The 141,873-nt window shown below is 36.6% G+C and overlaps 15 protein-coding genes, 1 long non-coding RNA gene and 6 pseudogenes across 22 annotated transcripts in view; 13 read left to right on the forward strand and 9 right to left on the reverse strand.

Annotated features, from left to right (window-relative positions):
- Positions 8,319 to 10,934, forward strand: LOC18779875 (annotated as a pseudogene).
- On the reverse strand, positions 17,006 to 20,292 carry LOC18779140. The gene is made up of 5 exons (XM_007211669.2): positions 19,100 to 20,292; positions 18,930 to 18,987; positions 18,679 to 18,762; positions 18,452 to 18,587; positions 17,006 to 17,988 (listed from the first exon to the last, which is right to left on the reverse strand). The coding sequence occupies exons 1-5, from the start codon at positions 19,812 to 19,814 to the stop codon at positions 17,701 to 17,703; spliced, it is 1,281 nt and encodes a 426-aa protein (XP_007211731.1). The 5' UTR covers positions 19,815 to 20,292; the 3' UTR covers positions 17,006 to 17,700.
- LOC18778516 (18.1 kDa class I heat shock protein) lies at positions 24,120 to 24,967 on the forward strand. 2 transcript variants are annotated; one of them, XM_020561294.1, is made up of 2 exons: positions 24,120 to 24,722; positions 24,798 to 24,967. In XM_020561294.1, exon 1 carries the CDS (start codon positions 24,229 to 24,231, stop codon positions 24,709 to 24,711), a length of 483 nt encoding a protein of 160 aa, XP_020416883.1. In that variant the 5' UTR covers positions 24,120 to 24,228; the 3' UTR covers positions 24,712 to 24,722; positions 24,798 to 24,967. The 2 variants fall into 2 exon arrangements, with proteins under 2 accessions (XP_020416883.1, XP_007213097.1); XM_007213035.2 differs by having other exon boundaries at positions 24,120 to 24,717; positions 24,793 to 24,967.
- On the forward strand, positions 25,935 to 27,410 carry LOC18779847 (peroxidase 7). The gene is made up of 2 exons (XM_020562832.1): positions 25,935 to 26,195; positions 26,432 to 27,410. The coding sequence occupies exons 1-2, from the start codon at positions 25,935 to 25,937 to the stop codon at positions 27,179 to 27,181; spliced, it is 1,011 nt and encodes a 336-aa protein (XP_020418421.1). The 3' UTR covers positions 27,182 to 27,410.
- On the forward strand, positions 28,206 to 30,403 carry LOC18780792 (metacaspase-4). Its single transcript, XM_007211889.2, has 2 exons — positions 28,206 to 28,655; positions 29,271 to 30,403. The coding sequence occupies exons 1-2, from the start codon at positions 28,310 to 28,312 to the stop codon at positions 30,164 to 30,166; spliced, it is 1,242 nt and encodes a 413-aa protein (XP_007211951.1). The 5' UTR covers positions 28,206 to 28,309; the 3' UTR covers positions 30,167 to 30,403.
- LOC18778728 (protein FORGETTER 1) lies at positions 30,371 to 48,518 on the reverse strand. 2 transcript variants are annotated; one of them, XM_007213233.2, is made up of 32 exons: positions 47,881 to 48,518; positions 46,172 to 46,237; positions 45,809 to 45,982; positions 45,601 to 45,731; positions 44,933 to 45,009; positions 43,289 to 43,470; positions 43,082 to 43,159; positions 41,844 to 41,976; positions 40,867 to 40,927; positions 40,508 to 40,589; positions 39,279 to 39,407; positions 38,984 to 39,127; positions 38,802 to 38,901; positions 38,591 to 38,722; positions 38,149 to 38,219; positions 37,902 to 38,074; positions 37,691 to 37,784; positions 35,995 to 36,092; positions 35,782 to 35,917; positions 35,570 to 35,676; positions 34,956 to 35,051; positions 34,743 to 34,830; positions 34,527 to 34,638; positions 34,203 to 34,314; positions 33,996 to 34,119; positions 33,829 to 33,906; positions 33,627 to 33,745; positions 32,794 to 32,847; positions 32,602 to 32,704; positions 32,027 to 32,155; positions 31,079 to 31,190; positions 30,371 to 30,754 (listed from the first exon to the last, which is right to left on the reverse strand). In XM_007213233.2, the coding sequence occupies exons 1-32, from the start codon at positions 48,325 to 48,327 to the stop codon at positions 30,723 to 30,725; spliced, it is 3,774 nt and encodes a 1,257-aa protein (XP_007213295.1). In that variant the 5' UTR covers positions 48,328 to 48,518; the 3' UTR covers positions 30,371 to 30,722. The 2 variants fall into 2 exon arrangements, with proteins under 2 accessions (XP_007213295.1, XP_020418699.1); XM_020563110.1 differs by having other exon boundaries at positions 34,203 to 34,317.
- LOC18780043 (E3 ubiquitin-protein ligase RGLG4) lies at positions 51,696 to 57,016 on the forward strand. Its single transcript, XM_007211394.2, has 11 exons — positions 51,696 to 52,282; positions 54,324 to 54,408; positions 54,527 to 54,667; positions 54,772 to 54,885; positions 54,978 to 55,075; positions 55,185 to 55,264; positions 55,410 to 55,515; positions 55,600 to 55,727; positions 56,084 to 56,210; positions 56,614 to 56,670; positions 56,745 to 57,016. The coding sequence occupies exons 1-11, from the start codon at positions 52,049 to 52,051 to the stop codon at positions 56,829 to 56,831; spliced, it is 1,257 nt and encodes a 418-aa protein (XP_007211456.2). The 5' UTR covers positions 51,696 to 52,048; the 3' UTR covers positions 56,832 to 57,016.
- LOC18778258 (pentatricopeptide repeat-containing protein At3g46790, chloroplastic) lies at positions 57,257 to 59,305 on the reverse strand. The gene has a single exon (XM_007212753.2). It carries the CDS (start codon positions 59,114 to 59,116, stop codon positions 57,500 to 57,502), a length of 1,617 nt encoding a protein of 538 aa, XP_007212815.2. The 5' UTR covers positions 59,117 to 59,305; the 3' UTR covers positions 57,257 to 57,499.
- LOC18779565 lies at positions 65,700 to 68,704 on the forward strand (annotated as a pseudogene).
- LOC18781472 lies at positions 69,713 to 72,269 on the forward strand (annotated as a pseudogene).
- Positions 74,843 to 77,371, forward strand: LOC18781109 ((E,E)-alpha-farnesene synthase). Of its 2 annotated transcripts, XM_007213390.2 has the most exons (7): positions 74,843 to 75,007; positions 75,101 to 75,371; positions 75,464 to 75,842; positions 75,973 to 76,191; positions 76,305 to 76,446; positions 76,607 to 76,861; positions 76,930 to 77,371. In XM_007213390.2, exons 1-7 carry the CDS (start codon positions 74,897 to 74,899, stop codon positions 77,224 to 77,226), a joined length of 1,674 nt encoding a protein of 557 aa, XP_007213452.1. In that variant the 5' UTR covers positions 74,843 to 74,896; the 3' UTR covers positions 77,227 to 77,371. The 2 variants fall into 2 exon arrangements, with proteins under 2 accessions (XP_007213452.1, XP_020416975.1); XM_020561386.1 differs by lacking the exon at positions 75,973 to 76,191.
- LOC18780200 lies at positions 81,793 to 83,611 on the reverse strand. Its single transcript, XM_007212165.2, has 2 exons — positions 83,343 to 83,611; positions 81,793 to 82,264 (listed from the first exon to the last, which is right to left on the reverse strand). The coding sequence occupies exons 1-2, from the start codon at positions 83,541 to 83,543 to the stop codon at positions 82,082 to 82,084; spliced, it is 384 nt and encodes a 127-aa protein (XP_007212227.1). The 5' UTR covers positions 83,544 to 83,611; the 3' UTR covers positions 81,793 to 82,081.
- Positions 88,138 to 91,643, forward strand: LOC18778986 (NAC domain-containing protein 86). Its single transcript, XM_007214013.2, has 4 exons — positions 88,138 to 88,355; positions 88,502 to 88,782; positions 89,578 to 89,955; positions 91,096 to 91,643. The coding sequence occupies exons 1-4, from the start codon at positions 88,199 to 88,201 to the stop codon at positions 91,339 to 91,341; spliced, it is 1,062 nt and encodes a 353-aa protein (XP_007214075.1). The 5' UTR covers positions 88,138 to 88,198; the 3' UTR covers positions 91,342 to 91,643.
- Positions 92,706 to 94,172, reverse strand: LOC18780806 (myb-related protein 330). Its single transcript, XM_020562197.1, has 3 exons — positions 94,028 to 94,172; positions 93,708 to 93,837; positions 92,706 to 93,617 (listed from the first exon to the last, which is right to left on the reverse strand). The coding sequence occupies exons 1-3, from the start codon at positions 94,155 to 94,157 to the stop codon at positions 92,870 to 92,872; spliced, it is 1,008 nt and encodes a 335-aa protein (XP_020417786.1). The 5' UTR covers positions 94,158 to 94,172; the 3' UTR covers positions 92,706 to 92,869.
- On the forward strand, positions 101,019 to 104,998 carry LOC18779758 (la-related protein 1). The gene is made up of 4 exons (XM_020561628.1): positions 101,019 to 102,148; positions 102,382 to 102,531; positions 103,842 to 104,027; positions 104,546 to 104,998. The coding sequence occupies exons 1-4, from the start codon at positions 101,189 to 101,191 to the stop codon at positions 104,624 to 104,626; spliced, it is 1,377 nt and encodes a 458-aa protein (XP_020417217.1). The 5' UTR covers positions 101,019 to 101,188; the 3' UTR covers positions 104,627 to 104,998.
- LOC18780040 (organic cation/carnitine transporter 3) lies at positions 106,114 to 107,893 on the reverse strand. The gene has a single exon (XM_007211489.2). It carries the CDS (start codon positions 107,860 to 107,862, stop codon positions 106,273 to 106,275), a length of 1,590 nt encoding a protein of 529 aa, XP_007211551.1. The 5' UTR covers positions 107,863 to 107,893; the 3' UTR covers positions 106,114 to 106,272.
- LOC18778350 lies at positions 112,537 to 115,625 on the forward strand (annotated as a pseudogene).
- On the forward strand, positions 122,647 to 124,285 carry LOC18781466 (annotated as a pseudogene).
- On the reverse strand, positions 130,186 to 131,115 carry LOC18781246 (annotated as a pseudogene).
- Positions 131,718 to 134,645, reverse strand: LOC18779761 (malate dehydrogenase, cytoplasmic). 2 transcript variants are annotated; one of them, XM_007211510.2, is made up of 7 exons: positions 134,375 to 134,645; positions 133,364 to 133,522; positions 133,092 to 133,267; positions 132,646 to 132,923; positions 132,424 to 132,559; positions 132,193 to 132,304; positions 131,718 to 132,002 (listed from the first exon to the last, which is right to left on the reverse strand). In XM_007211510.2, exons 1-7 carry the CDS (start codon positions 134,415 to 134,417, stop codon positions 131,908 to 131,910), a joined length of 999 nt encoding a protein of 332 aa, XP_007211572.1. In that variant the 5' UTR covers positions 134,418 to 134,645; the 3' UTR covers positions 131,718 to 131,907. The 2 variants fall into 2 exon arrangements, with proteins under 2 accessions (XP_007211572.1, XP_020418756.1); XM_020563167.1 differs by lacking the exon at positions 134,375 to 134,645 and adding an exon at positions 133,937 to 134,092.
- Positions 136,459 to 138,234, reverse strand: LOC18778369 (organic cation/carnitine transporter 2). Its single transcript, XM_007211417.2, has one exon. It carries the CDS (start codon positions 138,213 to 138,215, stop codon positions 136,680 to 136,682), a length of 1,536 nt encoding a protein of 511 aa, XP_007211479.2. The 5' UTR covers positions 138,216 to 138,234; the 3' UTR covers positions 136,459 to 136,679.
- LOC109949017 overlaps positions 141,332 to 141,873 on the forward strand; it is a 3,733-nt gene continuing 3,191 nt past the window's right edge. For all 3 annotated transcript variants that reach the window (XR_002271509.1, XR_002271510.1, XR_002271511.1), the window contains exon 1: positions 141,332 to 141,873. This exon is cut by the window's right edge and continues 229 nt beyond it. This is a non-coding gene — a long non-coding RNA (uncharacterized LOC109949017).

Genomic DNA, 141,873 nt, shown 5'->3' on the forward strand with positions numbered 1-141,873 from the left:
CTCCATTGGTTGATGTGGGATGTTACATTGAGGAGTTTGACGGTACTCTACTGGGCATTAGAATGCTCATACCCTAATAGATTATGCAGGATTCAAGGCGAAGTTTGAGGGAGTAGGTTTCAACCAAGCTACTAGACTTTTGTTTTTGATTTGTGTAATTAATAATTGTAAGTAGTCAACCGTTTGATAAAAATATTAGTGTGTATTGAACTACGAGCTACTGCGACTCTGATTTTGTGTTGTTAAGTAAATTTGTATTAATTGTGGCTCTATTTCTCATCATATCATGGTTGTAAGATTTTATTTATGACTATGGTATGACTTATACCATGATTCGGGAATATTCCTTATTTTCGAATCGGGTTGTGACACAAGTTATTTGGCTCATAAGAATATTTGAAGACATGGGTAAGTGCCTACATGAAGCTAAAAAAATACTTTGCGACAATAAGTTTGCTATAGCCATGACAAAAAATCTAGTGTTCCACAGCAGGACAAAGAATATCGCCATCAATCATCACTTCTTACGAGAAGTCTTAGCAAATAAAGAAGTTAAGCTCAAGTACTGCAAGACATAAGAGCAAATCGCAGACATCTTCACTAAGGCACTTCTAAGACCAAAATTTGAATTGCTACAAAGCATGCTCGGAGTAACACAAATGTGCATTAAGAAATATCATTGATGAGGGATTAGGAGTCCCAACCTCTCTAGGGTTTGTAGTCGTTCTCTCAGTAGCAGAATATATCAAATGTATGCAATCCCAAATCCAGCTAGTGACCCATGCTTGCCAATTTGGGGTGGGCACGGTTCGGTTTGGATCGGTTTTTACCTCAAATTAGAACCAATCCGGTACTATTCATCCGGTTTGGTTTGGTTCGGTTTTAATAAAAAAAATTCAAAAACTGTCCGGTTCGGTTTTGAACCGGATTATAAAAATTATTTTTTAATACAATTCTCAACTGAAATATTATTTTTTTACTTGAAAATTAACAAATTATTCAATTTCATATAAAAAATAAATATTAAAGTGAGAAAAGAGAGATATTTTGACATTGAACTTGGATAAATATTATGTTTTTTTTAGTGAAATTAAAAATATAGCATTAAATATAAATATATATTGAAATTATATATTTTTTTAGTTTCACCGGTTTGGTTCGGCCCGGTTCGATTTTTGAAGACATGGAACCGGATCCAGAACCGGTCCAAACCGGTTTGGTTCGGTTTTTGACCAGTTTTTGACTTTTTGGTCAACTCGGTTTTTTTCCAATTTGGTTCGGTGTGGTTCGGCTCGGATTTCCGGTTCGCCGGTTTGAGTGCCCACCCCTATTGCCAAATGATCTCCAGCAAAATTCATCTCTTTAAACACATTCCATTCAAAATTCAGGAGTCATAGTGATAGCAGAAAAATTTCCTATTTGAATTGAAGTCTCGATTGATTATATATAAATGCATCAAATCAAACCCAAATCCAGAAAGAAAAATAAAAGAGAAATTAACAAACAGTATGCATCATCATCATCACGAATTGAATCCAGAAAAGAAAAACAAATAATATATTGGGCATAGCAAACAGAATAATTAAGAAGATACCTAGTATTAGTAATAATTAAGGTAGCTAGCTAGTTATATGAGTACTAGTGAGTGAGTCATATCCAATCCTGTGCTACCATCTTGTCTGGAAAATAAACATTGGACAAGGAGCTCCTCCCTAAGGGGGACAATGCGTCAGCTTCTACTTTGCTGCGGGTCTCCACCATTTTGTTGGTCTCAATACAACTGACTCCATTTGAACACAGCACCTCCTGCAATCAGTTTGACAATAGTGAAACCCCAAAACTGAAACATTCCTTAAAAAGTAGTTGCCCTTAATTCTGTGTCCTTTGCATTTTTATAATAAGAAATTGTAAACAATACATCTCTTAAAAAGCCTTCAAACATTTACTCTTCATCTTTCTAATCCCAGAAATTTTAAGTCACTGTAGCTACAAATGGTATCAGTTCCGCTATAGCTAGGCTGCATTTGTTCATAAGCTGATAATACAAATTAATAAGTTGAACAATGACAAGGAATGAGTGAGATCATTAACGTAAGAAAACCAATTTCAACAAAGGCTTAAGAGCAACTCCACCCATTTGCCCTTAGCCATGGCAAGGGTGGAGCTAGGGCAAGCACTATTCACGTGAATAGTGCTTGCCCTTGCAAATAGTAAATTGTGTCTCCACCCGTTGCCCTTAGCCATGGCAATTACTATTCATTTTTTTATTTTTTCCTCCTATTTTTTAATGAAAATAATTAATTTGGGTAATATTTTCAGATAAGATTTTCGGATTCCTACGTGTCAAGACTATTCATAATCAGATAAAATTTTCGGATAAGATATTTGGATTCAAATTTCGGATTAATTTCAAAGTTCAAATTTCAGATAAATTTTTGGGTTCAAATTTCGAATGAATTTCAAAATTCAAAATTCAGATAAATTTGGGTTCAAATTTCGGATGAATTTCAAAATTTGAATTTCATACAAATTAGGGTTCAAATTTCGGATGAATTTCAAATTTCAGATAAGATTTTCATCCAATAAAATCAAGCCACGTGGCATGTCTATCTTGCCAAATTTTTCTATAAAATCAGAGTCTCAGCTCATACCTCTCACACCACATCTTTCTATATTTTCATTTCTGAGAGTTTATAATTCATACTTCATTCATTCTGAATGGAAGAATTTAGGAGATGCTTGGAGAGACAAGAGAGAGAAAGAAGAGAGAGAAACCGTAGAGCAGATGAAGTCAATGAGTTGCAGAGACAAGTCGATGAGCAAGTTCTCATAGCAGTGACTTTGGAAGAAGAAGAGAACCAAGGTCGCCGCCATAGTTCACAAGCCGGCCGCCGCCGGAATGTGGAAAGACATAGGCATTCTAGGGGTAAGAATCTTTTGGAAGATTATTTTATCCCAACTTCTTTGTACTCTGATGTTGATTTTCGAAGGCGATTTAGAATGCAACCTCATTTGTTCAATAAAGTCATGCATGATATTTGCAATTATGATGCATACTTTGTTCAAAAGTGTGATGCTGCTGGGGTTTTGGGGCTTCTTCCGGAGCAAAAGCTTACAGCTGTTATACGAATGTTGGCGTATGGAGCATCTGCTGATCAGGTGGATGAGATTGCCCGGATGGGGAAGTCCACTACGTTGGAGGCTTTGGTAAGATTTTGTCAAGCTGTTGAAACTCTGTACACTAGGGACTACCTGCGTAGACCTACTCCCAGGGACCTCCAACGGCTTCTACAAAAAGCCGAAGCTCGAGGATTCCCTGGAATGATTGGTAGCATCGACTGCATGCACTGGCAATGGAAGAATTGCCCAACTGCCTGGCAAGGTGATTATGGAAATCGAAAAGGCCAAAAAAGTATCATCCCTGAAGCGGTTGCTGGTTTCGACACATGGGTTTGGCATGCCTTCTTCGGAGTTGCAGGATCACAAAATGACCTCAACGTGCTGGGTCAATCCCCGGTCTTCAACGATGTATTGAGAGGTCAGGGCCCCAATATCACCTATGAAGTCAATAATATAGTGTACCAGACGGGGTATTATCTAGCTGACGGCATCTACCCGAGGTGGACCACTTTTGTCAAATCTATTCCGAATCCCCGATCCCAGAAGCAAAAATTATTTGCTACCTATCAAGAGGGATACAGGAAAGATGTCGAAAGGTGTTTTGGTATCCTTCAAGCTCGGTGGTTGATTATTCGAGGTGCGGCCCGTATGTTTGATGAGGAGATCCTCAGAAGCATTATGATGACTTGCATCATCCTCCATAATATGATTGTGGATGATGAGTATGATTATGATGCTTTAGAGGTGTACGAACCGGATCCAATGAACACGGCTTTGTCACGGATTTATGAAAGGCCCATAGGACCAAGTGGAGAACCATTTGAGCCGGAACCGTTGGTGAGGGATGGTCATTTGATGACCCGAATGATAGATCGATATACAGAGATGCAATCTTCGTATATTCATGAAATGCGTCAAGTTCACTTGATGGAGCATATCTATGGGCGGTGAAAGGCAATGAAGAAGAATGATGGAGCATAGATGCTTTGGTTATGTTTTATTTAGTTATGGTTTGGTTGTGTTGTATTTTTATTTATTATGTTTTGGTTTATGGTTTGGTTGTTGTATTTTTATTCATTATGCTTTGGTTGTGGTTTGTTATTATGTTTGTGCCTTGTTTGTAGTTTTTTTTATTTTTATTTTGTTTTGTTTGAAGTATGGAATATGTTGAATAAAAAGGTAATTTATTGAATACTTTGTTTATTAAATAACGAACTCTAATACAAGTCATTACGAATTACTACTACTAAAATAAAATACATGAATTACAACAACTTTAAAATAAAACATGAAAAATACAAATACATAAAAGGTAGGCTAACAAATTTAATGGTTTCCATCATTTAACCAATCCGTGTTGCTAGGCCCATCATCCCGGAAAAGTTTTCTTCTCATAACATCCCTTCGTTCTAGTTTCCAAAATTGTTTTGTTTCAGGGGACATATGACTTGTATCCATGGCCATGGTTTTCCGATCCGTGTTGTCTATATCTTTTTTGCGCAAATACTCCCTTTCTCGTGCATACTCAGCTTGAAGGGTCAACTCGTTATCTTGGCGTTTTTGCTCCATTTCAATTCTTAGGCCATTTTGCCTTGCAATTTCCTCCAAAAACTTTGAATTATAATTGCTTGAATTACCCACTTTCTTTGCCTTCGCGGCCTTTCGGCCAATGGGCCTCGGCTCCTTTTCCATGGGTGAGTCTTGACTCATAGGAGAATCAAGAGGTGAATCCGGTGCCATTGAATCACGGAGTGGCGTCTCGTTTAATACAACTTCGGGACCCGTTGGAATAATTATGAACCGTTTGCAATATTTGACCACCTCCCAACATTCATGATGGGTGAAACTTTTTTTGCCACCCCCGGTTGCACCGAACCACATTTGTGCTTGTATAATCTATTTAACAAAAAAATAGAAATGCAATAAATATTTAAAATATATTGGATATGCAAGTAACAAAAAATATAATAATGAAAATGCAATTAACCTTACAAATAAATTAGAAGTGCAAGAAAATTAAGAAACAAGTGGAAATGCAAGAAATATTAACAACATATTGAAAATGCAAGACATATGAACAAAATATTTAAATTGCAATAAATATTAACAAAATATTGATAATGCAAGAAATATGAACAAAATATTTAAAATGCAAGAAATATTAACAAAATATTGAAAATGCAAGCAATATTAACAAATTATATATATTAGGAGATTAAACTTAATAAAACAAAAATTATAAAATACTTACCTCGTTAGTACGATTTTGCCCGCTTCTATAGTTGTCCATCGCTTTTGCTAGGGCATTTCTCCATTTTCCCAACTCTTTATTCAGGATTTTCCACCTACTGGATAACGCCATCTCCGTACGAGTAGACCCCGGAATTTTTTCACAAAATTCGGCATGAATTTTTTTCCACATATGAAAAAATTTCATCTCATTGCCGGACACGGGACAATGACAAATTTGGAGCCAAGCCTCACACAATGAAACATCTTCCATGGTGCTCCAAGCCCCTCCGGTTTCGATAGAAGAAGCCATAAAAATGTGAAATCAAAATGCTAGATGAAAAAGAGGAAAATGTTGTGTAAAAAGAGTGAATAATAGTAGAAGTATAATGAAATGTAAGAGTATTGGTGTTGAAAGTGAAGGGTATTGATAGGTATTTATAGAAAAAAAAAATCAGAGTTTTTAAGAATTTTTTACGATTTTTTTTCATATTTTTTCCCCCAAAAAAGCCTTAGCCGTTGGATTAATCCTCAGAAGCAGATCGGATGGCATTGGAGGCGACACGTGGCAGCGTACCGTTGGCGCTGGCGTCGCACTGACGTCAGCGCGCGCTGGTTCAAATTTTTTTACCGTTGGCGCGTGCATTGCACGCGCCAACGGTAAAAAAATTTGAAACACGCTAGCTGACGTCAGCAACCGCGTTTTGGACCTGGGGCTGGTTTCGCCTTCGGGCTGGCCCGAGATGGTGGGTCCCACACCACCCCCGGGCCTGGGCGCAACGCTGGAGCGAAATTTTTTTTTTTTTCTGCCCTCGCCTCGGGCTGGGCTGCATGGATGGAAGGGCTCTAAGGTACTTAAAATCATCATGTTCAATTACTCTTGCCTCGACAATACAATTGGCTTTGATCCTCATATGCTAATTTTTGTTGTTGTGCATGGTTCTGGTTTGAGTAAGCAAAGCAGGTCATGGCTAAAAAGATTAATGTGTTTTGCCGCTACTATATTCCATCTATTCTTCTGCTTCCTTATTAAACCCTCCAATACCTCTACCCCTAAGCTTTCATTTCAAGTCTCAAGGGCCTTTAACCACCTTTTCCACAACCTCAAAAAGCTGATGGAATCCAAACCCATGTTCCCATTGAGCCAAAACTCTCTTCTTCCTTCATCACAGAATTCAAATTTGCTCACCATGCTCCTGGTGTTGCTAGGATGAACAATGGCATCTTTAGTTGCTGCTCTGCTTCTGTCATCTCTGCCTTGCATAAATGGCAGCTCAAATTGCTCCGCCAGCCGGACTATTTCTACTTGAATTGAATGAGCTCCAGAACAGGATACTCGGACCAAGAACCATAGTTAAAGACCTTATCAATGCAGAAGATGTGGATCAAGTCTCCATTGTAGACAATGTCTCCACTGCTGTTGCCATAGTCCTGCAGCAGACAGCATGGCCTTTCCGGAAGGGAAATTCAACAAAGGGGATGCTGTCATTATGTTCCGCTGTGGTTATGGCGCGTGGTGAAGAAATCATAGGTGAAATTAGGAAAGCATTGGGGAGAGAAAAAGGGTAATCGTAGGAGAGTGAGATTGGCTGTGATTGATCATGTCACCTGCATAGTTGTGTGAGGATTGGTAGTGGGATGATACCAAAAGTGAATTGCTGTGTCACTGTGTGAGGTCTTTGGCTCAGGAGGTGAGGACTTCTAGCATTGTTGATCATGGGAGAGTGCCCTATTCTTTGTTGCTTGAGATTTTGACTAATGAAGGAGCTGGGATAATTAAATGCTAATTACTTTGATTAAGAGTGTAATTGTTTATGAATTTGAGAGAGAATATTGAGAGCTCTTTTGTCATGCAATAATCAACCACTATGTCCAACATATCTTCCAAAAACTATTGACATTTTCAAAAGGAAGCTGATTTTCCCACTCCTCTTTCTACTATTTACACTCCCTTAGTTGAAAATTATATGTTCTCACTCTTTTTTTGTGCACTTACACTCCCTTAGTGGAAATTGTATGTTATAGTAAACAGTATTAAAAAACAGAAAGTAATGTAAGTGAATAAAATGGGAGTGAGAAAATCAATACCCTCTAAATATTTTGCGTTTAAATTTTTTTGGGCTCTTAATGTTGTACCCCTTAGAGCCCAATGGTTTTCGGGCCAGATGAGAGTGATATCCTTGACGTAGGAGCCCCAAAACAGAATATATCCAAAAATAAGATTGTTGCCAACAACCTAGCTACAGTTGTTGACCAGCCACTGAATGCATGAAACACGAGTATTTTTCAGACAATGAAAACACGAGTTAATTCTCATGTACTACTCTTTCTTTTGTCATGCAATAATTAATCAGTTGCTCTAAAATTTTACCCAAAAACCAGTTGCTCGACAAACTGGACTCATAATTTGGGGTTAACATATTTAAGTGAGATTAATTTAACACAACAGTCCACGTGATTAAGATCCCATGAAGCATCAACTCTTCAACATGAACCTTCTCGGTTACATACGTGCAGTTTAAGATGCAGACTTTGATACTTTAAAAATAAACAAGATAACATAATGATGTTAGTTGAATCAATGATTGATTATTGATTATTGATTATTAAAGCTTGGCATAATCTAAAATAGAGAATTACTTTTAACATGACAAGTGGCGCGTTGTTACGGGTGTCAAGTACAAAGATTGTTGCCTATCACCAACCAAGCCACAATTCATTATTGACCCGGCCGGCACTGTATGCATGAAATATGTGTTCATTTCTTTGTCGTACGATGAAACATCAAACGTGTTTATTTCTTAGTTCAGTTTTGAATTTTCTCAGTTTTCAAGTGAAAGTGACGCTATATGAAAAGTATGTGAAAATTAAACATACCTTTGCCTATATAAACCCCTCCAAAGAAAACCAGGAAAACCATACAATTTGCAAACAAAACCCCTACAATTTTCAAACACCTTGTTTCCATTATGGATTCTAAAACAAACTTTCAAGCCGATGAGCACCAACGACGATCTGCCAATTACAAGCCAAATATTTGGAAGGATGGTTTCCTTGAATCTCTGAACAACAAATACATTGTGAGTTCTCTTTGTCCCAATTAACTTTTCCCGATATATTAATAATTTTATTAAATTTTTACTACAAGAATGACACATTAATTAATTGAGTGTGCAGGGAGATGATTATTCAAGACAGTTTGAGAATCTAGTAAAAGATGTGAAGAATATGATGTTCGTCAAAACTGAAGATTTGACAGCTCAATTGGAGTTGATTGACAACATTGGAAAACTAGGCCTCACGAACCACTTTGAAAAGGAAATCAAGGAAGCCCTAGACACTGTTGAAAATAGCAACCCATGCATAACAGAGAACCTTTATGCTACTGCGTTGCACTTTAAGATCCTCAGGCAGCATGGCTATAAAGTATCGCAAGGTAAATATAATGTACAATAATGTTATTTGTATCCTATTTATTTATTTAGTTTTTAGGACATTTTCTATTGAGAGGGAACACAACATACTAAACTCACACACGTATGCTAGGATTCAAACTTAGAACCTTTCATGGGAGAGCAATTGCTCCAAAACAAGGGTCCTTTGCTCTACTTTATTTATTGATTACTTCCCTGACCACCTTTATCAATGTATGTGGGACTCACTTATATTAGAGAAGTTGTTAGCAATCATACGTTTGCATGTACGTATTTGTTATTTCATGTTATTTAACTTTTCAAATAGCCTTAATATTAATGTATGGGGTGAAAACACTTATCTCTACGTACGTGTAGATGTTTTTGGTGGCTTCATGGATGAGAAGGGTGCATTAAAGGAAAGCAATTTTTGGGATGTCAAAGGCATGCTTGAACTTTTGGAGGCCACAAACCTGGCTTTTGAAGGTGAAAGGATCTTAGATGAGGCGAAAGCTTCCTCTACGGTAGCTCTCAGAGGTTCCAAAGTCTGGAATCTGGACAATAACCTTGCCAGGCAAGTGGTCCATGCTTTGGAGCTTCCATCACACCGAAGAGTAGGGTGGTTTAATGTCAAATGGCACATACACGCCTATGAGAAAGACAATCACGCCAACACCATTTTATTACTTGAATTGGCTAAACTCAACTTTAACATGGTTCAAGCAGCACTGCAAAACGATCTAAGGGAAGTATCCATGTAAGTAAAAGCAAACAAATCGTTTATCTTCTTTTTGGAAAATGAAACAATATTATGTTGAAAATTTGGTAACTTGTTGCTTTTGGGTTCTGATCGATGTGTCATTAAAGGTGGTGGAACAATCTGGGCCTCAAAGAACACTTGAAGTTTGCGAGAGATAGACCGGTCGAGTGCTTCATGTTTGCTGTAGGATTAAACTTCCATCCTGGCTACACATCTTTTAGACTTTTGCTTAGTAAAGTTATCAACTTGATTCTGATAATAGACGACGTTTATGACATTTAAGGCTCATTGGAAGAGCTAAAGATCTTCACCAACGCTGTTGATAGGTACATTTGCATTGCAGCAGTATTAGTTATAATTTTGCAACATATATATATTAAATTGGGGTTAGTTTCATAATTAATGTCTAAAATTCTCAAAAATTAAAATTGCCTTAAATTTAGGTGGGATGTTGGGGTAACTGAGCAGCTTCCAGAGTGTATGAAGACCTGTTTCCAAGTGCTCTACAACACTACTTGTGAATTTGCTCATGAAATTGAGGAGGAGATTGGTTGGAATCTGGCATTACCTCATTTGAGCAAAGCGGTACTAGCCTAGCTAGGCCTTTTCCTTTTTCCTTTTTTTTTTTTTTCGCTTTCTTGTTTTGTTTTATTTTATATTCCTTTACATATATATTTTATGGTTGAACTTGATATTATTTGTTTGACTTTTAGTGGGCAGATTTCTGTAAAGCATTATTAGTAGAGGCAGAGTGGTACAGCAGGAGCTACACACCATCCCTTGAAGAATACCTCAGTAATGGATGCATTTCATCATCAGTTTCAGTCCTTATGGTTCATACATTTTTCTCCACAACCCATCGTGACGGAATCAAAGAGATTGCTGATTTTCTACACAAGAATGAAGATCTTGTGCATAACATATCTCTGATAGTTCGGCTCACCAATGATTTGGGAACTTCCACTGTAACTTTTCTTTCTTTATTAATTTTTCTTCTTAATGAAACACGGCGAAATCTAACCAAATTGCTGTAGTGTTTTATTAGTTTTTACAGCCTACTTCCATAGTTTAATTAATTAATTAATTGGTTAACAGGCTGAACAAGAGAGAGGCGATGCTCCTTCAGCAATCATATGTTACATGCGAGAGATGAATGCTTCTGAAGCTACAGCTGAGGCGAAGATTAAGGGCATGATAGACAATGCGTGGAAGAAAATAAATGGGACATGCTTGAGAACTCCACAACAAGTGCCTTTTCTCTCACCATTCATCAACAACATTGCCACAAATATTGCGCGAATGGCGCACAGCCTTTACCAAGCTGGAGATGGATTTGGTGATCAAGAACAAGGCTCTCGGCTGATCCAGTCTGTGCTAGTTGAGCCTTTACCACTTTGAAGAGTTGGAATCTAGAGAGTCATCAGTAGTGATTAATAAGTATTCTGTAAAAGTACATCCATTGTAAGGTGAGCTTCTGTTGAAAGTAATGCATCATCTACAGTTTAAATCTAGAAAATAAAATTATTAGTTGTATCTTTTCTTATAGGTTTCTTATGATAAGTTGTATCTCTTGACTATATGAGAAGTTGTATTTTTTAGATATCAAAAGTTGTATCGGTATCTCTTGGAATTAATTCAAGAGTTGTGTCCAAGAGTTGTGTCTTATCATGTAATGGTGTAAACGTAATTATAAATAGCCAATGTTATAGGCTGCTGTTGTATCGGAGAAGTTAATAAAATCAGTACTTGTCTAATTCTCTGTTTGTAAATCTCAGTACTTGTCTAATTCTTCAGTTTTGTGATCATTCAAGAACAAGGCTCTCGGCTGATCCAGTCTGTGTTAGTAGAGTTGGAATCTGGAGAGTTATCAATAGTGTTTAATAAGTATTTCTGTAAGAGTACATCCAAGTTGTATCTGTATCTCTTGGAATTAATTCAAGAGTTGTGTCTTATTATAAATAGCCAAGGTTATAGGGTACTGTCGTATTGAAGAAGTTAATAAAATCAGTTTGTCTAATTCTCTGTTTTCCTATTCTTCAGTTTTGTGATCATTCGCCCAACAGCTTCCACTATATTTCTGAATGAATATTTCTGTATTACACACTCATATTCGCTCTCATCTTTAGAAGAAGGGAAGAGCGAAAATAACAGAAGAAGAGGAATCCAACTGGGTTTGGGATCGGAAGAAATATCGTTGATGAGGGATTTGGAGTCCCACCCTCTCTAGGGTTTGTAGTCGTTCTCTCAGTAGCAGAATATATCTTCAACAAAATTCCAGCTGGTGACCCATGCTTGCCATATGATCTCCAACAAAATTCATCTCTCCAAACGCATTCCATTCAAAATTCACTCATATAATTTAAAGAGTGAAAAACGAAATTCAGGAATCATAGTGATAGCAGAAACATTTCCTATATCTGAATTGAAGTGTCGATTGATTATATATAAATGCATCAAATCAAACCCAAATCTAGAAAGAAAAATAAAAGAGAAATTAACAAACAATATGCATCATCATCATCATCATCACCATCATCCAGAAAAAGAAAAACAAACAGTAGATTGAGCATGCCAAACAGAATAATTTAGAAGATAGTAATAATTAAGGTAGCTTATATGAGTAATAATTTAGAAGATTGTCATATCCAATCTTGTTTGGAAAATAAACGTTGGACAAGAAGCTCCTCCCTAAGGGGGACAATGCGTCAACTTCTACTTTGCGGCGGGTCTCGACCATTAGCGTCAGCTCCTCAACCCATTGTGGACGTTCCTTCACGATTGCATCTTTTTCCAAGAGACGTTGCGCTAGCTTAAGATCCTTGCTATTGCTATTCATGGGCCGCATACACCGTGGATGCATTTTTAACGCCACCACATCACTAGGCCGGAGCCCCAACCACTTTATGTCGCATCTTCCCGCCATGAAAAGATAGAGAAATTCTTCACCGACCGTGGACTACTCTCGGCAATGGCTAACACTGGGAGATCCAACTCCTCCTTCATCTTCCTTACAAAGGAGATCGTATCCTCTTCGGGCACGGGGTCTGGTGTGTAGACAATGATACAAGGAAACCTACGGTCAACCTCATCCTTGGTCAATCGAAAGTAAGCACCGTAACTCCCAACCACCAGTATTATGTACTCTGCGTTGCTCGTCATGTCACCACCGCTGCTATCGACATCGTGCAGAGTAACCTCTTGCCCACGGGCATTCGCACAATCAACCATACCAACGCCATATTGACAGAAACGAAGATCGCCCGCAATAAAGACCGCCATCGATCAAAGTCAAAGGAAGGAAGGAAGGCAGGAAGGAGTGCTCTGCTGGGGTTTTATTTTATGAGAGAGAGAGAGAGAGAGAGAGAGAGAGAGAGAGAGAGAGAGAGATAGAGACAGAGACCGAGCGCTCTGATCTGAACTGATCTAGGGCTTTGGAATGTATCTCAACGAGGAGAAGAAGCTTTTATACGGACAATGAGTTTTCATGGGCTACGCTATTATTTGGATTTTTATAGTGTTCCTAATTCTACAATCTCAAATAGGGTTGGCAATGGATCGTGTCGTGTCGGGATAATAAACGTGTCAAGAATGCTCAACCCAAACCCAACCCATTTAATAAACGTGTCGTGTCAGGTTCGGGTCGTCTTTTATCGTGCGGGTTTCGAGTCTTGTAACGGGTTCATAAATAATAACATGCATGTTACAAAACTCACAACCGAAAAAATTTAAATTTAAAAAACAGAGAGAGTAGAGAAAATATAAGAAAAAAAAAAGAAAAAAAAAGATAGAGAGAGGAGAGAAGAGAGAAGGAAAAGAAAGAAAAAAAATAGAGAGAGAGAGAGAGAGGAGAGAAGATTGAAAGAAAGAAAGAAAGAAAAAAGAGAGGAGAGAAAACTAAAGAGAAGGAAAAGAAAGAAGAAAAAAAAGGAGAGAAGAGGAAAGGAAAAGAGAGAAAAAAAAAAAAAAAAAAAAGAGGAGAAAGAAGAAAGAAGGAAAAGAAAGAAAAAAAAAAGGGGGGGAGAAGAGAGACAAAAAAAAAAAAGGGGAGAAGAGAGACGAAAAAAAAAGGAAAACACAAAAGAAAAAGAAATATTATAAATATCAAAAGGCATACCATAAAATCACAAAGTTGTTTGTAACATGGTGGATAAGATGTTTGAGAGAAATGAAGATGGTAGGGGTTCGAAACCCCTTGTATGTTTGTTGAAGTCTCCATTTGTTTTTATTTTTTAGCGGGTTAGCAGGTTGTACACGGGTTGACACGACCCGTTTAATAAACGGATTAGATAGGTATTATAGCGGGTTAGCAGGTTGACTCGAAATCCACCCGTTTATTAAACGGGTGAGAACGGGTTGACCCGAAATTGACCTGTTTTTTTATCGTGCGGGTTGAACCCGCTAATTTCTCGTACGGGTTTCGAGTCATGTATCGGGTCGTGTCTGAAATTACCACCCCTAATCTCAAACAATCTTACTTACCCGTTTTATTTACAAACGAATTATAAAGAGAAGCAAAAAATAAAATAAAATTACTATACTTGCTTTTTCCTTTAGTCATGTCATCAAATTCTTTCTATTCTATGTGGGACTTGTAAAGGCAAGTCCCCTAGCGTACATCCCCCTTTTATTTTGGGGGTTTGATTCTTTCACGCACACTCAAAATCTTCTCCTACATTCCTCTTTTATTATCCCTCTAGGGACCCTTATTGAATTTGATTCAAGCCTATGCATTTAGAGGTGGTGCATTTATTTGCATTTCATGAAATCTAAATCATTCAACTAATCAAACACTTATGAGTATGCCATATCGCCTACAATAAATTTGTTTCACTTTTTATAAAACTACCTCTATCTTCCTCTCTCCTCTCCCTTCTCAACTCCTCTCTCTCTCGGTTCTCCCTCTGTGTCTTTTTAATCTGGTTATTTTTTGGCTTCTTCTTCTAGTTTAATGTATAGTAATTGAAGATCAATTAATCAGAATAGCAATCAGTTTGGTAATTTCCTAATCAATTTTGGCTGATGACTACATATTGCATTTCCAATCAAATGCGGTAGTGTATTTGGATTGCAATAGCAATCAATTGCTGTAGTGTAACAATCACATCCCAAATATGAAATAAAGGACATAATTCTTCTCTCCGGCTTTTGCAGGAGCAGCAAATTCAAGCTTCACCTTTGCCTTCTTTAAAAATTGATGATGTATATTGCAGCTATTAAAGGCTTTGAGAGCACGCATCATCCCTCTGAATTTGTTTGTAGACTAAGGAAGTCTTTGTATGATTTAAAGCAGGCTCCTCGTGCCTAGAATGAGAGATTTACTAGTTTTTTTTACCAAGTTTGGGTTTTCAAGCATCAACTGCCGATCCCTCCTTATTTGTTCAACATTCTTCTCTTGGCATTGTGGTCTTACTCCTATATGTTGATGATATCATCCTCATAAGCAGTGATTCCTCTCTTATTACATATGTTATTGCAGCTTTGACCCAAGAATTTGATATGAAGGACTTAGGCTAGTTGAATTATTTTCTAGGGCTGCATATTTCATATCAGTCCACTAGTTTATTTGTGTCTCAAACTAAATATATCAAGGAATTACTTGATAAAGTTGATTTGCAAGATTCGAAACCATGTACCACTCCTTGTCTTCCCTATCACAAATTACTTAAAGATGATGGGAAGCCTTATTCTCATCCAACACAATACAGGAGCATTGTTGGAGCACTGCAGTACCTCACCTTCACAAGGCCAGACATTGCCTTCTCAGTGAATCAAGCTTGTCAATTCATGCATAATCCCATGGAATCTCATGTTGTGGCGGTTAAGCGGATCTTGAGGTATTTGAAAGGCACCATTGATTTTAGAATTCATTTTCAACCTGGTCGTCTTAATCTGCAGGCTTACAGTGATGCTAACTGGGCTAGGGATCCAAATGATCGACGGTTTGTCTCGGGGTTTATAGTTTACTTAGGCTCTAGTCCTTTTTCTTAGGCTTTTAAGAAACAACTTACCGTCTCCCGTTCATCCACTGAGGCAGAATATAAGGTCCTTGCTATTGCCGCTGCTAAGCTTGCCTGGATTAGACAATTGTTCTGTGATCTTCATGTGCCTTTACGTATTCCTCTGTTAATTCATTGTGACAATATATCTATTATTTCTCTGTCTTCTAATCCAGCTTTCCATTCAAGAATGAAGAATCTGGAAATAGATTACCATTTTCTCAGAGAGCGAGTTATCCGCGATGATTTGCTTGTTCAACATGTATCTTCTGCAGACCAGTTTGCTGACATTCTCACTAAGGGTTTTTCTACTCCTCTGTTCCAGCAAAATTGTTCCAATCTTATGCTTGGCTCCTCCAAGCATGCGACTGAGGGGGGATGTAAAGATATCAATGGTCCTAGTGCTACCATATGTCAGAAGATTAAATAATAAAGCTGTTGAGATATTGTTAGACATGTTAGGCAGTTTAGGAAAACTGTTAGTACTAATAAGAGAAGGTTAGAGAGGTTGGAAACACGTGAACAAAGCTTTAACTCAGCTGATATAAGGTTTGTAATTGTGCTAAGTTGAGCTTAAATGAGAAATACAACAAGTCTTTTCTCTATCTCTGAAATCTCTCTGCTTTCTCTGCTTTATTTCTTTTCTCTTTGCTCTATATTCCTTTGGGACATTTGGAAAAAGCCATAAAAGAAGCCAAAATGGACAAAAATGCCCTTATTATTTTTGGATTTCCTAAGGAATTCTTTACATTTACATGTCTTTGGTTTGAAAGTTAAGGGGTTTTTCTGTCTTTTTCAGAAAATTTTTGGCTTTTTCCAAAAGTGAAAGTTTTTTTGTGGCCAAAACCTAAATTTACTTATTCGCTTTCAATCTTCCTATCTTAACACTCTGGTCTTAATTAATTATTTGTTGCCTATTTTCCTTTGGTTGGGTTGGGTTAGGTAAGTTGCACAATCCGTGCTTATGAAGCAAGCAACTAATGTTGTTCAAAGTTCAAAGTGACAAATTTTGCATTGACTCCTCCACATGCTAGGAGGCATGACCATTGCTTACAAGTTCCATGGTTCTCTACTTCACTGATTTGCTTGTCCTCTTTCCTCCACTTCCCATCCCTCTATCTTTCATAAGTTTCATTAGGGAAAGATCTCGGTTGATTTACTTGATCATTTTTAGCACATTTTAAACAACTTCCTCACCCAAGCACAAAATCTATGGCTCTAGAGAAGTTTCATTGTGGGACACAGATTTAGTGCCCCATCATTGTAGAATTCTTTTGTCAATAGTAATCATGCGAGGCCCTCCCTCATCCTCTTCATTATTGCACTTGAAAAGCCCCCCTTCTTCATGAAAGCCAACCAATGCGCAAAATGCCCTTGATGAAAATGCCAAGCATTCCTTTTTGGAAATTGATAGGTGCGAGTATGTGAGAGGGAAAGGCATAGAGGGAAAAAAGAAAGTTGGACACATGGAGAAGATACCTATCTTATTTGATTAACATTTGAAAAGGTATTTTATATATAAAAGTCAGCAATCAGAACAGAAGCAAGCACATGGAAATTGAATCAAACAACACTCAAAACCTCTCACATCAAATTCAAGATACACAACAATGGGGTATAATATTCCCCCAAAGCCAAAAAGGGTTAGAAAAATACAGGTACAGAAGATTAACTAACAACTCAATTAACAAAGCAATTGAGAAAGAGAAATTAATATGTGGTCTGGTCCTACACTCCATCTTCCAATATCCCACACAGCCTGTTAAAGGAATTCAAAATAATGCAAAGTTTGATGGGTCACATGGAATAAAAAGCAACACTGACACATCCACACATGCCCTGCCTCCTTATTGCATATGCACATGATGCCTGTCTCCTTGAGAGCTCCCTCTGCAACACCACTCGTCGGTCTATTTCAAACTTTTTAACTAAGAATACTATCATATCAGTCGTTCACACGAATTTTAATCGTTGAAGCATTCTCGGTCCCTAAATTAAATCTCACAACTAATCACAATCATTTTCTCTATTTATATTATACACACAAGTCACAACCATCAAAAGTAACTTCTTCTTTTTTTGCTTTTTTATATAGTTAGCAAACTATGCACTCACTTCTCTAGCATATTGAGCCCTAAACACTTTTGGGTCATTAATTTTTTCCTCTTTGATGTCAATGATCCTATAGAACTTCTTCCAATGTGGGACGGCGAGCTGCCAACAAGGTACACTGGAGGTGCCTGTGGCAAGTGATCAAATGGTCGTTTGTGAGGCCTGAGGCTTGCATGAAAGAATGAACAACTGTTGGACCCACAAACCTAAATCCCCTCCTAACCATGTCCTTGCTGATGGACTCTGATTTTGATGTCTTAACTGGGATTTTGTAGCCTAATTTGTACTGAGGTGAGATGGGTTTCTGATTGACAAACCCCCAGATGTACTTGTCAAATGATCCAAATTCCTTCTTAATCTGCAATTAATAGCACAAAAGATGGGGCGCATTAGTTTAAATATAACACATAATTCTGATGAACAGCCAAGTGTATTAAAATCAGAAGGAATATTATTAGGTATATAATTCTTGCAGGAATATAATTCATATATTGCAGACATCATGCAGGACAGTTGGAAGCCACTAATGGACAAGCTTTTCACCAAATAAGAAGAAAAGAATAATAGATTAAAGATTGAAACCCTAAAAAGAATTATAGATTAAGCTGCTAATGATGGTCAAAGTCAATAACTGCTTTAATATTCCTTTATTTTTTTATGGGTTTTGTTTACTTAAACTAAAATGTTTCTTTTGAGTAAGAAGTCCATTAAAAAAGAAGACATGATCATTTGATCAGCATATGGTCCTTAAAAGAAGGGGACAGAATAGATGGAAAAGATTGATAGAGGACAAAATTTTTGAGGATTGCCTTAGTTTTTACCTCAAGAATTCGGTTAGAGTTGTCCACAACTCCTCGGACCCTGCTTATATCAATGCCATATTCTGAACCAATTGACACCATCTGCTTGTCAGTGAAATTGGCCACAATTTCTGCATCAAAATCTGAAAATGCATTCCTGCAGAGAGAAAATAAACATGCACTTTTCAGAAATATTTTCCCTTTTTTTTTTTTTTTAATGAGAAGCAATATAGAAAACAAGGACTCGCCTGAAATCTTGGCGTTTCTTTAAAATGGAAGTCCAATCTGAGCCAACTTGAGCTCCACTCAGAACAAGCAGTTCAAACAACATCCTGCAGTATGAACAAATTGATACAAAATGAGTAAAAATATATGACCAATGCATACAACATTCTTCTGACATTCATCTTTATATGGTAATTAGTTACTGTGAGAGTAATGTTATATACACCCGTTATATATATATAACTTTTTTTCGTGGAATAGAGAGAGTTCTTACTTGTCATCATGAACTGGAACTCCCCATTCTTCATCATGGTAAGCAACATAGATGGGATCTGAGAATAGCATACAAAGAAAATGAAACAATCAGTGAATGAGTCGAATATTTTTAAGGAGCATAAGTTTATATTTTCAACATGAAGTTACTCTTAAGAAAATAGACCATACCTGAATTAGCTGTGATAAAGCTGCACCTTTTCTCTTCTTCAGCTCCCTTGGCTTCTATATTACCAGAAGCATCAACAGGAACAACCCTTTCAAAGTTGGCTGACTTTGATCTTCCATAATGGGCAATCCTCATCTTCCTTTGTGCATGTTGAAGGGCCATCTGCTCCCTCCTCACAGCAGCAATGCTTCCCGGCGCCTCAGTGATCAAAGAAGACGAATAACTCAATGATGCCTCGATATTCAAAGAAGAAGAAAATCCACCAGCACTAAAATCTCCATGATGATGAAGATCAGCAGAAGCACCATCAACACCTACACTAGCACGCTTAAAGCTCTTGGACTTCTTCCTTTCCAAAATCTTAGCTCTTGTAGTACCTCCTGGGGTCACAACTTTCTCAGAACTTGAGTTCAACCCATTAGGATCATTTCCTCTCTTTATTGCTGGTGGCCTTGGAGACTTTGACTTCGGAGAAATTGGAGGTGTTAACAATGATGAAGCCTTGTTGGAAATTCTAGGACTAGTACTACTAGCAGAAGAAGTTGGCAATGGTGGAGGGGGAGGTGCACGTGGTGTTGATATTTTCTTAATCGAATTCCGCCTGTCGAGGCTAGGAACCCGATTGCAGGTAGGCTGAAGGACAGGTCTGCCATTGATTCTAGCAACCATGGGTGTGACTTCAACCCCTATGGTCACCTTGGCCTTAGAGCTGCACATAATTTCTTAGGCTCTGTGTATGTTCTTGTGTGTTGAATATGTAAGTCTAAATGTGATGGGTTTTCTAGCAATGAACAGAAGGAGCAAAAAGACTAGATGGCTCAAATATGTGTACAGGAGAAGAGATCAATGAAGGAGGTGGTATGGGAGTGAAGGAGAGAGGAAGGCAGGGCTTGGGGATTTTATAAAAGGAGAGAGAGTGGGGACAGGTAAAGGGGGATTTGTAACATGGGGAGGTTGGGCCTGCCATACTTACTTGGCCATTTGGGATTGTTTCCTATACTAATTATTGTTAGTATTATAATTGTTCATGTAGTTATATTGAATAGTGAGAGAATCAAAAGGAGATTAAAATGGGGATTTGTTGGGTGGGATTATGGGATAGTGTGCTGAAAGCCACCATGTTTTTCACTTGGGACTTCCCCCCTCTTCGCACTTTACAGAAGATATTTGGATATATCCTTCTGATATGCCAGAACTTAAAGCTGGAGTGGTGGATAAGGAAGGCAACAAGGCAAGTAAAAGACCAATTATTGATACCCTCTTTTTAGCTGGAGGGAATCTCTCTCTCTCTCTCTCTCTCTCTCTCTCTCTCAAATTCTTTTTTTGGTAATGTTTTATAATCAAAACCTAATGGCCCTTTTGAGTAAGCACAAACTATAAAGCTTTTGAGGTTGAAGTTTGGTTAGGATTTAGTTGTTGAGCTAATCAATTGAAAGATATTACAAGTCCATACAAGACCTTTCTGAACTTACATATGTAACCCTTCTATAATTAATTGATATATCTTTATGTCATCAATAGGCTTCTCTCATTTACTTTCCAGACAAACTGGGCTGCATTTCTTTCCAACTGTGCAGTAAAGCTCTTGATCCATTTTGTATGACCAAAAAAACAAAAAAAAAAAGCTCTTGATCCATTTTCTTTTCCTCTTTCCATTTCGTTTCTGTTTCTTTTATATATAAAATGCCGAAAGGAGAATTACTGCCTAGAATATGGGCTTTTGAACATCTGCAAGAGAAAACTGAACTAGCAAAATATTGTACAGGAAGGAAGGAATAATCATGGTTTTACACACAAGTGTGAATGCAAGCTTATATCTGCACACAAAATGTACCATTTAATTTAACCGACCAATTAATTTTACCACTGAAATCTTTTCCCACCATGAATATTTCCTGGATGTGATGACAGCTCAAGCAGTTATTGAAGCCAGTATACATATCATGGTCTGTAAGATATGGTGCTTCTGTCATTGGTAGCAGTTGGAGTTGTCAATTTTCAAACAGAGTGCTGATAAACTTGTCCTCTTGGACTCTTTGGCACCTCGCATGCACTGAGGGGATGACATGTGTGTCATAGTACATGTAGTGTTTTGTGAAATCATCAGAAAATGAGATTCATACTCGAACTACCTTAAGACTTACAGAGCCCCATTGATTGTAAGTGGACCCTTTTGCTAGCCTCTCATGACTTTTCACAAAGTCACAGACTCACAGACTCACAGGGTCTCAGAGCATAAGAAACCTTGCTTCCAAGTGAGAACTTCAACCTGCAGAAGCACTTTTTATCTTAGAGCTTCCTGTTCTTGGCCTATATCACCATCTAAAGCAGCCGCAAGTGCATGCATTTGGGTTTTTTTTACAGTAATCTATCAAATCAATCAGATTAAACTTCTTAATCACATTTAGCTAGTGGTTAAGTTTAATTGGGTACCCCAAAAAAAAAGCATGTCACATGGGAAAAAGAACACCTACCAACATGGGGATGCTATAAGCCCCTATCCTTAATATAACAGATATCAAAGCATCTAACTTTTCTTGTTCCTCTGAGTATAAATTCTAAGTTTGTATTTGGAATTTGGTTTGATGTGGACCATTCTCTTGTCTAATGTCTATCCACCACATGAATTTTCCTGGTAATTGATGATGATTGATTTGATGAAACTCTTAAACTAAATTTTCCTAATTAATCTCTTCAAAAAGGAATATTGTTATGTTCTAACTGCATATATATATATATTGCCTACCAAAACCAGCTAAAATATTACATCAATGAGACATCCCATGTGACATAGAACCGACATCTGAGCAATAATGAGTTTTCAATTTTCAGACAAAAACAGAGCAAAATCATGCAACTGACAATTTCCATTATACAAAGCCGCGCTTGTGTTCTTCCACTTCTACTTCATCTTTGTATCTTTCTTTATTTTTAAGTCATTTCGTAGAGCCTTCACTTTTGAATCATTCAGTTTGGATTGTACGTTTCTATTATTCATATCTTTGTAAATTCAAATTTTCATCAACCAATAATTTCTTCAGGTATGTTAACAGGGAGACGGGGGTTCTCTCTCCAATCCGAAACTCGCCTAACCCCTTAGAACATAGCCCGATTTTCTTGTCATTGGTTCTTTTCCTCATCAATACATTACTATTGTTTCTCCTTAAAAAAAAAAAAAAAAAAAAAACAAAAATGATCTAGCTGTGAAAACATATTGGTAACAAACTGAAGTAAAAGTCTATTTGGCCAGATGGGTTTAATCTTGATTAATTAATAATTTCTTTATGTCAAACTTGGCAACTCCTGAAGCCAGCCTCTCTAATAAAACAGACAAATGATTTGAAGCAAAAATAGAATTGGGAATTTAGTTGAAAAATAAGAGGGAATTCTAATAGTGCAATTATGAAGCTCATGTGTGCATAATATATTAAGCTTAAGGATGCCATAGTCTTTGCTTTTTATTGTATCCACCGTCACCAGTATGAAGCTTCAAGGACATCACATTAGGCATATAAGCATTTGCAGAGATGGAGAATATGAAGCACTTTCTGACAAAGTCACTTCTACAGAAATCATTCACGGCATTGGCATTGTCACTGGCAGAGATTACTTTTGTTGAAATTCCAGGAAAAAAAAACTCATTCACAGACAAACCCTGCAGAAGATAATATATATATATATATATAATTATATATGTATTATTGTACGGACCAAATGGGAAGGAATATTTGGTTTTGCATTGAAGGCTACGGCAGGGAACTTGTGGACATAAGCCCATGGGAACAAAAAGCATAGATATTACCTTGTTTTTTTTTTTTTGTGCATCATGATCATCAACGATTCATGATCCAAGGAAAAAAAAAAATTTGAAGTACAATTCTATCATTCTGTACTTTGTACGTAAAACATTATATTGGATGCATTTTTGTTTTTATTTTCAATCAACATTATTGCATATAGATTATGAAGTAATAATACAAAGGACACATATGTCTCACTCCAAAAGTTTATTCGACTTTTTTTAAATAAAAAAAACATATTATTAAGATTAACCATCAACTCAATTGCCATATAAAAACACCATATGTTGTGTTTCTGACCATGATTTAGGTTTGGTTTTTTTTTTTTTTTTTTTTCCTTGGCCTGAAGCCAAGACGTAGGATGGGAAGTAAATAGAACACAGCAAATTGGGCTCATTGGAAAGTGGTAGGTTGGAAATTCTGCAGGCAAAGCCCAGCCTTCACACAGTGTGATTTATTTATTTTTAGGACATTTTCTATTGAGAGATGTAATTATATACTAAATTCACACACACAATATAAATGTTAAGACTCGAATCTATGATCTTATCTAAATAAGCATATACTCTAAACCACTACACTAGTGATCCTTTACCACAGTGTGTGATTTGAATCTCAAGTCTTTTTCAAGATGTAAATGGGCTGACTGACCTTAATTGGGTCAGGCGTGGAAGCTGAGAGGATTGCTTTCTTCCAAGTCACGTCACTATTATGTTAGAAAAGCCTTATCAAGATGGTCTGGAAGATACAAGAATGATCTTTTAAGGTTACAAAAAAAAAAAGGAGAAGAAGTTAATGACCAGAGTATTTGTAAAGAATGAAAAATCCCCAACTGAGGGGTCAAACTTTAAAGATTAAGTCCATTATCGAACCTAAACTTATCATAATCGTAATGCATTATCCTACCCTCACTCGCCACTAACCCAAGGGTTTGTGCATCTCTTATGATATCCTTTTTGTGTACGTAGGTCATTGTGGTGGATGGATTATTGCAACTTGTAAGATATAAGTTTCTTCGAATACAATTTCCAGGTTCTCCTGGAGTGTTCTCCAACATTGACTTTCAACCCTTTATCTCAAAACGCGTATGGGGAAATGGACCCAACAAAGCCCATCGATATCAACAATCATTATCTAGGAGAAGCAAAAACACTATACAATTCCAAATCCAGAAACTTCAAGAAAATCACTTTCCCCTCTTCCTTCCAACTATAAATACTCATACGATCATGTCAAAACACTCACTAAACCATCACTTGCAATAACAACACAACTAAAACAAAACCCAGAATTAAAATCCCTCTTCCAACACACACATACCAGAATTAAGAATGTCTCTCTTGCAGTCTCTCTTGGACCAACCCAACTTCTTGTCTCCTCTCAGAGTTTTTAACTCAGACATAGGCTACAACAACACCTACATGGACTGGAAGGAGACTTCACATGCCCACATCTTTAAAATTGATCTTCCAGGCCTTACAAAAGAGGATGTGAAGCTTGAGGTGCATGAAAATAGAGTGCTTCATGTCAGTGCAGAGAGAAAGGCAGAGCCTGAAGCAGAGGACCCCAAGAATGAAACGTGGCACTGCAGGGAAAGGACGAGTGGCAGCTTCTCTAGAAACTTTCGGCTGCCTGAAAATGCCAAGGTTGATGAGATTAAGGCTTCCATGCGTGATGGGGTTTTAGTAATTACAGTGCCTAGGGAGGATGACTTGAAGAAAAAACACAAGCATCACAAGAAGGTTGAGATCTCTGGAGATGAAGAAAAACATGGCTCCAAAGGGCTCGGACGCTTTGTGTGCTGCAAAGCTTAGAGAATATAATTACACTATGAGACCCTTTTCAATCAATGTTTATGAATTCAAATCTTTCTTGTGATTTTTGTTTGGGGTATGTAATTTTGCTTTGTGATTGATTTTTGGTGTGAATTTGTGCTGTTTGTATTGTATGTATGAATGATACTTTTAAAAGTCTATTAGTTTTTTAAGTTCAAGTTCAAAGTAATGTAAATGGAGTGTAATTTGCAACATTGTGATTTTAAGTCCAATTCTCATTTCAGTCTCTTGACTAGTTTAAGTTTAATCATCCTTTTTTATGTCCACCTTACTTAAGTAAGTCTAGCCAAGACATAGAAATAATATATGGCTAGCTTATGCCTTTTTATATTACAACTCTTAGTGCTTTTATAAAAAAAATTATCAGCATTTCAACAAATAAATGAATTTAAGACTGGCTCTCTATGCTTCTTACAAGAAATAGGTGAAGACTCGGTGTTTCTGTTGTTGAAGCTTCTCATACACTAGTGTAGTGATTTGGGAGCAATTGCTATTCCATGAATGGTCCTGGTTCGGGTCCTAGCATTCGTACAGTGTGTATGAGTTTAGTATATCATCATAGTTCGGGTTCTAGCATTTGTACAGTGTGTATGAGTTTAGTATATCATCGCCTCTCTCAATATTATTTTCACGTGTGAAAATAAGGAATGATCTGCTATAATGTTTCACAGGATATCCCATTGAGCCTGTCCAAACAAATCAAAGGGAACGTGTTTTGGACTGATTTAAACTGCTTGATTACTTCAACACGTTTGAGCAATTAAAGGATAGTATACTTACTTAATCTACTGATTATTTAGTGGATGAGAAACTTTAAATATTAGATGATCTGTACTCTGTCAAGTTCAAGTAAATGTAAACAATGTTCAAGTCTTGAACAGCTAATATATGTTAATTTAATTCATTAATTTGGTCCACGTGTAAATTTTCCACTAGCTAGGACCTTCCCCAATTGGGGTTGACTCAAATTCCACCATGAATTAAATACAGTATAAATCTAGAATGAGACTTAATTTTCAAAGCTACGTGTTTGCATGTTACCCTTTGTTCTATAAGGCTCAATAGTGCTTCTCACGTATTTTTCAGAACCCAACAACACATTAACTCAGTTTCTAGAGCTATATATAAAAACAAGTCTAGCTGAAGATGAAAATTAAGCATACAACATAACACCAACTACCAAGACCAAGCTGAAATTAAACATGAAGTTGTGCATTTCTGCATTGTCTGTTGTTCTTGTTCTGTTGTTTGTATCTGCAGCACCGCAATTAGCAGCTAAAAATGTAAACAAGCCCCGGGCCACAGTTGTGCGTGCGGCGGATCTTCTGTCTTTCGACCACTATCTTAAAACATGCCCCCAAGCTGAGGGCATCATTCAGCAAAAAACGGGAGACTGGATCCAGAAGGATTTCACTTTGGCTGCTAGCATCATTCGCTTGCACTTCCACGACTGCGCTGTGAGAGTAAGCTCGCATTTGCATTAAACTTTTTCATTTTTTTCTTCTTTCACATTGGAAAAGAACCAGCCTTTAACATATCCTAATCCGAACACATTACTAATTAGTATTTTTTAATGTCACTTACCATGTTCTAAACCCCGTGACGAAAATTTAGCAGTTAATAGAACAAAGGCTTAGAGCGTATAAAGAAAGAAATCTTTACATGTATTATATGTGATTAAAAAAACTCTACATTGCAGGGCTGTGATGCATCAATTTTGCTTAACCATCAAGGGAGCGAGAGGAGAGCTTTTGCCAGCAGGACACTCAGAGGTTTTCAAGTAATAGATGACATCAAGGCAGAGCTTGAGAGGCAATGCCCTAAAATTGTCTCCTGTGCCGACATTCTCACTTCTGCAGCTAGAGATGCCACCATTATAGCTGGAGGTCCATTTTGGCAAGTCCCGTTCGGGCGTAAAGATGGACGGATTTCAATTTCCAGGGAAGCTGACTCTGTTCCTCAGGGCCATGAAAATGTAACTGCACTGATTGAGTTTTTCCAAGTACGTGGCTTGAACATGCTTGATTTGGTCACCCTTTCAGGAGCGCACACCATTGGTAGAAGTTCTTGCTCTTCCTTCAAGAACAGGCTCTCAAACTTCAATGGAACCAGAAAGCCTGATCCTTCACTTAATTCCATGTATTTGAACAACTTCTTGAAGAAGAAATGCCAAAAAGACTTGGACTTGATTTATCTTGATGCCATAACTCCGAAGACATTCGACACGCAGTTCTACTCGAATCTTCACAAGAAGTTGGGGTTGCTATCAACAGATCAGTTGCTCAAGTCAGATGTAAGAACTGGTCCATTTGTTGCTGCATTGGCATCTCAGCCCTCCCTTTTTGAGAGCCAGTTTGCAGTGTCCATGGTGAAGCTTGGAAATGTCCAAGTTCTTACAAGACCAAATGAAGGTGAAATCCGAGTGAACTGCAATTTTGTCAATGCTTGATCAAGCCCATAATATGTTTTTCTTTTTTCCCTTTTACCAGTTTGAAAAGCTAATTGCATTTTAATAAGTTGAAGCTTGGATTTATGTGTCTGATCACAAAACACTCCTCAAACAGTATGTAGGTTCGATCCTGCTTAGGGAAATTTCTTGTATTATGATAAGGTCTCTACCCATATATTGTATTGCCATATTGAAAAAGATATAAAAGTAATGATCATGAATGTTATATCTGCTAGTGCACATAATTTACAGTTGTACATTGGTGTGACTATCATACCGCCACGTAAAATAATAACACCACGAGATGAAACAACGGTCGCACCCAGGTATTTTCGCATGTGTTCCAGGTGATGGACTTTGAGCTGATAAGCATACAGAAAAATGACAAAGTTGAAACAAAAAAGGAAATCAGAAAAATTGAACATCAACAACACCGAGCCCGTTCGATCAAATATCCAACTGGCCATAGTTATAATAGTCTTGTAAAAGTTGGAAACTTTACCCTTTTTGTGACCGCTAGTGGAGTCAATTCCTGCCTGATACTTTTTCCATTTTGTTTCCCTCCATCTTGGACTCACCTTCTCATGAAAAAATTCATCTTTGACAGAAAAGTAAATTTCTTTTTTGCAAAGAGATTTTTATAAAATACGAAGGTAATGTTGGATGATGATAATACAATAATTTTGATAGTATAACGTGGGAAAATTGAGAAAAGGGTTTAAATTTTTTCAACTTATTTCATTTTTCATTTGTGCCATTATGAAAAGATAGTGTGCTAATCTGGCAATAGATACTATCCAGCAAAGAAAGTAAAGCCAAGACGTGTCTCCAAATCAGTACCAACATCCGGCCAAAAAACCAAAAACCAATTAGAACAAATTCGAGTATATCCATACTATAATTGGATCTTGGAAATAACCCTAATTCTTAGGCAACTATTATCATGACCCCACACCCAGTCAGGCAATTATTAATTATTATGACCCCACAACATAGATTTTAGCCACAAAAACAATATATTTTTATTTTTCTCAAAACCCAGAAGGAAAAAAAAAACAGAGATCAAGAAAGAAAAACAGAGACCAGAGACACACAAAAACAGAGTGAGAGTGATCAGAATTTAGAGAAATGGCGAAGAAGGCAGTGCTGATAGGATGCAACTACCAGGGAACCAAGGCAGAGCTGAAGGGCTGCATTAACGACGTGAAGAGGATGCACAGCTGCCTTGTGGACATATATGGCTTCCGTGAAGATGACATCCAAGTTTTGATCGACTCAGATTCCTCCTACACTCAGCCCACCGGGAGAAACATCCGCCGGGCCATCACCAACCTCATCCGATCTGCCGATTCCGGAGATGTCCTCTTTGTCCACTACAGCGGCCATGGCACCCGCCTTCCTGCTGAGACTGGCGATGACGATGACACTGGCTATGATGAGTGCATCGTCCCCACTGACATGAACCTCATCACTGGTCTGTTTCTGATTGCTCTCTCTCTTGTTCTTTCGCTTTTTGTGGCCTGTTTGGGTTTTCAAGTTTTGGGTTTTGTTGGAAAATTCAGTCTGATAATTGTTTTGATGATTGATGATTATGTGGGTTGTCTCTGATGATTGTTTTGATGTGTTTGTTTCTTGTATCTGATGAACAAAATGGATGGATCATGGATAGAGTTAGAGCATTTCAGGAAAATTGACATCTTGTTTTGTTGATCCAAAGATTTTGGATCAACTGAATTTCTGTTTGGAAATCTGGATATTAATTTTAACTACTTGGGTTGTTGGTCTGCATTTGAATGATTCAAAGTGCTGATTCTGAGCTTGAATGATCTGCTTATGTTTTCAGGTTTGATATTGTGTTAAGGTCCAAAATTAGGTCATCTCTATCTAATTATCTTTCTAATACAAACTCAAAATAAACCTTAAGCTCAAAACACTGTAATCTAAATCTCAAAAGCAATATCAACATCGAAATAAGAGAAGAGTTAATTTATAAAGGTTCTAATGCTACTTTGAACATAATGTGATTGTTCTGTTTGTTCTTCGGTTGATATGACAAGTTCACAACCGTTGTGGAATGTATTTGCAACAGATGATGACTTCAGGGAGTTTGTAGACCAGCTGCCAGCAGGTTGCCGGCTGACAATGGTATCAGATTCTTGCCACAGCGGCGGCCTTATTGATGAAGCTAAAGAGCAGATAGGGGAGAGCACCAAAGGGGAAGAGCGCAAGTCTAGCTCTGGTTTTGGTGGATTCAAGAACTTCCTCAAGGACAGGGCAGAAGATGCACTTGAGTCTCGTGGAATCCACATCCCGTCTGCATTGCGCCCCGATCGGCACCATGAAGAGGAGTCTGATGACAGAGAAATTGAAACTGGATATGGGCACAGGGGCTATGTCAAAAGCAGGTCTCTGCCACTCTCAACTCTTATAGAGATACTCAAGCAGAAAACAGGGAAGGATGACATTGATGTTGGGAAGCTGAGGCCAACACTCTTCGATGTTTTCGGAGAAGATGCCAGTCCTAAGGTGAAAAAGTTCATGAAGGTCATCATGAACAAACTCCAAAACAATGAGGGCAGCAGCGGTGGGTTATTGGGGAAGATTGGAAGCTTGGCTCAAGGGTTTCTTGAACAAAAGCTTCAAGATAACGATGAGTATGCAAAGCCTGCTTTAGAGACACAAGTGGGTAGCAAGCAAGAGGTTTACGCCGGAGCAAACCACCGCGCCATTCCTGATGGCGGGATTCTCATCAGTGGTTGCCAGACGGACCAAACTTCTGCAGATGCCAGTCCTTCCGGAAATCCGACGGAAGCTTATGGGGCTCTTAGCAATGCCATTCAGATCATACTCTCTGAAAGAGATGGTGAAGTTACAAACCACCAGCTTGTTCTCAAGGCAAGGGAGACTCTGAAGAGGCAGGGTTACACTCAGCGACCTGGCCTCTATTGCCATGACCACCATGTCGATGCTCCTTTTGTGTGCTGATCTGAAGATTATATATATATATATATATATATATATATATGGTGATAAATAATTATGAGTGAGGTACTTTCTGCTGATTTTATTTTCATGTTCTTCGCATAAAGGATTTTTTTTTTTTTTCCCCAGAGGATTTTCTATTTCATCGATTATCTGAATGTCTTTGAACATAAAGGATCTTGTATTTCATCTAGTAAATGAATAATATTGAACAAAAATGAAGATTTTCTATTTCATCTACCATTTGAATAACAACTGTATGACATTGATACAAATTAGTTCCAGCAGAACTATAACCAAGACAGCCTAGTAGACTAACCTCCATTGCCTTCAACAACAATGTCGATGATATACAAATAGGGGAAAAAATGGAGCCAATGGAGGGTGAGAAAAACAAAAAATCAAAATCAATGACTGCTTCCATTAGTGTGCAGAAAAATCTGTTTTCTATTTCTTAGGTATTTGGCTTCTGCCTTCTGGAACTATTCCCGTGCCTCCGAGATTAACACGTCATATAGAGCAACTCACCAAAAATTTACAACCAGACTACTGCGTCATCTCAATCATCAATTTCTTGAACCCATGCAAAATCTGTAACATAATAAAAGCAGCCTCTGTCAAGGTAAACTTCTAAAACCAAACAAATGAGTTAATATCAGGCTGCATTAAACATGTGAATGGATTCCATTCATTAAGCCTCTTTAGCCATTTAGGAGTTTCACTTGAGTAAAAACAAGGTCAAGTTTAGCTAGACACACCAAGAAATTAGTCAAGTAAATGCACGTTGTTGAAAGAGTTTGGGTTGGAGTGTTTTTGAAAATTTTCTTACTGGTCAAACATCAGAGCATAAGAAATAAAAAATAAAAAATAATTAAAAGAAATTAAAAGAAATTAACAATGGAGATGGGGAGAGACCTTGAAGTACGGATTCAACTGCTGCATTTGGGACAAAGAGACCAACAATTCTGCGGTTATCTGTCGTGGTTTCTATACGCACAACACGTAGCCGCTTGTGGCTTTGCCGGGCCTGTTAAAATTGTCACAAGAGTTTAAAAAATATATTGAAAATTGAGAGGTATGGATGAGATTGCTCACTAATGAACTATAAAGAAAATAGCCTACAACAATCAAAAGATGTATCCAAATGAACTTGTGTAATAATGGGATAACCAACAGGCAAACCAACAAAACCTTAGTGGGAATAGCTTGGGAACCAATAAATCAAAGCAACACTTGCATTCTTCTTTTTGTATATTTAACCATATATATGATGCTTCAACATAATGGATATGCGTTTATTTTCTGGCAAAAGGAAGCATGTTTATTATTGGATTATTGAATTATATGTTTCGATTTGATTTATGTATTTCATCATATGTTTTTTACCAAATGAAACCTGTTCTGTGGGCATGTATTCGTGCACGAAAGCACACATGTTTTCCTGAAGAGTTGAAACTGTTCTACTCTGAAATGGTTGATGCTGTTTTTATCCTTCACTATCATGGAAATGTCTATTGACCATTTTCTTTTTCCTAATATTTTGTCATCCAAGACCCATGGACTTCTGTGAAGGTATGATGACTTGAACTGAAGCACTGAGGGAGAGAGCAAACATGCTTACCATCTCTTTGTTAATTAGTATCAGATAGTACCCAGAAAATGAAAGAAGTAAACATACCATGGAAACATTATACAAAACAGCTGAAGATAACCATTATAATAAATAAATAAATAAAAGGTTATCTGTACTTTTCCAACATATGAATTATCCAGGAACAATTAGGTGGAACACTGACACTTAATAACACAGCATTGTCATGATTGTCCACAATGGAGAAACAGGCAGCAAATGAAAAAAGTTACCTGCTTAGAAAGAGCCTTTTCAATAGTGCCCCAAACAGGAAGAATGAGGCCACCTAATACATTTACTTCCTGCAGTCTTCTGCCAACAGTACAGAAGTTGCCAAGCTTACAATTGCGCCCATGCATGCACTGCAAGTAAAGGTGAAGTCACAAGATAACTACAATCAGCAAAAGAGATATGTATGCACAACTAAGGAATTTTCAACTAATCCGCTTAGAATATGAACTGTTATGCACGGGTAGCAGTTTGAGTTCTTTTCTGGTAAAAGAAACAAAATCCAAAACTTCAAGAAAGATAGAGCCAGACTCGCACATAATGCAACCAGCAAAAAATTGCAATGACCATGAAAGTAAACATATTGCACCCGAAGGTTTGAATAAAACTGGTCCAACAATAGTTGCTTTTTCTTTCATTCTTGATCATCATAGAAGAATAGTAGATTTTAATATACAAAAGATATAGATTTTCACCATTATAATATATATAACAACCAAGTCATACAAGAGCAATATAGCAACTATTTGTACCAAATATTCAACAGCCATATCAAATTAAATTCATCAAGCATCTACACCTGTTTGGACGAAACTTCATATTCATCTTCCCAACCACTGCGAGCCTTCTCTAATGTTGATGTTTTTCTGTATTTGTTTTTTAGCTCTGACAGAGGCATTTCTCTGGATAAGGGAAAAAAGTAGGTAAAAGTGAAACATAGATACTTTAAATACAAAAAATGAATGGAGCGTGGAAATTATAAATTTGGTACCTTACTGACTCTCCAACAGCAGGACGGACTATCTTATACGATCCAGAAGTAGAACTGAAACACATTTAGGGTAAACCAATGAAAACAGAGAGTCATGCCGCAGGATTCCCTAATTAAAGGAAAAGAACCACGAACATCTAAATGTCTCTTTTTATAATTAGTTGGCCACCATGGATATAGCTAAATTTCTCGGAACAGAGGTAAACCAATAAATTTTATCATGGCCCACAACATTCAGATTTCAACATCTTGAAGTTTTTAAGTTTATTGATCTCAAGTGAACAAATGATATTCCTCCGATTCACTTCTCCAAACTGACATTTTAATAACATCAACAAATTTGGGACCAATAATATCCAATCCAAAAAATCTGAGGATGGTTAGTTCTGTCAATTGCAGTTTGGCATAGTTTGCTCTTATCCAGTTCTATCAATTTATGAAATCGAAATTTCTTTGACACGATTCACGAAACAAGAAAATATACTTAATATAGACAATTAGGGAATAAAAGTATCAACTATAAGTTCCTCTCAAAGTTTACCACTGCCTAAAGTCTAGGAGTTTGAGTCTTAGCAAAGATGTGCAATTTATGTTTCACCACTTACGGTTGCAATTTGACTTGCAACCAGTATATACTAAGTCATGTCTCTTTCCCAGAATTCCAAAACAAATAGATGTAACGTGAACTAGCAAGCATGAAGACAAACTCAATAAGAAAAAAAAGAAAAAAAACTGGAATATAAATGCACTTGAGTAATATTTACCTAGAGCAATCATTGGTAGAACAATCCATGTTTCAAAATAAAAAATACATACAACTAGAAATGAAGTACCTCTCAAAGGCTAATATGATATGACGTCTCCCCAGCCACTCCCTCCTAGATTCATAGAACCCATCATTGGCAGAACCAAGCCCATCCTTTTGTTTCTCTTCAAGCATGGCACTCGCAGACTACCAAAGATGAACATAATTTAGTATGGTGAATTGACAAAGTCATAATCACCAATCAACTACGCTGGTGGAAAACAATGTACCTCCCACATGATCCCACGATCCAGGGTAAAAGTAAAAAGAACTGTTGAAGCTCCAGACATTTGATCAACATAAACAGTCTGCAACAAATTGGAAGTCAATATCGAGATATATATATATATATATATATATATATAAAGCAAACAAGTGAAATTAAGCAAAGCTTGACCTTCGGAGTTCCTTGTAGCTCTATAACATTAGCTTTCATATCAACAATCCCAGAGTCAAGATTCCCTTCAATGCGTGCATTATGGATAATAAGATCCAAAATGCTAACAAAACACTCGAACAATCTGTGTTTTTTGATGATGTCAGCATATTAAGCCCAACTCTAACTACAATAAGGAAATTGTTTTTTAATTGACAGATCACGGACCTATTCTGTATATCAGGTGGCAATCCTAAAATTCGATTGAGGAAACGTCCAACATCATGCATATCTGATTCAACTATACGGCCAGAGAGCTTCCCATAATCTTTCCCAGTAGCTACTTTACATATGGCAAGTACAAGTTACCATCAAGAGAAATATAAAATATAGTTAAAAGCAGATTCACTGTGACACTATTACACAAAATAATATTCTTAAATCAATCAACTGTACTAGCATAGTATACAATTTGCAGTATCTATGAGGAAATAAAAGTTAGCGTTTAATATTTTATCCAACATAGTACTGTATAGCTGAAAAAAAGCTCACCATCCCTAACTATTCCTACAAAAACGAGAGAAGCTTTTGCCTTCACAATAAAATCTTGAATTGTCTCTGGTTTTTCAGATGAACATCCTGGCGGTACAACAGGCAGAGAATCCTGAAAACTGATTTCTAGTTATTTTACAATACAATTTAATTTTTACTTATATTAATATAATATGTAGGCAACTATATTATTTTCCAGAAGTTGTTCATAAAAACCTGCTCCATAATTCCTCTATACATCAGCATCAAAGCTTTCTTTCCATAAGCACTATCATAATTATAGGCACTCAACGATGGGCCTGCCCTGCAATTCATCAAACCAAATGATGAGATAGGCAAATGACTCACAGGATGAGGAATAAAATTACAGCACGTATTCTTATACCACAATGGTAACCAATGAATATACATCAACCAAATTCAACTAACCTGCGGTCACCCTGTGTTAGTGCTCCAAGAGATTCTAATCTCTTTGCAACAATGGATGCAAACCGACGTTCTCCACCAAGGTTAGTAAAGAGAAGCCTGCAAGGGAAAGGAGGGATTAAACTACTTTACCAACTCGGAAAAACACTAACCATACATGATTCTCATATCTGTCACAGCTTACACTAATCGCATTGCACAGAAAATGACAAATGAATCATTACAAAAGTTTTCTTCTGTGAACAAATGAATTTTATTGCTTCTCAAGAGACAGAAACTCACATAGTTGCAAAGCCACCGGTTGGCATGGTTTAACCATAATTCAACCAAACTACTCATACATCAGCATGATACCATTGCATATGTTGAGCATTCAGTAATTAAGGATATCTGGTTGCACTAAAACACCAATGATTCTGGACCTTATCCTGTCAACTAGGCACTCTGATACGCTACAGTGTACTGACTCAGTGGACAAGCCCTTACTTCTAACAGTAGAGAAAGCTGGGTGCTTCTAACAGTACCGACTCAAGAGAAAACAAGCCCCGACTGATTTAGCTAACTTAAGATGGGTGAGCCAAATAAAAGAAACCAATTATACATAAGTGTCTATCCACCTGTATTCAGGAGCAGACGCTTGATTTGACCGATGAGTTCTTCCAAACTGTTGAATTGCTCGATCAGCACTCCAAGGAAGTTCCAGAGTTAGATGTACCCTTCTTCTCTGTTGTTAAATGTATAATACATGAGAGAGAGATAAATATCCAGTTTCACCGCACTGTAAGCCAGCAACTGATCAGAAGATACAGTTCTAGACAAATAGGCATACCTGATTAGCAGCTCTTCTATCTGCCTGCAAAGACACACCAGCAGATCCAGCTTCAGAAATGATAGCAACCAACTTCTTGCCATCCATGAAAAGCTGCTTCTCATGCATGTTGACCATCTCCATGGAAATCTCCTTCCTAAACCAAAACATAGTTTAGCCAATTTTAAAAAATTTAAAAATAAGTATGAGAGACAAAAAAATACCATAACTCACGTGTTCCGTGCCTGGTAGGTAACACCTTTCCCACCAGATGCCCTCACAAGCATACCTCGCCTTCCTGTCATTTCTGCTACTTTATCAGGGCCTCCAAGCTGCAGCCCACCCAAAAAAAGAAACTCTGTTGAGGCACTAAACAGAAAATGTTGAGGCCAACTGTTTGAGGGTTGTAGAATATGAATATCAGGTTGGAATCCGCAGTGTAGCAATGTAGTCAAAGTGACTGTAGATTAAATGGCTTGTACACAGCAGGATCACTGTTAGTGCTTCCTTTGTATATGGAGCAAGACTTATTGTCAATACAAGTAGAGACTTAAATGGAAATCAAAGAAAGTGCTACCTTTCTATCAATCTCACTGATCTCCATTGGCTTTCAATCTCAGGCACAATGGCCTCTCTTACCTAGCATCTTTCTTTCTTCGTAGGACTCTTACCTACCCATCTTAAGTCTTTAAATTTATATTTACTTGAACATACATTGTCATAACCATGCAGGATCGATACTTTTAAGTAGAGGCTGGTATAAATCGGTTTGAACAAAACCAAAGGGTAAAACAATTCGGGGGTTTTTTAAGGAGCAATGTTTAAAAAGTGATTTACAAGAATCAATTAGAGTAGGAATCATACAGGCACTTAAGATTAAAAGGGATAATTTTACGCATTTGATGATGATGCTTATGAAGAGTGAGCTTATTCAAGGAGTTTGGGTGGATATTGTTTCACTAGCAGTGAAGGTGTAGACCAGTAGCCTAACTATTTCCTACCTTGGACCTTTGTGGGCTTCTCAAAAGGCAGAGTCGGTGCCAGATTCAATGTTCAAGCCTTAATTAAAAATGACTCGGAGCTCAGAAGAGGATATACCTATCAAAAGTTGCGAAACAGACTTTAATTCGGAGTTAGAATGTGCGGCTGAAGAACTATGTTTTCAGTCTTCTTTTTTAGTAGTTTAATTCTAGGAATCTGTGGTAAGAGTTAGATTTATAGTGTTGATAGATTTACTACACCAGTAAATGTACCACAGGCATACGGGGTTTTCTTAACTCTGTTATTTATTGACACTCTGCTTAAGACTAAAGAGAGATGCATGGACCACTAAGTAAATGTATACCAGAGACTTACTTCACAGATTTATTATCAGAGATGCCTGCTCTAGCATACAGAGATTTATGACCAAAAAATTTTGTTTCAATTTCAGTTTAGTACCCTGACTTTCATCCACAAGGCATGTTGGTACCCGAATTAGTACCTAACAGCAGAACCTCATTATAGTGTGGATACTAAGTCTTAAAATTGAAAAGACGGATACTATCATACCATCAGGTGAAAGTTCAGGGTACTAAACTGAAATTGACCCTTTTTTTTAACAAGTATGCCCAAACACATGCATGAAAAATGATTAATTTAATATAATTGTACAAATAAGAATAGATTTATTCCATTTAGATCTAACTCTTAACGATTTGAGCATCTAACAATTCATGAAAAGAAATAGAAACAGACTACAGCATGGAACACACCTAGAGCCTCCAATAACTAACAGATCATAGGCATGGCTCTTTCTAGTTAGAATTTGGAAGGAAAAAGAGGACAAACACGGAGGTATCTACAAAGTTGGGTAAAATTAAATTATGAACACGTGATTCAATGTCTTCAAAATGACATGAGAAATAGAGAGAGAGAACATCGCCACTACCTGATCAATGATATCATCCAAAGGATTGTTCGGAAGATTCAAAGAACGAACTAACTCCAATATTTTTAACTTACGATCCAAAGCTGCTTCATACCTACAAGGTTATGAAACTTATATTGATGCTGAAAATTACAATAAAACAATGAATACCAACATGAAAATAAGTTATTAAACATGAAACTCTTGTGGGCAAAAACAAAATGAAACTAACCTCTTTGTAAGTTCAGCAATATACTCTTGTTTCTTTTTCAAAAAGTCTTCCGTTCTTTCCTTGCATGAATGACATGACCAATCTCCAGATACAACATCTGTCACAGGTGGGATAAGACATGCAGCATGCACCAGTTGGCCACAACAGGAACACTGAAGCAATTTCTTTCTTTCCTGCAGCAAGTATCTAATGGTTAAGAAACATACTGCAAGCGCTAAAACAATCTTAACATGTCAAATGGAATTACCTCCTCAGAACTGCAAATTTCACAAATTTGAAACTCGTCATCAGATTCAGTAGATTCATGAGCAGAATCAGCTGCATTGATCAAACAAAAATTTGAAATAAGAAGCAAAGGTAGTATAGCAGTTGTACTGCTTTTCACCCAAACATAGAATAAAACATGTCGTGATTGCTGTAAAATGCCCCCAAATGGAGAAGATTGAAAATTTAAAAAATATATATGAACAGTTGCATTGAATATATCAGTAGGTGCATTCTGCAAACAGACTAAAACGTGATGCACCAATAAAAAAAATAGAGATTTGTGTCGATATTACAATGAGGATCCAAACAAGACATGTTTGCAAGGTAAATTTCTTGTGAAGAACAAGAAGATACCAGAGACATAATATAAGGGTCCAAAAAGACGTGTTACATCTATTATCAGCCAGTTTCTAAAAACTCACTTTCAGATTCTTCATCACTTTCATCATCACTTGCAGGTTTCCATTTTGCGACTTTCCTCACTCTCCCTTTCATTGAAACACCAGGAGTTGCTGAGTGCCTCTTGCGCTGCAGCTCCTTTACACTTTCTTCTCCTATTATAACTCAAGAAAGTAAATTCGTAGTGACATTAAAATAAACTATGCAAACAATAGTACAAAATCACATATATACCTTCAAGAGGTTCAGGCTTTTCAGGCAAAGGATAATTTTCCTCAACAAATTTAAGTAACAGTTCTCGAGGTCCAGAAATAAAATCATCAAGTTCAAGACCCTGCTTAAGCAAGGACACACAAAATAAATGAAGATTGTACACATCAAAAACCAAATACATCAGGAAAAACCAATGTGCTCACGTATTTGGTCACGGCTTCCTCTGTTCGTGCCTCTCCAGTACTCTGAAGGCCAATAACCACACACTTGCCATCCATCAATGCTTGCTTAGCTAGTCTTACTGCAGCCGGCACCTTAGCTGACATACACATATGCCTAAAGAAACGCTGCAATATATGCACAAAACCAAGAACAACAAAAAGCCAATAAATTTGTAATTTAAAAAATCTAAAGACATAAATGTGAAAATTTTAGAAAACAATTGAAAAAAAAAAAAATGTAAACCGACAACATCCAAGAACAGTGAATATTAGATACCTGATGGCTAGCCCAATATAATCGCCAGACTTGACTAGAATTGGGCCTTTCATTGGTGATAAATGCAGCTGCTGATAGTATATCCAATCGCAGCTCTGTCCAAAACCCTGCTGCTTTTTCGTACATGTCCTAAGAAGACAACAAAGTAACATAAATAAATAAAATTTTAAAAGAATCTTTACAAATTTCAAAATATCAAATAACCAGGGAGAAAACTATGCCCCATTCGAAGTTAGTAAGTATGCAGACCCTCACCAAAGGAGAAAGAAATAAAACAAAAGTAAATTTATGGGGAAAGGCACTTTACTTAACAACTAGAAAGTCTCAGGTCTCTCAAATATGCCTTAAGGTGTTTCTGATGAAATTGTTGAATTATCCGGGTCTAATGAAAGATATATATTTTCTTCCATATCTAGTCTTCTTCACTCTTTCTATCTCAAAATATCTCTTTATAGATTTATCTTTCTCTCTCTCTCCTATTCTTCAAACTTCAAGGAACCTAGCACATCCAGTTGCCCTCTATTGCAGATCAATATTCAAAATTAATTAAAACAAACAGGCAAGCATTTGGTGCATGCTATCATTACAAATTTTGTCTTTATGAATTATTCTGAACCTGGTAAAACAATCATTTATCTTTTCTTTTTTTCCCTTTTTGCAGATCAATATTCAAAATTATGAAACACAAGCAGTCAAGTCAACAACCCTTTTCACTTTCTCATATATTATATTTAAAAAAACTTTCACTTTAATTATCGGACTATTTTCATGACAAAGGCAGTTAGTATATGAGAATATACCTCACAATGAAGAAACTTGATAAGAATCATAAGCAAATTTCCCTAACCAAAGAAATACTGAATTGTTCTTTTACGCCTTAAAGCAATCTTCCATGCGTATAGATTCAATGCTAGAGTAACACTGTACATAGCCAGACAATGTACCCCACATGAACTTTGTAATTATCTTTGAACAATTACCCATGAGTTGGGACAAAAGCGGGCCAACCATGCATGTCATAGGAATTTCTAAACTCAGAATAAGCAATAATAAGCATCTCACAGGTGTTAATCAAGGGCCCGTTTAGTAACCTTTTTTCTTTCTTTCTTTTTTCCTATTTTGGATTTAAGATGCAGAAAGTTAGTAGGCAAGTCTGTGTGACATGTTAGCAAGTGAACTGAAACAGGATAGATTTCATATAAACATGTTAGCACATGAGTACGCCATACCATCATTTCAGGTTCTAGCGGTGCTTCAACAACTTCAAACTCTGCCCCTTTGTAGCTAAGAGTCCGACATACATACATCCCCCTGAAATATTAAATAATACAATTTAAAACATATTTTTATTTCATAATACTGATGGCACTCTAATAAGGGCCTAAGTTGAGGACTTGCACATCAGTTATCAGATCATACATGGACAGATGAGATGCACAGTAGGTGAAGTGAGTACATTTTATCCGCCTATATTTGATTTAAGAGCTTACATGAAAGCCCTCAAATTGAGTCCCCAAACTTAGATCCTTATTACATTGCCTTTGCTCTTAATGTATCTTTTACACGTAACTATCCTTCTCCGTGTTACCTTGCTTTCATGTCCATGGCAACAAGTTCGAGTGCTCCAACACCTCCTTTCTCAAGAGCACCTACAGACACTATGCTGTTAGAAAATACACTTTCTAGTATCTGGAAACCAGGTACTCAAATATAGAAAGTGACACAATATGTATAGGTTGGTGGGGTAGAGAAAGAGAGAGGGGAGGAGGAGAAGGGAGAGGGCATACACCTAAGCAGTCACATGTATGTGCGTGTGGATACATACATAAAGAAGCGCACACATACAGAAGAACATATGATACATAAGACACACCAAAATTTCTTGTTTCATATTCCCAAAATAGTAACCATAGAAAATAATGATGATGTGCCGACCAAGCAATCTAATCCTCCAGCAAATTATAGACGTAGAATAATATAAGAACATAAATGTTGGACTACATGAATTTGTTTCAGTTGCTCCCACTGGCTGAATGGAAACACATCCTACCAAAAGGGTACCATTCTAAGCCAAATTCACCCATGATTAGATGGTATCTAAAGATACTCCATGTTAATTGATACCTCACAAATGAAATTGCATACGGTCTAACCTCTAAATAACAAAACCATTTTAGGATAGTAGCAAAGTGAGGAAGAAAAAAAGGAAAGGAAATTTGGAACAATAATCATGTTGCCAAAAGAAGAAGAAAAAATTGAGTATACCAGAGACAGAAAAGCCAGGTGTTTCTCAGCAAGACATAGAGGTAGAGAGGGAGGTTTCAGCTAAACATGACAGCACCACAACTGTTTTACTGATTTAAGCATCAAAATTAATTTAGGATAAAGGAAACTAAACTAGATCCAGCAGATATCGTAGTGCAACTGATTTTTTCCTATTTTTATGTGATTTCATATTATAAAACAATATATATAAAATAAAAATTGGATGGAGAAGTGAGTAATAGAGTTTATAAACAAGAAAAAGAAAAATAAATATATAGGTACTTCAAACAAAAACCCCACCTAGAAATTCACGGAAATCAGAAAAGGATGTTCCAGGACCCCAAAGACCAAGCCGTACCATGTAACCCATATTCCGTGGTTCGGACGCCCCAGTTGCTGAGCAATAAATAACACGAGCTTCAGGAAGCCGAGCCTGTGATGATACAATATTAATATTACAAGTTAATAGACTCACTATATCCTATTCTGCGCCCTTTTACCACTACATATCATTTTTTAATTATTCAGAGGAGCCATCAGTATCGCAGTCATGCATATATGCATGATGTGTTTGTAAATGTGATGACCGTGTGTCAAGTATACAGTTTGAGTACTTGGTAATTTCCTTTGGGGTTGTTTTGATACACTTGAATATTTATTAAAAGGGAAAATAATCAACAAGGAAGACTTTCACTGTTGCCACAGAAAGGTGTGTAACATGACGGATTTCCTTCCATTGACTAAAGCGATTGAGGGAGAAAACTCCCAACCAATAAAAAACTGGCCATGAGAGATTTAAATAGGTTAAAACAGAGGACGAGTTTCAGGGTAACAAAGAACTTTCCCTCAAATGCTTGATTTTCAACGATAAATGATTTGTCTATAAGAATCTTTTTCTGCAAATTTTATTTAGTTATCCAGTTATGAGTTAATTAATTGCAGTGCAAATGTCAAACATAGAGAACGTAGATTAGAGAAGAATGACATGGCAACATAGAGAATGTAGATTAGAGAAGAATGACATGGCGACTATTATCAGCACTCCTCAGATCAAATTTCAAATACAACATATCAATACACTTTGCCCAAATTTGAGGGCACATAAATAATTTTTCAAAAAATAAGGGAATAGTAGAAAAAAAAAAATGAAAGCATGATTCGATTGAGTCTCAACTTGACCTCAAGTTTCATTTAGCTTAATAATTTAATCATAAACCTCCATGTTTCTTAATTTCTATTACCCATATCCTTTCTTAATTCAAGTTTAACTGACTTAAAGTATCTCATGGAAAACCTTACTGATGTTATTGTCATTAGTATTTATTTTTAGCTGGATAACATGAATGCAACATACCCTACTAGGTTTATCTGAAATAAGAGTTTTATCAGACTTAATAAAGTAAAATGAAAAATCAGGACTCTGCAAACTCAAATATCTTAAATGTTTCTATAAAATACCCAATAATAAAACTATTAATCTAATTCTTGTACAATGACTAAAAATTAGAAATATATATGCAGTATACGCATCTTCAAACCTGAATGTCAAGAACTGCTTCCCCAGTACGTGTTGGCTGACTTCCAGATTCGGGCACCAGATTTTTGGCTTTGTGGCACTACAAGGAAGCCATTGACCCTTAGCAATAAAAAGCAAAGCATATTGACACCATGGAATTTTTTATTCCATCAATTAAAGCACGAAGCTAAAAGTCATAATAAAAATATTTACAACGAAAATATACTACCTCATCAAATATGATAAGGCCATCATATCCTGATCCGCACCACTGCTGTAGCTGCTGCATACGTGAACGACCTTTCTCGGAGGATGCAATGAGGCTGCTGTATGTAAGGAAAATAACTCCTTCCTTAACGCCAACAGACTTTGAATCAAGTTTAGAATATGGCAGCTTGTTCAAGGCATGAACTGCAAGCGAGATTATATATATTGTAATACTGTTCTGAAACAGAGAGCCTCTTGTGCATGAAAGAATAGCTTAATTCCAATTGAAGAATATTTTATATTCAGAAACTTAGCAACCAGTAGCTAAACCTAAGCAGAGTGCCTGTGCCATACTCTATCTGCAAATTTTATGTTTTCTGTCTTCTCGTCCTTCTCTATTTTTGGCATGTGGCATTGTCTCATGATAGTATGATACCACAACCCCTTAACAGACAATGTGATATACCAATAAGTTCAACCAAGCCCAAGCCAAACCAGAGTTTGAACAAAAAGTTGTAAACCTTAATCCTTCACATTTTGAATAGCAATTGCATATTCTTTGCTAGAATAATGAGAACTTCATGACTTAAAGCATAGTTTCAGTAGCGCAGTCTATAGACATGCTATCGCCACTTACTTTCCAGTTTCCACCCACAATTATAGGCCTAATTCATCTGTATCAATTTTTCCTGGCACTTCTATACTTGACTTCTTTCCATTATTAAATCATCCTCACACATTTTCAAATGTCATTAAGCTTTCAAGCATCAAGTTATGACACCCCAGAAAAGAACCATCAACCACAAAAACATACTGTGCAATAACTTCATGTGAGCATTTGCCTGGATTGGAATGCAGCCATCCGCTAGCTTTCCAGTCAAAGTTTGTTTTAAGTTTTGTTCTTTGCTAGAAGTTCTTCGTTTTGCTTGGTCTAACTGCTATTTCGCTGTTTAGACTTCTTTTGTGGCCATATTGGCCACCTTGTGTTTTTTTATTGTCATGGTGCAGTAAAATTCTATTTCCTTTTCAAAAAAATAAATTTATATATGCAATTATGCATGAGTGAGTTTTCACAATTTGTTTAGATATACAAATTGTACTTCAACATACACAGGAAGAATTAGACAAAGCATGTTTACAAAAAAGCACAAACACACATACAAGAAAAAAATGATACGGCATGCATAAATTAAGCAACACAAAAAATTAACCGAGGAAGCAACTAGTCTAATGCGACAAGTTCTGTTCAATAGGAGTGTCAAATGTCTTCGCATAATGGGAGATCTATGTACTTGTTTTACTGTTTCTTCCTGTTATTGGTGGATTACTTGTCCACCTTCTTGTATGGTTTTTATGAATTAAAACTTCTCTTTAAAAAAATAATAATAAATAATAGGAGCGTCAAATGTCCTCAAACTCTAACATGATTTTTTTAAAGCAATAAAAGAAAGGCTAAAGTACAATTCATAACTATTTAAATCATTTGCATCACATATATCTTCTCTAACCTTCTAATTGCTTCCTCCAATGTCCAGAAATTGTGATGCTTTAATGAGTAATTTGTATCGTTAAAAAAGTAATTGAAAATGAAATTTATTCGCATACATCATATAAAGTCTCTTATTGCAACTTTATCTATATTCAAAAAAATTGATGCCTTATTTACCTTCAATAGAAGTTGCACCTACATCATCTAAGTCTCTTCTTGCGTCAAACTTCAAATCTGAACCAACAGAAACCCACCTGTATAAGATCAATGCAGAGAGGAGAAAAGCATTAAATAAAGATTATTTGAAAAGCATAATTCCAGCCAGCCTAGCATAATATTTAGTAATGTAATTCCAACCAACATAATAAAACTCACTTACCAATTTTTTCTTACTATATTAAAAGTAGATAAAAATACTGAAACTCCCACGATTGACTTTCTTTGACATGTTTTAAGTGTGACAACTTATTTTTGTGTGGCAGAAAAAAGTTACTGTCACCTAGTAACTTCACCCCTAACACAGAAAATTGGTTTATTTTGGAGTGCATATGATTTTTTTCTCAGACTTTGTGTCTGTTTACTTCTTCTGTTAGTGTCTTAACTTTCCACACGAAACATGTATTAAAAAGACGTTTGTATAAGTGATTTTCAAACGTTACTAACAATCTGTATTTGAGTAGCAGTAACAGTTACAATTATAAGTAAGTAACAATTTCAATAGGTACTAGCTTAGAATAGAATCGGAGAGACTATTTTGCTCCATGTCATCTTTATTTGTCTGCATGGGCTCCATATAGTCCTTTTACGCAAATGAAGTCAAACACAGACTGCAAGCCAAAACTTACACTGCTTTCCTCATCCCATGGTGCCAATTCTCCCATATTAACCCTGCTATGGTTCGACCTTTCCCCACACCAGCTCCGTCCCCAACAAAGAATCCTGCCCTCTCTCCACTTGGAAGATGCTGGAGGTGTCTCTGTCAACAAAATGAAAACTATTTTACAATGGAGCAGACAATTGAAAATTGAAAAGAAGAGTGGCAATAAGAGCAACCTGACAAGCATAGACCAATGTCTCAATCTGTAAACATGATAAAGCCTTAGAATTTTCCAGATCATCCTTGATTTTTAGATCATAAGTGGGCTCGGGTGGCTGCACAGCAGACAAGGACGATGTTTCCACAACGGGATCTGGATGAGGAGGTCCAATGGATAATTTTGGAGGGCGCTGCACAAAAGCAACATAAAGTGTATCTGAGATGCCAGTTCCAGAGGCTTAAATAACAACTGAAGACACTAAAATTGTAAAAGCAAATGAAAACTGCAATATAGAACTTGTAATCATGAAATCCTAACAGTTATGAAAAAAAAAAAAAAAATCACATAGTACTTGTTAATGGAAAACGGAAAGACTCACATAGTCTGTAAATGTTTCTCCTGCCGTGCCACCTTCATCTTCTTCTCGCTCCACTTCAATGGCTACCTGACATATTCAAAGGCAGCAGGGAGAATATAAGCCCACATGTAAGAACCTGGCCAACAGGACTTCAAAATATAAACAAATCTATATGAATGCCAATTTTTTAACTGTATCAAATGTTGGATTTTGTATTTTTCAACACTTCCACTCACATGTGGCCAAACTAGGCCTGACACGTCGATGAGTTGCATGCTTTAATATGGTAGTACCATAGCTTAGAATATCTAACCTGGTATTTTTGTATTCTAAACACAAACAATTGTTGACTGGATAGATTTCAAAACTAGAAATAACCAACATGGGATTAACATAAAATATATATATAAGAAGCAAGAACCTATATTAAAAACAAGCATAAAGTATGATGGACTAGAAGTCCGTCAGGAACATATTCGTTTTAAATTATTGACAGAAATTGACACAAGTTGACGTGAAATAACTAGGTAAACAACAAATACCCCACTGACAATTAAGTAGGTCTGCCATGTCATGTCACCTATAATCAGTGTGTCATGTTCATGTTGAGCTAAAATAACACAACAGTGTATCACACTCATATCTTCTTTTTCTTGTCGTGTCAATTAAACTCTAAAACCATCACCATAAACAGGAATTACCACCCCTAGCAACAACAAGTGTATGTATTTTCTTTACAGACTTAATATACATGTTCCTTATTGATGGGAAGAATTCATTAAACTGACGCAAAGGAGTGCAGCACCATAATATTACACCTGGCTTTATAGTAGATCATATTAGAAGCTCACTAAATAACTTATAATGCGTCCAAAAAGATGCATATTCAGCATTTTGTGATTACAGTTAAGCTTTGGTGAATTCTGAAAAAAATCGCTGGAGATTTTTAAATAGAATTAAAAGAATTTTAGTTGAGTGCCAAGGCTTTGCAAGTTCAAATGCTGCACTAGGGTTCGGACCTGAAATCATTATTCTTTTAATTTAAGTAATCTGGTAGAAGTTTCTCAACCATTCCCCACCATAAGTTTCCCTTTTGATTTCCCTTTTTATTTTTATTAGACTGCAGTTAAATTAATTTAAACTCCAAGGACAAACAAATATGTTGGAAAAACAGAGACTTTGGGCACATAAGTGGAAAATTATCCCTTGTTAATGGTTGCCCAGTCAAGAAAACCGTTCCCCAATAACAAACATATAGGAAAAACAAAGACTTTGAGCACATAAGTGGACACTTATCCCTTGTTAGTGGTCGCCCAGTCAAGAAAACCGTTCCCCAATAACAAACATATAGGGAAACCAGTGACTTTGAGCACATAAGTGGACACTTATCCCTTGTTAGTGGTCGCCCAGTCAAGAACACCGTTCCCAAATAACAATCATATAGGAAAAACAGAGACTTTGAGCACATTAATACAAAAAAGAACACCGTTTCCAAATAATAATCCCTAGTTGACACCTCCAACATGTACTGGCTAGAATTCTATATTATCATGGTGGGAAGTAATGGAACTGCACAGAAAGGAATTTTTTTTTTGGCATTTTACTAGTTTTAGCTACCCAGGAAGCAAAGTATTACTAGTACTCATAGCATTAGCATTAACACATTTCAAACTTTCATTTCCACATTCCCACAATTTATCAGCAACCAAACAATTGTGTTCAACAATTACCTCATTGACCTCCTCGGGAGGAGGCGGCAGGGGCAGGCGGGGAGAGAAGAACTGTTGGAGCTTCGACACGTCGACGGCGAGGTCAACTTGACACTGAGGGCACCGGAATCTCGCGAGGCCATGAGGCACGTTGAGGATGGCCTTGCAGTTGGCGCAGGGGAGCTGGATCTTTGTGGGATCGACGCCATGGGCCGCCCCGTGGGGCGGCAGCGGAGGAGGAACTGTGCCCTTGTTGGGCCCATGTGGGGGCAGCGGGCCATGGGCCGGGGCCCGGGTCATCAGCTCCGGCGGCAGCATCTGCGGCAATTGGCACGTGTCGCACGAGAATTCGGTGGCCTCCACCGTCAGGATCTTACCGCAGCCGGCGCAGCGCACCTGCACTCCGCCTCCGGTCCCACCACCGCTCTTGGATGGCGGTGGGACTGACGGAGGTTGATGCTGCTGCATCGCACTGGATCAGTATCGCCCTCCTCGTTTTGCTCTCTCTAATCTCTTTCTCCCTGGCTCGCGCAAACGGCTTCAATTTGGTTGAATTGAGCTTTGGATTAAGAGAGAGAGGTTAAGGCGCGAAGAGAGAGGGTTTGGGAGTTTGGGGTTTTTTTTCCCACTTTCTCTCTCTGTGTGTTTTTGGTTTTTGCCTCGGTGGAGAGTAATTATGAGATCAAAGTGACGTTTGACATTTCGTTCTTTATCCGAGCCAACTGTAGGCTCGGGCTGGCACGTGTATTAGGCACGTGATATTCCCCATTTTCAAATTTTTCTTATTTTCCTTTGCCAACACTCTGAAAATCTTGTTGCCAAAGAAGTTGATAGTTGCTACTTGCTAGTTACTTTCCACATTCAAGCAAAAAAAAACCTTCACTCTCCTCAAACCTCCTATTGTCATCTCCTTGTTTTTGTCTCACCAAATCCACAAACATCCAATGGCCAAAGAGAAAAATCCACAAAGCATTCCAACAAACAATCCACTCCTTTCCTTACGGTCACTACATCACCCCACCCTCATAGATAGAACAATGACATTGTTATATTTTAGTCTCTTTTTATGATTTTGATGAGAGACCCATCTAGTTTTGGAAAATGTATCACAATTACAAGTTATTGGGAGCATACTAATCGATGGAATGTACGAAATCTAAATAGTTAATATAACATGGCCATAGATTTTAGGTTGTAACTTGATATTGAGTGAGTTTGTTGATGTTGCACCCATGAAGTATGGAAGGTGTCAACTAATGGGAACTACTTAGGGAGGAGTTAGGACACGAACTAAAAGCATCTTCAACCGAGATGTTATTTGTTAGGTGGATGATCTAACGGAAAGTTTTGACAGTAAGTGATATTCCAACCAATATGTTAAAGCTGACTTGGTATGAAGGCTAGAGTTCTTGACCGCAAATTTGACAGCAATGTCAAATTCATTTTTTTGAGTTTTTTAATAGTAGAGTCCCATCTAAATGCAACTTTCTTTATTATTATATATAATTTTTAATAGCGTGGGTCCCATTTTGTGATTAATATTAAGTTTTTTAATAAAATGATGTTTCGGTTGGAAGAGGAGATTGAACATATTAAATTTCACTGCCACATTAGCCATCAAATTGAAATATGACATCTCTCTTAGAGATGCTCTAAGAGAAGTATGGATTACTTAAAGTAGAGGAATCAATTGTATTTCTACATAGAAATTGATGATAAAAAAAGGCACTAATTTGATGACTTATTGTGAGAAATAAGAAATAAGAGCATGTTATTGAACACGTTTGCATCATAATGCTTAATTGGTTTTGAAGTTTAGAGATTGGATTGGACGTAATTGTCATGATTTTCCTTGTTTTGTGGTTGGGAGGACTAGTTAGTTACCTTATATGTTCTATTATGCTAATCAATATAAACTGCTTCTTCTATTTTTTAAACGTTAGAAATAGAAAAGGGGAAAACTCACACACACAACACAAGTATCATAGAGGCTTGAACCTATGACAACTTAGGAGCACCTAAAGACATGGGTCAATCCCACCAATGACGAACCCAAAAATTTTTAAGAGAAGGGGCAATATTCGAATGAGGATTACTAATACCATTTCATAACTTTATAATTAAAAAATATAGAGAGAGCCACATCAGAAAATAATAATTATAAAAAATAATATCATTTAAAAAATTAGAAATAAAAAACCAAAAGGAGAAAAAAAAAAAAAAAGAAAAAAAAAAAGACCGTGCGATTGCAATTTAGGTGTGTTGGCTTCTTTAATTCAATTCAAATGGAGTGAATGTGGACTCTCTTTATATTAAATTATTAATAATACTAATTGCACTTTGGCAGCAGGTTCTGTAGAATATAAGGCTTTTAACTCTTTCCTTTTGTTTTTGTCCTCGATCAAAACGATGTCGTTTTGGCCAAGAACTTTAAAAAAAGTACGCATGCTGTGCTGCGCGCAATAGCCCACCAACACAACAACACAACAAACAAAAAGGAGTTTTGCTAAGGCATTTCCTCCAGCAGATTATGGGTACTTCCATGACAGAGTTGGTCAAATTCCACCACCTCCAAAGCTTTTTTCAGAGAGGGGAGGTGCATTTGCCTTGATATTCTAAACTTTCTTAGCCTTGATTAGGGGTGGGCATCGGGACCGGAAAACCGGAACACCGAACCGAACCGGTGAAAAAAAACCGGAAAAAAAACCGGTTGACCAAAAAAGTCAACAAACCGGACCGGAACCGGACCGAACCGGTTCCAACCGGTTCCGGTTCTGGTTTTACATCTCTCCGCACCGGACCGGACCGAACCGGACCGGTCATATATTGTATATTTATATTTTTACAAAATTTTAAAATCTAATGCCATTTTTTAACTTTTATAATCACTAATTTTCCAAGTTCAACTTCAAAAAATGTCTAAATGTATGAATTGGATTATTTGTTCATTTTTAAGCTAAAAAAATAAGTTATTTATTATAATTTTTTTATTAAAAAAAGTTAAAAAAATTTTTTTTTTTTTTTAAAATTAAAAAAATAATAAATTAATAATCCGGTTCAAAACCGGAACCGGTCAGAACCGGACCGGAACCGGTTAGAACCGAACCGGCCGGTTTTTGAAATTTTTTTTGCCTAAATCGGACCGAACCGGACCGGTTAAATAATACCGATTTCGGTTTCGGTTTGAGGTGAGAACCGGACCGAACCGGACCGCGCCCACCCCTAGCCTTGATGGTGTACAAGAGGTGAAAATCGTAAATGACCGAGCAACTTTAAAAAACAATGGAAGAAATCACTAGACCATTTCCAAGAGGCCTATGTCATAGGCCTTTCTCTAAAGAAAGAAAAGGACTTCATGGAAAAGCCCATTACACTAGGAGCACATAAATTTTCGTTAGTGGACCGAATAAGTTGGATTTGGGAAGAAAAAAAGTTTGCCCCATGAAAACTTCCCCCCGGCTTAGGTATTGAGAAAGGAAAAAAAAATTGATTTGGGATTCTCTCTCCATTTTTCGTTATAATTCTTCTCCAAAAATAGGTAGATTTCACCAAGGAATTGATGCAATCTTGTACGAGACATTTATTTATTTTTCTTCTTTTTGAGGGGGAATATTGTGGGAGAGACTAGGAAATTTCCCAAAAGTCTTTATAATAAGAATAAAATAATAATTTTTTTAAAATGTAAAGTGTTAGAGCATCTAAGTAAACCATATGCTTCTCACTAACGGCTCTATTTTCACTCATTTAATATAAAAAAGTATTTCATATCAAGTAATTAATTATAATGTAATATTCTAATATCAGAAGAATAATTTGTTCACATGTCACGTTGTTGTCGTATTTCAATATCATATAATAATTTTTTCCATGAAATCAATTAAAATTAAGGCCGACCCATTGAACACTCTTGGAAGAAGCACTTATTATGCTCCTTCACTGATAAGTAACGTTAACAAGCCAAGCTCCCTTTTATTTCTTTCTTCAAAAAGTCGTCTGCTGAGTCTGCTGCTTTAAATTGTTCACAAACGCATAAAAAAAAAAGCTACACATATTCCTTCCTTCAGCTCCTTGCAGCTCCCATAATTTTATTTTATTTACCTATAATTAGCACTTAATTTGTTCTTTGCTGTATCTTAACATCTATATATTTACTTGGGTTGGGTTGGGTTGGAGAAGAACATAAGATGTTATGGGCAGCGTCATGTCAATTTTCAGGAAGAAGCAGAACAGCCGTGGAATTCCAAGAACCAGCTCTGGTGGGACCAGCAGCAACCCTAGCATAACTGCCAGAACGGCGTCGTATGGGTCTAGCATGTTCAGGAAACCCAGCATGAGTGAAACCAGTAGCAGCAAACCAGACCAGGGTACAGAGAAGAAGCAGAAGTACGCTTATATCCCTGATAACTTTTCAACCCTGGAACAGGTCTCTCTCTCTCTCTGTCTCGCAAAAACAAAAATTAACTTCTTGCTTCTTTGGGTTCATTTCTTTCTCTGAAATTGAAATTAAGCAGATAACAGAGGAAGATATATTCAATAAATTCACATAGAAAATGGGGAATCTTTTAATTTTGTTGAGAAATTATTCTTTCTTTTAGAAGAATCAAATAAATTGTCTGTTTTCAGAAGTGTTCCACATAGTTTTCCAACATGTTCGTAGTTTTTTTTTACTTAAAATATTTGTTCTTTGTTCTTGCAAATAGCTTTCTCTGGATTTCTGTTTTGTTTTTCTCTTGGAAGCATCCCTTTGGTTTTTGTTTTGAGGGGTTTTGTTTTAGCTGTAAGGTTGCTATGATGGACTTTTCTCAGAAAATCGAATTACAAATAAATGAATAAATAATAACAATGTCAGCCTCTAGTCAAAATTAATCTATATTCTCTCTCTCTCTCTCTCTCTCTCTCTCTCTCTCTCTCTCTCTCTCTCTCTCTCTTCAAATTCTTCCTCAAGTTCAAACTTTGAATTGTCATGGTTTTCGTCACACTGTGAATGAAGTAAAGACATGTCATCCTATCAAAAAATTGACTAATGCCTCTTTTATACAAGCGATATCGGAGAATCGATTACGAATCCTTAGGGCTAATTTTCTAACTTAGTTAAATAGTGTTAATGGTTAGTTGACTTCTACTTCGATTTTCACTATTTAAAAAAGAAAAGAAAAAAGATTTCGTAATTAGTGGCAAATGGTTTTGGTGGTATGATCTATTTTATGGTGGTTGGGCGTGGACCCGTCTCAAGCGATTCAAAATTGATAACTAAATTCCAAAACAGTCGATGATCTCAAAGGCATTATAGCGTTTTTATTTTCTTTTTATATAAGTGGTCTGCTTATCTGCTTACTCCAATAATCATACTTACAAAACATACTGGGGTCTACTTAAAAATAATTTAGCTTTTCTAGTAAGTGGGTGGGTGGACGTCTCTCAGTGATGGCATGTATGTTGCTATCCAATTGGATATTCTCTCACCTTCTAGTCAAGCTGTGGTAGTGTTGACTTGGAGAGTCCTGTAAACTTGTGTCCAAACAAATTGGAAAAGTGCTTTTTAATTTTAATTGTATGGGATTGTCTTAGAACTATGACTGTTTGATATGATACCTTTAAGTCAATTGTTTAGAATTTCTAATAAAACAAAAAAAAAAATATAAGGTCCTCTGTTCGAACCCCTCATTTCTCGTTGATACGAAAAGATTTTGAAATTTAAAATTTCAGTTTAATTATGTTAGAACAATGACATGGTTTTTATTTTTGGTTGAGAAAGAATGGCATGGTAGATTGTTTATAATTTTTTTTACATAAAAAAAAGACTACACCCATGTGGCTAAGACTATGTTCAATTTATTTAACATGTTAGGTTTGCTATTAGTTGTTATCAAATAGTTATAGTAACCATGTATGTTGCACGCGTTTTTCTTTACAGAAAGATTTGCGTTACTGACGTCAACGCGTCTGCATTCATTTGATTGAAGAATCAAGAATCTGAATTTTTTTTCTTTCTAAGGCATCTTTTGGTTTTGGTTTATTTAGCTTAGCCAATGGCTTTAGCACAGAGACTAGGGCTTGCTTTTGTAGGTGGTCCTACAAGCCCACCCCACTGGTGGTCTTGTGAATGTGAATGTCCTGATTCAAAGTAAGATTGTGAAACACGAGGGGTTTCTTCCTTCTCTCATTATCACTTCACATGTTTCATGTTTTAAGCTTCTAAAATAAAACGTAATTGTTGAAATTTTTTAGTCATACAAGTTCCTTGACTAGTTTATGTACTGCCGATTTGACCGCCTTGATACAAAACTGGTTATCTGTAAATGCGGTTAACCGTATTATAGAAAATATGTTGGTTCAAGATACTTGATATAAATTTGAATAAAAGAATAATTGTTAGGGTAAGTTTGTGCATTCGAACTATATAATGAAGATTGCTTAAATGGACTGTCATAGTACAAGTTGTATTTGGCTCATTCCTTTTGCAGGTGACAGATGCCTTGAGAAAAGAAGGTCTAGAGTCATCTAATCTGATTGTTGGAATTGATTTTACAAAAAGCAATGAATGGACAGGTTTATGGATGTACAGAAAACTCCAATTTTCATATATATATGTATATATCATAAAATATAAACAGAAAATTGTAACTTGTATATCTTTGAAGCTGATTTGCCGTTGTTTTAACTGAAGGCAAAGTTTCATTCAACAACCGGAGCCTGCATGCCATTGGAAATGAACCTAATCCATATGAAAAGGCTATCTCCGTAGTAGGAACAACTTTGGCTCCATTTGATGAAGACAACTTAATTCCTTGTTTTGGCTTTGGTGATGGTAAGGCCCTGCTCCCTCAAACAGTTGAAGCTCTGGACAATTTTCTTTAATTTCCCATTTTGATCACTGGATTGACTTCAACTTTTCCCACCTTCTTTTTATAGCTACCACTCATGATCAAGAGGTGTTTAGCTTTCACACTGATCATTCACCCTGTCATGGTTTTGAAGAAGTTTTGGCCTGCTACAAAAGAATAGTTCCAAGTTTGCGACTATCAGGTTGGTTGAATCTTATCATTTTATGTTCTTTATGAATTATAATTTGGCTTTTGATAAGATTTACATCTTAATACATATATGTTGTATTTAAGGGCCAACTTCTTATGGACCTGTAATTGAGGCTGCAATGGATATTGTGGAGAAAAGTGGTGGCCAATACCATGTATTAGTTATCATTGCAGATGGCCAGGTTTAAATCTAGTGCTTTCTCTTCTCCCTCTCCCATGTATGTGAACAATCTTTTTCCTTTTGCTCTGAGTGAACAATCTTTACTAAGTACGGCTTCCTTAACTGTAAAGGTCACAAGAAGTGTCGATACTAGCGACAATGAATTGAGTCCGCAGGAGGAGAAGACAATCAGATCAATTGCAGATGCAAGGTAGAACCTGGAAATTAAGCATATTTATGCAGTTGTCATAACAAAAGGCACCAGATGTGTCAATTTATCAGGCATTACTTGCACTAATGTAGCAGGCATATTGAGTTGAACCTACAAAATTTACTTTAAAAACTTATGTAAGCAGTTTCTATCCACTCTCTATTGTTCTTGTTGGAGTTGGTGATGGTCCCTGGGAAGACATGAGGAAATTTGATGACAAACTCCCTGCGCGCGAATTTGATAATTTTCAGGTATAATTGTTGCACTGAGTTAATTTGAAATGGAGAGTTTTTAAGCATACATTGGTTCTCTAATTAGATTCTTTTTGTTTGTAGTTTGTAAACTTTACTGAAATTATGTCTAAACGTTCAACTCCTTCTGAGAAAGAAGCTGCTTTTGCTCTTGCTGCCCTCATGGAAATCCCAATCCAGTATAAGGCAGCTGTTGAACTTGGTATACTTGGGTATGGTTAGCCAAATTTTCTATGAACTTTTAATTTTCATTTTCTTCATTGTCTGAGTAGGGAACTTTCTATAATCTTGGTACCTTCTGATTCACTAGCATTGCCTGAATACTTATTTCTGCAAGCCACTCGAACACATTTAGACAACCAAGATGAGGATATAACCTCAAAACTGATGTGAATATAATGAATTTTTATTAAAGATTTCAAAGTTGTTATTGGAATGCAATAAAATGAGTTATATTTCATTGCTATTGTAGTCCCAACCCAAACGTGCCTTCTACAGAAATATCATTTTGATTGAACTAGCCTCTTGCATGGTTTTTTAACATAAATCATATTGTACCTGGAAAAAGACGTACGACAGGGAAAGGAAAGAAAATTGTTCCACGCCCTCCACCAGTTCCTTACACTCATCGTGCACCGCCAACTCGTGAACCAAGTGGTCTTTCAGCAGCCGTGGGGGATGACCGAAGCGAGATGGTACAGTTAACTTACTTGTGTTCTTACAGTTTCTGTGTGGTATGATATTGATGAAAAAACAGAAAGGGGTACATATTGATGAAAAAAAAGGTGGAACATGCATAAATATGAGTCTGAAGTAGTTAGGAATAGGGCTGAAATAGAGGTTTACCTGCTCAGTTGAAGCTATCCAATGGTTGAAATTTGGGTAACAAATCCTTTATAATGTTTGTGAACAAATTGGTAGGATGGTCTAACCATACTGAAAGATGTTTAATTTCCAACACGCCCAATTTGAAGTTATTGTAGTTTGTTGGCTTTGCCATTCTGAATCATCTTTGTTTAAAGATCCGATTGGCAAAGCTCTCAATTTAGGGGTTTCATATGAGATTAATGATTTATCTTCTTTTCAATTTGAATGCAGGCCTGCCCAGTCTGTCTGACTAACAATAAGGACCTAGCCTTTGGCTGTGGACACATGGTGAGCTGCATTAGAAGAACCATTGCCTTTGTTCCTTGCTCTTTTAGATGTCATTAACTATTGTTTCGTTGCAGTCTTGCAGAGATTGTGGACCAAGATTGTCCAACTGTCCAATATGCCGCCAGCCAATCCGCAGCCGTCTTAGGGTTTTTACCGGATAACTGCACAAAGTGATTCATGTGTATATCTAGAATGTCTGCTTTCTATCATTGGCACCCAAATATGGGTTTGCACCAGATTGTACAGTTTTCTAACCCAAATATGTAATGCTGCTTCTGTTTTTTAATAAACTATTAAATATTTGGTTGCTTTTCAATCATTAGAACTTGTGACTTGTGCTTTTCTGCTACTCTTTTCCAAAATCCAGCTCTTGAAACAGCCTCCTCTGTTCATTCTAGCTCCAAATTACTCTGTCATTGCCCAATAGTCCTGAGAAATAACACAATAGCTTCAAATTAGAGATGGAGTTCAGCAAGGTTATTATTATGAGAATTCCTTTTGTCAACATTCCCGAAGTGGGGAAAGAATCTGATCCAGTTCTAATTCATTTTTCAATTAATTTGCACACAATGAAGTCAGTTTTGTCTTCCAGAATTTCGGAGTAAATTAAATCCAGTTCTGATTCCTTCTTCAATTTGCAAAGGGAATCAAGTTAATACAAAAATGAGAAGTGAAAACTTGTACAGCAAGGCACTAGAGTCGAGGTATATCCAGCACAATTGCTCTAACAGTGACAGTGACCATTATAAGCAAATTTTCTTTACAAGGTACTGGACTAACAGTCCAAAGTATTTGCACCTTCCACCTCTTCTGAGGCACAACAATCCCATTAAACCATTACTGTTTGGTCTTCAATTATCCGATCCAATCTCTCCAATGTGTTGAAAATCTGGTCTGTATATGGGTGAGACTCATCATCTGCTCCAAATGTGTGGTATGTGCAATCCATCTCAATTGAACTACTTCCGGTTGGCTTCTTGACGTTCTTATCTCTTAGTAGCTTCCTCACTCTAGCTGCATCCTCCCATCTACATGCATCTTCATACATGCTGGCCAGAAGAATATACCTCCCAGCATTTTCTGGGTCCAAAACAAACAACTTCTCTGCAGCTTCTTCGGCGAGCTCTATGTTATTATGTATTCTACAAGCTCCGAGTAAGGCACCATATACATCTTTCCCTGCCTGCATGGGCATGCTCTCAATAAGCTTGACCGCCTGGTCAAGTAACCCAGCTCTTCCCAGAAGGTCTACTACACAAGCATAATGTTTCTCGTTTTTCTCTACTCCATAATCTCCCATTTCCTCGAAAAGTTCCAGGCCTTTCGTAACCATCCCTGAGTGACTACAAGTGGACAACAAACACAAAAATACAACACCATCTGGGTGTAAGCCGGACTCCACAAACTGGGAAAACATTTGGAGTGCCTCATCTGCATGTCCATGCATTCCATAACACCTCATCATTGCGCTCCACAACACTACGTTTTTTTCGCTGATTTGATCAAAAATAAATCTGGCAATGGTTACACGGCCACAACTTGCGTACATAGAAATGAGAGCGCTGCCCAAAGCAGCATCAACTTCCACACTTGACTTTATAGTGTAAGAGTGAATCCAAAAGCCCACTTCGATGGCTGATGCTTGAACACAAGCTGGAAGAATGGAAACAAGAGTGGCATGATCAGGCAAGCTTGTGGCATGATCTTGCAACATAGCACGGAAAAGCATGAGAGCCTCATGCGGATATCCATTTGCCGTATACCCCGAAATCATGGAATTCCAACTAACAGAATCTTTCCAAGGGATTTCATCAAATACTCTTCTTGATATCTCAATTTCCTCACACTTAGAATACAAGGCTATAAGAGCATTCCCAACAAACAAATCTGAATGAAGCCCACATTTCACAACATGTCCATGAACAATCTGACCATGCTTTCCATCTTTCATTGCACCACAAGCCTTGAGCACAAAAGGGTATGTGTACTGGTTTGCAGGCACACCACTCAACCTCATTCTATTATACATTTTAAGTGCTTCAACAAAAGGCTCCACATTTGCATAACCCTGAATAACCATGTTCCACACAAAAACGTCTCTCTCCAACAACCTATCAAACACCTTCCGTGCAGTTTCCATGCTTGGTTCACTGCACTCAACATACTTGCCAACTATCTTCGCAACAACAAATGGGTTTTGCTCAAAACCTCCGATGATTATCTGGGCATGCAGTTTTTTGATTGATTTGGTGCTTCTACAGTGTTTTAGCAAGTAGGTATAGTGATAAGAGTCTCTGTAGTAATGAGGGGTCATGTATGTTCTCACACCACCAATGAAAAATCCTAATAACCTAAAGGGTTCCCTCCATGAAACTAATAAAAGCTCTGCTTGCCTAGCTAAACCACTCATTTGGGTCTTCAATAGCAGCACCATCACAGAAGACATAGGCAATCACCCAGATGCCACCATGGAAGCAGTCTTTCTGTCCTTGGTAGATAGTTGTTATAGTTGTGTGTCATTGACCAGAGTGTGCCTTGGAATGGCCTGGCTGAAGCAGATAATTTGATGCCGATGTTACCTTAATTACTAATTATCGTAGGTAATCCCATATGTAGCAGCAGAATTGTTAACAGCATAGATCATTGACATAAACCTAGAAGAATAATCAATAATGGGTTCAAATATAGCACACCAACCAAATATAGGTTCTTTACATATTAATTTTGGGCGCGAAAACAATAAAAATAATTAAAAATTTAGTGAGGAATGAAACCCGAATACTTCTATTTAAAATATATATATTTCATATTACTGTTATATAAATCACTAGTATACCCAAAGAAAAATGAAAATGTTCATTTTGAACTCTCGGGTAAATGGTAAAACGGGTAAAACCCATTACCCCAATAGATTTTGGGCCAAATGACAGTCCTATCCAGCCCATAAATAGCGTACACTCAAGAATCCTCTCTAGACACTCAAGCTCAAAGACGATTCAAACCTTTTTTTTTTTTGGTTGCATACAATTGTAAGTTATGCTTAGCTCTAAGTTTGAGAACGTAAAGCAAATATTATAGATCTTCAATACTTACATTAGTCTTAATTTAAGTTAGATTCTTTACTTAACTATAATTAATTAGAGTCCTGCTAAATCAACCTTAAAATTCACTAAGTACACTCTATAATCTAAGTGCATTTTAATATTTTTAAATCAAAATGTAAAATTAACTAAGTACACCCTTCTCCACGAAAGTTGAGCGGGGAGAAATGGATCCAACACTCTCTCTCTCTCAATTGGCTTAAGTTCTATTAGTATCTGGTGCGCTTTTCTAAGGATCAATTCTGGATCCTTTGCATGGTTCTATATATTTTGAGACCTGGAGTTGTTTTTTTATGGTAGAATAGATGAGAAATCAATCTTCCAGTTTTGGTTGAGAAATCAAACTTAAATTTTAAATTATTTTTTTTCAACCTAAACCAAAAAAACCAAAATTAATACCTTTGTTGATGATTCTCTCGACATGTCTGAAGCATCCATGAGACTTGTTTGTATTAATGAATTACTAAATAACAATGAAACAAATTGTTGGAGTTATAATATTAAGGTTTTTGGAAGTAGGATTTTTCGCTTACGTTTGATTATGGTTCAATATATCATTTTTTGTCATTTTATATTAGAATAAATTAGTAATTGAATAAATAATTTAATAATAAGATGTACTCAATTAATTTTAAAGTTCATTTAGTAACACTCATTAATTAAACTATGCACCACAACTAGTGTGCCATTGATAAGCTTAATTATGTGTTCTCTTTTTCACTTTTTCTTTCCTTGAGGTACTCATTATGCATGGTCTACTATCAATGAAAAATCGTAATATAATCTAATAAAAGGGTGCCTCGGAATGGCCTTGTTGAAGCAAATAAATTATTGAGAGTATTTTTGCTCATCACTTTAACTTAAGATGTAAATGTTCACCATCCTTCTCAATATTTGACACGCGTCCATATAAGCATAACCATAGTTACATAAATCAAAGTAAAATGATTATATCTATAGACATGTGTCAAGTATTAAAAAGACTCTTAATTATAGCTAAGGAAACCTTTTGATACAGAAACAAAAAAAAACAAACAAAAAAAAAGGTTCTTCATTATAGGACCTTGCAACGGAAAGGGTTTATGTCCGTGAAAGCAGTCTTTCTGTCCTTGGTTGAGAGTTGTTACAATTAAAAGTGTGTCTTGGAATGGCCTTGTTGAAGCCAATGTTGCCTTGATTACTAATTAGTGTAAGTAAGGCCTTCTAATCCCATATGCAGCAGCAGAATTTGTTAACAACATAGATCATTGTTGACAAAAACCTAGAAGTATATAATCAATAATGAGTTCAAATAAAGCACACCAACCGAACATAGGTTCTTTACATATTAATTTTGGGCGCAAAAACCGAACACTTCAACCGAAAATCTCTCTAAAAGGGAGTGAACTAATTTGATCTTATTTGATTAGCTACTATTTGGAAAATTCATTATCGACATGATTGGTTTGATTATCAATTTCTAAACTGTACCAAAGCGAGTTGTGCCTACCTAGACCTGTAAACAAATCGGAGATGGATCATATCACCATATATACAATTAGTCTGATTTCATAAATAAAAAAAATAATTCGATCTGATCCAATATTCTAAAGAATCATTCACAACTAGATCTATATATGATTTGTTGAATTATCGAATACTCACTCCGGATTCTTTTATGTCATATGTACAAAATGTTGAAATATATTCTTATTTATTTAAAAAATGGTCACAAATATTTTTACATGTGCATATATATATTTAGTAAGTAAAAAATAAAATAAATATTATATCAATTCATATCATATCATTATCAAATCAAATTATCCCAAACTCAAATTTGTTCCACTAAGTTAACAGATTTATAAATATAATCATATTATCGAATTATACACCAAATTCATCTTTGATTAGTTATATCAAAATCGGATTGTATATGAATTTAACAGCTATATGGGCACCTCCACTCCCAAACCCCACCATAATAGCTTCTACATGAACTTCATTTTGCTTGCATTCCCCACTTTGCATGTTTTCTAATATGTTTCTTTTTTGGTGCATGTAGCTATTATATATTTAAGTGTAGTGGCTTAAAAACTTGAAAAGGAAAACACAAGCTCAATACATGAATGATTATATGATAATATGCTATTCGTATTCACCTATACATACTTTTGAGCGGTAAGGTAAAAGATAAACAATTCTAACTGTTTGATCATCTTTTAGCAAAAATTGTTTCACCAATCCAGAACTATGCGGTGGGGATTTCCAATCCAGAAGCAAAGTAGTTTCGGCTTGTTCTTTCTTTCTTCGTTTTTTTTCATTATTTATAAAACAAAATTATATATTATTAATATTGTGAATTAATAACCAAAAAACGAAAAAAAAGAATTGGGGAAACAAAACAAAAACCCTAGCTCTCCTACCTGCATAACCAGATTCATACACCATGCTTACAATGTGTCGCTGGACCAGACGAGCTTATATGGGAGAGAGGGAAGAACCTAGAGCCCAATATAGCATGCAAGCGTACAGTCAAAGTTAGACACATGTACACACACATATATGGCATGCAAGTGTACATCTAAGTTGGAAAAAATTCGGAATTTCTGTTAATCCCACAAGCAACAAAAATCACCACATGACTTAAGTTAAATGATATAAATGAAGAATGACAATATGTTATGTTGTATTGAACTCACTACGCAATAAAATAAAATAAAATAAGTCCACAAAAAAAGATTTGTATTGACATTATTATCCACAAAAAATGTTTGTGCCTATAATATATTGGGCACTAAATTGGGAAAAACCTTTCTTGTAATGAGGATAACACTATTGTGCTATTCCCTATCAATAATACAATGACATGTTATTTATCAGTGTATTATTGGCCGGAGATAGCAAAAAGTGAAATTCCCGTTGCATGAGAATCTAAAACTGACGAGACATAGTTTCGTCTATCAATAATACTTCAAATCTCCATACATCCATTACTCAGTTTAAGTGAGATTCTTTACTTAACTAGAATGAGTTAAAGTTAAACTAATGTGACGTTGCTGTTGTTTTTAAGCTTAATTATTTGTTATCTTTTTTTTTTTTTTTTTTGCTTCCATGAGGTGTCATGCATGTTCTGCTATATCAATGAAAAATCTTAATATACCCTAATGTGACATATGCCTATGTTATGAACAATCTGGCCTTGGTTTCCAATTTCATTGCACCAGCATCTTCAAGCACATAAGGGTAGACCAGTTTGCGAGTTCGGAGCACCTCACGTTTGCATAGAAAAAATTTACACTACTAGTTTGTCATTATATTCACTCTTTCTAGAAGTGCTTTGAAATAACAAAATATTAATTTTAGAGTGAAGAATGACATGCGCATAACCCTAATAACCATGCTCCACAAGCAAAACATCTCTGCCTACCAAACTATATTTTGGATCAGCTTGCTTTCATGATTGATTTTCTTCACTCAATGTACTTGCCAACTAGTTTATTTCGTAGCCTTGTATCTACGGCTATCTTTTTATCTCTTTTCGGTCACATCTATGAGGGCATTTCTCGCAGCCAATTTTGTTTTTATTTGTTTAATTCATATATGAAACGGGAGAAGAAGCTGTTGATTGGTGGTATTGGTTTTACCGTCCCGCGCCTTGTTCATCAATCATCATTGATTGTATCTCGGTTTTGTGGTTGTAATATCCTTTTTTTTTTTCTTTTTTTTTGCTTCATATTTTTGTTTATCTCAAATTGATTCATAACATGTTTTTATTTTAATTTTTTTAAATAAAGTTTTTAGCCTCTCAAAATTGCACTTTCATTAAAAAAAAAAAAATGATTCCGCCAGTGCATACAATTGTAATTTGTAAGTTAATGTTAGCTCTATTTGATACTTGGCTTTAAGTTTGAGAATGTAAAGAATTATTTTTTGAGAATTTTGTATAAATATCACCTGAACTTTTGGGACCGTGCATTAATACAACATGAACTTTGAATTTTTATTATTAACCACATGAACTTTGTAAAGTATTGTAATCCACCATCTATGTGTAACTCTGTATTTTAAATATATATATTCAAAAAAAATTCTATTAAAAATAGTAATTTTTATATGTTTTGTTTTAGTCAACTTTATCTCTTTGTTACTTTCCGGCCAAGTTCAATAGCCTAGTTGTTATCTAAAACAAACTTTAGACTCCAAGTGCCAATATACCTAGATCACTAAGCTCTATTTGAGCATGAGGTGTTGGCACTCTAGTAAGAGCATTTCCAGCAGTTAAGGCTGGACTAGGGCTGGAAGGTGGGGGGGGGGGGGGGGGGGTGAGGGTGTGGGGGTGTGTGTTTGGGCTAAAAAGTGGTTTCTAGCAACAAAAGCATGCCCGGGCAGGAGGTGGGGGCCACCAGACTGGGCTAGCCCAAGGTGGAGTTCAGCCTAAGCGTGAGCCCGAGGGTTGGGTGATGTCTTGCTGACGCCATCCTGGTGTTAGCCCTTGCGCTTTGAATTTTTTTTATCCTTGGTTCGTGCATTGCATGCGCCAACGTTAAAAAAAAATTGCACGCTCGCGCTACAATAGCTGCCAACGGCTAGCTTCCACGTGTCGGCGTCTGGGCTCTCCAATCTGATTTTTTCCTTCAATCCAACGACAACCAATTTTTGTGCAATAAAAAAAATGAAAAAAAATTGAATTTTTTAAAAAAAGATACCAAAAATTTACTGAATTTTTTTTTTCTATAAATACCAACCAATACTCTTCACTTTTAACATCAAATCCTCATACATTTTCTTCTCCTTATACTATTATTTACTTTCTACTCAATATTTTTTTTCACTTTCATACCTCCCACACCAGATCTTCCCTACATTTTCCTTTCTCATATTTTAGATTTCATTCTCCATTATGAAATAGCAGACATGGAAGAGGTTTTAGAGAGGCAAGAACGATAAACTAGAGAAAGAAGGCGTAGACGAGTTGCAGGCAAAAAGGCGCAGAGAGAACTAGATCAGCAAATTGTCATAGCAGTGGCTTTGCTTGATGAAGAAAACCAGAGCTGCCGTGGTTCACGAGAAGGTCGTGCCCCGAATGTGGACAGACATAGACATTCTCGGGGTAAGAATCTTATAGAAGATTATTTTATCCCAACTTCTCTATATTATGATGTTCATTTTCGAGCTCCATATATAATGCAACCTATTTGTTCAATAAAGTCATGCATGATATTTGCAATTATGATGAATACTTTGTTCAAACGAAAAATGTTGCTGGACATTTCTGGACTTCTTCCCGAGCAAAAATTCACAGTTGTTATACGAATGTTGGCGTATGGGTCATCTGCTGATTAGGTGGATGAGATTACCCGAATGGGGAAGTTCACTGTTTTGGAGAGCTTGGTGAGATTTTGTGATGTAGTGAAAACTCTATACACCAGGGATTACCTGAGAAGAGCTGTGCCCAGGGACCTGCAATGACTTCTACAAAAAACTGAAGCTTGAGGATTTTGTGGAATGATTGGTAGCATCAACTGCATGCACTGGCAATGGAAGAATTGCCCAACTGCTTGGCAAGGGGATTATGGAAATAGAAAAGGGCAGAAAAGTATCATCCTTGAAGCTGTTGTTGGATTCGATACATGGGTTTGGCACGCCTTCTTCGGAGTTGCTGGATCTCAAAACGACTTGAATGTCCTAGGTCAATCCCCAGTGTTCAATGATGTTTTGAGAGGTGAAGCCCCAAATATCACCTATGAAATCAACAATACCATCTACCAGAATAGGTATTATCTAGCTAACGGCATCTACCCGAAGTGGACCACAATTGTGAAATCAATTCCACATCCCCAATCCCATAAGCAAAAATTATTTGTTGCATATCAAGAGGGTTACAGAAAAGATGTGGAGAGGTACTTTGGTATTCTCCAAGCCAGGTGGGCTATTATTAGGGGCGCAATGCGTCTATTTGACGAGGAGGTGCTTAGGAGCATAATGATGACATGCATCATCCTCCATAACATAATTGTGGAGGATGAGTATGATTACGATGCTGCTGACGTGTATGAACCAGATCCCATGAACACGGCCTTGACACGAATTTATTTTAAACCCTGTTTTGGCTTTCTTTTTATTTTTTATATTTTTTATTTTCTCACGCACCAGGTCCAGGGCATGACAACCTATGTCTAACTCCATTAAAATTTCTGTGAAGTATAATGATATTTCCATCAACTCACTATAACTAAAAATAATTTAAAAAAGAAAAATTAATTGCACCACACCATCCCTACCCCTACCCCCTCACCCTCATGAGGAGCTAAAGATTTAAAACTCATTTTTATCTTTTTATCCAAAACTTTAGGAAAAAAAAAAATTAAGAAACACATTCATCATTTGGACCACCTATGATATGTACCATTTATATTAGATTTAATTTAGGCGTATAGACATAGCCCATAGCATGCTTATTCATGACTGGGTTGGTGAGTGTAATTAGGGTAATTTTTTTATTTTGGAAGTTGCAGTGAATTCAGGTTAATTTTTTAATTTTTATAATTTTTATAATTTTTTTTAGTTACAATAAAATGACAAAAATGCTCTTAAATTTAATTGAAATTTTAACGGAATTAGACATAAATGTTGAATTGCAACACTTTACAAAGTTCAGATGGTTAAAAATAAAAAATAAAAAATCAAGTGGTATTAGCGCAGAAACCTAAAAATTTAGATGACATTTATGCAAATTTCCCTTGTTTTTAAGCTTACTTGTTATCTTTTTTTTTCTTCTTCTTCAATGAGGTATCGTCATAGTCTGAAATATCGATAATATCGAGGAAATATCGAGGATATTTCGGTTTTTTTGAATCACGGATATTTCGGAACATATCCATGTACATATCGTATAAATATCGACAATATCGACGATAATATCGGAAAATATCGATGTCGATAATTTCGCTCACATTTCAGCAATATTTTGTCAAAATATCGGTGTAATATCGCTAAAATATCGAAAATATCGATGTGAAGGAAAAAATAGTTATTAAAAAAAAAAAGGGAAAAAGGGGAGAAAAAAGCACAAAGGGGATATGAACCCCTCCCATTTTACTCCTCCAACACCTTAAACACCATATCACTTATGTTTTTGTGATAATATGCTAAAATATTTATATTTATATGGGTGGTATGTTAATAATTACATGCAAAACTATTTTGGGGATTTATCATTTGATGACTACTCTTCACAATACACTTACTCTACACATAGAGATGATGAAGATAGTGAAAAATTTGAACCTCGTAGGAACTCTATGTGGTACTAAGTCATTCATGTATCTTACCATGCAATGTATAAAGTGTAAAATATTATAGTAAATCATTATATATGAATGATTACGGTGTATTTAATCTTTTTTCATTAATTATTACATATTTTTTACACTCATAGAGTTTGCCCGCTTGCTGTATAATCAACTTAAATTAGTTAAATCCATCTTTCAATATGCATTTCCTTCTAATTTTTTGTGATAAACTCATAGATAATTGACTAAATTGACATTCTCCAAAGTTTCAATAAAAATTTCCAAGTTTTTCTTACAATTTCCGTGGTTTTTATTCAATTTTTATCGATATCGATAATATCCCGATATTTCCATCGAAATTTCCATATTTTTGAATGACCGATATTTCCGATATCATCGATATTTTAGACCTTGGTGCTGTGGGATTAAATTTCCAGCCTGACTACACATCTTTCAGTATACGGCTTACTAAAGTCATCTACTTGATTCTGATAATAGATGACGTTTATGACCTCTATGCCTCACTGGAAGTGCTAAAGCTCTTCACCAACGCTGTCGATCGGTTAGTTAGTTTTGGCATACAGCAGTATTCGTTAAAATTTTGCAACATATATACAAGCCAATTAAATTAGGGTTAGTTTCATAATTAATGTCTAAAATTCTCATAAATTAAAAGTGCCTTAAATTTAGGTGGGATGTTGGGGAAACGGGGCAGCTTCCAGATTGTATGAAGATCTGTTTCCAAGTGCTCTACAACACTACTTGTGAAATTGCTCATGAAATTGAGGAGGAGAATGGCTGGAACCTAGTGTTACCTCATTTGAGCAAAGTGGTACTATAGCCTAGCCAGGCCTGTTCCTTTTCTTTCATTATTTTTTTTAAAAAAGTTTAATTTTATTTATTCTTTTTATATATATATATATGTGTGTGTGTGTGTGGGGTTGAAGTTGAGAAATTATTTGTTTGACTCTTAGTGGGCAGATTTCTGTAAAGCATTACTATTGGAGGCAGAGTGGTACAGTAGCGGCTATATACCATCCCTTGAAGAATACCTAAGTAATGGATGCATTTCATCATCAGCTTCAGTCCTTTTGGTTCATACATTTTTCTCCACAACTCATCGTGATCAGCCAACCGAAGAGATTGCCGATTTTTGGCACAAGAATGAAGATTTTGTGAATAACATATCTCTGATAGTTCGGCTCACCAATGATTTGGCAACTTACCAGGTAATTTTCTTTCTTCCTATAATCAAACGAGGAAAACTCTGATCAAAATTAGTATCAACGATTTGGCACAGTGTCTGATTAACTTTTACAGCTTACTTCCCTTATCTTTAAGAAACTAATGAATTAATTAACAGGCTGAACAAGAGAGAGGCGATGCTCCTTCAGCAATCCTATGTTACATGCGAGAGATGAATGTTTCTGAAGATATAGCCGAGACGAAGATTATAGGCATGATAGACAAAGCGTGGAAGAAAATAAACGGGAAATGCTTGAGAACCCCACAAGTTCCTTTCCTCTCACCATTCATCAACTTGCCACAAATATTGCGCTAATGGTGCACAACCTTTACCAAGGTGGAGATGGATTTGCTGATCAAGAAAAAGGCTCTCGGCTGATCCAGTCTCTACTAGCCGAGTCTTTACTGCTTTGATCATTTGAACTCATTAAACAAGGAATTGATGATCTTAATGTCATAAAAATGATAAAGTAAATTGTCATATAAACTGGTTGTAGTCTAAAAGCAAGGCTTGTTCTTTCTTAATTTTTTATAGGCTTTTTATCACAAATAGTCCTATAGGTTTGCAAAATTATCACATTTCGTCCCTAATTGGATCGCTTCATCTTCACTATTGGGTCTCATCCCATACCCTTTTTTGGTCAAACCAAAAAGGACCCAAGTGTTTATTTCATTGGATTATCATGTGAGGGACACATATACTAAGATTCGAACCCAAGATTTTGCATGAGGAAGTAAATACCCCAAAACCACTACACTAGTGGGTCCTTTGCAGGAATTGGGTACTTATTTATTATATAATATATCCCCTTCCTTTCCTTCTCCCTCTTGATTTCCTTGGCAAAACAAAAACCCGAGGGCATTAAAAAAACAAAAAAAAAAACCTAACTTTCCTACCTACATCATCAGATTCACCCAGATATATCAACTCATCTTCTAATTATTGCCATTGCACTGATTATTATTTTGGTAAAATCAAATTAGTAATTTAATGGAATGTTGATGAAATTTGGTTGGTTTGTTTTTCTTTTCCCCGTTCTTTTGTCGACAATTCAAGTATTATAAGGATGAGTGCAACTTGGTGGATCGAATCAGCGAGTTTCCAGATGAAATTCTTAAAATATATTGTCTCTACTGACTCTAAAGGAAGCAGCGTGTACTAGTATCCTCTCTAGGCGATGGCAATATCTCTGGGCCTCTACTATGACTCTCAACTTTGATGCTGTTGACTTTGAAGTTGGTAATACTTTTAGACTCTTCGGGGAACTCAAATGAGAGTTCTCCAAAGAATTTAAAGGCATCTTCAAATAGGGTTATATGTTTGAGAAGACAAGGCATTGATGATCTTAATGTCATAAACATGATAAAGTAAATTGTCTTTACATAAACTGATTGTAGTCTTTTGAATTACATCTACAAATAGAGTTGTGCGGTGGGGACTTCCAATCTAAAAGCGAGGCTTGTCCTTAATTTTTCATATTATTAATATTTATATTGTGACCAAAACGAAAAAAAGAAGTTGGATACTTATTTATTATATAATATATCCCTTTCCTTTCCCTCTCCCTCCTGATTTCCTTGACAAAACAAAAACCCTAGGGCATCAAAAAACCAAAACCAAATACCTAATTTTCCTACCTGCATCATCATCAGATTCATCACCACCATAGCTTACAATGTCTCGCGGGACCAGACGAGCTCATATGAGTGAGATGGAAGAACCTTTCTCCCAGAACAATTTGAGAAAGAAAAGAGTTCGCCCAACCTTTCAATTTGTCCAAATTAAGGTAATGCTTGTAACTGGGCTTTTTTTCTTCTTCTTTCTTATTTCCCATATACGGAAAGGTTTGATAATTGCTTCTTTTTCATTACCCAGACATATCAACTCATCTTCTAATTGTTGCCATTGCACTGATAATTATTTTGGTAAAGTCAAATTAGTAATTTAATGGAATGTTGATGAAATTCTTATAAATATATTCTCTACTGACTCTAAAGGAAGCAGCGTGCACTAGCATCCTCTCTAGGCGATGGCAGTATCTATGGGCCTCTACTATGACTCTCAACTTTGATGCTGTTAACTTTGAAGTTGGTAATACTTCTAGTCGCTTCGGGGAGCTCAAACGAGAGTCGAGAGACCAGCAGAGCTTTAGATACATTGGCCAAAACATCGAAAGATTCAGGGCCCACTTTTTTCTAGATTGCCGCTTTAAAAGTTCAGTTGATAAATGGATTCAATTTGGAATGGAAAGGAGAGTTCAGATACTTGAGTTGGAATTTCTTGCCGAAAAATCTTTTAGGGACGAAGATTACACATTTCCCCAAAAACTGTTGGGCATCATCAGTACAAAAAAAGGCTCTGCTTTGGAGCAGTTCTTGTATTCTGCCTGGGACAACTTGTTGCAGTCAGACATTCCAAGTCTATACTCTTGTGGATACAGTATTGGGTTCAAGTCCCTCAAAGTTCTTCGTTTGCGGCATGTTCGCGCGACAGAAGAATTTATCGAGTACCTCTTGCCCAATTCTCCAGTTCTTGAAAGATTATCATTGAATGCTGCCAGAGGTCTGGTTAATTTAAGAGATATCGGTCAGTCGATTGCATTGAATTGAAGCATTTGGTGATAAAACATTGTCCTGATCTCAACAGCATTGAGATTTGTGATACTAACATTGTTTCATTCATTTATTGTGCATATGATATGACAAACCTGCTTCTCAGAAATGTACCTTCACTTGTCGAGGTATCAATTTTTAAGGAGCGCTGTCGTATTGATTCCATAAGGCGTCACTTCACCCAACTTTCATGCTGTCTTTCTCAGCTAGAGTTTCTTGAATTGGATATCACGGGAGCGGTTAGTCTGTGTAGTTATGATGTATCTGTTTTCTTTTCTTATGTTGATTTGGATTATGTAGTTCCTCACTCCGTTCTTGGTTTTCAGGACTACAATCATAATGGCGTATTTCCTAGATTAGAAAATCTCAAGCATTTGGAATTAGTGGTTGCTTCAGATTATGATCAGGCCCTGCACCATTTAACTTATTTCCTGAAGGTGTCTCCTTACTTGCAGAGGCTTGTGTTGAAGGTATAGTAGATTACATACTAAGACTTTGGTATTTGTATGTGCACTTTCAGTGATTTTCTTTGTCTTCTATTCAGTCCACTATCAATTTTGAAGAAATAAACTAGGAATAAGCAGAAAAAGAAAAAGTTCAATGGTGCTACATGACTGAAATATAAAACATGCTAACAGCCTTAATATTCCTCGTGGTTCTTGAATTGCTTCCTTGGTGCAGTTGGACATGCGATTGGCTGCGCAAGCAGGGATAGTGTCACGCCATGAAACAGGAGAAATTGAGAAAGCTACGAAATATCATTACCTTAAAGTAGTTGAAATGGCAGGGTATCGTCCTTGTGCATGTGTTGTTGAACTTATCATGCACTTAATAGATAATGTTGATGCTCTGGAGAAAATTATGATAGATCCTGTCCGGACTTGGTGTTGGCCTAATGGAATAGATAAGCCAATTGAAGAAGTCGAAGAGGAAGTGCAGGCAAGAACTCATGCTATGGAACATCTTAAAGAAAAAGTTCCTTCTACTATAGAATTTCTCTGTCTGTAGTAAGTTCACTGGTTAAGTTATCTAGAGAGTATATTGATGTTTACACCCAAGAATCATCTCTAGACACTTAGTTATATATTCTTAGCTCAATTTGATATTTTGGCTATGAGTTTGATCCCAAATTTGCATGTAGGAATATACGAGTTAGCCTACATACTATAGGTAAAGCACGAAAAAGGAATAAGCGGTGACATCAAATGGTTAGTTAATAGGTAGGTGAATAAGAGGCTAGATCGGATTACTAGTGGTGAATTCATTGTCCAAGTGCTTTTATCAATTTGAATTTCTCATCCTTGTGTTTTGTGACTTTCTACTTGGTTTTTATTTTAATTTCATTGGTAATTAAATCCTTCTTTCACAAACCTCTTTTGTGTTTACGTGAGTATGCTACGTGCTTAATTTTTTGTTTATATAATTAGAGTAGTTAAAGTATTTTGTGAAGTAAATTAGGTTAGACTAATTGGAAGTTGAACTCTATCCTCGTGGGAATGACCTTGTATTTGCCATACTATATTACGGTTGACCTTGTGCACTTGCGAGTATAATTTGTGTTTAGACTAATCTTTATAATCTCCATTTTTCAAGTTGTCTAAAATTCACAACATTTACACCCAAGAATCGTCTCTAGACACTTAGTTATATAATCTTAGCTCAATTTGATACTTTGGCTATGAGTATAATCCCAAATTTATTGAGTTTTTTATATATAAAAAAATTCAGAATTTACCCTATTTACGTTTTTATAAACTTTTAATTTCCAAAATAACGAAAAACTCATTTAAATAAACTTATATAGACTCAATATTAAAACTCATATAAATAAATAAATAAAGTCAGTTACACAAAGAATTGGGTATGGATCTGGCCAAGTGCAAGCTTGTAATGATCTTTGTCGTAGAGAACAAGAAGAAGGTCGCCATAAAAAGGATGGACATCATCCAGCCTAGGAAATTCATCAATGATTGTGGAGAACTTCTACTCGTATGAAAATTCATCAATAATTTTTCTTTGATATGTGAGAGCCTTTATGTCAACAACATATGACTTTTGGACCATATCTCATGAATTATTTACCTACATGCGTCTGTACCTTTCTCTTTCAACAACATATGACTTTTGGACCACATCTCATGAATTATAAACCAGTCGTTGGTTTCAGGCGAGACAAAACACATCACGCCATTAAACATCGTACATGATGGTTACTGGACCTATGCGATTTTGCCTCATTTTCGGATTAGAAAGATAAAAAATATAAAGATGTGAAGAACAGAGAAATAGAATGTATAGAAAGATATGTACAATAAATAAAATAAGAGAGAAAAAAGTAAAGAGATAAATAGGAAGATAAATAGAAGAAATATGCGGTAAAAAAGAGAAAGATGAAAGCACAACAAGAACATATATGGTTCACCGAAAAGAAAAAGACATTGGACTAGAGTAGTTATTTAGTTGGGTATAAATTGGAACTAAAACATTTTTGTATTAATAGAGCTAAAATATCTAGATATTATATTGGAATTACTAATATTATTTGAATATTAATTAGGCTAACAACACCAGCAGGGGCGGAGCTAGAATTGTAAGATGGGGGGGGGGGGGGGGGGGCAAGATGGAAAATACAAATATATCAAATTTATATAAGTGTTCAAAACACATGTTAGCACTAAAGTTTTCAAAATTAGCCATGTCTAATTTTTTTAAAAGGGACTATTAATTTAAAGGGGTTCTTAGATCCAGGTCCAAAATAATTAGCTGTTATTGGGTTTAGTTCACGCATTTTTGGTTTTAAATGTAGGTCATTTGACTTTTAATACTCTTTTTATTGTGTCGATTTTACCCTTTGAGGTACATAAGGAAAACATTGAAAATCTAAATTTAATGAATTATTTACTTGTAATTAAATTTCAAATTTCAAATTTGGAATTCTTTCATTGATAATATTTACCTAATATATGGCTAAAATATAAATTAATCAATTGAAGTAAAGGCCCACATATTATACTAATCAATTAGGCAAGCACCCACATTAAATTATATACCTAACATATAGGTAAATAGTGTTCTTATTAGCAACGAAAAAAAACTTAGTGATAAATCGTGTTACCTATAAGTCATGAACATAAATTAGAATACTACCTATAAGTTAGGAACATAAATTAGAAGATTACCTATAAGTCAAATACAAAAATAGACAAATAAAATTGTATGTTACCTATAAAAATTGTACATAAAATACTATTATTCATTGTCTAAAATATGAAAAAACAAATATATACCTATGCAATAGGCAATATGACAATATACCTACATCATAGGATAATTTATATCTACAAGAGTATATACTATACCTCTACCATAGGGTGAACAAAAATAAAAATAATAGCATATAAATTCTCATCTTACTCATTTTAGATAATAGGGATATAATAGGAACAAAGAAATTTAAATACAAATCAGTTAAATACAAAAGTTTGAATCAATATGTCAAAGATGGAATGTAATTTACGTGGCAAACTAGTCAAGGAACTTATATCAATAAACAATAATTCGAGGATTAGAGCCAATTATTAATTGAATTTTTAAGCCCCTATCAACTTTTCTATAATTTAAATTACAAATTTTCTATTAATATGTAATACTATAGGAAAGAGGTGAAAAAATGGGGACCAGGGCCACTCCTGGCCCAGAAGATTCGCCACTCATGAACACCAGATGAGGTTTATCACGAAGCCAGTGGTCGAAATGTTCTCGTGTCAGGTGAGATGCTTAATTTGAACAACGTGTCACACAATTAAAACATCTATATGTCGTACGTGATGTCTGTTGATGGGACCCAAAAAGCACACGAAAAATGTTATGTAGGAGGAGTACTAAGTATATGACCGACACCTCTGCGTCTATATATAAACCCCTCCAAAAGAAGCTTGCTGTACACCAAGTTTCCATTATGGAGTTGCAAGCTAATGAACAGCAAATTCTAGAATGCCAGATGAAATCCAAGCCTCTTCCTTGATACATGAAAGACGATCTGCCAATTACAAGCCAAATATTTGGAAGTATGGTTTCCTTGAATCTCTTAACAGTAAATACCACGTGAGTTATCTTTGTCCTAATTAACTTCTTCCTTGCTACTCGTCGATATTAATAACTTAAACTTTATTTACTGCGCATATTAACTGAGTGCAGGGAGATGATTATACGAGGCAATCTGAGAAGCTAATAGAAGATGTAAAGAATCATATGTTCTTTGTTGGAACAAAAGATTTGATAACTCAATTGAAGTTGATTGACAGCATCGGAAAACTAGGCCTCACGAATCACTTTGAAAAGGAAATTAAGGAAGCTCTAGACACAATAGCATCTACTGAAAATAACGATCCCCACATGACAGAGAACCTTTACGCTATTGCGTTGCACTTTAAGATCCTTAGGCAGCATGGCTATAAAGTATCACAAGGTATATTATATAGATTAATTGCAATACTATCAACCATAAATTTATCTTATTTCCTGTTATTTTACTTTCATATTAATATATAATGTATACAGATGTATTTGATGGCTTCTTGGATGAGAAGGGTATGTTAGAGAAAAGCCATTTTTCAGATGTCAAAGGAATGCTTGAACTTTTGGAGGCCTCAAACCTGGCTTTAGACGGGGAAAATGTCTTAGATGAGGCGAAAGCTTTCTCTACGTTAGCTCTCAGAGATTCCAATATCTGTAATATTCTGGACAATAACCTTGCGAGGCATGTGGTCCATGCTTTGGAGCTTTCATCACATCGAAGAGTAGGGTGGTTTAATGTCAAATGGCACATACATGCCTATGAGAAAGACAATCACGTCAAAACCATTTTACTTGAATTGGCTAAACTTAACTTTAACATGGTTCAAGCAACGCTGCAAAAAGATATAAAGGAAGCATCCAAGTAAGTAAAAGCATAAATCATGTATCCTAATTCTTTAGAAAATGGAACAATATTATTTAACAACATGGTTTATAACGTTCACAACATAATGGTAACTTGCTGTTCCTTTGGGTTTTGATATGTCACTTAGGTGGTGGAACAATCTGGGCCACGCAGAACACTTGAAGTTTGTAAGAGATAGACCAGTCGAGTCTTTCATGTCTGCTGTGGGATTAAATTTCCAGCCTGACTACACATCTTTTAGAATACGGCTTACTAAAGTCATCTACTTGATTCTGATAATAGACGACGTTTATGACGTCTATGGCTCACTGGAAGAGCTAAAGCTCTTCACCAACGCCGTCGATAGGTTAGCTAGTTTTGGCATAAAACAAATTAATCAGCAGTATTAGCCAATTAAATTAGGGTTAGTTTCACAATTAATGTCTAAATTCTCATAAATTAAAAGTGCCTTAAATTTAGGTGGGATGTTGGGGAAACGGGGCAGCTTCCAGATTGTATGAAGATCTGTTTCCAAGTGCTCTACAACACTACTTGTGAAATTGCTCATGAAATTGAGGAGGAGAATGGCTGGAACCTAGTGTTACCTCATTTGAGCAAAGTGGTACTATAGCCTAGCCAGGCCTGTTCCTTTTCTTTCATTATTTTTTTTAAAAAAAGTTTAATTTTATTTATCTTTATATATATATATATGTGTGTGTGTGTGTGTGTGTGTGTGTGTGTGTGTGGGGTTGAAGTTGAGAAATTATTTGTTTGACTCTTAGTGGGCAGATTTCTGTAAAGCATTACTATTGGAGGCAGAGTGGTACAGTAGCGGCTATACACCATCCCTTGAAGAGTACCTAAGTAATGGATGCATTTCATCATCAGCTTCAGTCCTTTTGGTTCATACATTTTTCTCCACAACTCGTCGTGATCAGCCAACCGAAGAGATTGCCGATTTTTGGCACAAGAATGAAGATTTTGTGAATAACATATCTCTGATAGTTCGGCTCACCAATGATCTGGCAACTTACCGGGTAATTTTCTGATTAACTTTTACAGCTTACTTCCCTTATCTTTATGAAACTAATGAATTAATTAACAGGCTGAACAAGAGAGAGGCGATGCTCCTTCAGCAATCCTATGTTACATGCCAGAGATGAATGTTTCTGAAAATATAGCCGAGATGAAGATTAAGGGCATCATAGACAAAGCGTGGAAGAAAATAAATGGGAAATGCTTGAGAACCCCACAAGTTCCTTTCCTCTCACCATTCATCAACATTGCCATAAATATTGCGCGAATGGTGCACAACCTTTACCAAGATGGAGATGGATTTGCTGATCAAGAAAAAGGCTCTCGGCTGATCCAGTCTCTACTAGCTGAGCCTTTACTGCTTTGATCATTTGAACTCATTAAACTCTCTGTGTATTGAATAAAGACAGGCATCTACAAATAAAGTCATTAAACTCTCTGTGTAATCGTTATATGTATTGATGATCTTAATGTCATAAAAATAAGGTTTGATCGTTTTATTAGTTCTTGAATTTAGATTCAATTTGCATTTGAGCACCTCAATTTCTAAAATGGTTCCCGGGGTCCTTTAACTTCATTTTCGTTAGGACAAATGGTCCCACCGTCAATTTTGTTAACTTTTTTTTGTTAAATGCAGGGGCAAAATGATATTTTTATGTTAAAAACAAAAAAAAAATGAATAAAAAATCATATCTTTAAAATAACAATGAAAGAAAATCAAATAAAAAACCAACCCAAAAAAAAAAAGATAAATTAAGTTTGGGGGAGTAGAAATCGGGATAGAAGGGGAGAGTGAGAGTTTAATTTTAATTTTTTAATTTTTTAATTTTTTATGCATATTTTAATCTATTTTGATACAAAAATACAATTTTGCCCCTGCATTTAACAGAAAAGTTAACAAAATTGACAGTAGGACTATTTGTCCTAACGAAACTAAAGTTGACAGACCACGGGAACCATTTTGAAAATTGAGGTACTCAAATGCAAATCGAGTCTAAATTCAGAAACTAATAAAACGATTAACCCTAAAAATAATAAAGTAAATTGTCATATAAACTGGTTGTAGTCTTTTGAATTACATATAATAATTCAAATCAACGGTAGTTGTGCGGAGGGGATTTCCAATCTAAAAGCAAGGCTTGTTATTTCTTTCTTAATTTTTTATATTATTAATATTGTGATCAAAACGAAAGGGTTAATGACTAAAATGGTCCTCCAACTATTGCTCGAGTATCATTTTGGTGAATCAACTAAAATTTTCATTTGAACCGTCCTTAAACTATTTATTTTGTATCAAGATGGTCCTGCCGTCAAAGTCTGTGTATTATTCGGTGAAGTCGAGGGACAAAATCATATTTTTAGGTGAGTACCCTCCTCTAAAACTACCACGCCAACGTAGGAATGCATCACCTCCCATTTTTATTAGAGGATCCACCAAAAACCCCTAATTAGAACTCTAGGTTTGCAATGTCGGAGATTTCAACGACCTCAAGTGGCACAAGTCGGTACTACGCCTGTGGGACAAATATAATTCGTCGTGGACAGATTTGAACCCGGGGAGAATGTTCGATGCTTGTAATAAAAATTGGGTAAGTTATTATTTGGGTTGCAAAAGTTGTTCTTTTCCATTTGTATTTGCTTGTTGAGGTATGAAATTGTGTAAGATTAGATTTCCAGAATAGCAGAAGAGGTATGCATTTTTTCGAGTGGGTGGATAATGAAACTTGTCCAAGAGGAAAACAAGTGGTTCCTGGTTTGCTTAGAAGACTTAGAGTAATAGAGGAGGAAGGTAGAGCAAAGGAATGTCACATCTCGGACATCCCGGATCGGCTCTGCCGTAGCACGATATTGTCTATTTCGGGCCCCCCTCTCTGCCCTCACGGTTTTGTTTATGGGAACTCACGAGCAACTTCCCAGTGGGTCACCCATCCTGGGATTGCTCTAGCCCCAACTTGTTTAACTTCAGAATTCCCATAACTCCGAAGCCAGCGAGCTCCCAAAAGGCCTCGTGCTAGATGGAGGCGGGCATGTACATATAAGCAACTTCTTAGTGGGATTCATATAGGCTTGCCTAAGGCATTTTGGGCAGAGGCGGTTAACCACACTTCCTATTTGGTTAACTGGTCACCATCGAAGTATCTTGATTTCAATTGTGCAGAAGGGGTATGGTCTAATAAATCTGTTGAGTATACTAAATTAAAATATTTGGATGTAGTGTCTATGCTTTCATACCTAGTGATGAGAGAACCAAGTTGAAACCGAAGTCTCTTGAGTGCATATTCCTCGGCTTTGAGAGCGGTGTGAAGGGTTTCAAGATATCATATCCACTGAACCAGAAGAAAATACACAGCGGGGATGTAGTGTTTGATGAGAAGACCATGCTTATAATCAATGTCAAGAAACCGGAGGCGATGGAGGATGTTGTTGGAATAAAGACAACCGTTACAATTCCATCATGGAGGGTGTTTGGGGATACTCCACAAGTATAGCCAATTGAAAACGTTCATAAGGTGGTGAAGTCTGACACTGAGGTGGAGGAAGTTGGGCAACAAAAACAAACTCATAAAGAAGAAGAAGAAGAAAAAGAAAAATACACAACACATCATCATATTCTATTAGCTATCAATCAAAATACATGGCATGTTTACTTACATATACAGAATAAAAGATTATTGGAGTTTCATGGTAAAATTTGTACTTAAATACCCTCAAAATTAGGGATCATATTAATTAGAGGGAATAATTGATCTGATTTCACCTATTCCCAAATTCTTAAGTTCTCCGATTCATTACTTCTTCAATTTTTTTTTAAAAAAAAAAAAACTAGGGGTGATCAAACCCCAAACCAAACATACTACAAACTGTCAGCACAAACTAAACGGGTTCTAACAACCCCTTCCCCATTTCTTTTTCCTTGTAAGTAAACATGAGAACTAACCTACTTTAAATTTTCTTACAGGCAGTTCACATGCACTCTCGATTGTTCTTGTTGGAACTGATGATGGATGCTGGGAACACATGAAGAAATTTCAGGAAATGACCCCTAAAAGAAAATTTGTTAATTTTCAGGTATTAATTGCACCACTACTCACAAAATACAACTTTTTATCAATATAGTTATTCGATAACTTTATAACTAAATGTGTGTTTTTTTTTCTTACACATCTATATATATAAAGCAAAAGGTAGAGAATGGTGAAACATTTAAAAAACCAGAACATGCTCTTGGTTAATTCAAACTTTAAAAATTAAAATTATTAATTAAATGAGGATAATATGGTAAATTCACATTTTTTCATATAAAAAAAAATTAAAATTAAAAACAAAATCAGATAATAAATCCTACTTTTATGGAACATAACTACCCATATTATCTTTTCTTAATTTTAAAAATAAAAATAAATAAATAAATAAAAATTAATTAACACATGCGTGAGCATGTGCCAAGAGGCTGGTATAATATAGTTCATCAACTTTACTGAGATTATGCCTAAAGATGGAACTCTCTCTGATAAAGAAGCGGCTTTTGCTCATGCTGCACTCAAGAAACTCCCATCCATCCCGGTATAAAGCAGCTGTTGAACTTGGTCTTGTTGGGTAGGTCTTCCTACACTAAATATAATGCTTTAAGGAACGGCCAAATATGTGCACCGAATTTTATTCACCAAATGACGTGATAGTATTTTATTTATTGAATAATTAACGACTTTTATATAATCACATGACTGACTCAATCTAATCTATTATAATCTGTCTGTTTTATTGGAGAAAAGGCGTGTGGCAGGAAAGGGAAAGAAAATCGTTCCAGGCTCTGCACCAGTTCCTCACACTTGCTGTGCCAATGCCATGCCAAGTACTTGTGAACCAAGTGTGAGAATGTGAAGGTAAAGAGTCCCACATTGGAAAGTTGAGAAACATAGCAATGGCTTATAAGGAGTTGGGTTACTCCCCCCATTGCCAATTGGTTTTGGGGTGGAACCTCAACTTCCTTCATGGTATCAGAGCGGGTTGCCCACGTGTGAAAGCCCAACGGCCACACGTGCTCCACGTCATCCAAAATGTGTTGTCCACGTGTTAGGCTTGAAAATTCGCCACACGTGCGGGGGCGTGTGAGAATGTGAAGGTAAAGAGTCCCACATTGGAAAGTTGAGAAACATAGCAATGGCTTATAAGGAGTTGGGTTACTCCCCCCATTGCCAATTGATTTTGGGGTGGAACCTCAACTTCCTTCACCAAGCACTTCGGCATTCATGATGATCAAAACCTGATGGTGTCATGGTATGCTTAAGAATTAATATCTCACAATTCACATGTAATTCACTTCTTGAAATATTGCTAGCTAAGTAGTGCTGGTGGCTTAGATGCAGAATCAATCATTGATTTTTATCTCTCTCTATTCAATCTAAGTGCAGGATGTGCTCAATCTTCCCTGAGCGAAGGACTTTTCTTTCGACATGGTGATGAGTTACATATCAATCAGATCGTAAAATTCTTTCGACATGGCGATGAGCTACATATCGTGCAAATTTTATGGAGGTTGCCTGTGTTAATTTCTTAATAATGATGAGACCACAATAAAGGATTTGGAATGAACTTCACAGTTTTATGCATGTTAGGAGATATCATATAGCTTGCTACCTTGAATAAGCACCCCGTGGTGGAACTCCTTGAAGAGGCACCACAAGTAATTAAAGGGGTGCATTAAATCTAGATTTCTAGAGACTTTCACAGAGACTTGTTACCCTAAGCATCCCGTGGTGGAGCTCCTTGAAGAGGCACCACGAGTAATTAAAGGGTTGCATTTCCAAACTAGATTTGTAGAGACTTTTATGGAGATTTATTACCATGAATAAGCATCCAGTGGTGGAACTCCTTGAAGAGGCACTGCATGTAAACTAAAGGGACGTATTCAATCTAGATTTGTAGAAACTCTTATAAAGAATTTGATGTGATAGATTTTTGTAGAGTTTTCTTATTGAAGGGACAAAAACAATGAGAGAGTGCAAAACGAAGAAATGTGTGTTAGTTCTCGGATGTCTCTCTTCTCCGGGAGTTCTTACTGCACTTAAATATTCATTAAAGAAAAACACAGCTCACCAAATAGTGCCTAAACATAACATCCAAAACATAAAAATAACAACCCCATAGTTGTTCTGAAGAAATATACAGATATCCTGAAGGTGAAAAGTGTTCATGGCGGTAATAGATGCACATATCTCCATCTACTTCTGTTCCTTGTCAGCTTCGGTGTTGCTTGGCTTCGGAATCGGTTGAATTCTCACATATGGATTCCTAGTCAATGTCTCTCCTTTCAGTGCAGCAACATAGCGATCATTTGTATTTTCTTTCCGCTGCAACTCACCAAGGAATTCAGCCAATCTTTCTTTATTTACTTGCCCCATCCTCTGATACACAATTTCAAGCAATATACTGTCAGCTTTTGTCTTGATTCAGAGTATGAAACTGCTTCGAAGAAACAACCTAAATTTAAAATCCAATGGAACTGAGCAAGTTACTTTAGCCTTCAATAACAAAATTCTATTAAAACTTTATATCTGCAATCTTGATTTACATAACAAAGTTCTATTAAAACTTTATATCAGCAATCTTGATTTACATTACATGACTTATTCACTATTTCCAATGGATGACAGGGATTAGTGCCAAATGAGTTAACCTGACTTTGTAATGGGACAAACCAGTGATAGTTCCTCAACGAGATCCAATTTATTCACTGTTTCTGATGAATTCAGCTTGCGGAGAAGTTAAATGTGGAACCAAGAAAAAGTTATAGGTGTTATCTACGTGCAATTATCTGTTCAAGAGCCCAAGTAAGGAAAACATGGAAGCAATACTTGACCTCAGTTTTCCAGACATTTTCAAAATCACAACAAATTTGAGACATGAAAGTGTAGACAATCAAGTAGGGGGGCAGGCGCTAAAATGTTAGTGGGGGGATTTTCTTAGCAAAACTAACTCAACAAATAGATAATTGAAGCACAACTAATTGGTTCCTTAAGATTCAACAACACACACTACCTGTGGGTAAAATTCATTTAGCTGGATATCTAGATGTGCTTTACCTAAAGTCTTAAGCTTACACAGATCCCTGCATCAATAAGGATGTCATGGTCTTGGTTTTACTCAAACCAAACTGTTCTGTTCACTTCGTAGACAAAATGAAATCGTTTTATAATACCCACTACTTCTAGAACATAATACAGCTTGATAAACAAGTCAAGATTGAAGCTTTTAATACCATCAAGCAAAAACAACCCACACAAATCAACTGTCAATTTCAGATGATCTGATCACCAATTTGATTAGCTAGTTTCTTCAAAATTGGGAAAGGGGTTGCTTTAAGTCTCCATAGTTGTTTTGATATCCAATAAAGGAACACTTTTTAGGCTATTACAAGCAAAACCCATTTCTTAAAATCGAAAATAATTTCAGAAAAAAAATTGTGTTGAACAGAAAACGTACGATGGATTCGGGTCGGGCGTTGCGGCGGAGTTCGGCCTCGAGCTGTTCATTTCGGGAGTTGGTGGTCTGCATAACGAAGTAGCCAATGACACCCGGAACGACGCCGCATACGGTAGCGAAGGCCAAGAAGAAGGGCTTCGAGTCACGGGTCTTGTTCACTATCCACCGCCATGTCCCGCTCTTCTCCCACAGTATCGACATTTTCAACTTCACGCGGCACACACCGTCTCTCCTCTGTTTCTTTACCTCTCCTGGTTTTTGTTAATTTATTTTCTTTCGTTCGAGCGAAGATTTGGGATCTTAATTGTTTGGGCTCCTATTGGGCTTAAGATGTGGACTGATGGTGGAACACGTGTCAAAAACTCTACCTTTTGAAGGACCCAATAATATGGCCCAATGACAAAGCTTTTTCTAACATGCTCACAATCCCATCAGAGCCCCCAATATGAGAAAATCTTAACATTTTGCTCGCATCAATGACTAACTGCCGGTAACTATTTTAGCTATAGGTCATTTGCACATGTACACTTTTCTTTTTTTATCAAAGAAGTTAGACACTCCCTAATGTTTAGCCCCAATCCCTTCCTTATAAAATTCCTTGTTTCCCCTTGGATGTGATGTATTACACCTTTTTTGGTAAATACAATGAGGTGTCCTCATATTTGAAGGGTGAGATTAATTTCCGTTCGGGATTCGACTTGTCTCTGGTGACAAAATGCTTCCAACAGATTTCGAACCCTTATCACTGAGGCATGAGGTAGCTCACCAACTGGAGGTAGCGGTTTCCAACCGCACCACATCTTGTGGTTGATGTATTACACCTTTTGTTTATAACAATCTATCCATTTTTATTTTTGGCACAACCACCTTCTTTTAGTTTTGGTATTAACTACTCTTTGTATAGCCACTCTCTAGCTAGCTAAACTCTCTTTTTTAAGAGAATGCCCAATAATTTTGGGTCATACTAGACTCTCTTTTTTTTCTCCTTTGACAACAATTGGTAAAAGGAAAGGACCTTGCAAATTGCAATTAATTAAGTCTCTGGTCTAAGTAGTGGCTGCAAAGTTCAGGCCACCCACCAAGTCTCAGAGTTCGAGTTGGTCCAACTTTAAACTTGAAGTTGATTGATAAGCATGATGACATATGGTCATATATACCAGGACATCTAGGTCAGGACATCTAGGTCAGAAACTAAAGCTGTTGCATACAGTTAGCAAATGACATATGTGCCCTCAGGACAGGAGGCATAATAGGCTCCCAGAGAAGGGCCAGAACTCACATGAAAGCTACATCTATATGATCTCATTGCTCTGTAAGGCAAAAAGAAGAATCTAATTAAACATTTGTCTTTTGTGCACAAACTAAAATGATATATGTTGATAGAGATTGATAGACAGCAGCCGACATTTGGGAATCTGATTTTCAAAGCCAGCCTACAGTCTTCCACAAGCGCCCACATCCCCACCATTCCCCCTTTGCCCTTTGCTTTGCTTTGCTTTATCTCTTACCCTTCTACAAGATCATCATCGTGTGAAAGGTTGCATGGCTTTAGAACCCCATTTAAAACTACTCACAGCTCTCTCTCTCTCTCTCTCTCTCTCTCTCTCTCTCTCTCTCTCTTAATATAAAATGGCTAAAATCCATGCTAGGAACGTGGTTTGAAACGGTAAATGACTGAAAGGGTTCGAGGTTGAATCAGGCTTAAATATTTTATTAGGAAGCATATGTGATTTGTCATTGGATTGGAGAAATGGAAGAGTTTGGAATCTCTTTATGCAAAATGATCAAAAGCTCCCTCCTTCAATAAGGTTGATCCGGGCATTGTTCGATCTCTCTTAGGCATGAATATTGTGCGGGACGGTTGGTAAAGACCACAAAAAGTAATTCTTTCGGCAAAAGACCTTAAAGCCCTCTATCTCTCCTCTTGGCGATCTCTCTCTCTCTCTCTCTCTCTCTCTCTCTCTCTCGCTCTCAATGTAATTGGTTATGGACAACTCATTTGATGTTGTGCTTGTGGTGTAAAAGCCATAAATCAAATTTAAAGAAAGGATAACAAACATAAAAAAGGCCCTGTTTTTGCTGTAATCATGACTAGAAGTTCACTTCTCAACCATAGAAACCTTGCACTAATTGAGAAGACATTATTGCTACCACTTTAGCAGCCTTGTACTGTTATACATAGACCTAATTCTAGCTAGCTAGCTTAATTTCATGACCTAATCCTAGAAGAACTTAGAATATGGTCAATAAAAACGCGGTGCAAGCATATGAAGCTCCTAGCTCTGAGGATCTAGAGCCCTTTCATCCAAAGCCAAAGTTTGAACATCTCCTCTCTCGTTTGTCTTGTTTTGCATAAGAGTTTAACTAGTATTCATTTTTCTAGCTAAAACATGTGGTAAAAATACTTATTTAGTTCTCAATATGCGACATGTATAAACAAATGCAGTACAAGTACTTCTGTTGCATAGGTAGTATATAAGCATTCTAATTAAACTAGTAATTAGTATCCATCTTCTTAAATCTTGCTTTCCAAAGCATAATTTTTGTGTGACTATATACACAGCGTTTTTTTTCCACTCTAATCATGTGTAATGTTTGTATGAGAGAGAGAGAGACCAGTCAAAGATTTTGTATCGTAATCATTAAAGATGTTAGCATGTCTTTACCCAGATGAAAATGATATTTTAAGGAAAGGAACTAAAGGTCACTATAGAGAACAAAAATGGGTAAAGAAAAAGCAGTTTGGAGGGCAGGAAAAATAAAAGAAAAAGAAGACTGTGACGGTGTGCCAGGTAGATTTGTTCAGCAGATGATCATGGGTCCCTCATCAAGTCATCAACTACTGTTGAATGATAAAAGTGTTCTTTTCCCTTTGCGATAAAAAATAAAAGAGAGATCAGAATTATCTGATGGCCCCCATCATCTTCATGGGTATGGCCCATCAAACTCATCCCTGTTATGTAAAAACTCATCCAAATATATTTATGTCTTGCCTTGTGATGATGTATTCTGCTGCTACAAACACTTTTTCTTCTTCTCAGATACTTATATCTTTAATTCTGGACAGCAGGGGGATTATGAAAAGATTAAAATTCTCCTTTAGCAGATTCTATTATTTGATGCTGTGACTCGTGTATGTATGAACAGAACAGAAGTTGGGGTCCATTTGTTTTTGTAGTATTAATAGTTTAGGAAGCGATTATTGGTGCCTTAATCATACCATTCCAATGTCGTGTTCATGTTTCCACTTTTTTTTTTTTTTTTTGGGTGGCTAAAATATTGTATTAATTCATTACAAACCCCACCTTCGTGGAAAAAGTAGATCATCATCAATCGTATGTTATACTAAAAGTACCTATACATGCATTGTTCATAGCTTTAGTTTCAAGGAAGACTCTACGTAGAGTAAAATAAGTTCAGAGGACCAGAAAGGTGCTTAAACCATATACATGCTAGGTTTGTTTCTTATCTGAATCTAGGATATCATCAAATGGTAAGATAACATTGCCCTATAAATATGTACTTTTAAATAATCCAACATAATCATGCTTTTACGCGACGCAATACACGCTGTAAATAGATATTCACTGTGCACACTAGGCATACCGTAAATGGCCATGCCGCTCAGTTTATTAATCAGTCTATAACTGGATAAAAAAATTTGGATTAGTAAAATTGCATTTTAAATAACGAGAACAGACACATATAATGACATAAAGCATGAAAAGCTTATCCTATTATGGTAGGTAAGTACTAATAATAGCTTTAAATTGGAAGCTTCCCCTTTTATTTTTGTTGTTGGATCCCTCTTGCTATCCTTTGATCAGCTTAACCAAATACTTTTATTACATGGGGAAATAGTTCGAACATAAAGACAGCCTACGTTTGTGATCTCAAGAGACCTCATCTAAGACCTAATCCAATATCCCAAATGTTCATAATGTGTACCTAATCTATATCTTGTTCGCCTTCAAATGGTATGCCAAGAATATTAACAATTGGATTGCAAAATACATTAACTGTGCATTTGGATTAGGGAAATAAATTTGAGATTTTGACATAAACCAATTCCAGTGTTTTGATTAAAAAAACGACGAAATCATAAAATTCTTTTTAAATAGTGACCATTAAAATTCTAAAATTTCAAAATCATAAATGTTAAATTTCGTGTTTAAATCCAATAACCAACAAAAAAACGTTACAAATTCTAAACTTTTAAATTTCTTGGTTCAAACACACTGTAAAAAGCAGACACAAATGATAACCTTACTAAATAAAGTATTCAATAGTACAATACATCAAATATTGTATGTATAAATGTCGATAGAGCAATTTTTATAATAGGATTTTGGATTGCAAGATTGATTAAAATAGTAGGAGGTTAGGGCATAGTATTGCGTGTTGTAGGCAATGGACGGTTGAGTGGCCCACACAGCCTTTTGAGAGGCCCTCTGTTTTTTGTTAGTTTGTGTTGTGAGCAGACAAAAGCAGGGAAGCTTCTTATCCTTCCCTCTGGGTTTTCACACAAAACCTTACACATAGAATCTCTTTAAAAGCCAAAGATCCAAACATCACCATCCCAATATTCCCTCTATTTTCAACCCCATTTCCAATCTTATTTACAATACATACCACTCTCTCTTTTTATCAATCATGGGAACACAAGGATAAGTAATACATTGTAAATCTAAGGGCAAATAGTTTATAGGTTTGATGCCAACAGTGGCCTATATAGTCCATTGTCGTACAAGCCAGTTTAGTTCAAGGTCCAGTGTTTTGCTCTCTCTCTCTCTCTCTCTCTCTCTCTCTCATTCTTTCTTTTCTTAGCTTCATCTTTCTTACTCTCAGAGAGCACAATGGCACCCATGAGCCTTCCTCCTGGATTCAGATTTCACCCAACAGATGAAGAACTTGTTGCTTACTATCTAGATAGAAAAATCAATGGCCTCACCATTGAGCTAGAAATAATCCCAGAAGTCGACCTCTACAAATGTGAACCCTGGGATTTGCCAGGTAAGTAATTTTTGGTTTAGTGCATCATCTAAATAAATTCTATGGTGATATTAATCATGGTCATAGACTTGTACATCAATACCTTAAATGTTTTATATTCTCTAACTATGCGTAGTGTTTTGACATATTTGATTTGTTTGCTTCAGATAAGTCATTTTTGCCGAGCAAAGACATGGAGTGGTACTTCTACAGCCCAAGGGATAGGAAGTACCCAAACGGGTCAAGAACGAATCGGGCAACTCGAGCTGGGTACTGGAAAGCCACCGGAAAAGACCGGGCGGTGAACAGTCAACGGCGTGCTGTTGGGATGAAGAAGACATTGGTGTATTATAGAGGCAGAGCCCCCCACGGCATTAGAACCAACTGGGTTATGCATGAGTACCGGCTGGTTGACTCTGTGTGTGGCAATGCATCATCATCTCTAAAGGTATATACATATAAGCTTGTAATACTTGTAGTTGATCATCAATTTTACCATGCATCTAATTCCCTCCTCTTCCCTTTTTCTTCCTTTCCTTAAAAATTGGTAAATAAATATGAAGCTATGGAGTTAAAATCTTATGAAAACCTACTAATATATGGGCTAGCTGCTTGAATTCACCGACATTGGATATCGATCTAAGAGAGAGAGAGAGAGAGAGAGAGAGAGAGAGAGAGTGTCTTTAGGGTTTGATGAAATTTCCAAGAGAAAAAAAATAGGGTTTGGGAAGAAAGATAACTATTCAATTAATGACATATATCTATACTTCAATTAATTAAGATGTATATGCATATGATGTAGGAAACTTCCCAAGATGCATTTTAATTAGTCAATAGTTGTAAGCTAGCAACACATATGACTGTATATGAGTTACAGTTTACACCATCTTTTGTACAAAATATATATGTCTATGGACTCAAATAAAGCAAATCTCATCAGTCTTTGTTCTTTTTCTTCCTTTAACATTTTTTTTGTCCTTTTAAAGGAAATAGCTTATCAACATGATGATTAAAGACTCTTCGGCCTACACTTTAGGCGTACTTGCTAGTATCTTTTTCTAGTCTTTAGCATCATCATATATATATATATATATATATATATATTTCTGTTCTTTTCCCCCTCTTCTTTCTCGTGGACTTGCTTTTCAATTACAGTCTTTGTAATTTGTGTGTTTCTTACATATACATGCATATGTAATTTTAACATGCCATGTTAACAAAAACTGAATTTTCTAAATCACAGGACTCTTACGCATTGTGCCGCGTTTTCAAGAAAACAATACAAATGCCCAAGAACAACAAAGAAGAGAAGCCAATTGGGATTGATAATGCAGAGAATGATTCAGTTTGGGTCTCCAGTAATGAACAGTTATTAATGGAAGACAATAGTGGGATTAATGAGACAGCTTCAAGAGGGATTGAGACTGATCAAGATGAGAATTATTCCAATCATGATTATCCCAAATTTCTCTCTGACACTTCTTCTTCAGATCTCACTCAAGGGACACCAACTGAAAATGGCATGGCAGATGATTTTCAAGCTCCATTTGCCTCTGATGAAGCGAACAGTTCTGCTCATCTCTCTTTTGGTGTTCACTGCTCCTCAAATCTAATTGATCAGGTTTGTACAAGTATTGCATATACAGTTTAAAACAATTTAATTTTCTTAGCACAGTACATTTAGACTAGGCCTTATGTTAGACACTCATAGGAATTATTAGTACACTGATTGCATTAATAGGAACTGGGTTACTACGTACTTTCTTACCGAACAATCTAACATATTATGTTATTAAATCATTAATTTTGAACATAGAATAAAATAAAAGCCCACATGATTAACAATTCAGATTAACGATTTGACGACATTGGTAAGAAAACATTGCCCTTATTTAGCAAAATACTATGCTTTTTTTAAGTCTTTTCAAAACCAAAATCTTCATGATTTGATTGCCTCCTTTGCCAAGGCAACATTTTTGGGCAATATTCTACTTTTGTATATAGCTAGCTGCTTTAAGGCTTCATGTTCACACCACATAGAATTTTGAGATCAAGCTGGAAATACGTAAATCATTTTATGCATCATGGACACATTTAAACACGCGCAAACAATACCATGATTGGTTGGAAGTGGCCCACAAAACAATGCCTTGGAGCTTTCTTTTGATCTTAAAGTAACAAAAGTTATAAGTAATGAGTTACATATAGCTTTTGCTAAAGCTTCGTTCAAAAAATCTTTTGTAGTAGACTGACTCAAATGAGCTTTCTTCATCATCTTCTGTAACTTCTTTTGACTGACTCAAACATCTTTTTTCCCCATTTTCCTCAGGGTGTTCCTCTCAAAAACCTCTAGCTCTATCCCCAATGACTTTATATCTCCCTAACAATTTGAACCATTCTCTTTTCTTCTTCTTCTTCTTTTTTCATTTTTTAAAATTTTATTTTATTAGAAAACAAAAACAATCGGTTCAATAATTTACACCGAAAAATAAGCAATGAAAGAATATTCATTTTCCAATAATTTCTCATATTCAATCTTCAATCATTTGAGTCTAAACAAGTATCCCTTTTTCTTGTTTTCCTGTTTTCTAAGTATCATACACATGAATATCTTGTTCTTGTACTGTTTCATGCACCAAATAGAGAACTAGTCATGTAAGCTTATTTGAATTTTGCCTCACATATAATTTGCATCTTGATTATCTTGGTTTATGATTGTGATCAATATTAATTCGTTGTATCCATCTGCCAATTTATGCAGGAAACATATATACCACACAATGAAAGCTTATTGAATAACTATCAATTTCCTTACCCACCCTTAGAACTTGAAGACTTCCCGCAGATCAATTTAGCTGCAGAGACGAATGCATCGAAGCCTGAAATCATCGACGACTACATGTCGTATGACAAATTCAAGGATTACATGAATGGAACATTTGAAGAAATCTTCTCTTTATGTTCCTCTCAAGACAACTCTGCTGCCCTCCCCATGCAAGAATTATAAGTACTACCCTGACGTACACTCACATATTTTCAAATACTAGAATTCATTCACACACAAAGGTAGAATTTAGAATTGTGTTTGGCTAAATTTATTACTAATAACCAGAAGTGGTGGATTATATGTTGACAGCAATGAGATGATCATGATAAGGCGCTATCTATATATAATGTACCACACAAGAGAATGAGGAGTCAAAGCAAACATTTATATATATATTTTTTCTTTTATAATGTTCCTTGTAATTTTGATTCCCCCCTTTTTGCATGTTGGTGTTGATTCATTTTAAGTCAATTTTGGGAAGGGAAATGGATACGCTGATTATATTGTAACACTGTTATTATTATTTTTTAAAATTTATTGTGGCAGTGTCTTTAGTGTTCTATCCTGGATTGGTAAATAGTATGTGCACACATAAGAGACTTGGGAGTAGCTCACACCAGAGATCCCACACCTTCCTAAATGGCTTACTATACTGTGGATTAAACTTACACACAACATAAAGACAGGAGAAATAATATTCAACAGATAGTTTTGGGTATGGATTGGGAGGTTTCGAGTTCAAATCTCCTGACATCGGGGTTATGATACAATATTAAACAACCATTGTAAATTCCAAAGGTTAAAGAATCGCGTTAAAAATGTACATGAAACTAACAAAAACAACGGGATTATTTTTTCAAATACAGATTACACCTACCACTATATATAATAGGAACTCACTTCAGAATTTTTATTTTTTATTTTCTTATGAAGCAATTGTTTGATGGTTGTGACGTGGCCATGGGCTACAGACGCAATGTACGTACATGTGTTGAGTAGGCCAGGCATATGGGATGAGTTTTTGTGTTGGCAAAGCCTAATTTGGCTCCAATTACGATTAACGATCTCATAAGCACGAGAATAGGAGGCCCAACCCAAGTGATATTAATTTGGTCCTAGAAACTGAAATAGTAACCTACAATTTGTTGTGTGCCTAACTTTTTTTATTTTATTTTTGCTTTTTTGATGAGGCAACCTAACTATAGGATCTTTCAAAAAATATATTAAAAACTAAAATCACATAATTGTAGTTTAGAGGTTTTGATTTGAGTGTTCTATATATACAATGTTTTTTTAAAATACGATTAGCAGGGAATTCGCTAATATACGACGATTTCATTTCCGGGAGAGTGTAATCAGTGAATGTAGAGGATTTTACAATGTTGTTTGATTAATTTGAGGGTTCATGAAATCAATTGCCAAGGGAACCACACCACTTACTCAGCACTACTCACTAACTACACTGGAATTGGACTGAATTGTTTGAAAAGAGGCATTCTCCAATGACAATAAAAAGGGGAAATTATGGAAGGGCACCTTTAGTCTTTTTAAAAACATCATAACATAAATAGTCAAGCTCTATTTGATTACCTTTCTCTTTTTTGATAAAATTATTCCAAAACAGTCAAGCTATGTATGATATCCAAAAAGAACCAAGCTAAAGTAAGAAAAATTATTTAACTGAGTTCTATATACACACACAGAAAGTCTAATAGTTCCATGCAAAATCAGCCATAGAGTTCAGATCATGAGATGTTACTCCTGTAGACATAAGTGTAGACTCCAAAAAGCTAAAGTCAAAGCTAGAGCTCTCCATCAATGAAGCATCCATGTCCTGATCAATAGCCTTGATCATTTCCATCTCCAAGAGGTTTTCCTTTTCTTGCTGCAGTACTTCTTCTGATCCCTTCGATTGCTCTCCCTCTAATAATATTCTTGGGGCCTCAAAGGGCTGAGCACCAGCAGCATAGAGGCAATTACTATTATCCAAGAGCCCAAACACTGATAGGTTCATTGAGGAAGATGATGAAGAGGAAATGTTTTCTGCAGATGGTTCATAGAAGGTAGGATCCTTAACACTAGTCCAAGCAGCATTAGGGTTTTGATCATCATGATATTGATGAGTGGGTGGTGTGGCCATGGTTTGGACCATTGGAGGTTGTTGAGCATTGTACAATGTTACTATAGGTGATGATGACGAGTTTAATTCTGCTGAACAATTTTTCTTCTGTGAATTCACAGTAGTGAAATTTACTGAAATGGGTTTCTGTCGGTCATGGGGTTGTGGTCTGCTGCTGCCTCCAATCTTATTAGATGATCTCTGATGAGAAGAGATCAAGTTATGGGTTTTTGGGTCCAAACCTTGTGACATGAGCTTTTTCTTAATGCATGAATTCCAGAAATTCTTCACCTCATTGTCTGTCCTTCCAGGGAGGTGCTTGGCTATCTGAGCCCATCTGCCACATTAACCAAAATTAACCAAATTAAGCAAAATTTCCATGAAATCTTGCTTTTCCCAACATCTCACATCACAGGAAATTCCTTACCTGTTGCCTAAAATTCTGTGAACATCAATGATAATCTGTTCTTCCTCAGGAGTAAAGGAGCCCCTTTTCAGTTCTGGTCTCAAATAGTTTATCCACCTCAACCTGCAACTCTTGCCACATCTCTGCAAGCCTACCAGGACATAAAAATATTTAATCACATACACAAACGCTTACGTTAACATACAATTGCTTATATCGTCAGACTGTGAATCTCAGCTGCGCGTAGCTAGACAGTCTGATGATAAAACATTTTCCTTGAACCCCGACCTTTCTTTCTCACTCAATGCCACACAAACAAATAATTAATAGATCTTGTATACCTGCATGTTTTGGGACAGAACTCCAACTGCCATGGCCGCGGATGGTGATGTGTTTGATGAGCTTCTCATCTTCTTCAGGTGACCACAGACCTCTCTTGACCTTCTGTTTGCCACAGCAGCGATGGCCCATCTTACCCCTGCAACCCACTCTTCCTCAAGAGTTCTCAGCTCCAGATTTGTATATTATATACACGGCCCCTTCACGCACAAGTTTAAGTATGCATATTTTAATATTTATATATAATTGTTTATAATCACACAAGACATACAATATTCATTTCCTATTTTCAATCCGAAATGGAGAGAGTCAATTAATTGATTAATTAATTAGTGTGTGAGTGAGATTACTGTGTGACATACGCATGACAAAAGGCCAATCGGTAACACATTTAGATTTTATAATAACATAATCATTGCACCAATATATATAATATTCGTAAATTCCATCAGTAACAAATAGCATTACATAAACTAATCATACATAAACATAATGCTACTCTTGCCGCATTTGTATGTCACATTCTCATACAATCTTATGTGGCTGATGAAGTGGACAGCTGCATCAATTCAAAAGTGTCAATAAATCTTAAAAGAAATGTTAAGTTTTTTAGTTGATGTGGCTGTCCATCTCATATGCCATATAAGGTGATACAAGAATGTGATATACAAATGTAGTAAAAGTATAGCATTATTCCATGTATAAAACACCTACAACGATAATTTTATTCTCTAGCCAAGGTCAACCGTGTTTATAGTTAAACTAATTTAATCTTTTCTCTTACACACACATTAATTTGCCAGATAGCTAGCTAGTGTAAGTTAGTTATAATTCTAAAACGTGGAGCACATGAGACCGTTGGACTTCACACGAAGGCAAACCTTGCTCTAATACCATGAGGTTCCACATAGGGAGAGTAATCCAATTTCTTATAAGCAAAAAATTATTAATTTTCTAATATGAAACATTTCTTCCCATCCTCACAAATTTAAATGAAATATGACGTAAAAGTAGTTATAGCTATTCTACTGAAGACGCTCCTAAACATGAATTTGATTTTATAATAATATGTTTTTCCAAAATTAGAGGAAACCCACAAGTACAATAACCATTTGGGAAACATCAAGGGAAACATGAACCCACTTGTGTTTTTTTAAATTGGGATATATCTATCGATACTATTCCATGTGTATCTACCTGAGTATACCTGAAAGACAACAAGAATCCAATAGAGATCCTGTCTGTTTTGTCATAAAAGCTAATACCCCAATTAAGAAATGTGCTGGAAATAGTAACTTGGGGTGCACTCATGAGAGGGTAAGGACCACAAAGGTTTAATTGAGTGCTTTGTTTCTGGTAAGCCATCGATGGCTTCTTACAACTTTCAATTACAAAACTCATTACAGTTCATTGCACCAATTAGAGATTGAGGATGCACAAACAAAACATGTGCTTTGCGAAGCAACCTCCTCGTCCTTAATCATTTTGCTTTGCTAAAATGTAAACAAAAAGCCTCCACTAAATACATCTACGTTTGCATGGTGAAAACGTGCAAGTCATAATATTCAAACACAACAAAGATTTAGATCTGTTATTCGAGGTCTAATAGATATTTTATGTACTAAAAAATTTGTAACTCAAGTGATTAAGAACAGTTATCACAATACGCTGTTAACAAAGGAAGTTTTGTCATGATGAAGAAGAAGAAAGAATTTAGAACTTGAGCTAAGAGAGAATTGAGAGAGAAATCTTTGAGAAATTTCTGAGTGTTATTTCTTAATGATCAACTTCCTTCATACCCGAGGTCCTGTGTTCAAATTCACTCTCCTCTAATATTATTTGTATTAAAAAAATTAGATATTTTATGAGACCGTAAAATATCTAATATGGGACCATATTTGTCCTCTCAGAAAAGCTTTCTTAATCAAATTCATTCTCAACCCATAATTTAGTTTTGGAATGATCTCGGCTTCTCTTTTTTCAAGCTGGACATGCTTATCCCTTGTCATCTTAATGCATTAGCTAGGTACCTTCTTATATATTTTCTTTCCCTTACGAAACCTCATCTTTGTTTTAGTTTCTTGTTTTCTCTAGTTACTTTTTGAAGTGGTCTAAGGGATGCGTGCTAGTCACGTGCATCCGTTTTACACATCTTGGTGATGATTATTTATTTATATTTTTCTTTCTTAGCTGCATTCCTTGTCTAAGTGTAATACAGAATCATTGTTATGTTAATGAGAAAAATCCAGTGTCTTGTTGGATAACGCTTTCTTTCTATCTATTTCTCTGCGCTTTCTCTCAAGGGAAACAGTACTTAGTCAAAGTTCAACTTAATTTCCCTTTGTTCTGTCTTATGTATATGCTGTAATATTGAGGAAAATTCATATCTTTTGATACAAGCGATACTGAGGAGAGACGAATTGAATCTATGACATCGGGTGTAAGAGTAAATACTCTCTTAACCCACTTGAGTTATAAGTTACTTGAGAAAAATTCATATCTAGATAATATTTTGACTACTTCTGCACTTAACTTGTGTGTGGGTAATATATATTTAGGACTCATGACCAATTCAATCCATTGAAGTTAACGAAATCACTCAATACTCGCAAGTTATGCATTGGAGGTATTGTGTCTGATTTTTCCCTCCTCCTGTAATCACTTTGAACCACCCCAGTGCACATTGTTGAAAATAGAACAATTTAGTGCTAATTTAGTGCTAAAAGAAAATTAGCTCATTCCATCTGTACAAGAATTGGTCCACTGCACTCGAATAACTCCTTGCACAAAACCACTCAGCCACCAACACATAATAGACAAATGAAAAAGATTATAACCTAGTCGTGTAAAAATTTCTGATTCCACTCTACATATGTCTAATAAAAACTCAACATTCCGTAAATTAAAATCAGTATATCGCTCTCTTCAGTAGATCAATGTTAATAAAAAATATGAAAGAAAAGATAATCAAGTGCAATCACAAAAATCATGCATATGATATGCATCTCTTTTTTCCCATAATTTCCTTTTGAGAAATTAACCATGGATGGATTATCGCTTCACACGTATTCATTACTCCTTGTCACTACCATATCAGTTGGAATTTAAAATTTACTTTTGTGTCTCTAGCTAACCTAATTGTTCACGTTTTGTCTCCATGCCGTCTATGAACCATTTCTTTTTCTTTTTTTTGTTCGAAAGTTGATATTTAATAAAAACAGGAAACCCACTCAAAACGGAGAGAGCACATAATTACAAAATAAGCAACCCAGTAAAGAAGTACAACAGAACAACTAATCTGTGATGTCACATGAACAAGAACATCAAGATTGTCCCAGATAATGATACCAACAGATAAACAAAAGTTAAAAATTCAATAAAAATTGAAATAAAACAGCAAAGTGCCCAATTGAACAACCAACAACAGATAAACTTGTCAGCCACAGAACCATAACCCCAAAACCACTCAAATCCGTCAAAAACCAAGAGAACCGGAACCGTGAAATAGGAAGGAGGTGGTGCAAGTATAGACTATACATGATATCACGTTTCGTTGCTATGCCTTTGCATGTATAGTATTTTGAGCAGCATTTTTAGACTAAACTTGCTTTTCGCAAAAGCCTCCCCAAAGAAGAGAAAAATTTATACCGACACGGTGGAAGATGGCCTTAATTTTGTAGACCAATGATTTTATGTTCGAAACTTTATGCTATCTTGAAAGCGTGTGTGAGAAAATTCCTCTCTCCTTTCCTAACTTTGACAAAAAAAAAAAATAAGAGAGTAAAAAAAAGAAGAGAACAATTCATCCAAAGGGGACAATGTTCCCAATAAACATGATTAATGTCCCATCACAAGTTATTACACCAGTCCATGTCAATTTGACATTTATGATTTTCTAAAGTATTATAGTGAATGACTAATCATTAACAACTTGCTTTTGCGGATGTTATGAGTCTTATGACCCACTAATTAGTATCTCCCCTTTTAATTATGTTCTCCCATGTTCTATTATGGTTAACTGTTAATTGATATAATTCCGCTGATAAAAAGATCTCCAGAAATTTAGCAGTTGCAGTGCCTCCACGGCATGGCTGATGAGCAGAGTTATCGTTAAAAACTAATTATGCGATTATTGTAAACGATACCAACTAGCTATTAGTCTAACGATATTTCTCTTCTTTTAATATATTGAAAGAGGAAGACTCAAGTTCAAATCCGTCCTCCCGTGTTAATTCGTAGGCAAAATTATTGTGAGAGGCAGTCTATAACAGGACAAACAACTCTTAATTCTTCTAATGTTATTTATATTATCATCACTACTTTCGTCACTCATACGGTAGATTTAGTCAATGCCAAAATTTGATGTTTCTTGTGGTTGCATACATGTTTGTGTTTCCAGTTATATATCTAATCACTTGTCTTGCTAATTAATCCTTGTCTTAAGGACGTCAGTGGATAGCGAGGACCAATAGCAAATCATATGTTTGCTAGTCTGACTGCAAAGCTCTCTCTTATATAATTTAGAACTAAAATAAAATTATATTTTTTTATTTGTGGATTTTACTCGATCGATCGTGTATAAAGATGCACAGCAATGGAGTGGCTCAGCATTGTTTATTGATAATGACATGATTGGGTTAGAGTTTGTCGCCTGGGATTAATCTTGAACAAGACGCTTTTGGTCTGGTGAGGAATATTTATCTTTCTATCACTTTCTATAAAGCATTTGCCCATATGGTTCTATATAATGACTTAATTTGCAGACCAAAACTTTGATTTGAAAAAAAAAACCAATGACTTGTATGTATGCCTCATTTTGTAGAAAATACTACCCACCTCATACATTTCTTGCAGCGAGTCATATTGTCATAAACCACATTAGCACGATGACGTGGTATATCTGGTTACCCTCTAGATTATTTTTTCTTCTTCATTTCATGAGATAGAAACTTTAAATCTTACGCATTCCTTGAACACGTATAATGACGTGGTATGGTGTCTTATACGATGGTAAAAGAAAAATTCAAAATCTGCATCAGATAACATAAGAAAAATTCAAAAGTCATCGGCATATGCATTGACGTTCATGGTCAAGTGTTCATACGAGTCAAGAGTCCATGATGGTCAGATTCTTAGGTACACCTGATCAGATTCATTACAAGACAAAGTCATCAACATATCCAACCCCAACTCCCAAATTTATGGGCAACGCCGTTTCTAATCAGCTAGCCCCAAATTCATCATCTATAAGTCTATAATCCAATTCTTAGGTTTACGTGATCGATTGATTTTTATCTCTCCAATACGCTACTTCTCTCTAATGATTTATTATTAATTAGCATAGTTAATTTCCATAACACGAACAAGATGTCACTTCACTGATTTAAAAATCTTCACTTTGGCTTCTGATTCAATTCCTTCCTTAATGTAAAATATGTATTAGTTAGAACAGTTTGTGTCCCTACTTTAAAAATCTTGTAAAACAAGAAAACGCAAAGGCTATCAAAGTCTAAATTTCAGGTTGGCAAAAGCTCTAGCTAATGCAAAGGTAAAAAAAAAAATATAATGCAATGTGGATTTTTGACCCTTGAGTTGGAGAAAACGGTGTCGATGAAGTGCAAGAGTGAATAATCAAGCACACAATTTAAACCAATTAATATTCTATTGACGACTGTGTCCAATAATGACTGACCTATTTGACAAAATCTGATGAACAATTGCAAGGTTGCAAGTTTTTGCTCTACATATATATGTGTCTGTCTCTGTCGTTCTAGAATCATGAGCAGTTGCCAAGACGTATAATTTACAGATGCTCTACTAATTCTTGGCAAGACTACCAACTTAATGACCTGCAGCTAGGATCCGCAATAGTATATATGAAATGGAGAAAAAGTGTTTTGGGGTTGAAATTAATTAAGCTAGCTCGATTATGGTCGGGAACGTGATAATTTAGAGAAGGGTATTATTTGTAAGGGATTGAAGGTCATCAGAAGATTTATTATTCATACGAACTAACTCTTAGCTTAGTAGCATTTCTCTTTTTAATATTAGAAGATGTTACAAGGTCGAATTCCCGTCTTCACTCAATAAAGAAACCAAAACAAAAAATGTGTATGATTCATAATTGGTGGTAGATCTAGTAGGAAAATTATGTCTAAGGTGAGAGTAGGATTGGATGTGATAGGCCCAAATCTCAGAATAGAACTAAGTGAATATATGGTGCAGCCCCTAGCAGGTTGAGCTCAATCCAATGTAAGCAAGCAAAAATCAAAGCAGAGGACTAAAACTATTGGGCTGAGTTTTGGGTTTATCCATCAAATCCAAAACTCACAGAAGAGTTAGTATTATTTGGCCCTTGGCCTCCACTTGACAAAATACATTTATGGTTAAATTACAATGAGTAAATCATCAAATAAGTATACAACTTTTATGTATATTTTTCAAAATTGATAAAATTTCCTCCCACCAAAAAAAAAAAATGTAATGGAATTTCTAAAAATCCCAATAGATTTGAATTTACAAAAAATGATAAATAAAAATATAACTTCTTTTTTATTTAAGGCAATAGATGCATAGTCTTTGGACTTGGGACACACTAGTGTTGATAATTTTTATTTATTTATTAAATTTCAACTTATTGCAAACACAAAATTTGTGCAAATCTACATTTTTATAATCATATAAAAAAATATGTAATATCTTTTTTTGTGTGCGTGAATTGGGGGAAAAACCCCAAATAACACAATTACACAGAAAAATGCGTAATATCTTGATTATCATGAGAATAATTTAAAAAGAAACATATTTTTGTATACAGTAACTCTTTTTTAACTTATACTTGTACTATTTTCTAGAGAGAGAGAGGAAAAAAAAAAAAAAAAAAAACTTGTGTGCTTGTACAATTCACACATTGCAAACTTCTTATAACCAAAGCTGAAGTATGACACAATCTTTCCCGTTTAAATTTCTAAAACCTAAATTTATAATGTAACACAAATTATAAAATAATAATTTAAAGAGTAATCCAAAAAAGAAAAAGAAAAAGAGAGAGGCCTCCGGGGTGAAATGCTCGGCAGCAGCCAGTCCCAGTTCAGCCTGTCTGCAACGCAGAAAGACCCTTAAACCCCAATCTCAATATCCTAAAGGAAGTTTAAACCGTAAAAATGCGAGGCGGAACCGCCATTGGAATAGGAAGGAAGCTCACGAACCCACCATCAAGCCTCTCCATTTCCAAACAAACCCTAATCCCCTTCTCCACTTCCTCCAACAGTGGCGGTGGCCGAGGTAGGGGTCGCGGCGGTCCATTTCCCTCGACTCCTGCCCGATTCGACTTCACTCCCCCACCTCGCGTCCCTGGTCAACCAGACTCCGACGACCCCAAACCTGACCCACCCCCGTCCGCGCCCGGACTCGGCCATGGCCGCGGCAAACCCTTACCTACCTTCTCTTCCTTCGTCTCTGCCATCAAACCCAATTCAGGAACTGGTCGTGGCCAGCCGAGTCAAGTGCAATCCATCCCCGAATCACGTGATCCGGTGGCTCCTGATGCCGGACCCAGCAAACCCATTAAACCCATTTTCTTCGTAAGGGGAGATGGGTCCGACCCGGCGTTGCCCGGTAGCGGGCGGGGAAAACCCATGAATTTTACCCGCCCGGAGGTTCAAGTTAAGGAGGAGAACCGGCATATTCAGGCCCGACCCGAACCGGATCCGAACCAGCCTAGAACCAGGCCCAGAGGTCCGAAGTTGACCCGGGAAGAGGCGGTGAAGCAAGCGCTGGGGATATTGGCACAGGATGGTGCTGAAGGAGATGATGTTGGTGGTGGTGGTGGCAGTGGCAGAGGCAGAGGCAGAGGGATGAGAGGCAGAGGAAGAGGCCGAGGCAGAGGAAGAGGAGATTTTAGAATGAGTGAGAGAGGGGATAGGAGAAGGGGTAAGGATTCGGATGGTAGCTATGCTTCAGGGCTCTATCTTGGGGACAATGCTGATGGGGAGAAGCTGGCTAAGAAGCTTGGCCCTGAGATTATGAATAAATTGGTCGAAAGGTTTGAGGAGATGAGTAGTGAAGTGCTGCCTTCGCCTTTGGATGACGCGTATGTGGATGCCATGCATACCAATTTTATGGTAAGGAATGTTTCAATGCTATGTCTTTTTTGGTTGCTAAGGAAGTGTAGGAAAGGAGTAGCATTTCAGATTGTGAATCTTATGTTGTCTGCTTGTTAGAGATTGTTGTAGTTAACTGAGCCTAGTACTGCATTTAGCTTTGTGCGAAGATCATGTTGTCTGCTTGACAATTTTCGACAATTTTAGTTTTTTGACGCTGTTGTGATTGTTCACTATTGTTATTTGGATTGCAGATAGAGTGTGAACCAGAGTATCTGATGGGAGAGTTTAATAAAAACCCGGATATTGATGAGAAGCCACCTATTTCTCTCAGGGATGCTCTTGAGAAGATGAAGCCTTTCTTGATGGCGTATGAGAATATTGAAAGTCAAGAGGAGTGGGAGGTATATTTTGTTTTCAAGTGTTATTTTTTTTCTGCTGATTTTGCTATTGTGCAGTTCAATCCTGCATCTTTATCTTTAATTCACGCTATAATAGGAGTTTGGGTTCTGCTTGGCCTTTTTCTTTCTTGCAAAGTCATTGGACTTTGGTAGCAGTTGAATTTGATGTAAGGAATTTACGTTTGTTGGAAGCAGGAATCCTTTTCAAGATGATCAAAAGCTGTATCTTATTTTGCTTCTGCTTGATTGCTATCATGTTCACTTCTCTTTGATAATGCGCATGTGCCATCTAGGTTGTTTATTTATTGGTTATCTAGACTTTATCAGATAAGAATCTGGTAAAATGAAATTATTCTCAAACCTTTATGTTTTGTACCTAATCTGTTTTAGAAGGTCTTCAACTCATATCAGGGAGTTCTAATTGACAGAAGTTGGGAGTGGCAAATATTTTAGACTTCAACTATGATAGGAAATGTGGGGGGTTTGATTCTTATGTGCACCTGATCTGCTTGTTCTCTAAGTTGACATTTTATTTTTTGGCATATTGATGTCTTATTACCTACAACAAAGAGAAAAGTTGAGGAATGTGTGTTTGCAAGGGAGTAGACTTATTGAGAGTGATAGCCAGGAAGGGTGAAGGGGCTATCAGCTCTCTGGTTCCAGCTTTCAACAGTTGGTTTATGTACTCGGCTACCACTTTTGGTGACCTTTTCTAATGATTTTAGTTTTTTGTTGTTAGAAAAAGAAAACTGTCTTTGTTTTATGGAAAAAAACCTGATATAGAAATCGATATGGGCAACTGTTATTCATTCTTAAAAAGAGAGAGAGTGGGAGAGAGGTAAAGGAGAAGGAAAAGGACTGCGAGAAGGTGCTCCCGTCTAGAAGGCTCCGTCTAGAAGGCTTATTTAACTGTCTTTTTAAAGGTTGTCAAATGCGTCGTTTGTTCCATTTTCCAAATAAAGTAAACAACGAAAACAAATACGGAAATTTAACAAATCAGCTTTTTAATCTTTTAACCTTCGCCGCTACTGGGCTTACTTTGTATCTCATTTAAGGGTCTTGGACTGGTTATGGGAGTAATTTGACGTAGGGTAGACCTACTAAAGGTTATGGGAGTAATTTGATGTGGGGGAGACCTACTAAAGGTTAATTTTTAAAACTTCATTATTATGCCACTGATTATGTTTGATTCTTGGGAATTGGTATGATGGACCTTAAACTTTGAGCATGCTCATAATAAATAAAAGTACAGTTCTTGTAAATGGGGTGACTCATTTGTTTCTGTTATTCTATGACCTCTTTGATATCATCAGGAAGTCGTGAACGAGACTATGGAAAGAGTTCCATTGTTGAAAGAAATTGTTGATCATTACAGTGGGCCAGATAGGGTAACTGCAAAGAAACAACAAGAAGAGTTAGAAAGAGTTGCAAAAACTCTTCCTGCAAAGGTACCTGATTCTGTAAAGCGGTTCACTGATCGTGCAGTGCTTTCTCTCCAGGTGCGTGTTTGTCCTTGTGCATTCTAAGACCTCATGTTGTCTATCCAATTTTATGCATGAAAAACAACATAGCAAATTTTAATTTCTTTGCCTTTGGTTGTTCTTTTGTCATATTATATTTTGGATGATTTACTCTTGGAGCCTCATGTTCCGGGAGTTCCATTTGTGCTGTCTTGAAATTGTTTCACTGCATTGTTGAGGGATAATATTAGTCAGTTTGGCATGTTCATACAAAGAAGGGTTTCTCTTTCTCAAGAGCATGGCACCAACATGTCAGTACATTTCACTGTTTAGGATGAGGTGTAACGTAATCATCTGTGCGGTATAATATCAACATGCATAAGTTGTGTACAATAGTTGTTTTACTATTCCTTTGACCGTACATGGGATGGGTATAATAAGTTGTTGAAAATTAATTTTACTTTTTAGTTTAACTCATATTTATTTCTTTCGTATTAAAATTTATGTGAAGAAACACTACATAAGTATTTTGTTCATCACACTCTCTTGATTTGCAGAGCAACCCTGGCTGGGGATTTGACAGGAAATGCCAGTTCATGGATAAGCTTGTGGCGAAGGTTTCCCAACACTACAACTAAACTCAGGAAGCTTAGTTTTTAATGGTTAATGCTGAAAATGGTCATTGCCTAAGCTCTAATGCTGAAAAGAAGTGAATTATGCTTTGATTTCTTGAGTTCAATTTTTTTATTCCTCAGAATTTTGTGCTTGTAGTTCTTGTTCTAAGCTTTTTTAGTTGTCATTAGCAAAAGAAAATGTCAAGCTGTCTTAAATTTCTATCTGCAAAAGTGACAGAAGAGTTGCATAATTTGTCTGTAATAATTTGCTCTCTATGCAGCATGGCACTTTTTGTGAAGCGCTTGTCAGTGCGTTTGATTGAATGCCAATAGTATATGTTCAATGAGCTGATTACGTGATTTGTTGCTTGCTTATAAGAAAGGTTGTTCCTTTTACATACTCTTGACATATTGTTTATCATGTGCATTACATTTTCACTGAGGAATTGTTGCATTGGCATCCAGTGAGAAGAGCTACAATCCAATCCCAGTAAAACTAGTTTTAGATTTGGTGAAGTTAACAGCATAAGCGTTTAAAGTTTTTGTCTTTAGATGGTCGTTTGATCAGTTTCTGGCTGTGTAGCTAATCTAAACTGGAAATCACTGAAATGAAACTCGGAGAATGACAATTTTAAGGAGCAAGATTTGCTTCATTGTTTGTTTCTTATTCCATGAAGCTAACGCTGCCCAAGGTTCAAATGCCCTTGAGCCCAAAAAAAAGAATAGGAATCGTTGCATGTGATCCTCATCTGCTTTTGTTCTTCTTTTGGGTAATTGAAGATACACTCTTCTTCTTCTACCCAATTCATTTCGATGTTGTCATAAGTCTTTGAATCTTCTAAAATATTGATGCATGCTGCTTATTCTTCGTTTATTTTGTGCCTTAAACGCAGTAGATCTTTTGTGTCAAATGCTGATTGTATTCCACCACATATATATATTTTTTTTTATACAAGCGATATTAAAATTTTAATCTAGTCTAAACTATGAAGAGCGAATTCGAACTCGAGTGCATAGTAGGGTACACATACATTCTAGCCAATTTCACTAAGCACGTGTCTGCAGTTGGATCCCACAGCTTTATCAACCATGTCAGGCTCTACAATATCCTTTTGTCGATATGATCATATTATGAATCTTTATTATCGTTATCATGTTGAGAGAGTTGTGAGTGTATGACCGCCAAAAAGCTCCAAAAGCCTGGGTCCGTGCTTTTCTAATCAACAGCTGCACTGCACTCCACAAAGCCTGCTATGCTATCTTCAACATATATAAACAATTTTATCTGGAAAAAGAAAAAGAAAAACCCTTTTTCTTTGAGTTTCTGGGGTCTTCAAATCTTATCGACAAAATTTGAACAGCTTATTTGGTCCACGTGATGGCCACACAAAAATACAGACAAATATTATAGTAGAGTTGTTTCTCAACTTGAATTGATTCTTACAAACTTACACTTTGATTTCATTTTGACATGAAGAAATAGAAATAGCAGATGGTATTGAAGGGTGATGATCAAACTTTTTTTGTAAAGGAAAATTTTGATATTTTACAAAGGCAATTCCAATCCAACTCTCAACTAGCTATGTCTAGCTATGTCCACCATTTAAAAACGCAACTTTAGATAAGTTAAGCAAAGGTAGCCTTACAAGACAAAGGTAGTTCAAATCAATCTAGACACGACCAACCGCATTACAAGCAGCTGTGTCTTTGTACTCTTGTTCATCCATCGTATCACAAATCCCTCTACCTCTTGTCTCTGGCAAACAAAAAGCAAACAACCCACAAACCCCAACCACAACCCCAAACACTCCATACGACAAAAACCCGCCATTGGCTCTCCCGGCGGCCGCCAGCATCGGACTAAACACACCACCCAACACCACCGCCTGCCTCACCATCGACAGAGCCGAGTTTCTCACGCACGTGGGAAATAGCTCAATCATAAATATAAGCAAGACATTGAAAGCTGAGCAGGCGCTGAAAAAAGACACAAGCTCGAACCCAATTTGTAATCTTGTCCATATTGGATTCATCCCTTTCAGCACAGACATAATGCTGCAAATCCCACAAAGGCTGGTGAAAACAAGGAGTGAGGTTTTCCTGTTCATTTGGTCGATGAAGAAGAATGCGATTAATGAAGCTGGTAGCTCAGACAAGGCATTGAATGTGACACTCAGGTAGAGATTGAAGTTCAAGCTTCCCAAGGCTAAGGGCATGCCATAATACACCATTCCGGTGCCAAACCCTATTGCCATAACCGCGGACAATCTCCGAAAAGCCCATCTTCTCTCTACCAGAACGCTGATCGCCGAGTAGATATCAACATTCCATGTTTCTTGCTCGAAGGACAAGCTGGAAATAAAGCTCGAGGTAAATGGTGTTTTAGAAGTAGCACTATCAATGGGTGCAATGCATTTTAGGGTTGCAATTGCGTCTTCTTTGCGACCTCTAACAAAGAGCCATCTTGGTGACTCACGAACCAAGAAATGAACCGTAATAGAATACAATAATGTGGGAATAGAAGTCCAAATATAGAGGCTTCTCCATGAATGAGCTCTTTGACTATATGCTATTGCGGGTAGGGATAGAAACCCTAGGGTGAAGCAGAAGAATCCGATAACACCAACTTGGCCGCGCCACCGCCTCCCAACGAGCTCCGTTGATAAGACAAGAGCGGAGGTGCCAATGGTGGCGCGGCCAAACCCGGTGATGAGTCGGAAGGCAGAATAGATCCATATGTTGTTTGAAAAGGCGGTGAGGAAGGTGGACAAAGACATAATGAGACATGAGAGGAAGAGCATGTTTTTGCGTCCCAGTGACGTGTCAGCAAGTGTGGACAAGGCCAGTCCGCCAATTAAACAGCCCATAAAAAAGGCGGAGGCAGGCAGGCCAGTCACGAGGGATGACGAGCACTCAAGGGCCCATTCAGAGACGGTGGAGGTGTATTTCGGCCTGTCCCAGGCCCATAAGTTTTGGGGAAGTTGGCAAATGTTGGAGGCTGAATTGCATGAGCTGTGGCGGTCAGTGAGCTGGGTGCAGTGCCATGTTGGCTCCGCGTCTGTGAAGACGGTGATGAAGGTTTGTTGGGCATCAAAGAACCATGAAAATGATACAAGGGTGGCTTGGAGGAATTGGGCCCACCCGAAATCTCCAATGCACCGTTCGATCGTAGAGTCGAGGGAGGGAAGGTGTTTGTGCAAAACCGGAGGTTCTGGGTCGGCCAAGTTGAGTTCGGAGAGAAGAGGTGTTGAATCAGCCATTTGGTCCAGAGCTAAAAGCAAACGTTTGAGTTATGAATGAGTGAAACAATATCATGAACGCTTTTATAGGGCTTTTGGTGTTTGAGAAAATTATTGGTGCTTTTGTATAAGAATTTCAGTAAAAACAACTTATGTATATAAATTAGTGTATACACATAAAAAATCTAAGAACATAATTAAACGTGTTTCACATGGCATCTGCGCACATCTCTTAACTTTTCTTGCAATGGGCTGCTCTTTCAATTTGGTATATGGGAGACCAACTTTTACAAAGTTTTACAGTGCGTTTGGATGAGGAAATTTAAAAGTACAAAGAATTTCATAAATGACGGAATTTAAAATGACGGAAATTAATGTTCTAGAATTTGTAAAGTTTCTTATTTGGATGACTAATTTAAAACACGGAATTTAACTTTTATTTGTAAAGTTATCGTTTTTTAAAACTCAATCTCTCTTGGGATTTTAGAAATGACGACTTTTAGATAGAATTTAAACTTGAGATTTATGATCTCCAAATTCCATTTTTTTTCCACGCGGAATTTCTAAATTTCTATGTTTTTTTATCCAAACACCGGAATTGGTTCATGTCAATTTAGAAATTCTGAGTTTTGTCAAAATCCTAAGTTTATTTCCCTCATCCAAACGCACCATTAGGGAATATCTTAATTTTTGTTTCCAAATACATATTCTTTTTCATTTATATTGTTTAAATTTCATCAAGGCAGTAATTACAAGACAGTTGACAAGCGTGCAGTATCACAAAGGTGGTTTTATACAAGGACTGTCATAGATAGGGATGGCAACGGGTCGGGTAGGGGCTGGGTATGACAATACCATTCCCATCCCCGCTCTCCATCCCTGCCCCGGTCTCCGAACCCATCCTCGTTTATTAGGTTTCGGAGAATCCCCGTCCCCGCCTCCGTCGGGAGACTATCCCCCATACCCGCCCCAAATCCCCGATTTTTTTGCATAAAAAAATATTTATCATACATTTTAACATTAAGTTTCATATTAAATTATCATTCAACACATCCAAATTAACTATAAAGTTCAACTCAACTATTCAAAAGCACATCAATATGAGATTCCATAGAAAATTAGGAAGAATTAGGAGAGGGAAGTTAACTTAGGGTTAAACATAAATATTATAATTCTTTATTTATTTATTTAAATATAAACATATATATTTTCGGGTCAGGTTCGAGGATGGGGACGCTAATACCATCCCCTCCCCATACCCGTCGGGGATTTTTCAAGTTTGGGGATCCCCATACCCGATACCCATTTAGCCTCGAAATCTCCTCCCGTTAGGGTCGGGGACCTGACGGGGACCCGCCCCTACGGTTATTTTTGCCATCCGTAGTCATAGAGTTCTATTGGTTCGGAAGACTACTTGATATTTCTAAACTGAATTAATTAACACAAAAGATTGGGCTTCATACAATATTTTTAGATAAAAATAATAGATTACATTTATAATTCAGGCACAAACACCGTCAACTACAAAATTAGCTTCATGGATTAAGAAAAGAAAGAGAGCACACATTTTAACTTTGTTCCTTGCACGAATTAAATAAACAAATATCACTTGGATGTCCGAGTTTGGATATTGAATGGCAAACATTGCAATTGGGTGGTAAGTATTGATAAATCTTTCCTCATGCTTTAATGTGACCCACACATTTACATATCAATCGCAAGTGACAAGTACTCTAATTTAAATTAAAGAATTGAAAACATTCACGTAACTGGATGTTTGAGGCATCAATCTTATCACTACAGAACATAGTTTGATCAAGATTCAAGACTTAAAAAAATCATATAAACACTAACCACATGAAACAAACAAAAATTGGCGGCAATTGGGTTAATATTAAATGTCATTAAGCTTCTTAACATTGACAGACGCATTAAGCGACAAGAGAGGTCGAGTTAAGAACTTCTTAATCGGAATAAAATTAATGGTTTTAAGCTTTTGGTTTTCATGATGAGCAACTCATCGAAAACTAGCTTTCCAGCCCACAAGATATATATGGTTCAGTTTTGCTTGATTTGCCACAACATGGAATGGAAGTGCACTTTAATTATGTTAGAAGTGCACTTTAATTATGAGCCTTCCTTTTATCACATGAAGGAGCCAATAGATTATGGCAGGCGGGCACATTGAAGATTAACAAAAGGGTGGTTGAGGGAAACAAGTTAAAGAAAGAGGCGCATGTTGTCGCTTTTACTTGGCAGTGAACTCTGTTAGAAAATTTAATAATTTTTTTTATGTTCTTTGGATGAATACAAAATAAGAAACTTGTATTTAGTCACAATTTTGTTGTGAACCGGTTTTTGCTTTGCACAAGTTGTGAATGGTGACAAGTTGCTTCGTGTGCTTGATGAATGTGGGTGTGTTTTATGAATAGATCGATGCATCATATCTATTTCAATGAAAGGTCATATGTATTTAATTGCCTGTCATAAGCTATGACTCATGGCAGTCATCTTATCTAAACAGTTGTGGTCAAGAAACAGTTAGCCCTGAATTTGAAGAATGAATTCGTTTATTTATTTTGGTGCATGTTTAGGGCCAGCTTGGCATTACTGTACTATGAAAATAATTACTGTGAAATTTGTTGTAAGAGAAATCGGCTGTGAAAAAAATCAGTTGGATGTTTGGTAAACTTTTTGTTAAAAGTGACAATGATACAATAATCATTTTAAGAGTATTTGGTAATTTTTTGTGTAAAAGTGTTGTAAGTTATGTACAATAACTAAAAAAGGGCAGAAAGTGTTATTTTAAATTGCAATACATAAAAACTAAATGTTATCAAACCAATTAGAAAACTCAATGATTGGAATTTACAACCCAAAATCTTCAATGCCCTCTTCTTGCATGTTCATTAATAATTCACACCATTTAACTCAATGACCAACAACCAATTGCCATTAAAAGAGTCTAGATTTGTAACACCTCGACCCCAAATTTAATCCTTATTTAATTATTTAATTATTTAAGGGTATTTTAGTCATATTTTTAACCGGAGAGAGTTTGGGACCGTGACTTGTATTTTTGGATAGGTCGTACTGAGACGAGTTCACAGACACGTAGTGGGCTCGAATCGGAGTTGTAACGAGAGAGATATGGTCAAAAGAAGTCCAGTGGCACAATCGTAAATATTTCAAAATGGGATTTTTTTTATAAAAATCTGGTTTTCTCTCTCTCTTTCTCTCTCTCCCGCGACTTCTCTCTCTCTCTCCCGCCGGCTCTCTCTCTTCCTCCCCTCGTATCTCCGGCCACCGACCACGGCTGTGGGCGGGGCCGGTACCAAAATGACCGGGACGACGTCCCCTTCCTTCCCCGACCGTTCCCCGCCGGCGACGCGGCCGTTGCTGGCCGGAAAATGCAGAAAACCGCCGGTTTTCAGTCGAAACTTCAAGCTCCTCGATCTCCTTCGTTTCTCAACCAAATCGTTCGAGTAAGGTATGGTTTCTCAGCTATTTTTCATGTTCTAACTGATGGTTGGTTGGGTTTTGATCGATTCGATCTCTAGATCACTCGATTTTCGAATTGAAAATCGGCGGAAACTTCGGCAGCCGTGATCGGCCATTTCCGGCCACTTTTTGGGGTAGGTCCAAGAACAAAAGTGGCTCCAAATAGGGTGTTATACCTAGGGTAGGAGTTTGGAGCCGAGATGTTGAGATTTTCCGGCGAAGCGTTATCGCTTTGGGCACCCACGCGCTGCCGGCGCGTGCGGCAGCGCGTGGGTACTGTAGAAAAAGTAGCGATGTGTTCCGATGAGATCCTTAGGTCGTCACGAGTGCGTAGGATTTCGCGGATCTCAATTCGGACGTCGTTTGACTATCGAACGGATAATCGCATGGTATGCGTTATCTGGGTTTGATAGGTTGGGACCGTTGGATGGTTCCAAATTTAATATATGTTAATCTAGGTAATTCTAGGATCGGATAGGAATTCACGGATTGTGAATCGGAGCCCCGGATGTTGGATTCACTACATGCACCACCAAGTGAAAGCTAGGTCCCGCGTGGCGTAGGTTATTCGGCGTTGGGACAGGCTCCATACGTGGCGTTGGTTGTACCGGCGTATGGGGAGCTATTGTGATATTGTGTTGAGGTCGCACGTGGCGTAGGTTATCCGGCGTGTCGACAGACCCCATACGTGGCGTTGGTTGTACCGGCGTATGGGAAGATTTGTGATGTGATGTTGAGGTCCCGCGTGGCGTAGGTTATCCGGCGTTGGGACAGGCCCCATACGTGGCGTTGGTTGTACCGGCGTATGGGAAGTTATGTGATATGATTTGCAGGTCTCACGTGGCGTAGGTTATCCGGCGTGTTGACAGGCCCCATACGTGGCGTTGGTTGTACCGGCGTATGGGGAGGTTATGTGGGATACAGAGAAATGAATTAAGATATCGCTCAAGTGTGGAATGGGATTTTAGGAAGAACTACGTGTGGCTTGATCCCTCAAGGAGGGTACGTAGGCAGCCTAAGGTTATTAGGCGCAGCCGCAGACTAAATATTAGTCATAATTTGTATTTAAATTGTTTGGTAGTTATTTGAGAATTTTTGGAAGGCCGAAGGCCATTTATGAGAATTTGTATGAAATTATATTGTGCATGCTGCCAGTTGTGGATATTAAATGTGTTTTCATGCAGGTATAAATTTTGGAAAATGTCCAAATTGTAGGGGAGACTCTGCCGAAATTTCGGCAGGAAGTCTCGGTTTTTAGTGAGTAGGCCTGACATTGGGATGATGTCAGGAATTCCAAAGGGTTCGTCTCGGATTTTGAGAAAATTCGGGGCGGGTCCTTAAAAGATTGATGTTGTTTTCCATTATCAAATAGCATAGGGAAGGAAGGCAATTCAAACACGTATAGACTCACAACCACTATAGTTCTTCCATTCACTTTGAACCTCCCTCCAGATGCGTTCTATGGCATCCTTGTTCTTTTATTTTTATTTTTTAATTACTAGCTTTTCATTGAAGCCCAGAAAAAGATTAAACAAAATACACCAGGAAATCCAAAAAATACTGGGGGATACAATCTTGAGAATACAAGGTAACAAGTAAATGAGAAACAACTTAAAACTTTATAGATCACTCTGCTGGACTGAATATCGATAATGATGGAATTGAACTGATGACTGGATCCAATCTGGAGATTTGAAGGACTATCAGAATTTGTTCTTTGTTGAGAACTAATAGCGCAACCAAGGTCAACAAGAAACAAAAGGAACTCAACTAGAAACAGCGAAGATAAGATTTTACCACATGAGGCAGAAGAATAATGCATGGGCAAGTGCTGCAGAGTGATATTGAGTAAAACCTTGTTTGAGAATACAACCTAGAAATTTAAAGAGAAGGAGAAGAGTGAAAAAATAAGAAAAAAATCTTAGATCTTGGTCGTAGGAATCCTGAATATAAATTAAAGAAGAAAGGTGTGAAGATAAGAAGAAGAAGAAGAAGAAGAAGAAGAAGAAGAACTGGCTAGTAATCGCCAGAGAAAAGGAAGGAGCCATTGAGGAATACACTGGCAAAAGTGAAGAGGTCAGTAGATGTAAAAGATTTTAGAGAGTCGGATCAGTAGTCCATTATTAGCAACAACGATATTGTTTCCAACTTAACCACCTACGAAACCCAATAGGTGTAAGGTTTTATCACAAAAAATCTCGTTGATATTAGCAGTGGAACCATTCATTATATGTTGTATTTTATTTAGTTAAGTTCTAATATAGGATTCATATTCTTCAATATATGGTTGTAAAATATCATTTGCTAAAACTTTAAGAAAGCTTGTACAAAGTGGAGGAGGATCATTCAAGAAAGTTAGAGATGAGCAAAAGTCTTGTGAAAAGGTTTTGTGGTGTCAGATTGTGATGTATCTAGTTTTATATCGTACATAATATCGTTCTATCTAAAATTCTGTCGGACACAAAGTTAAATTATTATGATATTGACTACTTTGGCTGTGTATAACCAAATGATCATATGGGCATTCATCGCAAAGGCCCTATAAAATCCTTCACCCATATGTTTCACTAACTCATAGAGATATCTTAAAACATTTTTCTACGAGCCAATAAATGGGCGATTCAACCCCTCTTCTCCCCGAAATCAACTCGGCCGAGTCAGAACCCCCATTGTTGCACAAACATGTTCCCTCCCTAGACTCCACGATCGAACGGTGCATCGGAGATTTCGGGTGGGCCCAATTCCTCCAAGCTTTCCTTGTATCGTTTTCATGGTTCTTTGATGCCCAACAAACCTTCATCACCGTCTTCACAGACGCCGAGCCAACATGGCTCTGCACCCAACTCGATGATCCTAACAACTCATGCCACTCAGCCTCAAACGTTTGCCAACTTCCTCAAAATTCATGGGCTTGGGACCGGCCAAGACACACTTCCACCATCTCCGAATGGGCCCTGCAGTGTTCACCGTCAATCGTCCAGGGTATGCCCTCCTCAGCCTTCTTCATGGGTTGCTTAATAGGCGGGCTTGCCTTGGCCACACTTGCTGACACGTCACTGGGCCGCAAAAACATGCTCTTCCTCACTTGTCTCGTCATGTCTTTGTCCACCTTTCTCACTGCCTTCTCCTCCAACATATGGATCTACTCCATCCTCCGATTCATCACTGGATTTGGCCGTGCTACCATCGGCACCTCTGCTCTTGTCCTATCAACGGAGCTTGTTGGGAGGAGGTGGCGTGGCCAGGTAGGTGTCATTGGATACTTCTGCTTCACTCTAGGGTTTCTATCCCTACCAGCTATTGCATACACTCAAAGAGCTCATTCATGGAGAACACTCTATTTTTGTACTTCCATCCCTACCTTCTTGTATTGCATAATGGTTCATTTCTTGGTTCATGAGTCACCAAGATGGCTCTTCCTTCGAGGCCGCAAAGAAGAAGCAATTGCAACACTAAAACACATTGCACCCATCAATGCTACTAGTACTAAAACACCACTCACATCTAGCTTCTTTTCGAACTTGTCCTTTGAGCAAGAAACAAGGAACGTTGATCTCTACTCGGCGATCAAGGTTCTGGTGAAGAGCAGATGGGCTTTTCGGAGATTGTCCGCGGTTATGGCAATAGGGTTTGGTGTTGGAATGGTATATTATGGAATGCCATTAGCCTTGGGAAGCTTGGACTTCAATCTCTACTTAAGTGTCACGTTCAATGGCTTGTCAGAGCTACCAGCTTCGTTAATCACATTAGTCTGCATTGCCAAAATGAACAGGAAGACCTCACTCTTGGTTTTCACTAGTCTTAGTGGGGTTTTTAGCATAATGTCCGTGTTGAAAGGAACTCATCCAATATGGACAACATTACAAATTGTGTTCGAGCTTGTGTCTTTTTTCAGCGCCTGCTCGGCTCTCAATGTCTTGCTAATATTTACGGTTGAGCTTTTCCCCACCTGCGTGAGAAACTCGGCTGTGTCGATGGTGCGGCAGGCGGTGGTGTTGGGAGGAGTGTTTAGTCCAATGCTGGCGGCCGCTGGGAGAGTCAATGGCGGGTTTTTGTCGTATGGAGTGTTTGGGGTTGTGGTTGGGATTTTTGGGTTGTTTGTGGTTTGTTTGCAAGAGACGAGAGGTAGAGGGATTTGTGATACAATGGATGAAGAAGAGTACAAACAAAGAGACAGCTACTTGTAATGCGGTCCCTCCCTGGTGATGTGTAGATTGATTTAAACTACTTTGTCTTGTAAGGTTTTCCTCAAATAATCTGGAGTTAATATTTTGTCACGACAACTCTATTGGTCTTTTTTTTTGTTTTTTTACGCGGAAAGGAATATTAAAAAGCAAAACCTCTTGGACACGCAGGCCAAAAGAGAAAAATAAAATTAGTGATGTGTAGGATATAATCAAGACACTTTATTAAGGTAGTGACAAAGATATAATATAGCACGCCAACTATGACTTGTACTCTGACAGCAACAAATTGAGGAATTAATCTCTTCCTCTCGAACAGTAGGATCTGTCTACATAGAGGCCATGCACTAGTGCTTTGCTTTCTAACCATCAATCACTGTACGCTGATAATTACCACCCAATACATAGAGGCCACAGAAACCAAATATTAATATATTTGAGAAAATTTGAGACACAACTGCACTTTACAACACTAAATATTAATATATTTATCTATTGGTGAAAATAATCCAATTTTATCATAAGGAGTTTAGAAACTAACAAAGGTTTGTTTCAGATAACTTTGTGGTGTTGAAATCAAATTTTATATCATTCACTCCCAACACTCAAAGTAGGGTAAATATTTTGTGTGATTTATTCTTCTCTCTAGTAGGTATATATAGGATTATATACATACATACAAAAGTGAACTAGGAAAATACATATATACAATCATGTCTAATAAGGGAATTACAATCAATTACATAATTATCTCTTAATAAGGGAATGATTCATATACCAACACTCCCCATTAAGGTGTCGCATAGATCTTTTCAATGCCCAACTTCACAAGTGAGTCATGGAACGCTTGACTTTATACTACCTTTATCAGAATATCTGCTAGCTCTTCAATAGTCTTGACATGTGGGATTTGTATAATATCTCCTCCAACTTCTCATATATTAAATTATGATCAATCTCTATATGTTTAGTTCGATTGTGTTGTAACAGATTCTCTACTAAATTAGTAAACTATATTGTGTTTTAAAACTAAAGCTCCCTCGTAAAAAATAGTTATTCTAGACATCTGATTCATAGAGCCTCATTGGCAGGTGACAGTTGATGAGTATAAACATAGTTTTCAATTGGATATTTCACCAGCTTAAAATTATCAAGTGAGTATCTATATCTGGAGGCTTCCCTCGGGTACTCTTTAATGGCAACTGATAGCTGTCACTATCAATTTGTTTAATATTTGTATGATTAATGACTGAGTTGTTAGTATTAATCTGGTTTTCTAGACTTATCTTAGGAATACCTGCATGAGAAATAGCATCATCGGGTAATGCAGGAGTAGAGGAGGGGAAAGTAGTATAAGAAGCCAAGAGGTCTGAAGAAGACGGCAAGGGCGACGACGACGTCGCCAGTACAGGTTCTGCCTATGAGTCTAGTATTGTACTCGTTGCCAGTGGTCTCTTCAAATCGAGTTCTGCCAAATCTGATGATGGTACATCAACTAAATCTGGTAGCCCAATCATCTAATTCGGCTCTTCCATGCTTACAATCTCCCCCTGAAGAGGAGAATTGGACATTGGTTCGGCAAAATACATCTCTGTTTCTGAAAAAGTAACATCCATTGTGACAAAATAACATTGGGTAGGTAGATGACAACACATGTAACCTTTCTGGTGTGGAAAATAGCCAACAAACACACACTTCAAAGCACAAGGGTCAAGTTTAATATGCTGATTTTTATGAAAGTAGATATAAACAACACATCCAAATATCGTAGCGCCAGGGTTAAATGGGAAGAATGAGTGACATAGGTAGAGAGTTTCTCAAAAGGTGACTTAAATTGCAGGGTATTGGTTGGGACACGTTTGATGAGATGCACTGCTGAGGTGATAGCATCCTCCCATAAGGTAGGTTTCATATGGGCACCAATGAAACTGGCTCGAGTAACCTTCAGGATCTGGCAATTTTTCCTTTCCACAACACCATTTTGTTGTAGTGTTTGAGGACAAGTTATCTAGTGAATAATATCATGATCCTGAAAATAAGCTTGTAATAATTGATTGACATATTCACCTCTATTATCAGAACGAACAACTTTCAGAGTAGTAGAAAACTGAGCATGTACCAATCTTTTTGAAAACATGAAATCAATCATAGACATCACTCTTGTTTTTCATCAAATATAACCATGTCATACGGTGCAATCTTTCACAAAGATCAGAAACCAGTATAAACAAGGTCATGTCCCCAAACATCAGTTTAAACCAAAGCAAATAGAACATATGTTTTATTTGAACTTAATTGATAAGTAGCACACTGACTCTTCGCTAAAATGCAAGTATCACACTTGATATCCGAAATAGTACAATATAAAAATAAAGACAGAAATAAATGTTTAAAATAACCAAAAGATGAATGGCCTAAATGAGGATGCTATAACCAAATATGATTCTCTTTATCTCGAGCAGAGCCCTTTACTGACATAATCCTTCCTAAAGAAGACAAAAAATAATGATAGATCAATAGAAGACAATTTAATTGTTTTATCACTTGAGGAACATATAAGATATTATTTGACAATGCAGAAACAACTAAAGTAAGCTTCCAATATAAGGAAAGGGTTAATTCGACTCTGCCAGCACCTTTAACAGGATAGGACACACCATTTGCATTGGCCACGCTCGAGTGGTTATGATTCCGAGGAGCATATAGATCGTAAGTCATATATGATCTGTGGCTCTAAAATCAATTATCAAGCCAGGGTGTGCAATTGCTAATGAAGTAGAAGAAGACAAATTATGGAGACAAAAGGAAGAAGAGAGAGAGGGTAGGTGAGACTAAAGTAAGAAGGAGGTGATGGTGTGTTTGCCATTAGAGAAAAAGGAGTCATTACCGTCAATTTGGGAAGGAGAAAAAAACCTAAGCTGATATGGCCAACCCACAACCATTAGATTATTTGAATGCTTCATATTTTGCGAAATAAACCTAAATATACGCTCTCTAAATACAAAAATTCGGTATTCTATTTTATGAATGGATGCATCTACAGAGTTTGAATGGGTCATATCTATTTCAATGAAATATTATACTCGTTGTCTTTTCACAATAGATATACCTATAGATACATATCTATCTATACTTTTTATCACAAGTAGTTCATATACTGTTTTCAAACATATCAATTTCTTCCTATTCTTTCACAAGTAGTTCATGTACTGTTTTCAAACATATCAATTTCATCCTTATTCTTTCAGTTTGATCAAAGTCATCTCCATCTTCTTTTGTTGCACATTAATGCTGTCATTCTCGACACCAATTCTATTCAATTTCGGTCAAAATTGATCACGTGCCTTACACATGACCATCATCAATTCTCGTGGGTGGGTGGCAGTATATTTTTCTTTGTGATAAGCTGTGACTAATGGCAATTATGAATTTGAACAATGAAATCGTTAATTTATTTTGGTGCATGCTTAGTGTACAGATTCGTGCTTGAATAACCTATAGTTACTTAGCATAGAGGGCATTTATGATAAGGAGGTGACATAAGTAGAGATTAAATCCCAAGTTAGCAGGCATGTCGTATAGTACTGGTTTTCATAATGAAATTTAAACAATAAATCAAAATGACTAAGAGCATCTCTAATCGATATGTCAAAATTGCTATATGGATATGAAATTGCAAAAATTGAAGATTAAAGTTGCTTCAACCAAGTAGTCAAATCTTACATGAATTTGAAGTCTAGAAGAGATATGTCAAAAATAACATATATATCCAAAAGCTTGATGTCAAATATTATTTTAATAATTTTTAGTCATGGACTCTACTATCATTTAAACTCTACTCTTTTAAAACTTTATGCATCATATGTGCTCCATCGCTTTTAAAATATAATAAAATAATATGATATTTGGCATTGCGGTTGGAGTTAAATTGTTTCCAAAGTATCAAATTGCCGCATAAACCATCAAATTCAAATTTAACATTTTGCATTTGACATCTCCTTTGGAGATGCCCTAAGATGTGAAAGAAAGAAAATAAAAGACAATTAGTGACTAAACCATTCCATATTCTTGGAACATTATACTTGGACAATGATATCCTCATAATAAATTATAGGCTTATTATCACAAAACATCCTTAAGGTTTACGAAACTATCAGATTGCATCCTTAATATTTTTTTGTATCATTCGTGGTCCTCAAAGTTAGTATGTATGATCACAAATAGTCCCTGCCGTTAGGTTCCCATCAAAAACTATGTTAGTTTGTTGATGTGGCATATATATATATATCACAAAACATCCCTGAGATTCATGCACCTATCACAAATGGTCCCTGTGAAAATTTTTAATTTTTTAATAGTTTTTTCATTTAAAATCCTTCTATAAATGGTTTTTTCATTTATAAATAATTTAAAAAATAAAACCAAAAATTTATGAAATTTAAATTAAAAAATTAAAAAAATTCGCAGGGACCATTTGTGATAGGTGTGCGTGAACCTCAGGGATATTTTGTGATATATATATATAGTCCTCTTCTATTGAGGGATCCCTCAAATAATTTTATTTGAGAGACACCTCTTAGGGTTCCCTACGAATTTTTTTTCAATGATCGAAACCATCTATTTTTTAAGTCTATATTTATAGATCATCCTTGAAAAAAATTAGACAAATCGGAAACTATTTCGATCTCCAATTGTGTCCTACAAAATCAATGAACACGGTGCTTCAAGAAAGTACTAAAATTTCAATAATTCAATTGAGTGGTCAAATGATATCGGATTTAAGTGATTTTTTATAGAAATGATCTTTGAATGAGTATCTACAAAAGATACAGTTTGGATTAGTGAAATACAATGCGGAGTGGACCCTACAAGGGTATCTATCAAATAAGCTAATTTGAAGAATTCCTCAATGGAAGCTCTCTCTCTCTCTCTCTCTCTCTATATATATATATATATGAAACGTCAGCAAACTAACGGAGTTTTTGACGGAACCTAACGGCATGGACTATTTGTAATCGCACATACTAACCTTGAGGACCACAAGTGACCAAAAAAAAAAAAAAAAACATTAAGGATGCAATAGGATAGTTTCGTAAACCTTAGGGACGTTTTGTGATAATAATCCTAAATTATAAATTTACTCTCCTTCATCCCATGTTCAAATTTACATGTAGTGCAGATAATGAGCATAGTTACATATGATTATTGGGATTGACAAGAAGTATGGTTGTAAAACTGCTCCCATGTACAAAGAGAAGCCTTGTGAAGGGTTTTGTGGTTTCAGATTGTTATACACACTCTAGTTTTATATCCTACATAATATTAACCTATCTAAAATTCTTTTACAAAAATTGAGCTTAGACCCATAAAATTCATTTTAAATCACCTACAACCCTTTTCTTTAATTTTCTATTTAAAATACTTAATTTTTTCAAATAATATCCGATGACTAGGATCCAACTAAGCAAGTTACCTAATATAACTTATAATCTGATTTATTGTATTTTTAGCATTCCAAAACTACCCATATTTATAAGTTAATGTGTTATGGGGTTGTAACTAATGACACCCGTTCAATTTGAAAATATCTCTAAATAGTTGTAATGGATGTAGGAACTAATTTAGAAACTTATTTGAAATTAAATATTAAATTCCACATTAAAGTATTAGTAATATATTTTACGACTAGTAATCTATTTTTGAATTAATGGTGTTTTCCTTTTATGAATTATGACTAGTAATCTATTTAACGTATTAATAATTTAAATTCAATATTAAATTTAGAAATTAATATTGTTTTCTTTTTATGAATTATACGACTAGTATTCTTGTTTATTATAGTTTTATGAATATTGTACCTATTTTTGTTTTTCTTTTTATGAATTATACGACCAGTTTTCTGTTTATAAATATTGTACCTATAGTGTACATTCTAATTATGTTGAAAAATAATTTGATAATCTATTTATTGTTTTGTTTTTAAAATATTTTTTTATTTAACCTATTTTTTTTCCAAATATTGTACCTATTTTTGTTTTTCTTTATTACTTGTTTTATGAAAAATAATTTGATCATCTTTTTATTGTTTGTTTTATGAAAACAATTTTTTTTTAAATGAGCCTATTTTTTCTCTCAAAATAACGTACCTATTTTTTTTTCTCTAATAATGTACCTAGTAAAACAATTTACCTAGTATGATGAACTTATTTTTTTTCTCTAATAATGTACCTATTTTTCTCTCTCAAAATAATGTACCTATTTTTCTCTCTCAAAATAATGTACCTATTTTTCTCTCTCAAAATAATGTACCTATTTTTTCTCTCAAAATAATGTGCCTATTTTTTCTCTGAAAATAATGTACCTTTTTTTTTTTCTCTAATAATGTACCTAGTAAAATAATTTACCTAGTATAATGAACCTATTTTTTACTCTAATAATGTATACCTAGTAAAACAATTTACCTAGTATAATGAACTTTTTTTTTCCTTCTAAATAATGTACCTATTTTCTATAAATTATTGTGTACCTATTTTTAATCTATGAAAAATGTACGAAAATTTCAATTACAAAGTAATTGACCTATTTTTGTTAATTTTTTTTGGTAAATAATATACTTATATTTTTATACGGATATATTTATATTTATATTTTTCATATGTACATTATTGGATATGTAATTTACATTTTTTTTTTTTTGCAATTTTAAGGGGCCATATGTTAATGGGAATGACAACCAAAAGAAATGGGGTGATTAATATGCTATTAATAGGGAGTTTTAATTATAATTATGGCAGTTAATGAAATGCTTGGAATAAATTATAAATAAAATATGAAGTCTGATGGCAAGGATGTAAAAACATATGAATACTACGACCTCTGATATCCTACTGATCATTTAATTTGAAATTGGGTTTTACACATAGATTTACAGAATGATAGATATATGTCTAGGAAATAGAAATTATAGGGAACTATATTGGACAATCCCTAAAAATTATTACATACAGATCGAAGCTGACTACTTTGACTGCGAGTGACCATATAATCATATGCGCATTCATCTTAAAGCCCTATAAAAACCTTCACCATATGCTTCACTAACTCGAGTATATATCTTAAGCATTTTCTCTGAACCAATAAATGGCCGATTCAAACCCTCTCCTCTCTGAAATTAACTCGGCCGAGTCAGAACCCTCCCTCGACTCTAGGATCGAACTGTTCATCGGAGATTTCGGGTGGGCCCAATTCCTCCAAGCTTTCCTTGTATCGTTTTCATGGTTCTTTGACGCCCAGCAAACCTTCATCACCGTCTTCACAGACGCTCAGCCAACATGGCACTGCACCCAACTCAATGATCCTCACAACTCATGCAACTCAGCCTCAAACGTTTGCCAACTTCCTCAGAATTCATGGGCTTGGGACCGGCCTAGACACACTTCCACCATCTCCGAATGGGCCCTGCAGTGTTCACCGTCATTCGTCCAGGGTATGCCCGCCTCCGCCTTCTTTATGGGCTGCTTAATAGGCGGGCTTGCCTTGGCCACACTTGCTGACACGTCCCTGGGCCGCAAAAACATGCTCTTCCTCACATGTCTCGTCATGTCTTTGTCCACCTTTCTCACCGCCTTCTCCTCCAACATATGGATCTACTCCATCCTCCGATTCATCACTGGGTTTGGCCGTGCTACCATCGGCACCTCTGCTCTTGTCCTATCAACGGAGCTTGTCGGGAGGCGGTGGCGTGGCCAGGTAGGTGTCATTGGCTTCTTCTGCTTCACTCTAGGGTTTCTATCCCTAACTGCTATTGCATACACTCAAAGAGCTCATTCATGGAGAACACTCTATTTTTGTACTTCCATCCCTACATTCTTGTATTGCATAATGGTTCATTTTTTGGTTCGTGAATCACCAAGGTGGCTCTTCGTCCAAGGCCGTAAAGAAGAAGCAATTGCAACACTAAAACACATTGCACCCATCAATGGTACTACCACTAAAACACCACTCACCTCTAGCTTCTTTTCGAACTTGTCCTTTGAGCAAGAAACAAGGAACGTTGATCTCGGCGATCAACGTTCTGGTGAAGAGCACATGGGCTTTTCGGAGATTGTCAACGGTTGTGGCAATAGGGTTTGGTGTTGGAATGGTATATTATGGAATGCAATTAGCCTTGGGAAGCTTGGACTTCAATCTCTACTTAAGTGTCACGTTCAATGGCTTGTCAGAGCTACCAGCTTCGTTAATCACATTAGTCTTCATTGCCAAAATGAACAGGAAGACCTCACTCTTGGTTTTCACTAGTCTTAGTGGGGTTTTTAGCATCATGTCCGTGTTGAAAGGAACTCATCCAATATGGAAAACATTACAAATTGTGTTCGAGCTTGTGTCTTTTTTCAGCGCCTGCTCAGCTCTCAATGTCTTGCTAATATTTACGATTGAGCTTTTCCCCACCTGCGTGAGAAACTCGGCTGTGTCGATGGTGAGGCAGGCGGTGGTGTTGGGAGGAGTGTTTAGTCCAATGCTGGCGGCCGCGGGGAGAATAAATGGCGGGTTTTTGTCGTATGGAGTGTTTGGGGTTGTGGTTGGGGTTTTTGGGTTGTTTGTGGTTTGTTTGCAAGAGACGAGAGGTAGAGGGATTTGTGATACAATGGATGAAGAAGAGTACAAAGAAAGAGACAGCTGCTTGTATAATGCGGTCGCTGGTGATGTGTAGATTGATTTAACTACTCTGTTGTCTATCAAATAATTTCAAGTTGCGTTTTTGAGTGTTGCATGTAGAGGTAGGGGATTTTGGTTTGATATTTCTTTCTTTCTAATTAATAAAATTAATACAAATCTAAAAATCTATGTGCCTCCCACCAGAACTGAAACGAGCACATGCTACCTATTCAGAAAATGTGTGGCATTTATATTATATTAGTGTTGGCTATTTGGTTAGTCTAAGGATGGGTTTTAGCTGACAACTGACAATGATTCAAGATTTTGATGATTGTGTGTATAAATATTGATGTATAGGATATGATCAAGACATTTAATTAAGAGAGTGACAACATGGAATGATGTGGCCGTTTTTGTTGGCTATCGCATAGTTTTGTTTATTAGTAAGTTGGATTAGATCATATATCAAAACGATGATCCAGTTTGATTTTGTTGTGGTTCCCTCCTTAGTGAATCAAAATGTGCGACTGTTATTTTTCCCCCTTTCAAAAGCACATGAATGCATGTCTTTCAGACCAAAAAATTCTCTCCTTAGTGGAAGAGAAAAATGGAGGAGCTCACATGCATTCGGTGCCTTGGATTCTCTCCTTAGTGGAGGGATATTTTGTATGTCTTGATGGTGTTTTTTTGCAATGATGGGAAGACATCATCATTTGTCTTTAATAATTCTGTCTTGGGGAGCTTTTTGACTGGCCAACATTGTGGCTCTTCTAGCATGTACGTGGGCTGGTTTTGGGAGGTGAAAATCAGCCTTCCTTTTACGGTTTATAAAAGGGGAGGGTGCATGCAAGTGGGAGTGTGTGCTTGTGTCGCAGCAAACGCATGAGAGGGTTGTGGGCTGGTGAGCTTCAGCCACACCAAAGGAGAAGGCAGAGAGAGAGAGCACGACAGAGAAGGAGAGTGGGTTGCTTGTGAGATGCAAGCAAGCAGTCCAACTCCAGGAGGATGTTTCAGCTGGGAGTTAGCTGGGTTCATCAAGGGTTCAAGAGAGGGTATATCTCTTGGGAGTGAGTGAGTTTTGGGAAATACTGTGAGTGGGTGTACAAGGGACTCGGGTTTGGATATAAAACTTTTGAGGGCATGTTTACGTATCAGTAATGGAGAAAGTAAGGAATCAGATAATTTAGGAATCGGGGAACTACTGAATCGGTATGGGAAGAATCATTCCCATTAAGTTGTTTACTAAACATACGAAATTAGTAAAGGAATGGGGTTGATTCCCATTGTTATTGTTTACTAATTTTCATGAATCAGAATCCAAATTAATTTGATTACTAAAATGCCCTACACATTTTCACCACATCACATATATAAAATTCACCCAAAACCAAAAGCTATAGGAAAAGGGGTTTTGAATTAATCAGTAAGAGGGAATCCGTTATCAAAGAAAATTATCAGCAATTTATTCTGACCCAAAAGCTAGACAAGCTAACCTGGCTAAGAAATCTTTGATCAAGTGAGATAAAATTCACAAAAGAAGTCACCTAAGGGCTAAGCATTTGCAAAGAGCACATCCAAAACTAACATAAGCAAATAAAATTCACAAAATAAACTCCAATAAATATTTATCTTTCACCTACGTAACTAGTAAATAATCAAATAATAATAATTTGCATAATCTTCATACGATTAAATACAAAATAGTCAAACTACCAAAAGAAGAGATATATAATCTCCACAAAAGTCATTCACCCATTACTCATCAATCGCAATCACTATAAGCCATGCTCCATAAGATTAAATACATAATCTTTTTTTTCTTCATCAGTCATGGTAAAGAAGACCCTCAGCAAATCGTGCTCTTTGGCTAAAATATTGGTGATACGAAATACTTGCAAAGGAGTTAGGAATTCTATTTTCCTCAATTCACCACCAAGTTTAGCTTGCATATCAGCAAGATCCTTCTCTGTTGAAAGAACATTAACCAAACCTGCAAGTTGAGGTGCCATTCCGGCTACGGCTTCAGCCATAAGTCCAAATTTGTTAGACATTTCATTCAAAGCATTTACCTTCCTACGAGGATTACTTGGACCACTTGCTACATCTTGTGCGGGTCTCTTCTGTTGGGCACGTTGTTGGGCACTTGAGGGTTGGGGATTTGGTTGTGTAAAAGTTGTCTCATCATCTTCTAAATCCTCAACATCATCAAATTGAGATCCGTCATATTCTGAACCCCCATATTGTGACCCACCATCAGGATGTGAAAACATCTCCTCAATAAAATCATCACCCACACTTCTATTCTGATGAACACTTGCATCATCTCGCCTAACGTCTTCTTCATCATCATCAGCATTTCCAGCATTTGTTCCAATAGCACGATCTTTTCCGTATATCTCTCCAAGTGCATAGTAATGTGGAAACGACTTGCCATACAAACCACTTGCCATACATTCCACTTTGACAAATACATTCTGCACCAGCTATAAGATTTTCCAAACCCAACGCCATCTCTCTTCATTCATATACTACCAACATGGTTAACTATGACAATATCATCAATTTATTTATCCATGATCATACTTTGTTTTGCGATGAATGTGAAGACAGAAGATAGAAGAAAAAGAAAAAGGTGGATAGATAGATAGATGGAGTGACTTACATAGTTTCTGCTGCTCCAGGGAGGCTGTGTTGTAACGTTAAGGGTTTGAGTTGTTTGAACTCCTTCTAGCGTGTATTTTTATTTTTTTTTAGGGTTTGAGTTATTTTGGAATTATAGTAAAGTGGTAAGGGTATTTTTGGAAGTTAATAAGAGAAAGCAGGAATGGGAATCGTATCGACTAGTCCCCCCTAGTCGATCTGATACCTAGTTTTGAGGGAATGTGATTACGGATTTTGAGGTGGGGCCCACTTATTTTTTCATTCCTGATTGCAAGTAAACGCAGGGGAAGTCAGGAATGGAAATCATTCCCTTTCCTCTCATACCCATTACTGATACGTAAACATGCCCTGAGTGTTATATTGGGTTATGTGGATTTAACTCAATATGGATTTTGTACGGTTATTATTCTCATAGTGAAGAATTGACAATATTGTCCGTGGATGTAGGCAGGTTATCTGTCAAACCTCGTAAATTCTTGGTGTGTTCTCTCATATATTTACTCATTATTATTTTGGGCTTCTTGGTTTCTTTATTGTTATTTCTTCCATCCGGTTATGCCGTGACCTGAGAGGGAAATCGGTGTTTTTCCTAACAGATTTGAAAACTATTTTTTATTTATTTATAATCTTTATACGAATTCGATCTAGAAAAGTCATAGTAAAAAACTGGGTCGAACTACATATATCGAGAAGCTGAACCAAACCGAATATTATGTTTTTTACTAAACATGTCACTCTCTTTTTAGAATTCGGAATATTATTAGATAGAGGATGATTTGGATTAAGGTAAAATATAAAGATATAAAAATTGTATCGGAAATTGGTGTTTAAAAAACACTCTCCCAAAAAACACTCCTAAGAGCAACTCCACCCATTTGCCCTTAGCCATGGCAAGGGTGGAGCTAGGGCAAGCACTATTCACGTGAATAGTGGTTGCCCTTGCAAATAGTAAATCGTTTCTCCACCCGTTGCCCTTAGCCATGGCAATTACTATTCACTTTTTTGTTTTTTCCTCCTATTTTTTAATGAAAATAATTAATTTGGGTAATATTTTCAGATAAGATTTTCGGATTCCTACGTGTCAAGACTATTCATAATCAGATAAAATTTTCGGATAAGATATTTGGATTCAAATTTCGGATTAATTTCAAAGTTCAAATTTCAGATAAATTTTTGGGTTCAAATTTCGAATGAATTTCAAAATTCAAAATTCAGATAAATTTGGGTTCAAATTTCGGATGAATTTCAAAATGCTAGATGAAAAAGAGGAAAATGTTGTGTAAAAAGAGTGAATATTAGTAGAAGTATAATGAAATGTAAGAGTATTGGTGTTGAAAGTGAAGGGTATTGATAGGTATTTATAGAAAAAAATATCAGAATTTTTTAGAATTTTTTTTCATATTTTTTTCACCCAAAAAAGCCTCAGCCGTTGGATTAGAAATGAGAAGCAGATCGGAAGGCACTGAGCGCGACACGTGGCAGCATACCAGCTAGCTGACGTCAGCGTGACGCCAGCGCTGACGTCAGCACCCTCGTTTTGGACCTGGGGCTGGTTTGGCCTTCGGGCTGGCCCGAGTTGGTGGGTCCCACACCAAACCCGGGCCTGGGCTGCACGCTGGAGCGAAAATTTTTTTTTTTTCTGCCCTTGCCTCGGGCTGGGCTCCTTCGCTGGAGCCACTCTAAGTCATTTTCACTTTAAGGGGAGGAAGCCACTATTCTTTCTCCCCTTTCCTCTCTCCCCTCTTGTCTATCTCCTCTTCTTCCCTCATTTTCATAGATAAAAGGTTTTCCATATTCATTTTGTTATGATGTTCCTCAAACCATCACAAACAGTTGCTTCTCGGCATTAGATCTCCACCTGCGTTTCTTCATCGAATCTCCACCACCATCATTTTTGCGGTTTCTTTATGTTTAGAAATAGCTTTCCACATCTCCTTTGTGAGAGCTTTTCATCTCTCCTTTGTGAGAGTTTTATTTGTATAGTTATGGCTTGGTTTTTTCAAACTTGATCTTTTTATTATTATTCTGAGTTTGCAATCTTAGTTGGGATGCCTATGCCAGAGTCTCTTCGATCCTTCATGATCGTTAGTGGAGGTGCACCAAATTGTCTTAATTTTGATGTTAGACTGCTTCGTTATTGTAATGGCCATTTGTGGCTAGTTTGTATTGATCATTTGTGGCTAGTGACTTTTTTAGTTGAATTATAAATGTAATATTAAAATTTCTCAAAAAAATAATAAATAAAAACCCGATAACCAAAATAGGTGCTATAGTCAGTTTGATTAGCGCTAAAGTTTTAAATCGAAACAAATCAGACCGTGTGCCTCTAAGTTGAATATTCATATAGAGAAACGTTTCCCTTCCATTTCGAAAGTATTTTCATATTAACTATTTTTTGTGGTTGAATATTATCAAGTAATTTACACCGTGAAAAAAAGAAAAGGAAGAAGATAATATATATAGCACGACAACTATGACTTGTACTGAGACAGCAACAAATGGAAGAATTAGGTGAGTTATTTTGCTAGCTATACACGGATTAATTATTTTGAGTGCCAAAGCAGACAATTCATCTGCATGTCAGTCGCATTTGCTCAATGTCACAATTTGATTGGCTCATGACTTTGCTTTGTTCAATCATTTTGTGGAGAGATGGGACACAAAAGATCAATATGCGTTATGTGGGAAAAGAAATCAACCAAAAGCCAAAATGATAGCAGCATGCATCATTGGATGACATGGCCAACAATTTTTTTAAAGAAGATTCAAAGATTTGATTGAATAGGGTATGTCGCGGTATCGAAATAAATTAGGCAGAGAAGAGTATCTTTAATTACCCAAAAAACAAAATGGAGATAGGGGCTGCATGAGACACATCTTTAATTATAGGGAATGCCAAAACAAATAACAATTTATAAAATGTTGTTGAGCTTTGATAAAAGTTGTTTTTTGTTTGTTGGAGTATAAAATGTTGTTGAATTTAAATCACGTTATTATGTGGTAATTGATGACTGACTCGGGTCACTAGAGAAGTTTTACCTATATCTGTCATATTGTTATCTGTGTGACAGTGTTGTCTTGACCTAAGCAAAACTCTGGTTTTGGAATAAAGAAAGCCCTAAACTAAGAATCCAATCTAAAGTCGGCTGGGTTAACCCCACTCTATCCATAAGCATTAGGCCCAAAATCTCATACCCATCAGGGTGTTTCCCTTTTCAATTGTTTTGACAAACTGGAAAATTTTCAGTTTGTAAATAGCCAATGTATCTTTCTCCAACAAGTCAACCTCTCAAACCATAAACCAAGCAAGTACCAAAACTAGCATATGATCATATGATACCAATTATGGCATATATGTGACAAAATATGAAGGTATTTCAGATAGGGCATTGAACATTACACTAAGGTAGATGTTAAATCCTAAGTTTCCAACCCCAAATGGCATGCCATAGTAGACCAATCCAATGCCAGTTCCAAGTGTTATAACAGCCAATATTCTTTTAAATGCCCATGTTTTCTCAAAAAGTGTCTTCATAGATGAGAATATAGTTGTAGTTTTGGGGTGATTTTTGTTTTCTTGCTCATGGGCAAGCTTAGCAAGTACACGGTCAAGCTCGTCTTCCACTGCTGATCCAATTTGTTTTAGTACTGAGCACTGACATTGCTTCGTCCTCGAAGCTGCGCATGAAGAGCCATCTTGGGGACTCGGTGACAAAAAAAATGAAGCAATGAGCAGTAAAAGATGCCTGGAATTGATGTCCAAAGATACAGAACTCTCCAAATAGAAAATCTATTTATGTATGCTATAAGTGGCAAGGACAAAAAACCACAGGTAAAGAAAAAGAATCCCAGGATTCCTACTCTTCCTCTCCATTGTTCACCTACCTTTTCTGTTAGCAAAACAAGGGCACATGTCCCAATCGATGCGCAGCCAAACCCGGATATAAATCTCAGGGCAGAGTAGGTCCAAATGTTGTTGGCGAAGCTGGTTATGAGTGCAGCAACAGACATGATCAGGCATGAGATCAAGAGCAGGTTCTTGCGGCCGAGCGATGAATCAGCAAGTGTGCCTAGGATAAGGCCACCTATAAGGCACCCCATGAAGAAAGATGAGGCAGGTAGGCCTGTGATGAATGAGCTAGCACATTCAAGGGACCATTCTGATATGGTGGTCTCTGAGGCAGGGCCATTCCAATGCCCAAGCAGAGCTGGGAAGTGCACAAATGGAAGAGGTAGAGCTGCATGTAGTGGAATTGGTGGTGCGGTTGGGCATCTGTGTAGACACTTATAACTGTTGCCCATCACAAACCCAAGCCAATGACACCACAATGGATTGGAAGAGTTGTGCCCAGTTGAATGCCACAAGACTTTGCTCAGTCATTTTGTTGAGGGATTGGAAATTTTTTGTGTTGGGACTTAGATTTTCTGGCTCAGAGTAATTGGAAGGAGGTAGAGGAGATGTTGGATCATCCATGTGCTTGGTGCACATGGATGCTTGTAGAGAGAAACAGAATTCTAGGCTAGCTATTGCCATGGGGTTTATTAGAATCTACCCTTGAAAGGGTTTATAAAGTAGAAACAATTTGACAACCAAGGAATTTGAATCTCCCCTTGATTCTCCAATTAATTTACCTTAACACTAATGTCAATCTGAGATTTCTTTCATTTTTTGTAGTTGATTGATTCCTTCATTTTGCATCCTCGTTTGCTGTACTTCCTATAAGTAAACAGCTTGGGAACTCTTTGCTATTTCAGAATAATGGGGAATGCCAGTGATGTCCTCATTTTAAGGTTATTATTTAAGGATCATCTCTGTAATTTATACTTACTAATCACCCCTTAGCTATCTTGTTTAAGTCAAGAACTTGCATCTCAGCAATTAAATCATATACGGATGACTACGATACATTTCATTCAATCTAATTTAAACCCAGGAACATTAACATTGCATAACAAACCACATAAATTGTCTACAACTACAAGGAAAACCAATATGTGTTCTTCCTTTATTTGATGGATCAGTGAGTCCCTATCATTATTCAATGAGAAAAGAAAAGCTTCATGGTCAATTGAGACATGAATGGGCCAAGGATTTCTCCTCAATGAGCTCTTGTGCAGTTGCATCCAGCTTCCCCCTCGAAAACTCATCAATCTTGAGCCCTGCATTGAAATAGGCAACGTCCAACTTTAACTATCCAATTTTATTTGCCAGAACCATTACTAGGATTTGAAAGTGTTCCATAATCCTTAATGACAGTAATTTGTTGTTGCCAAAACATGATTCTGAGTTCAAAGCTCAGGTTTTAAATGGCTGAAGGAAGTTAACAATGGGCACTGAGTTCAAACTTACCCTGCACAATTGACCATTGTCCTTTTTCACATGTAACTGGGAAAGAGTATACGAGGCCTGGCTGGATTCCATAAGAGCCATCGGAATACACACCCATGGAAACCCATGAACCCTGAATGACATTCAAAGTAACAAAGAAAAATATTAAATTTGTATAGAATTATATGAAGAAAATATAAAAAAAACCATTAATTTTGCAAGAACAAGATACTGGTAAAGATGACGAGAAACCTTAGGAGTCCCGAGGACCCAATCACGTATATGATCACAAGCAGAACTTGCAGCAGACAGTGCACTTGATAGCTTCCTGGCCTTAATAATGGCTGCACCACGCTGCTGCACCGTGGTGATGAACTCGGTATTCAACCTAGAGAATGATAAAATGGATGAAGAATTTGTGTAACAACTTAAAGATTTATACTAAATTTCACAGGTCAGAAATTTGAGATGTACCATTGATCATTAGCCACAAGTTCTCTGACAGGTTTATCTCCACCGTTGACGGTGACAGTTGCATGGTTGACATCAGGATACTGAGTTGAAGAGTGATTGCCCCAGATGATAACATTCTTCACATCACCAACGTGAACATTTAGCTTCTCAGAGATTTGTCCTAATGCCCTGTTGTGATCCAGTCTTGTAAGGCATGTGATGTTTTTCTCTGGGATTGAAGGTGCAAATTCTTTCAAGATAAGCGCATTAGTGTTTGCTGGGTTGGCAACCACCAGCACCTGCATGGTAGAAGAAATGAAACTGCATCAACTTAAGCATAGCAACATTTCGATTTAAAGAAAAACACAGCAGTAATATCTCCAAATTTTCAGCATAAGGATTAGGGATGAACATAAAAGATAATAAAAAAGTAACGTCGTGCACACATTTCATATGGCTTCTCTCACCTTGACATCTGCAGCAGCATTCTTTTCTAACGCTGAAGCTTGAGCCTTGTAAATCGATACATTTTTCGACATCACATCCTTTCTTTCCATACCTTCCTTCCGTGGGAATCCACCAACCATAACAGCAATATTGACACCCTTACAAGCTTCCTGGATATCTGTTGTAGCAACAACACCTACAAACATGTACAAGGTAAACCCTAAGAATCCTCAAAAGGAGAAATATCAATCTACCATAAATTAGTATCCAAAATCAGGCTTAACAAGCATACCTCTGAGAAGAGGAAAGGCAGCATCAATCAATTCCATTTTCACCCCATTCAAGGACTCAGCTGCAGGTTCAATATCAAGCATGTGAAGAATTACAGGCTGCTCAGGGCCAAGCATGGCCCCCCTAGCAATCATTGGAACAATAGCATAGCCTATTTGCCCTGTTGAATATAATCAAAATCCAATATTATATTATATTACACATTAATTAAAAAGGCATATCAAAGAATCTAAGTTCACCACAGAATTACAGCAAGATGTAATTCAAATGCGAAAAATGAGTCCTAATAATTCTGGGACACTCAACATAAAAGCTTGTCCCTTTCCATTATTTTGTTAACTTGACATACAAATACTTGGATACTTAGCCCAATATTTTCACATCATAAGACTGGATATCATGAGCTTATAAATTCAGGAAATATTCCAAGATGGTTTTGCGGCAATGAGAAATACATGGCATCTGAATTTTGCATCGGAACTGTTATAAGAAAATGAACTTGTAATTTTTTTTTATAAATTTTTTAAAACAGGGGGGGGATGGGGAAGAAATAAAAGGATTGATTTGAGCATGCCTGCAGCACCAGTAACCAATACAGTCACAGGCTCCTTCTCCATGCTCAAGAAACTCCACATGTATTTTACAAGCTTCCAAAAGAAGGCAATAGTGAACAGAACAACCAGGATTTTCTGAAAAAGAACAATATTCTCCATTTTCTCAAAAACAGACAGATGCAACCTGTTAAAATCAAGACAATCCAATCCTATGTTTTTATATAGGTGAAAGAGTACCATGATTGAAACAAAGAATCTACAGGGAACCTCCAGAACAAGGCAATCAGATGCCAAAACAAAGTCCACAAGATACTTAGAAATACAGAACATATCAAATTATTCCAAAGAACAGAACCAAACCCTCTGTTTGGTCTCCTCCTAAACCAAGGAATACAAAAAATTAATAAAAATAACAATCTCAAATCCATGCTTGTTGAAGAATTTTAGTGATCTCATACCAGCAGCACCAGTGACAAGAACTCGAACTGGGTCTTTCGCCATTGCTGCAAAGTGTGGTTTTGGATAAAGAAAATGGGTTTTTAGGAACAAGAACAATAGAGAAAAATGGCGATGAGACTGTTGAAAACAGGGGTGGTTTAATAAGGATGGGAACTAATGAAAATGAGGTTGAGAAAGAGAAGGAGATGAGGATTTGGAAGATTCAGAGTGACGGAAATCGAGGGTAGAGATAAGCGTGATGATAGGAAGACTGCCAACTTCCATACTTACGCAGAGAACAGAAATTGGCACCATGCAAACACTAAGAAACGTCCACTTGTAAGTAACCATTTCATCTCAACGACCATGTCATCTTGGTAATTTTTTGCCCTACTTTTCAACAAATTACGTCTCATTTTACACATCACACATTTCCTTTTCACTCTAATACTCTTTGGGCTCGTTTGGTACACAAGACTGTCTTGGCATGGACTATGTTTAGGGACTAGCTTGGCTTGGCTTGGCTTGGTCTAAGTTGGATAACACTTATCCTGCGTTTGGTGTATGCTTGGACTAGGACTATAATTTTTTTATTTTTTCAAAAATATATATATGTATATAAGTATATTATAATAATATTATATATTTTAAATAATATAAACGTACATACATATATATATATATAAGTGTATATAGATGTATATATGTATATTATAATATACATGGGTATAATACATATACATATATTTATATATATGTATGTATATTATAATATAATATATATATATGGGTATGTTATAATAATAATAATAATATACATGTATATACGTGTATATATGTATATTATATATGTATGTATATATACATATATATTATATATATTATAAAATATATATGTATATATAATATATGTATAATATATGTATATATATTATATATTATAACATACATATATATACGTATATACATGTATATAATATATGTGTATATAGGTGTATCTATATATTATAATATATACATGGGTATAATACATATACATATACATATGTATATTATATTAGATAATATATATGGGTATGTTATAATAATAATATACATGTATATACGTGTATATATGTATATTATAATATATATACATATATATATTCCATTTCTTTTTTATACATATATATATTATAATATATATACATATATATAGCATCAATAATATACATGTAGGTTATTCTTTTTTATTTTTGTCACTATAAAATCTTCTCCCATTGTGTGGAAGGTTTAGTGGCAACCAATATTTGGTTATACGAATTAAACTATAATAAAATAAAATTCATATTCAACGTTATATGTGACAAAAAGCAGTGACAGATCCAAAAATTTGTTAATTCGAGGTATAAAATAAAGTACTCATCACTCTGTGTGACAAAAAGCAGTGACAGATCCAAAAATTTGTTAATTCGAGGTATAAAATAAAGTACTCATCACTCTGTCATTGAAGATCAATACTCTTTCTATGGATCCCCTATTGGAGTAAAGTTGCAATTTAAAATTTTGTAAATACATCTCTTATTTCATTATTACTCGAGTTTGGATTGATTTGGTGAATCATTTTTTATCATTTAGTGAGCTAAGTTGAACTACGTGAAGGCCGAGACTAGTAACGAACAATATAATTGACTTAGCTAGCGATATGGATTAGATAACACCAAGTTTTTTTTTTTTTTTTGGAGAATTGCAAATTATTCTCCACTCTAAATGGTGAGGCACGTCGTTCGAGTAGGCAACTTTATCAATAACAAATTAAGGCCTATGTTTTTTATTTCTTTTGCCCCAACTCCATGTGAATGAAAGTTCTTTGCAATCGACTATTAGATTCGTAATCAGGTTCGGAGGAATTAAATTGAGAAAGAATTGAATTGATGAGTTGGACTGAAGAGGACTTGGAATCCAATTTCTCATTAAAGTTGTTTACTAAACTATATGGAATTGGATTTAGAGTGAAAAGTCTATATCTTACTAGTAAGTTAGAGTGAAAAGTCTATATCCTTATTTTGTGTGGACCTCGTTTACTTTTTGTTATTCTATTTGTAGTAAACACATGAGTAATCCGTAATTCGAATTCAACTCTTTATTTTAATTCTCATCACAAATTAATAAAGATGTCACGAGAGTAATACAATTAATCTTGTTGAAGCATGGGGTGCAATTTTATCCAACCCATAAAAGACAGAGCACATGCCAATTGCCAACCCAACAAAATCAACCAATACATTACAAAAGATCTAGTTTTATTATAATAAACTAAGCATGTGACAAAAAAAATTTGACCTCTCATCCCAAAATCATATTCTCTTTGCCTTCTTGTTCTTCCATGGTGTCACAAAGCGTTCCTCCCCTTGTGTCTGGCAAACAAGCCACAAAAAACCCAGAAAAAAATATAGCCAACCCAAAAACTCCATAAGAAAGAAACCCATTGTTGCTCCCTACAGAAACCAGTATTGAACTGAACACAGCACTCAGCACATAAGATTGCCTCAGCAGAGATGTAGCAGAATTTCTCACACAAGTTGGAAACAACTCAACTGTAAACATGGAGATCAAATTCCATGCTGTTCTTGAACAGAAGAAAGAAGCCAATTCCAGCCCAATTCTAATACCCTTTTGCCCATTTCCAACAATTGCACACAAAATGCCACATATCCCACTTACCAAACAAAATGCAAGCACTGAATATTTCCTGCTCCATCTTTCTAAAATGATGCAAGTGATTGGATATGAAGGTATTTCTAGCAAAGCATTGAACATGACACTTAGATAAATATTGAAGCCTAAATTTCCAACTCCTAATGGCATGCCATAATAAACCATTCCAATGCCAAAACCAAGTACCATAACTGTTAGTGTTCTCTTCATAGCCCATCTTTTGGCAAACAAGTCCTTCATTGACTTGTATGGGTGATTTTTAGTCTTTGAAGTTTCCTCCACCCCCTCAGATGGCATGCCTGTTGAGACCAACAACAATTTCAACTCACTTGGGTAGTTTGGTGCTGAAGATTTTTCCAGTATTGCTATGGCTTCTTCCACAAAACCATGCATATAAAGCCATCTTGGAGACTCAGTTACAAAGAATTGAAGCAATATGCAGTAAAGAATTGCAGGAATTGAAGTGCACAAATACAGAGCTCTCCATGAGTTATCTCTGTTAACATAAGCAATCAATGGCAATGACAAAAACCCCAGAGTGAAAAAAAAGAACTGCATAATTCCCAATCTAGGCCTCCATTTTTTTCCAACTTTTTCCATCAACAACACAAGAACACATGTACTGATTGACGAGCGGCCGAACCCGCTAACAAATCTCACTGCAGAGTAAACCCAAATGTTTGGGGAGAAGATGGTAAGAAAAGAAGCTAAAGACATTGTGATGCTTGAGATCAAGAGCAGCTTCTTGCGGCCAAGTGAAGAGTCAGCTAGAGTGCCTAGAAGGAACCCACCAACCACACCACCCAAGAAATAAGATGAGGCAGGGATGCCTCTGATGAAAGAGCTTGAACATTGCAGGTCCCAATCAGATATGATTGTGAGGGAGGAAATTGCATCCCAGGACCAATCAGAGCTGGGAAGATCACAGATGCTGGAGCTTGTGGTGCATGATGATGATGATGATGTGGTGGCAGTGGAGCAGTGCCATGAAGGCACAGCATCTGTGTAGACACTGATGAATGTTTGTTGGCCATCAAAAAGTGAAGCCAAAGAGACAAGGATGGCTTGCAAGAACTGCTTCCACCCAAAACTTGATTGACTCTGCTCAATTATTTGATCCAAGGAGTCAAGGAGATTGTTTCTTAGAGTTTCTTGGTCTTCCATGTTTGATGGAGGCACAGAATAGGGGTTGAATCAACAATGGGATATATAAATTGTAGTTGTTAGCTAACATATAAGAATATTTCTGTGTAGTGGATTTGACAGCTGGGTGGAGGCAAAACATCTACTTGTCGTTTTCCATGTAGTCATTTGTTTTCATAGACATAAGGTGTGCACTATATAAAATATCTAAGCTTATTAGCGATTTCTACTTACCTGCAAATTAGTTTGTGTATTTTATCATACTGTCATTTGCAAGAACGAAATGATCCAAACACTAACGGTGAACTTTCACTTTCATATATTTAAGTTTCTTATCTTGTACCTTGTCAAAAATTAGAAAACTAAAACAAACATTGGTTGTCGGTACACATGACAGAGTAATACAATTTAAGGATTAATCCAAGAAAGAGGCCCGAGGGGTTTGTGTCACAAGGGATGTGGATGGCAAAGTGCCTTAACATTTACAAGTTGTGAGGGCAGAGTTCGAGTCTTTCTGTGTCCCTTGGGTTAACAAAAAGGCAAAGATTATGTAAAAACAAAATGAGGGAAAGATGTATTTGTCCTTGATGGTGCACTTTTCCGAAAATTCTAACCATGGCCCCCATTTGTAGAGAATAACTTACATGGAATATCACGTCATATCGAGAAGTTAGAAACACGTAAAAAGAGGTGATTGAGTCGGAATAGCACCGTAGTGGCACCCCGGTATAGCTAACCCAACCCAAAGAAACGGTGAATTCTATACGGCACCCATTGATGTACTCAATGCACCCAGTATACAAAGAAATTGCTAAAAATCCCAACTTTATCTCAGTGCACTCAAAATTCCATAAATCCCAACTTTACAGAGAGCTGAAAGAAGATTGAGTCCAAAAAAAAAAAAAAAAAAAGAGAGCTGAAAGAAGAGAAACCGGCCAGCCACGGCATCACAAAGCTTAGACCGGTTGGTCGAAAAACTCTCTTCTTCTACGCTGTCTCTAAATTTGAGTCCATATCCGCCGTCGGCTTCAGAGATGAATTGCAGCTCTCAGAATTTGTCATATGGGACTATAAGCTTTGCTTTCTTCTGTTCTTCTGTGGAAAAGGAATGGACTTGCCTCCCAAAGTGTGGCCCTTGCGGATTTCCTTCAACCCAAAATAAAAAATTTCAAGATTTCCACATTCAACCCAAAATGTGGCCATCAATTGCAGCTCTTTGATTCTTTTCCGGTATGTCACAGTCTTGTTCTAGTAATTAATTTATTCTTGTGTAAACTTAGCACTGTGATTTCATTTAAATTATCAATTTGTAGCAGCATAGTCTGCAATGTGCTAAGCTTCCCTTGATGATGAGTAAGGCATGGAGTGGTGAGAAAATTGTTAGTCACAGAATTTTTGGTTTTTGGTTTTGAAAATGGCAGTGATAGAAAATTGGGTGTATGGATTGTTGTCAATAAAACATTGCTTCTAGGAGAAATTCAAAGAAAAAAAATAAAGTAAACAAGAAGATGACAGGGAAAACACAACGTAGGTGTATTTGGACCATTTAATGTCATATCATTAGCTAGGAACTAGAAACTATACTGGCTTGGCTTCAATTGGTTTAAGCTGGGCTAATGCTATCTTGAACAAAACAATTAGTCATTCATCCGTATCAACTATTGTAAACAGAATTTTTTTGTTTTTTTTTTGTGTGGAGATTACTGTAAAGAGATACTCATCAACATTATCTCAACATAATGCATTGATCATAGTCATTTATAATAGCCCGTTGTGCTGATTATATGTGCTTAATTAGGGTGAGCAATACCCTACAAAACAAAGCAATTCACTAGCAGTGCTGCAGTATAATGTCATACACTAATATTGATCTGCTCTTCATTCTCCTAGCGCTCTTGCTCATCCATGCTGTCACGGAGAGCCACGCCTTTTGTTTCTGGCAACGCAAACACAAACACCCCACAACAAATAATCACAACCCCGAAAACTCCATACGACAAAAACTGACTGTAATTCCTCCCAGCTGAAATCAACACTGGCCTAAAAATGGCCCCCAAGCACCAGCCCTTGCCTCACCATGGGCGTGGTTGAGTTCCTCACACACGTCAGAAATGGCTCCAATGTGTAAATCATTAAGATGGAAAACACTGTGTTGGCACTGAAAAACGACCCTATTTGCAAGGCCTTCTATTTGGAGCTAACCACCACACACATTATGCTGCAAACCCCACTTATCATTATAAATGTTAGCAATGAGCTCTTTCTGTTCCGTTGTCCTATGAAAAATAAAGTGAGAGCGAAGGAGGGTATCTCAGACATTGCATTGAATGTCAGAGTAAGGTACATATATATTGAATCCAAAGTTCCCAACCCCCAAAACGCATGTCGTAGTAAACCATTCCAACCCCAAAACCAACTGCCATCAGTGCAAGTGTTCGACGAAATGCCCATTTTTTCTCAAACATGTTCTTCAATGATGAGAATAGATCCACTTCAGCCGATTCCTCCAAGAGCGCCAGGATGCAAGATACGTACAAGTTCAAGCTGTCAATAAATTAGAAATGAATCTAAACTACACATTCAGAAAAGAATCAAACTTACGTTGTGAGACTGTGAATTTGTGCACATTGGACTCGCAACATTTGGGCTAGAAAGAAAATTTTGTGCACATTGGAACACTCAAATTTGTGCACAGCATATGTATAGACACTCTGATGAATGTTTGTTGGCCATCAAAGAGTGAGGCCAAAGAGACAAGGATGGCTTGCAAGAACTTCTTCCACCCAAAACTTGATTCACTCTGCTAAATTATTTGATCCAAGGAGTGAAGAAGATTGTTTCTTAGAGTTTCCTGGTCTTCCATGTTTGATGGAGGCAGAAGAGGAGTTGGATCAGCCACATGGGATATTTAAATCATAGTTGCTAGCTAACATATAAGAATAGTTCCATATAGTCTTTCTTTTCTTTTTTTTGGTGGTGAAAATAGTCATTTGTTTTCAAAGACATAAGATGTGCACTTTCTGCCCAAAAACAAAGGGGTGTGCACTTTATAAAATATCTAAGCTTATTAGCGATTTATACTTACCTGCAAATTAAGATTATAGTTTGCATATTATGTTAAATTGTGATTTGCAAGAATGAAATGAGCCAATCACTAACTGCGCACTTTCACTTTCAATATTTAAGTTTCTTATCTTGTCCCTTGCGATAAATTAAAATAAACATTGGTTGTCAGTCCACATCACAGAGTAATACAATTTAATGATTAATCAAAGAAGGCGGCCAAGTGGATGTCACAAGGGATGTGATGGCAACGTGCCTGAACGTTTCCAAGTAGTGAGGGCAGAGTTAAAGTCTGGGTTAACAAAAAGGAAAATATCATAGAAGAGAAATTTAGGTTCCCCTTAGAGAAAGAATAGTACTGGTGATTAGCCCCCATTGTACCCACCCAAAAAAAAAAAAAAAAAAAAACAGAACAGTACTGGTGATGACTAAGGTATGGTTTGGTGAGAAAATTAATAACCAAGACCAAGTTCATATGATTAGCTGGGGAGCTGAAAGATAACTTGTCCACCACACTGCGATTTTTCAACAACCTCTATCTTTTTCTCTCTCTCTCTCTCTCTCTCCCATTATTGACCTTCCTAAAACCACTTCTACACTAATCCCATACCTTGTT

This window comes from Prunus persica, chromosome G4 (assembly GCF_000346465.2).
Source record: "Prunus persica cultivar Lovell chromosome G4, Prunus_persica_NCBIv2, whole genome shotgun sequence".
NCBI lineage: Eukaryota > Viridiplantae > Streptophyta > Magnoliopsida > Rosales > Rosaceae > Prunus > Prunus persica.

Excerpts from the sequence above, each read along its gene's own strand:
- LOC18778728 (XM_020563110.1), bottom strand. The coding sequence starts at position 48,327 with ATGCAGCAGCATCAACCTCCGTCAGTCCCACCGCCATCCAAGAGCGGT. Across the intron at positions 39,408-40,507 it reads CGCTAGAACCTGAAATGATG|GACATGTACGAAAAAGCAGC; the intron begins GTATGGCGTACT and ends TTGTCTTCTTAG. Across the intron at positions 32,156-32,601 it reads ATGAAGTTTCGTCCAAACAG|TGCATGCATGGGCGCAATTG; the intron begins GTGTAGATGCTT and ends CTTTACTTGCAG.
- LOC18778986 (XM_007214013.2), top strand. The coding sequence starts at position 88,199 with ATGGCACCCATGAGCCTTCCTCCTGGATTCAGATTTCACCCAACAGAT. Across the intron at positions 88,356-88,501 it reads TGAACCCTGGGATTTGCCAG|ATAAGTCATTTTTGCCGAGC; the intron begins GTAAGTAATTTT and ends TGTTTGCTTCAG. Across the intron at positions 88,783-89,577 it reads ATGCATCATCATCTCTAAAG|GACTCTTACGCATTGTGCCG; the intron begins GTATATACATAT and ends TCTAAATCACAG.
- LOC18779761 (XM_020563167.1), bottom strand. The coding sequence starts at position 134,075 with ATGGAGAATATTGTTCTTTTTCAGAAAATCCTGGTTGTTCTGTTCACT. Across the intron at positions 133,268-133,363 it reads TGCCTTTCCTCTTCTCAGAG|GTGTTGTTGCTACAACAGAT; the intron begins GTATGCTTGTTA and ends ACATGTTTGTAG. Across the intron at positions 132,924-133,091 it reads ATGCTGCTGCAGATGTCAAG|GTGCTGGTGGTTGCCAACCC; the intron begins GTGAGAGAAGCC and ends TCTACCATGCAG.
- LOC18779847 (XM_020562832.1), top strand. The coding sequence starts at position 25,935 with ATGAAGTTGTGCATTTCTGCATTGTCTGTTGTTCTTGTTCTGTTGTTT. Across the intron at positions 26,196-26,431 it reads TCCACGACTGCGCTGTGAGA|GGCTGTGATGCATCAATTTT; the intron begins GTAAGCTCGCAT and ends TCTACATTGCAG.
- LOC18780792 (XM_007211889.2), top strand. The coding sequence starts at position 28,310 with ATGGCGAAGAAGGCAGTGCTGATAGGATGCAACTACCAGGGAACCAAG. Across the intron at positions 28,656-29,270 it reads TGACATGAACCTCATCACTG|ATGATGACTTCAGGGAGTTT; the intron begins GTCTGTTTCTGA and ends TATTTGCAACAG.
- LOC18780806 (XM_020562197.1), bottom strand. The coding sequence starts at position 94,157 with ATGGGCCATCGCTGCTGTGGCAAACAGAAGGTCAAGAGAGGTCTGTGG. Across the intron at positions 93,838-94,027 it reads TTCTGTCCCAAAACATGCAG|GCTTGCAGAGATGTGGCAAG; the intron begins GTATACAAGATC and ends ATGTCCTGGTAG. Across the intron at positions 93,618-93,707 it reads CACAGAATTTTAGGCAACAG|ATGGGCTCAGATAGCCAAGC; the intron begins GTAAGGAATTTC and ends TTAATGTGGCAG.
- LOC18778516 (XM_020561294.1), top strand. The coding sequence starts at position 24,229 with ATGTCTCTCTTGCAGTCTCTCTTGGACCAACCCAACTTCTTGTCTCCT.
- LOC18780043 (XM_007211394.2), top strand. The coding sequence starts at position 52,049 with ATGGGCAGCGTCATGTCAATTTTCAGGAAGAAGCAGAACAGCCGTGGA. Across the intron at positions 54,409-54,526 it reads AAAAAGCAATGAATGGACAG|GCAAAGTTTCATTCAACAAC; the intron begins GTTTATGGATGT and ends TTTTAACTGAAG. Across the intron at positions 56,211-56,613 it reads GGGATGACCGAAGCGAGATG|GCCTGCCCAGTCTGTCTGAC; the intron begins GTACAGTTAACT and ends ATTTGAATGCAG.
- LOC18779140 (XM_007211669.2), bottom strand. The coding sequence starts at position 19,814 with ATGTGCAGCTCTAAGGCCAAGGTGACCATAGGGGTTGAAGTCACACCC. Across the intron at positions 18,588-18,678 it reads AAGAAACGCCAAGATTTCAG|GAATGCATTTTCAGATTTTG; the intron begins GCGAGTCCTTGT and ends TTCTCTCTGCAG. Across the intron at positions 17,989-18,451 it reads ACTCTAACCGAATTCTTGAG|ATTAAGAAGGAATTTGGATC; the intron begins GTAAAAACTAAG and ends TATTAATTGCAG.
- LOC18779758 (XM_020561628.1), top strand. The coding sequence starts at position 101,189 with ATGCGAGGCGGAACCGCCATTGGAATAGGAAGGAAGCTCACGAACCCA. Across the intron at positions 102,149-102,381 it reads CCATGCATACCAATTTTATG|ATAGAGTGTGAACCAGAGTA; the intron begins GTAAGGAATGTT and ends TTTGGATTGCAG. Across the intron at positions 104,028-104,545 it reads GTGCAGTGCTTTCTCTCCAG|AGCAACCCTGGCTGGGGATT; the intron begins GTGCGTGTTTGT and ends CTTGATTTGCAG.
- LOC18780040 (XM_007211489.2), bottom strand. The coding sequence starts at position 107,862 with ATGGCTGATTCAACACCTCTTCTCTCCGAACTCAACTTGGCCGACCCA.
- LOC18780200 (XM_007212165.2), bottom strand. The coding sequence starts at position 83,543 with ATGTCGATACTGTGGGAGAAGAGCGGGACATGGCGGTGGATAGTGAAC. Across the intron at positions 82,265-83,342 it reads ACGCCCGACCCGAATCCATC|AGGATGGGGCAAGTAAATAA; the intron begins GTACGTTTTCTG and ends ATTGTGTATCAG.
- LOC18781109 (XM_007213390.2), top strand. The coding sequence starts at position 74,897 with ATGCCAGATGAAATCCAAGCCTCTTCCTTGATACATGAAAGACGATCT. Across the intron at positions 75,008-75,100 it reads CTCTTAACAGTAAATACCAC|GGAGATGATTATACGAGGCA; the intron begins GTGAGTTATCTT and ends AACTGAGTGCAG. Across the intron at positions 76,192-76,304 it reads TTCACCAACGCCGTCGATAG|GTGGGATGTTGGGGAAACGG; the intron begins GTTAGCTAGTTT and ends CCTTAAATTTAG.
- LOC18778258 (XM_007212753.2), bottom strand. The coding sequence starts at position 59,116 with ATGTCTTCTGTGATGGTGCTGCTATTGAAGACCCAAATGAGTGGTTTA.
- LOC18778369 (XM_007211417.2), bottom strand. The coding sequence starts at position 138,215 with ATGGAAGACCAAGAAACTCTAAGAAACAATCTCCTTGACTCCTTGGAT.